The 144179-nt window shown below is 34.9% G+C and overlaps 2 protein-coding genes across 2 annotated transcripts in view; one reads left to right on the forward strand and one right to left on the reverse strand.

Moving 5' to 3' along the window:
* Window positions 1-4450: 4450 nt before the first annotated feature.
* LOC136033074 (putative fatty acyl-CoA reductase CG5065) lies at window positions 4451-92078 on the forward strand. Its single transcript, XM_065713676.1, has 9 exons — window positions 4451-4571; window positions 21986-22183; window positions 39411-39659; window positions 51108-51253; window positions 60203-60312; window positions 64378-64570; window positions 68223-68462; window positions 87892-88149; window positions 90018-92078. The coding sequence occupies exons 2-9, from the start codon at window positions 21986-21988 to the stop codon at window positions 90169-90171; spliced, it is 1548 nt and encodes a 515-aa protein (XP_065569748.1). The 5' UTR covers window positions 4451-4571; the 3' UTR covers window positions 90172-92078.
* An 8049-nt stretch (window positions 92079-100127) lies between these two features.
* Window positions 100128-144179, reverse strand: part of LOC136033162 (dnaJ homolog subfamily C member 3-like) — a 77004-nt gene continuing 32952 nt past the window's right edge. The window contains exons 5-11 of the mRNA XM_065713832.1: window positions 141797-141940; window positions 133851-134032; window positions 125513-125663; window positions 118443-118635; window positions 115237-115405; window positions 109766-109881; window positions 100128-100341 (exon numbers count right to left, since the gene is read on the reverse strand). Of these exons, the coding sequence (XP_065569904.1) occupies window positions 100196-100341; window positions 109766-109881; window positions 115237-115405; window positions 118443-118635; window positions 125513-125663; window positions 133851-134032; window positions 141797-141940 (1101 nt within the window). The 3' untranslated portion in view covers window positions 100128-100195. The remainder of the gene's footprint in view (window positions 100342-109765; window positions 109882-115236; window positions 115406-118442; window positions 118636-125512; window positions 125664-133850; window positions 134033-141796; window positions 141941-144179) is intronic.

Raw genomic sequence — 144179 nt, forward strand, 5'->3', positions numbered from 1 at the left:
CTTTGAATAAAATCCTGACCAATTTCTTTTGAGATGTCACTTATTTCCATTTTGGGGACATACACAGCTTTTAATAACCTCGCTATACATTTTATCATTGAAGATATTGGGTTCACAGAGTATATCAGTTGGTAAACCCATGATTGTAGTAGCGTTTGCTGGTACTTTATTTTCTTCAATGAACCCTTATATTCCTTGATGACATTGTCTGTCAAAGCCCTTTTATCTTACCTACTGTTTCATTGTCTATTAGGACATTATTTTAACATAGGTTGAAGTTTTCACATAGATAAGATATGGGAAATAACATTGTCGATGGAGGAAGCATGTCTTCTTGACTTGTTTTGAATGCTAATATCAGAAACACAGTGATAGGATTTTTCGGTAGGTAGTATGTTACCAGCAGCTGTAGCAAGAAGTTGTCCTTCGTCATCAACTAAATATCTTGGGCTCGTATTCTCTTTGCGTGTTATCAACTCTTTAGATTTCACTCTCGCATATACACCATCGCCCTTAATGTTGGATTTTACTGGTATTCCAAAAGAATTTAACATCTTAATGTTATAGCAACGCAAGCATACATTTCCAATAAGATACCCATTAATGGTTGTTTCATAGTTCATATATTTCTCTTTGTCAGCATTCAATGCTACAATAAATCCATCATGAACACACAGTTTCTTGAAAGATTTCTTCTTCACCCTTTAAAATAACGATATAAGAGTTTATCCTTCCAATGTACAAATGATACCGTTCGATGATCAGCCATAGATTACCACAGAGGTAGTCGTATACAAAATCCTTGAATCAGTGAAAGGTTGAAAATGCCTTAGGCATAATAGTGCACGCTAGTAGGAGTTGCTGGGATAGTAAATTGTGCTGCATTGGCTTAAATTGCCTGGAGTCATCAGAAGAAACGCCATTGGAAATTTTTCAGTAAATTTAAAAGATCACTTCTACTGTAAACGGATATTTATGTAGGAAAATACCCTAAAAATGCAAAATGTATGATAATGCATGCCAGAGGGGACTGTGCTCAATGGGAATTGCCATGGAGCATCGCAATCTTACAATGAGATGGCAAGACTCCGCTTTTCAGAGAAAACAATAGTCATTTTTAGCTTAAAGGGCTGTTTTCATGGGGCAAAGGTTTAAAAACATTTAGGTATTATAATGTGCATCAGAGGTCGTCATCGGGCTGGTACTTTTGCCAAAATGACCTCAATTATCGAGAGTGATCAGAAAAAACACTATGGGAGATTTCTTATTAAGTTTAAAGGGTCAATTCAAGTGTAAACTTTCATTTTTGCTGGAAAATGCCTGAAAATGCCATATGTCCAATAATGCTTGCCATAGAGTGTTGTGTTTAGGCCATTGAGTGTCAAAGACTGGGAATGGCCATGGAACATAGTAATCTAACAATAAAATGGCAAGTTTCTGCTTTTCAAAAAACAATGTTCATTTTTAGTTTATAAGGTTATTTTTATGGGGTAAAGGTTGAAACACCCTTAGGAGAGATATTGTGCGAGAGAGGGTGTTATTTGGCTGGTATATTGTGCCACACTGGCCTCAGTTGACAGGAGTCATAAGAAGAAATGGTATTGGAAATTTTTCATTATATTTAAACGATTGATTCTAGTCTTAACTGATATTTTTGCAGGAAAATGACCAAAGAATACAATACTTGTGAAAGAGGCTAAGGATTGCCAGGAGTAATCAAAAGAAACGCTATTGGCGATTTCTCATTAAGTTAAAAACGATGTATTCTAGTGGAGAAGAATATTTTCGCATGAAAATTCCCAAAAAATGCCATATGTGCTTTAATGCTGTTGCCAGTAAATAATACCAAGAAAAAATAAGGAAAATATGAAATTAAGCCACATATTCAGTGCCCTCCCTGAATTTAGCTCTAATAATGAAGTTACCCCCTTCTCTAAATATATCTAGATCTATTGATTAAATGTTATGATTTTCATACAGCGTTGTATTTTAGACATTCAGGATATACTTATTGTGAATTTCTTAGAGATTTTGTTCATAATCCTCGGTTGAACGACTTTCTAGTTGATAATATCTTCCTCCCACCTGTATAGTATTAATTTCAGCGTCCTATAGATAATTTTAATAATAACTTTAAATTTGTTTTTATTAATAAAACTAGTATGTTCTTTTATTATTTAGATTTCTTATTCCAGGATAAAACTTCAGTATGTTTCACTAATGTAATTTAAGCATCTTCTAGCCGTTGTACGCAGGTATGGTAGTTCAAGATTGCATCTAATATAAGTTTGATATCTTATGTAGTTAAGAGGAAACGAAAAAACTTTTGATTGAATATATAGGTTTACCATATTCCAGCCACTATGATACTCTTTATTTTATCTCATCTCTGATAGCACATTGAAGTTCCAATAAAGTAAAAGACTACTACTAAAAAATGGGCCAAGAATAATCCCCAGAATTATCTGAAAATACCATTTGAAGTATTACTAAACGAGCAGGCGCATGTCAAATGTAAACAACATCCAGTAATAGAATTTCTCCCCACATTTCTATTATTTCAGAGACAGAGAATATGTTATCCATAGCTTCATTGAAACGTTTCCATTAGAAAGTATTCCACAAATTATAATATTAGATAGACCTTCTTGATCCAGCTGTCGGTTGCTCCATTCCGTGGAGGGAGAACCTCTGTCAATTCCAAAAGTGGACAAAACTCTTTGGATTATAAAGGTTCCCAGGGGAAAAGTAGAAAATGCCTTGAAGGAAAAAACATCTTAAAGAGTTACTTAGCATCCCACGTGTACATCGTCATAATGTAACACCCCACGTGTGTGCCCTCCTCAGTTACAAGTGGGGGCATCAAACATCTTGGTAAACATTTCCTATTACGTAAAAACTAAATAAATCTTGAAGAAAATGTCTTGAGAAAAATGTCTTAAAACGTCTTGAAACATCTTGAAAAAAGTCTGGAGGAAAAATTGTCTTGAAATGTCTTGAAATGTCTTAAAACGTCATGAGAAACGTGTCGTAAAAAAGTGTCTCAAAAAACGTCAATGTCTTGAAGAAAATATTCCCTATTTTGTAACAAACCCCACGTCTTGAAAAAAATTAATAACACCTTCGTCTTGAAGAAATATTAAAAAAAAGTGTCAGGACTGGGATTCCAAGGGATAGGGCTCTTTTTAAAATACTGTCCCCTTCACTACTCTAGAACATCTGATTTCCTATCAAATGAGTCCGTTCCGACGTTATTATGACCATATTATGCAGAAAAAACCTTATACACCATTGGGACATAAACGGCAACCCTTGCGCTGAGGGCTATGGGGGGCCCTCAGCCCCCCATATGAGGATGACACCATGAGGTGTCATCCTCAATCTATAATGTCCAGACCTTTCAAGTACGCTGAACAAAATAGCTTTTTCTAGATTTTAATTGGATCTGTTTTGGGAATTAATTGGCGTTGGGAGGGGGGGGGGGGCTTGTTGCCTTCCAATCACTTTCACTTATTAAAAAGGGCACTAGCCTTTCAATTTCCTGTCAAATGAGCCTTTCTCGAAGTTTCGCCGACATAAAATGACCTCAAAATTTCTATCAGATAGATTTCCGGAAAACACGAGGTGTGTGATGGGGGGTATCCACCCTGCGATTGATCTTAGTCTTAAAAGGGAACTAGAACTGCTGATTCTCCGAAGTTCGTATGATCAGTCTTTCTATATAAACCTATATTTCCCAAGGGCTTAACTTGCGACCCTTCTCCTGATGGCTGGGGGAAGGGTTGTTATCCTCAAAGACATAATTTTTGGGCCTTTAAAATACTTTGAACAAAATGGCTAACTCAGTAATGGGTGTGGGAGGGGGTTATTCCCCTCTAAGTATTTTTGACTATTAAAAGGGCACTAGCCCTTTCAATCTTCAATCGAATGTGCAATTTTCGAAGTTTTACGACAAACTGTTCGATACGAAGTGCTCTAGTCTAAAACCAAAAAAAAAAAATACATTGTGCCCATATCGCTCTTTACTTAGTCAGTGCTATTGCTCTGCCTATGATTGTGGTTTATTGTAGAATAAGAAAAAAAATTCTGCTCTGTTAAACGCGGTATTGGTAGAAAATTTTCTCTTTGTAAGAGGAATGAATTGCAGCTCAGTAAGTTTTAATGAAATAAAACTAATTTTAAGACACAATTTTATAATTGAAACTCCTTACTGAACTCTGAAAGCACCAAAATTATAAGTGCTAGTGTGCTTCGTTGAATTTGTTCAGTTGCATTTCACTTGAAGATTTCAACGGTTGCATAAAAATTGGCATCTGAATCTTCATAAAGCTGTTTAAATCAAACTTAGTTTTCTATTTAATGTTGTCATTATTATCATTAAATATTTTACATTCAAATGACCTTAGCCTTGAGAGACAGTCTAATCTATAGCTTTATTGCTCTCTCCTTTACCGGGTATTTAGATTGTTCAACCGATCAGTCTTAACTTATGGTAGCGATTCAAAACTTAAAACTATAAGGACAAAAAACTGGATAATTTAATTTACTGAAATTCAACATTTTATTTAAAAGTGAGTAGTTTACCATTTTTAATCCTGAGAATATTTTTTGGTCTTTAACGTTGTTTGCCCAAAGTTTTCGCATTGTTAGCGTTTCCCGCTCCCGCCCATAAAAATCTGGTAAATTTGTTACAGAAATAAAGAACCTTCCATAATTTAACAGGCTCTTTCTGGATAGAAATAAAATAAGAACAAATAAATATTTAATTCGTCATTCCATTTAATTCCCAACTCGACGCTTTTTCTAAACATAATCACCGCTTCCGAGACTCTTTGTCTCTAAGTCGAAAAAAAGATGAAAGTGCTGCCTGATATGCCTCTTAACTCTGGCTACAAAGATATGCTTTATTCTAGACAAAAGGCATTTTTCAATGTCTGAATGGGGTTTAAAAGTGTAAATGAAGCTTTAAGAAATGCTTCTAAAATCAGCTAAATAGCCTAGAAGACTAAACAAATACAACTTCAGTATTTTTTAGCATTTTTACTCGACGAGCCGAGAATTTGTGCGGGCCTAAATGCTACACTAATACTAACTCTTGTGGGTTTTATCTTGTTTGTCACTTTAAAAATACAAAAGATGCTTAAGTATGCATTCAAATGAAGAATATTTTGATAATCTAACACCAATGACAACAGACGATTACAACTATAATCAACACTCTATAAAACTAATAGGCCTATATTTCATATTTTATCAAATATGGCTGGAGAATTATCACGATTGCGGAAATTTGTATAAAATGATTTCCATCAATATCGTATTTTTTTTTAGGTTATGGTCAAATATTAATTTCAAAGTCTATACAAATCGTAGTGTGCTAATTCCACAAGCAGCGACTTTGTAATTATTTTTTTTATACATTTAGAATTAACATAAATGATAAATAATTTCGTTTCTAGGTTCGTTTCTTAGAGTTTCAAAATTTAAAACTCGGACCAAAGTTATTTTAACCAAAACTTTGTTCCTTTGACAAGGGTTACTTTTCACTTGCAGTTTCTTACTACTAATTGTTTGGTTCAAAGCTCTGTTAAATGTAAGGGAGGCTACTACTCTCCTCCTTTAAAGCCATTAAATAATAAAAAAAGTTTTTTAAACTGAAAGTAAGGATCGATATTAAAACTGAAAACAAACAGAAGCTATTCTGTATATGAAAGAAGCTGTCCATCAAGCCCTCACTCTTTACACTAAAGTTTGACTCTTTGTCACAACTTTGCTTTTTAAAAGAATAAGAAATTTAGCGTCAAGAGCGAGGAGTTGAGCAGGGAAAACCCCTTTCATATATGGAATAATTTCTCTTCGTAATGTAGGTTCGAATTTGGCTTACTGTACATGACAAATTAAGACAGAATTTCCATATTAATTTTGGCAGATTTATGCCTATATGAAGGGTTACCCCCTGTTCAATACCTTACTCTACACTAAAGCTGTTAGCACCTTAAAAGAGCTTCCCATTCTAATTAAGTGGCCCCTTTGTTTCAGCAGACGCTCTTTAAAAATTTTGACTAGAAGTCGAACTTTAACGTAAAGAGCAAGATATTGAGGAAGGGGCAATCCTACATATATGGAATAATTTATGTTGGTTTTTAAAGTAGGCTAATGCCGGTAAATCTTGCTCACCCTCTGTGAAATATACCCCCCCCCCCACGGAAAACTGTTCAGTAGAACTTTTATCCAACGTAAAGTACACGCCCCTTTCCCGTCAAATTCCCTCCAGACAGTTTAATGCTCGATGAGAATCCCCCTCCCTGTAAAATTGTTTGCGGCCGAGTCAGCTTGAAAACTTTTCTACGTATTCTTTCATTTGGATAGGACATTTAAAATCGGTTTCTCGATAACTCCAGGAATTCCTCTTTTATTATTTCCCGGAACTGAAAACAGGCGAAAAAGCCTCTTGATAATTCCCCCAGAGCATTTTCACATGAAAAATTTAGCAAAGATAATGTAAAACAATTAAAAAGAATTTCTTATAGTAAATATGTCATATTCCCCCAGTGTAGCATTTTCCCTGGAATATTCAGCCCCCAGAAATGTCCTCCCCAAGGAAGATGCTCCCTATAGAAATCTACCTCAAGCATATCCCTCACCGAGAAATGTCTGTATACTTCCCGATAACAAATACTATACAGAAACAATGGGCGAATTTCATAATTCACCTAAAGACATTGTTATTTGATCTTTCAAATATACCGAAAACAATAACAATCTAAAAATTATGATCAAATAATCTTGGTAAATAAATTGGTATTGGAGGGATCCCAGCTGCCTTCTAATCTGTTTAATCACATAAAAAGTGCACTACACCTTTTAATTTCCGTTTGAATGCACCATCTCCCGATCTTCCAGTACCATTATTTCGATAAAATCCTCTCTGAAAAAAAAACAACAAATAAACACGCATCACTAAATAAACACGCTTCTGGCAAAAATAGCATAATTCCAAATTTTTGCAAACAGGAGTTTGAAGCTTCTAGAGTAGGATTCTCTGGTATGCTGAATCTGATGGTGTTATTTTCTTTAAGATTCCTTTAATTTTCTCAGGCTCATAACTTTTGATAAGTAGTGCTAAACTTGATGAATCTTTTATATTTGGAATCTGAATAATAAGCTGATTCTTTTGAAGTATCTGTTGATTATGAACATTTAGTTTTAGTTTTTTTAATACTGAGCCGAGTCGCAGCTAACTTACAGTTTGATCTATTTATATTCAACTTAAAGACTTGCATAACAATGTTCCTAGATCAGTAGTCATTCCTAAGCGTTCTGGCCACTAGAGTTTATTAAGGAGGGAGAGGAGAAGTTCAGAAATATTAAAAATCAACTATTAGCTCATCATTATTACAGTTTTTTTAAACACATTTTGACATTGTTGTCTTTTACTACAGGCGTGAAAAATGGGGCAAGGTGTGAGGACTTCTGGGAAAGAGGATGATGGATAAAAAACATGAAAAACGTACATAACAAGAAAAGGAAAAATATTCCTATTAAAGTTTCGGTAAATAAGGTAGCACTTGTACTTCCTCTTCTTGAGAATTTTCCAAGCACCGCTTTGATCCAACCCCGCCGCGTCTCCACCTTTATGCTTCTAAGTATTTGAATATAATGTGGAATATTACACAAAATGCATACCCCTCAGACATAATTCTAAATTTATCAAAAGAGAGAGTTAGAAAATTTTAAGTTGAAAATGCATCCATTATTTAAAGTTTCGATTGCTGTTAACCCTAGTTACTTCTTACTTACACTAATACTGGGACATGTTTGACCTATTCGTTACTCTCAAATCAGAGGCAACGCTATAGGATTCCTCTGACGACGCTATCTTTAATATAGGTAATGGGAATGTATGCGTGCATTGCCATGACATTGAGAGATTCGATCCATTAAGAGTATCGAAAAAATTCAATTCTTATGGAGGTGGATATGGAAGAGTGAGATATCCAGAGATGGTACCACTCTAAGAGAATGCAAGCCTAAAACTATTAGTTGAGAAAGAGGGGCACTTTCTTCCTCATTCAGCGGGCATTACCTTAGCTTTTAATAAAACATCGCCGTCTTTCGAGTATGAGCATTCAAAGGAAGGTCAAAAAAAGAAAGGCATACTCTTTTACCAGTGTTATAATACATACATTGTTTATGTGCCATAACCGCGAACTATATAAAAACAATGTAGCACTAGACGGTAAAATTGAAGGAAAAATAAAAAGGAGCATTGGCAAATATTATCACGAAGCAATATAAAGATGAATCGATGAAAACCAAAGCGCCAGCAAACATTACTACTACCATCGATATTTTAACAAGGGATACAGACAATAAATCCGATAATACCAAGGACAAAACTCATATTCAGCCTATGTCTGAAACCATGTCAAGAGCAGTGTAGAGACCAAAATGGTATAAGTACTATGTCAAGAGAAAATATGATGAATAATTTTATGGAAAGGATTCAAAACATTAAAATTTTTGATGATATTAATAACATCTAACATAGTATGTGTTATTATTTCAATAAGAAATGACCAATTGCAATACTTTCATATGTTTCCATTATTTTTTCTTGGGTACGCTAGCACCGCCAACGTTTAGAATGCTTTTTTGAAAACTCAGAGATACAAGAACAGGAATTTTCGGATATGGATACTGTTACCGGGCTCACAGATGGTATTTAGTTCATCTGTTCAAGCTCTGTAATCAACAGAGCTAAAACTATTCATACTTGCAAAAATCTGCTGAATAGACCTGATCGAATATAATTCACCAGTTCAAAAATCTATACTCAACAGAGTTAAATAGGTTTAATCTTTAGGAAAAATCAAGAAATAAGCCGTGTCAAATTTTATTTATCTCTTCGAACTTTGTAATCAACAGAGTTAAATCTATTCATTCTTGGGGAAAATTTCTTAAATAAACCACAAAGAAATTTAATTAATCAGTTCAAACTTTTACTTAACAGAGTTAATCCTTTCATTCCTTAGAAAATTCAAGGAATAAACTGTGACAAATTTAATTCGTCTTTTCAAACCTTATAACCAACAGAGTTAAACCTTTTAGTCCTTAGGAAAATTCAATGAATGAACCATGTCAAATTTAACCCTTCGGTTCAAATTTTATACTCAGCCGTGTTAATCTTTTTAGTCGTTAGGAAACTTCAAAGGATAAACCATGTGAAATTCAGAAATTCAATTCATATGCTCAATCTTTTTAATTAACCGAGTTAAAGCTATTCATTCTTGGGGAAATTCACTGAATAAACAACGTTAAATTTAATTCATCAGTTGAAACCTTATACTCAACAGAGTTAAACCTGTTAGTCCTTGGGAAGATTTAATGAATATACCGTGTCAAATTCAATTCATCTGTTCAAAAAATTTAGTACTTAGAAGAATTCCATGGAATAGACCGTGTCCAATTCAGAGTTAAACCTTTTAGTCCTTAGGAAAATAAAGGAATAAACCGTACCAGATTGAATTCATGTGTTCAAACTTTATACTCGACAGAGTTAGCCGTTTTAATTCAAGGAATAAACAGAGTTAGCCGAAGAAAATTCAAGGAATAAACCACGTCAAATTTAATTTTTCTGTTCAAACTTCATAATATAACCTTTTAGTTAACCTTTTAGAGTTTAAAGTTAAACAGTAGAGTTAAACATTTTAGTCCCTAGGATATTCAATGAATAAACCACACTAAATTTAATTTATTTGTTCAAACTAAATAATCAAAAAAGTTAAAGCTGTTAGTCCTTAGGAATATTCACTGACTAAACCGAAAAATTTAATTCATCTGTTCAAATTTTATAATGAACAGAGTTAAGCGTTTTAGTCCTTTGGAAAAATTCAGGGAATAAACCGTTTAAAATTTAATTCATCTCTTCAAACTTTATAATAAACAAAGTTAAACCTATAATCCTTAAGAAAAGTCAATGAATAAACCACGTGAAATTTGATTCATCAGTTCAAACTTTATAATAAAAAGAATTAAAACTTTTCATCCTTGGGAAAACTCACTGAATAAACCACGTCAAATTTAATTCATCTGTTAAAACTTTATAATCAACTAGCTAAGCCTTTTAATCCTTAGGAAAATTCAGTGAATAAACCGTGTCAAACTTAATTGACCAGGGTTGAAGCCAGCATTATCGTAGATGGAACCGTTACAACAAGGGGCCAGAAGTGGGGAGGGGGCTGTAACTGGATATAAATTTGTTTCTGATATCTGAAAAATGTCTTAGGAATGATTAGGAGAGCCATAGTGTGCCAGAGGATCAGTCATAGTGTTGTACGGTGGCGTGATACTGGCGTGGAAAATGTCTTAGTAACACCAAGGGGGTTCTAGAGGGTGCTAGAGGGGCAGTCATAGTATGGCAGGGTGGTGTGAATTGAAGTAGTGTGACATGTCAAGGATGGCTAGTGAAAACAAACCACATAAATTGATGCCTGATTTTTAACAAGAAAATATACGCGAAATGTCTTAAGAATGATGAAGGAGTACCAAAGAGTGCCATAGATCCAGTGATAGTGCTACATGGTAGTGTTAATTGACATGGTATATCACGCTGTTGGTGGCTTGCAAAAAGACGAAGCATTGGATTTAAATCATTTTTTAGATAATCTGGAAAATGTGTTTAGGAATGATAAGGGGCTGCTAGAGGATGCCAGAGGGCCAGTCGTGGTGTGGCACAGGAGCGCGAATTAAGATGGTTTATCAAGGAGGATTGGGTGGTGAAAAAATTAAGCATTGGATTTAAATAATATTTTTATCGTACAAATATCTGGCAAATGTAATAGGAATGATTAGGGGATACCAGAGGGTATCAGAGGGCCAGAATGAGAGTGGCGCGTTGGTGTGAAGTGACATGGGGCATCACGGTGGGAGCGGGGCGTGCAAAAACGCAAACCTGTGGATTTAAATCATAGCGTTAAAAAGAAAATATCTAGAAAATGTCTTAGGAAAAATGAGGAGGTGCTAAAGCTGCCCAGGGGCCAGCCATATATTGCCACGGTGGCATGAAGTGCATGGAATAACATGTTGTGCAGCTTAAAGTTAAGGTAGGGTGGTGTTGAAACAATTTTTCGGTGGCGAGAGGACTGACACCTAACACCTAGTCAGTGAAATGAGGCATTTTCATTAAGACCTCTCGGAAATAACTGTTAATATGGTTCTAATTTATATCTAATAACAACCATCCCCCCTCTGGTATTGCTTGATAGAATGGGCTATCCACAAATCGTCACGGTGGCATGAATATGCTTAGTACTGGTTCAAAGAAACGTGACATTTCCATTAAGACCTCTCAGAAGTAACTCTAATATGGGTTAAATTAATTTCTAATAACGAACCTCCCCCTGTTGAATTGCTTGTTAGTGTGGACCAGCCATATATTGTCACGGTGGTGTGAGTATGCATCGTCTTGGTTCAAAACATGATATTTTCATTAAAATCTCGCAGAACTAGCCGAATACAAAAAAATATATCTTTTTCTTGCAAGTGCGTCTACTAGAGCAATGGGTGGCATTTTTATTAAGACCTCTAGGAAATAACTCTTAATATGAATCAATATGATAACAACCCTCCCCTCTGCAATTGGTCTCTAGAAGGTAGGCCAGCCACATATTGTCACTGTAGGGTGAATACGAATAGTCTTAGCAATAAGAAATGCAGTGTTTCTGTTAAAACTTCTCAGAAATAGCTGAATGCAAAACTCTGCCTCTTTTTCTTGTAGTTGCGTCTAATAGAGCAATACAAACAATGGATTTTCATTAATATCTTTTAGAAATAACTCTAGTATGGCTTAAATTTATTTCTAATAACAAAGTTCCCTCTAGAATTGTTTGCTAGGGTTCCACCTTTCTTTAATTCCTGGTTCTTTTAGTTTATATTTTATTCTTCATAAACTTTTTTTTACGTTTTTTTTCGTTTTAATTGCATTTTTCTGTGTTTAAATGATGCATGTAAATTAGTTTTCATTAATAAAACTTGCATGTTCAAAAGCCTTCGTCGTTTAGATCTCTTGTTTTTTTTTGGATAAAATTGTATAACGTAATAATTTACGCATTATCTAAGGCCAATGCTATGTAACATCTTGCAGCCTATGCACATAGGCATGGTCCTTAAAGATTGCCTCTAATGTAAATGCTAAATTATCTGTAGTAAAGAGGAAATGAAAGACTTTTGATCATATATGAAGGTGATCATATATCTATATATTGATCATATTTCTAGCCATAATGATTTATCACTTTTATTTCATCTCTGATAGCTCATTTAAGTTCCAATAAAGAAACAGACATTACTTAACATGCAGGAGCACATCAAATCTAAGCAATTTCTAGTTATCGATCCCCCGGTATCGCAAATATTGCATCCATATGGGAACACGCAATCCTTTCAATCATTCTAGTTAGCGGGAACAGGGGGTTTTCCTTGCGTGCAATATCTTATCATGTAGAAAGTATCCCCTAAATCATAATATTAGGAAGGACATCAAATTATTGTCTTGCGGTCCATTCCATGGTATCCCTTTGCTTTTCAAATCCAAAAAGGGACCGAAAATCTTTAGACTATAAAGGTTCCCTGAGAGAGAAGAAAAACATATTGAAAGAAAATGAAATCTCTTAAAGTATTATGTAACAGCCCACGTTTGCATTGTCTTTAAGTAGCACCCCATGTGTGTGTCCTCCATAGTTACATGTGGGTTTCAAGAAGAAGCTTCTTTTTTTTCAAGAAGTTTCAAAATCCGATAATTGTGACTCAGTCATTGACAAATCTCCCCAGCCCCAGAGACAAGAGCTGTAACTTGTCTAATTTGCCCATTACTAACATGTAAGGTATTAGTGAATGGGGTGGTAGCATAAACTTTGGAGGGGACTCATTCGATTCAAAATCAAAAGTTCTAGATCCTGTTTTAACAGTCCATTGAACCACCCCCTCCCACTCCCTTTTCCCCCCAAAACCATTCGGTCAAAATTTCAGGATAGTAAATTTTTTTCCAAAATAGTCCAAAGTCCAAATAACGAGGCTTCGGGACGGAGCCCCCCCCCCAGCACCTGGGGAACGGCATGGAAGCTATGCAAGTTTCTTACTGTATGCAACTTTTAACATATAAGGTTCTTATCGATTGGGTGGTCAGTTAAACTCGATATGTAAATAGAAAGTTGTAGTGCCCTTGTTATGAGTTAGAAGTAATCAAAGGCCAGCCGGCCTTTCCCTCCCCCAAACCCTGTTTTCCGCAAATGCATCAGATCAAAACTTAGATTTAGCCATTTTGTTCAAAATAATTTGAATGCTAAATAACTGCGCCAAATAACTCTAGGGTTGTCGCACCTCCTGCCAGTCTTTGGGACGGGCTATAAATTATGCAATTTTGCATTGTTTACATTTAAGGGTCTTTATTGGAAAAAAAGGCAAAAAAGGGCATGTGTTACGAGGATCTGCGAGAATAAAAAACGGTCAAAGGATCAATCTATACGGGGATCAAAATCGAGGATCTGCAATGTTTTAAGAACAGCTGAGAGTTTTGAGTTGAAACTTTCAGAACATTGTTGGAGGGATGTTGAGAAGTGGCTGGAAGACCCGCCCATGCTTTTTTAGCCATAGTCCTTTCAAAAATTTTGAAAAAAAATTTGAAATATATATCTTGTTCAAAATAGTCGATAACTCAAATAACTATGCCTTTAGGGATAACATAGCACCTCAAAGCTTTGGAGAGGGATGCTGAACCCAATAAAACAAACTGTATGGGGCTGATCTTCTTCCTCCAAAGCTGCCTTCCCTCCAAAGATATGTGATAAAAATTTTGGAACAGCCATATCATTCAAAATAGTTGGCTAAGTCAAATAACTTTGCCTCCATTAAGTTATGACTTAACACCCATAGCCTATGGGACATGTGCTGTAAGTTAAATCAGTGGACCAATGTTTATATAAAAGGCTGATTTTTGGGGAAAGGTGACATGCTTTATTCCAAGTCTCCAAAAAAGCTAAGGACATTAAGATACAACTTTAAGAAAATTTCGAGAGCGGTATCAAACAAAATCAAAGCACGCTACTTGCAGGGGGCTTTTGAAATGACTCAACAGCAATGTCTAAGGAACGACAAAGGGCGTTAAGTTAAAATTTTAAAGCCATGTTTGGAGGTATGTGGAAAGAGAAATGATGGGCAGCCATCCCCTCTCTCCCCCTTTTAGATTCTCTCCTTAACACTGATAGATATTCTAAAAGGCAATTTTTATCGAAATATTCATTCTTATAGGTAAGCCTCTGGGGTGCTAATCTTGCAGCCTACGGGGCAAGGAATATAAATCATAAATAATTATACATAATTCTTCCATTTTTTAAATGCAGAACATATCATTAAGAAGTTTGGGAGTGTTTGATCCTTGATATGTCTAAGAAAGCTAAGGGATGGAGGCAAAATCTCGGAAAATTGTTAGGGCTTTATTGAGCTAAATCAAAAGAAACTATTTGTATTCTTTTATAAAAAAAAAAAAACTATCTGCAATATCTTGGGAAATGGTAAGGGTATTAATTTAAAACTTTCATGGCCACTACTACTATTGCTACTATGCGGCTGCAAATTAGACTGGTTCCATCTGCAACTATGACTGCTTCCAACTGCGACAACTTGCAATTTTGACTGTTACTGGTTGCAACTGCTAATACATGTATTTGTGACTGCTTTCAGGGAATATTGAGGGGGATTTTCATCTTTCAAATTTTAATGTTGAAAGTTGTTTTCAACATGTTGTTTTAATGTTAAAAAAAAACACATTCCGAAGTGTTTCGGAATGTTGAAAAAAAAATTGATATTGAAATGGGAAATGTTGAAAAACTTGAAGTTTTGGCAACAAAAAACCTTCCAAAATTAATTTAAAACAACGAGAAGAGAATAACTTTTTGACAACTTAAAAGTGAAAAATTGTTTATAGTTTTACACAGTACTAAATACATGGAATAATGAGATTTCTATATAGAAAATTGAAAATATCCGAAAATTGTTGTTTTATAGCCTCTTTTAGACATAATTATAATGATAATGCTGTTTATGCATTTTGGTAGGATCATAAGAGACTAGTGTATAAATGGAAGCAGAAAAACAAATATAATATTTAAATGCAGTTGAAGCATTATATCCTTTAGGGTATTTTCTCGTCCTAAGACGAGTAATGTACTCTTAGTACATTCTTGTTTCTAATGCGTTGGCTTGTTGTTTTTTTTCTGTTTTTTTTTCTTGGCAAGCAAAGGGTTAGTTTTGTATAATCTCCGACATATGCGGAGATGTCACCAGTCAGGGTATTTTCAATTGAGTTATTAATGTGTCTCGTGCAGGTATAAAGTAAAACTTTCATTCGATTTTTTTTCCTTTTTTTAGTTAGCCTTTGACATGTGACCATAAGGTCAAAAAACCTTAAACTAGAAATTACTCATTGCTTTAATTTGACTTCTGCATAAATAAAGCTTTATCAAACAGTTCGTGGTAACGAACTGTAGTAAGGAGCGACCCGGCTCAATAGTAACCGAAACTCTAAAAAATGGAATTTTGATACCAATAGTTAGATCAAAAGAATCGCATTTTAATGATTAATTTAAATTTACAAGTTTCATCAAGATCAGTTAAAAAGTTACCCATCAAAAGTTACGAGCCTGAGAAAATTTGTCTCAGTTTAGAAAATAGGGAGAAACACCCAATAAAATCATACAATCTTAACGAAAATCACACCATCAGATTCAGCGTATCAGAGAACCTTATTGTAGAAGTTTCAAGCTCCTACCTACAAAAATGTGGAATTTCGCATTTTTTGCCAGAAGACAGATCACGGATGCGTGTTTATTTGTTTTCTTTCTCTCTTTTTTTTTTGTTTTTTTTTCCAGGGGTGATCGTATCGACTGAGTGGTCCTAGAATCTTGCGAGAGGGCTCATTCTAACGGAAATTAAAAGTTCTAGTGACCTTTTTAAGTGACCAAAAAAATTGGAGGGGACCTAGGCCCCGTCCCATGCTCATTTTTCCCCATAGTCACCAAATCAAAATTCTGAGATAGCCATTTTATTCACCATAGGCGAAAAACCTAATATCTATGTCTTAAGGGGCGACTTACTCCCCCGCAGTCCCCGTGGGAGGGGCTGCAAGTTGAAAACTTTGACCTGTGTTTACATATAGTAATGGTTACTGGGAAGTGTACAGACGTTTTTAGGGGTATTTTTTTGGTTTACGGGGGAGAGTTGAGGGGGGTGGGGTTACGTGGGAGTATATTTCCATGGAGAGACTTCTCATGGTTAAAGAGAATTTCAATGAAGGGGGCACAGGATTTTCTAGCTTTATTTGAAAAAACAAGGGAAAAAATAAATATGAAAAGTTTTGCCTACTGAAAGTATGGAGCAGCATTAAAACTTAAAACGAACAAAAATTATTACACATATGAGGGGTTTACCTCCTCGTTATACCTCACTCTTTCCGCTAAAGTATTTTTAGTAATTTCAACTATTTATTCTACGGCCTTTGTGATTCAGAGGTCATTCTTAAAGAATGGGGTCACAATCTAAGCTTTAGTGTAAAGAGGGAGGTATCGCCGAGGGTTGAACCCCCTCATATACGCAATAAAAACATACGAATATAGAAGTTCGTTACGTAAGTTTTCGTAAGTTATGTATATTTTTTACCAATGAAAACGTTTGTAAAAAATTATAAGTTCTAGTTCCTTTTTTCAGTAATCGAAAACTTGGAGGGCTACTAGGCCTCTTCCTTCGCTTCTTTTTCCTCAAAATCTTCCGATTAATTGCAATTAATTAATATGCAAATTTTGTTTTAATTATTTATGGGTGGAGAGCCAAGATTAAAACATATATTAATTCAAAAACGTCCAGAAATTAAATAAAAAAAAAACAAGTTTTTTTTAGCTGAAAGTAAGGAGCGACATTAAAACTTAAAATGAACAGAAATTACTTCGTATATGAAAGGGGCTGCTTCCTCATCAACGCCCCCCTCTTTACGCTAAAGTTTTTTACTGTTTTAAAAAGCAGAGTTAAGAGAAAGAGTCAAACTTTAGCGTAAAGAGCGAGGCATTAATGAGGAAGCAGCCCCTTTCATATACGAAGTAATTTCTGTTCGTTTTAAGTTTTAATGTCGCTCCTTACTTTCAGGTAAAAAAAAAACTTGTTTTTTTTTATTTAATTGTGATCAAGAACTTCCAAAACACTTGAACATTAGCTTCGACGCAAATCCAGTCTATATGTTAAAAATATATGCGTATCTACTGTCTACTGTCTACGTATCTACTGTCTGTAATTTTAGACGTTCAAGCTACAACCTATTATTTGAAGTAGCTCAGCAATCTCTGCTCGAAAATATGGAGTTTGAAATCCAGTTGTAATAAGGTGGGGCGATTTGTTTGCGATTTCTAGCTTAAAAAAGACCAAGAAACTGAAACGTCAACAAATGTTGACCCCTTTTGTGCCATCAGAGGCACTAGAGAAGCCTTATCTCTTGTTCTAATGTCATCTGTGTAACTTTTGATGATTACCATACAATCACTTAGAATCATTCCATCAATAATCCTGGAAAGATTGTCATTCAAAACAAGTAGAACACATTTCTATCGTCAAATTTGGGAATTGGGATAAAAAATTGTTGTGAAGAGTTTTGACCCAGGTCAGATTTAAAAGTTCTTGCAAGACTTTAAGTTCAACAATATACAGCATGTCCAGGTGAAATACGGATAAAACATGTTCTGACAATTAAACCCCGTTACGGCCATATATGTGCAATTGGCAAAGTCAGAAATATTTAGTTTAAAGAACATAAAGCAGATCATCGGTATATCTGTAGAGGCGTTTTTTTAGCCCCACTGCAGTCGACTGGTTATATTTCAGAAATCACTAGGGGTATCTTCTTTAATCATTTATTAAACGCAACACTGTCAACACTTCTCATTTAAGTTCTTTAAGTTCAAACTGAATTACAGCTTGAACTTCTTGCTGGGAATTTGTTTTGCTTTCGGGCTATGAGAATACTTTTCAATTATCACTATGGCATGTGAAAAAAAAAACCCGACGTGTACTAATCTATTAATAAATTCTTAAACCTTGCAGATTCTGAGACAAAGGCTGATGTATTCGATATCTCTTTCACACTGTAGGCTACACGGAATTTTTAAGGTCAAAAAGTAATAACGATGACAAACAGATGTTTTCATGAGCTATTGCTTCTATCAAAAATGTTGTCTCGTCAACTTTTACATAAAAAAGAAAATTATCAGTAGAAATAGGTAACGCTTCCTGTTGTAACTTTAACTAATGAAGGCGGATGAAGGTATTAGCATAAGACAGTAGTGAATCAAGCACCAACAGGACTAAGGGAGGGCTGATCGTTTCTGCCAAAGATTTTTGTTTGCATCGAGATTAAGAATACCCTATCAGGCCGATTACATCGTTTCTTCCCCAAGCCAATTTCATTGAAAAAGAAAAGAAAACTGTAACTGCGTCAGTGATCATTGCAATTCAGCTTCCTTGAAGCTGAATATGGGAAGCTCAGCTTCCTCTGGCATTCCTTCGCCATAGGAAGTTATATTCCTTTGGCGAAGGAATGACTACACATTTTTTACTCAGAGCAAAAAATCTAATTAATGAGGATTTATCAAGCCCAAACGAAATCCCCATCTTCTTGGAAAATAAAACCTTCTGAAAATAGTGTGAGCGAAGTGGGAGAAGAAGGAATGTAAAAAATATTTTGCCTGAAAAGCACCACTTTTTGGTGAATTTTACCAAATTGAATAATTCACATGTCTGTAGTGTCGTAGCGATGGTAGTAAGGGTTTTACCGTTAAATGAGCAAATTATGTTATAGATTAAACCACAGCCTTCTCAGAGTTGAAATCACTGATATTTAGTTGGAGCGAAGTGGGAGAAGAAGGAATGTAAAAAATATTTTGCCTGAAAAGCACCACTTTTTGGTGAATTTTACCAAATTGAATAATTCACATGTCTGTAGTGTCGTAGCGATGGTAGTAAGGGTTTTATTATGTTATAGATTAAACCACAGCCTTCTCAGAGTTGAAATCACTGATATTTAGTTGAAGCGATATTACGGACTGGTAAAAGGTTTAAAGCGAGAACTACTACTAATAAAGAGTGAACAACGATCCATAGTAAACAAAAGGTTAATAGTACGTTTTTAAAATTGGGGTTACTCTAAAATGCCCCCAAGGTGATGTCAAATCCATAAGAATAGCACACCGTTAAAATTGTCAGTGTCGAAGGACCTACTCACGACAGCTAAAGCACCCCACATTGAACCACAGGAAAAATCCCCATTTTGCAAGGGTAGCACTGGCGTATCCTCTTTTTCTGTTTCTTTTTTTTTCTTCGCGACTAGTGGGGCACTGGAACATATTAAAGAGCTATTTAAGGGTTCATTTAAAAGCCACTTTTTTAATCTAATAATTTGTGTAAATTTGAATAGATAATGCCATCATAAAAAGCCATATGATACCCAAAAAGTGCACATCGGGTGTAATCTCTAGAATGGTAAGGATGAGAAGAATAAGAAGTTACTAATCTCCAAGGTTGACAACCCTTTTCCTGTGTTTACCTTTCCCCTTTTTCTATGTTCTCCCTCCCGGCTCCCTTAGTTTTATTAATAAATCGTCTACTAATAAAATGAGAAAGCTAGTGCAACATTAAGCTATAGAGAGTTGTTTAGGGGTTCATTTGAAAGTTAAATTCATTATTCAATCCTTTTGTGGAAATACAAATTGACAATGCTATCATAATTGTCACATACCACCCAAAATAGAAATTTCTGTGTCATTTCAGCGAGCGTTTGGTGGGCACAGGAATATCATCAAGAGATATTAAGTGCCAATTTAAAAGCTTAATTTTTATGCCAAATCGTTTTTTATAAATTCAAATTGAAAACTCCATCATGATGGGCCATATCCCACCCAAGAATTGATCTTTAGGTAAAATCCCTAGAAAACGAAGGGTGGGCTAAAACCTAAGACTAGGTTTTAACCAATTAAATAGGATATTAATGGCAAGAAATTTAACTGGAATCTATCAACAAGGGAAATGATATCATCTCTATACAATTCTTAAAAAGAGTTATACCAGATTTGCCTTTTCCTGAAACTGTCTTCCTTGGCTTTACTTGGCAAGCATTCCAAGCAGTATTTGAAAATGCAGCTAATAAAGGCCTGGATATCCCAAGCATCACCTCCCATGCATTTTGCTCCATCAAAGTAGTCTTGTTATATATCTCTGTCTTCTCATAAAGAAACTTTCTCTTCTCCATATGCACAATTAGATTAAAAAAAGAACAAATCTTATGCCGTTCCATATCTGTACTTCTTGCTCATCCTCCAGTTATTGTCAAATTTCTTGCCAGTAATCTTCGATGTAATTGGATGAAACCTGGGCTTTAGCTATTGGTGAGTTAATCCAAATTGGACTATTATTACGCCCGGGACTGAGACTCTTGACACCTGTGTGAACGGGATTTTTTTTAACGAAATCGCCTTTCAGAGCACCCACACTCCAAATCACACTAACACACTTCACATCACTGAAGATTCCAATATTTTATTCTTAGTTCATAGACTTATCTTCCTTTTTTTTTTTAAAAAGTTTTCATTTGGGAAAATACACTGGGTCTCGGCTATTCTATTTTTAACATCTTTACTGCACTCCAAATCTCTAATAATAATACTCTGTAGTCAATTGACGCTGTCCACTTGATCCAATCTTCTCATTATCTAGTATGGCCTCTTCATCTTTACTCCCAGTCTGTCCGAGTTTTAGCGACTTAGTCTTTTTCAAACTATAAACATTAATTTTCAGACCTGCCACTGCACCCTGAACTCCCAAATCCTTTTAAAATTGACCTAAATTATTGTGCTCGTTAAATTGTTCTCCATGGGCTTTTTACACCTTAAGACATAGTCCATCAAAATAATCCATAAGTGATGACAGAACAAAACCCTAATTGACTGCTGACAACTAAACACTTTGAATTTAAAAAATTCAATGTTTACACAGTTTCCAGCTTCTTGTACGTATAATTATAACGTTTTGACAAGTCTAAGTCTTTTTTTTTTTACCAAATATAACTTCTTTTTTAAGCAGACGTTTATAAGACTTAAAAATCCCACAATTCTGCAAGACAAATCCTTTATATATTTGGAAACTCAAGTTATTTCATGATTTTTTAAACACCAAGGCATTTTTTCACTTAGTGATAACTCAAGATCTTTAAATTTCAAGGAAGTTAAATTCGCCCTATTCCCACTTTTCCTGGACTTTAAATTTCCACAGAGTGACATGTCAAATTTTTACACGTCAAATTTGGCATTTAAAAAGAAATATCGATTATTGTTCAAAATTCAAAAAATTTTGCTAACAAACAGTCTAAGATTAAGTCAAAGCCTTGTTAAAAAGCTCATTTAGTATAACAAACTTACATAAACTTGTTGGAGTTTAATAAAAATAGTTTAACCAGTGGAAGAAAACACATCCAGAATTCAAGAAAGATTTTAGAGCGGGATAAAACCATTTTACAATCTGTAATTATCTTATGTGAGGCTTATTCGGCCGAAGGGGCTGAGGGAGACAGACAAGTATGAACTTTGAACAGTAATATATATAAGTAATGCAGAATTATTATTTGGCAAATATCAAGTTAACGCAAAATAGATTTCATGTTCGAAATTCTTGGTCTAGTATATCACAATTCTCACAGCTGATTTGTTTTTGTAAATCTGTGTGTGCATTTTAGGTAACTATGTCAGCCGTTAGAATTTCGCATTACTTGACTCATGGGATGTTAGGAATTTTGGCAGATAGAGAATGTGTTGTACGATTCCAGAAAAAAAGAATCAAAGTCATCAGATGAGCATTTTATAATACAAATATCACGAATTAATGCGTCATTTTTTTCTAGATGCCATGTCAATCAGAAGTAGTTGATTTTTATTCTGGTCGTAGTATTTTCATCACGGGAGCTACCGGATTCCTTGGTAAAATTTTACTGGAAAAATTACTGAGAACATGTCCAGACATTAAATTTATTTGTTTACTTGTTCGCAACAAAGCTGGACAAGATGCAAAGATGCGGGTTCAAGATCTCCTCAATAGTAGAGTGAGTTGAATTTATTTTATTTAATCTTAACACAAGAGCTTGTCATGCGATATTTATGGACAGGAATGAAGCTTAGCACCATAGCAACTTTTGTGAAAACTTAAGAAAAGAATCGGTCCTATTCCTAAGCAATAGTTTCCGATGCCCTTTACTCTTTCCTCTAGAAAGAAAAATACACTTTTTGTGAATTTGTCTTTGGCTTTGCTTACATGTATGAGCATGATTAACAATATAGGGATAAAATTTGTCATTTTTCAATTATTAATGAACAAAGTTTTATTCCCAAAAAGTTTTTTATCGTAAGGCTATAATCATAAAATAGTTATTATTGTTTAGTTAAAATAATGATCAATAAATGACCAGGACCTAAAAGGAATACAAATCATATTGAATAATCAAGTCGAACTTAAACAGAAGTTAATTAAACGCCCCTAAGCCTTATAAAGGCCAGTGTGTTCTTTGCACCATCCAAAAACAATTTTAGTTTTGGGCTGTTAATTTAACTTACCATAATTTTAACACAACAAAAAAAAAAACAACTAAAAACTACTGAACAAACTAAAACTACTTACCTATGCAATATACTATTCAAAGGCACTAGAGTTTTTAACATTTCATTTCAAATACTAAGTATCTTCCTGAGAAACAACAAATGTGTTATCTTCATAACCTAGACGCACATTCCTGATACAGTTTTAGTATTTTCCTTGATCGTAATTCAATGTTCGGTTGTCTTTCTGCCCCCCCCCCCAACCCAAAAATATGTGAATGTGTGAATTTTTTAATATAAGTCGAATCTATACAGACACTTGATTTTGACTGCCCAAAAGCAAAAGGTTTCTTTTGATCTAACCTGCTGCTCACCGTACATGAATTATAAGTCGTATTGGAGCTTTAATCGTAGAAATGTTACTCATGAATCCTCCCAAAAAACGAAATTTTCAATTCTGCGCCCTAAGGTGTCCCTAAGATAATTCAGATATGCTTTTTCGATTACGTGGGTATAAACAGTGTCTTCATATCTACTCGTTAACTTCAAGTGAAAAGCTTTAAGTCAACCTGATCTTCCCACCTTCCTATACACTCAAAGCTGCATCTCCATCATTATGCCTCACATCAGATACTGGAAATGTTTACGAAAACAAATACAGATAACTTTAGTATAGTGTCAACAAATACGAGCACGCCATATCCCTTCGAATCCTGATCCTGACCTTTTTTTTAGAGATTCTTTGAGACGCTAGTGCTTATAACGTAAAAGAGGGTATTTTTCTCAAGATGCGGGTGTTTGTTATGTTACAAGGATTGTTTGTTTACTAAATGTTTTGCTCAAGATTTCTTTGTTTGTTATGTTACCTTAGACCTAAGGTCTAAAAGAGAAGGAGGATAAGGTCTAAGGTTAGACCTTAGATCCTCCTGAGCCATCGGTGGCGCATAGGGCGTCGACAAAGTCTCTCCATTCATCACGAAGCTGCGCAGCTGCAGTGATATCTTCCCATTGCGGAGTGAGGGAAATGTTTGCCTTTTTCAGGTCCCAATCATACTGCCTCCGCAGTGTGTGTTTTGGTCGGCCTCGTCTTCGTCTTCCTTCAGGATGCCATTGATACACTCTTGAGGGCAGTCGGTCTTCAGGCATGCGTAGAACATGACCCAAATATGTCCATCTTCGTTTCTTCAAAACTTCGGTCACTATGGGCTGGTTTGTTTTCAGCCGGATTTCCCTATTGGTAATTTTCTGATGCCAACTGATTTTGAGGATCATTCGAAGGCAAATGTTTTCGATTCCAAAGATACGTTTCTCAAGTTGTTGGTTGAGTTTCCAACATTCACTGGCGTACATCAATATAGACAACACATTGCTGTTGAACAGGCGCAATTTTAAACGAAGTGAGTATCTGTTGCATCTCCAAATTGGTGTTAGTCTGTTGAAGGCGCCTGATGCTTGTCCAATCCTTCTCTTGATTTCAAATGTTACATCGCCAGTATTTTCTATCCAGCTTCCTAAGTATTTAAATTCTTGGACCTGTTCAACAGATTTATCGGAGCATTGAAGAGTTAGGGGGGGGGGGCAGATGTGGACATACTTTTTGATTTGTCGAAGTTGATCGACAATCCGACCTCTCGGGCTTTTTCTGAGATTTCATCAAATAGCAGCTGTAATCAATCTTTGGCGTCTTCTAGTAGTACTATATCATCTGCAAAGTCAAGATCTGCGAGTTGTTTGTTGTTGACGTTTACTCCATAGCCCGTAGACTGTCTGAGTGCTTAGTCCATAACTATTGTAAGTAAATGTGGTGATAGTACACATCCTTGCTTGACACCAGTCATAATTTTGAAGTATCTTGTAACTCCGTTTTCTGTTCGAAAACAGCATTCTGTTTCTTTGTACAGGGCGATAATCAGTTCTACTATCTTGGGGGGTATTCCATACTATTTGAGGATTTTCCAGAAGATTTCTCGGTCAACCGAGTCAAAGGCCTTTTCTAGGTCAATGAAAAGAAGATACAGCTTTTTATTCCATTCCTTTGAGTCGTCAACCAGCATTCTCAGTGTGAAAATTAGGTCTGCACATGATCTTCCAAGTCGGAAGCCGTGTTGTTCATCACGAAGATATTGGTCCAGTTGCTGCTGTAGGGGTTGTAGTATAATCATTGACAAAAGTTTACTAGGTATCGACATTATGTTAATACCTCTCCAGTTGCCACAAACAAGCGCATCACCTTTTTTGAAGAGCTTAGTAATGGTTCCTTTCGTCCAGTCACTGGGCACTTTCTGGTCACTCCATATCTGAGTTAGCAGCTCAACCCAAACTGTCATGCAGTCGCGGACTGAAGTTTTGAGCATCTCAGAAGTAATGCCATCTAATCCTGGCACTCTTCCGTTCTTCAGCTTTCTGAAAGCGGCTCTGAAAAACCTACGAGGGCCAGGCTGGAAAAAATTTCAGGGGTCATGTGGAAACGTCAGTTGTAACTGACAATGATGTGATTTCGTATGACTTCTGCTCGACCTTTATAATCCGGCAAAAACAAGTTTTGTAGGTTGAGGACACGTGACTTGTTAGAGCTACGGTTCATTTATCTCAGTATTGAAAAGATTCCAGTGTGTCATCGTCAAGGATATTGGTCTAGGCAGATTTTATAGTAATGAATGCTTTAAGACTATTGGAAATTGAAGATCCTAGTAATGCCCAAATCAAACTGAGAGGAGCTGACGTGGCAGTAGAAATTATAAGTGGTTGTCGGTTAACCCTAAAATAGGACGAGATGTTTGCAAGATATGTAAAAATCATTGACCAAATTCAAGTTGGAAGAACAGTTGTGTTTTGCAGCGAAAGGGAATATAATGCATATACAAAGATTACAAGACGGATTAAATGCATTGGTTAAATATATTAAAGACAATGATCTGAATAAATATATAAAAAGGAGTGAGTTTGGTACGATTTTTTGTTGAATATCTTACTAGCGAAATATTCATTCTTTGTATGTCTATAATGGGCACTGAGATCGTCAAGATTAGAATGATCAGATTTGAGAAACAAAAATTACACACAAAATAGTGAGTTTGGAAAAAAATGTTTGATTCTAAATGAGGATTTTCAGGAGTTATCTATTCAAAGGAAAATACTCTTTAAAAGAATGCTTAATGATATAATGAAAAATATGTCTCCATCTTTGAACTATTGTATGCAACTTTTACGTCGTGGCTAGATGAATCTACTCATTTTATTGACAAACAAGTCGAAAAAAAACAAAATGATATTATGGATGTGCTTTTGAACATTACCTAGTTTCAAACACAAAAAACTTCCGCATTTAGAAACACCATGTCTAAGTAATTTTATCTGATTTGATATGTGACGTAATCAGGTGATTACTCCTCTCCTAGAAGACATTCACTTTATCGATCGCTTTTTGGAAGTGAGACAGTCAGCACTGAAAAATCTTTTATATATGTCCACTATGCATTATACTTGGGGCAGTTGGTCATCTTGTGAAAATTGTAATTTTGTTGACGAGTATGATGAAAATTGTAGACGATATAATCCATGTAAATTGCATATAGGATATGCAGTACAATTTAAAGACCGTAATTTTTGTCTTGAAGAGGTTTGTGACTCTCACTCTATAGTATACCTAAGCGCCAAATGTCACGATGATAAATGTGGTAAATAAGAAAATACCTATTCTGGCATGATTGGAAAGAATCCTAACCGTAATATCAGTTCAGTTTTACAAGACTGGTATCGTCGTGGTTTTGAATTGTTTTGGGAAGAAGAATCAGGTCTACGCTTCAACAACTAGAATAATCAGAGAGTCGTTTTTTTAACGACATCGCTGTGAGGATACTGGCTACTATGATTATAAGCCTATTCATTCTTCTTCGGCTGTAACAGAAAGTGATTCTTCAAATGAGATTATTGTCTGTGAAATTTCTTCAAATTAGCAAATTGAGACACGTGACCTTTATAACGTGAATTAAAGTCGCACTATTGACTTTACAGGGAGATACAATATGAGAGAAGTTGCATTACATTGTAAAATATTTAACCCTGACTTTGCATGCCAAGATGAATGCAAGCCGGATCTGAACGAGCTGCCGCCATTTCTCTTTACCGATTATTACATATTCGTGGAAGAAGAAATCTAAAAAGGAGAAAAAAGCCACTTTATGTACAGAAATTAATAAACAAATTAATAAACAAATTCACAAACATTTCTAATGCATATTGCTTATAGGGCACTGGAATTTATACGATATAGGTTAGAAAGGGTATTTTTAACTTGAAAGTCATTCAATTGAGCATTGTCTAAATAGTGTTGCTTAACTCACAGTAAATATACCAATGATATCGAAAATTTAAATGTAATAGTGTGTGCAAATCGCAACTTTCGGTCGATAAATCTTATACACGCTTCTAATTTTGCAAAATAGATTGTCCAATTTGTTCAAAAAAGTCTTTGATGTGAGGTGTGCAGAATGAATACGTCAGCCCAAGAGGATGAAACAATTCAATATACTTTGTGGTTTGAAAAATGCATAGCCGACATCTCGTCTTAACAGTTATTGGTCTACTATCATTAATAATAATGGTGTTGTTAACACTTTGAATATGTTCGAAGAAATCGAAGGGTATGCGATGCGATTTGTATTTGGACATGTACGGATCCAAGTTGAATACATCAATTATTTGATTTGTGTCCATGGTGCCTATTCTAATAGAACATTGCCATCAGGGATGTTTTCTCAATACGTTTGAAATTGAAGTAGCACGATTATTGCTATTCTCTACTCCAACGGTTTGGCAAAGGTGTGTTCTAAACGTACTGTGTTTGCTTGGACATCTTAAGTACCAGACAAATGCAGTACAATGATACCATGAGTTTTTCAAACATTGCATCATTTACACCATTTTCAAGTAGTTGCAAATCTCGATCTAGGGATTGCACTGTCATTTCATATTGGGGCACATGGGATTTATCAAAGGACAAATTGTAGAGTGTAATTCCATTTACCTTACACAAAATAGATGAAAGACCAAACATTTCACATTTATTTTTGGTATTTGTCCATCATCCAATTATAATAGAACTTTTTACGTTAGCCAAAGCAAGTTTCGATGGATTTCGCCATTGATAAATGAAGAGTCGGTATAGGTACGCGAACCCATTGCAATAAGTCGATGATTCGTGATTGTATGAGGAACGAAAAGTTCGATATTATTTCCTCTAGCCCTTAATTTTTCAATTGCAAAAGCAACTGAACTCAAGATCTGTTTTGTTAGTACATGAAGTATTGCCGAAGTTAGAGATACTGTTGCTTCAAGTGCAATTCGTAAAATAAAATTGGAAGGTACAAATTGTAGCATTATATCAATCTTAATATTGGGAGGCACTCATTTAGCTGTATAAAATATTTCATGATTTTTCCCCCAACCAAGTGTAACTTACTAGTTGTCACCTCTCTAAGTATATTGGTAGTTTCAGTGTTCGTTGTAAATTGATATCCAATAATTAAAACTCTCGATTTCTTATAGGACTTAGGAGTCATTAGCATGAATTGTATGTAACTTGCATAGTTTAATAGATTATTTCTTGTCCTCACCAACGTTGCATTTATGTAGACACTCATTTGTCTAAACCAATTTAGTAGTACACAATTTTGATAGGATAACCGCTTGGTGATGCTTGGTTTTTCATTGGTAGATTTTTTGACAACCACATACAAATTTATAAATGTGGAGGTCAAATGTATGAAATAGTCTTCACTGAAACAAACTTAACAATGAACGCTTTTAGAGAGCGTTTGTTGCAGATAAAACTGTTCATAATAACCATGTCTTACTCTCACATCAACATTCTTAGCATTAAAAAGATATAGAGATGGGGGGGGGGGAGAAAAGAAATCCTTTATCGATCTAATAAATTTTATTCTTAGTTTCTTTTTATTCTTTGTCAAGAGGGATATTTTTCGCTTATGACCTGAGGAGATACTGCGGAGTGATGAGTTGTTTTTCGACCCTTTAAAATTTTTTCCGCTTTGATAAGATTTCAATCGTTCGCTGAGTTATAGCACGCTAGGCTTAAGATTTTCTGGAACAATTTCTTTAAAATACTTCCCAGAGCCCCAATCATCTAGTGTGGATGACGCAAAATCCACGACAACCGGAGCAATATATTTTTTAGCCAGTGTTTGTGCCGAGCAAAACAAGCTACCAAACCAATTGTCAAGACCTTAGCCCTACATTGATGAACCACGCCTGTGATAGTCCATGCTATCACCAAATGTTCATGGTCGAAGAGCAGTAACATAGCAATTGGTATAAGCATAAACCAAAGCATTTTTACTATTAGCCATCACACTGAATGGGTCGAAAATGACATGTAATCACACCAAAACCTTTTGTTATTGAAAAAGGATCACCCATTTCGCTCCTTGAAGTAAAGTGATAGAATTCCAAATACGAAGTGTTCAAAGAAATATATTGGAAGTGCTTTGTAATTTATTGGTGAATATTTTCGTGAGTGGTTTTTCGTACAAGAAAGCGCAAAAAGGAGACATTGGTATTAGCGACTCTCGATTTCCCAACAAAGGACGCATAAAAAAATACCATTGCTCCATGAGAAACCGGGTGGATAGTTAGCAAAATAAAATGTTCCACCTTACTGATGGTACCGACACTTTTACCCTCAATTATCTTCCGTTTAAAACCAAGAACATCTCTCAGATTATCGTTGAGATACACCATTTCACTCTAGATGGTTGAGCTAATATAAACCCTACCCTGTTCCATTAATTATTTAACGTTGAATGATTCATTCTTACAAGCAGTTATTTTTCTATTGACTTCACAACACAATTCACTCTTACTACCATATTCTTTGTATTTTAGAGTGAAATGCGGGTATAACTCAGATTTAAGTAATTTTATTCATTCAACTTCCTCGCCATTGACTGACCAGTCGTCTGGTCTAACTTTTATAGCATATTTTTGATCCTTTCTCAGGATATCATAAATATTTTAAAGAATACAATCAACAATAGTAACTTCATACTTTCCCTTTAACAATAGTGAGTCCGTATCCCCGTTAAAAACTTGAATTTGTCCCTCCCCTGGCCATTGGAGCTTACACGCATTGCAATAAAATTGCAACGTGAGTTTCTTAGAAATTTCTAAAATTATGCTACCAACAGCAATATTTTACTTGAAACTACGCTCCTTTTTTCTATGCAAAGGACCATGTTGGAGTCTATGATCATGAACGTTGTAAAATTCAGATAGGGAATGATTTGAGCACATCCTTTTCAGCACAACGTCACAACGACTCATGTGTTGCACACTCGCACATCATACCAAAGGCTGAATTTAAAATGAGCGTAAATATTTGTTTTTAACCATTAATTTTGCCTCAGAGAGCTTACTGACAAAGGTGTCAAAAAACGTTTTCTTGTATGGCTTCTGATTAAACTGGAGGGCTTGGGACCTTGAAACAGTTGGCCAGCATTCACCACAAAAGAATGCAGTGTACAACGATTTTCCGTTTCAGGTAAAGATCGGCAATGAGCTTTTGTTTTGAAGGTGTCCTGAAAATACCCAAATCCTCCACCAAAAAATATTATTGGGACTAAGTGAACCCCTATGCCACGGTCTGCTTATGGACGGGAAAACAAATCCTTTACCGAGTCATGAAGTTCCACTGGTATTTCACAATCAATTTTAAAAAAAATCCTTGTGGTCCATTCTCCTCAAAAGTGGAATTGTTAGGTAAATTTGGATTGTAAGTATTGTTCAGCCATTTGTAATTCCCACACGGCAGAGAGTATTGAGACATTGCCGACGAATAAAGTGAGTTTATATCAAGATAAACCAAACTTGACTTTTCAGCAGTATGATGTCCAGTTGGATCGGTTTTCAGGACAAATATCCATGAAAAACTTACCCCCTCTCTCATTGACCTTTTTACAAATAAGTGCTGATCCACGTTGATTATTAACCCTAATTCGTCTTTGCCAATTTCAAACAAAATCCAGCACCAAATGAGGAGTTGAAAAAAAACCCAGCCCTATTCCCATTTCATCATAGATTTTATTCGTGTTTTTACATACAAATATCCAACAACTTCAATGCATGACTTGCCAGGTTCATTTTACAGTAATTCTTTCCTTTTCAACACCCTCTTGTGGCATAAACCTTTTAGCAATTTCATAGTCGGCAGTGGTGCGTTGACGCTTGTAAAGTGAACCAAAAAATGCTTCCACGGGTGGCAATTTTTCATCATATGGCCTCGAGGCGGAGTTTCAGTATTTGTAGGGGTATATGTCCTTATTCGTTAATGACTCATATATTTCATCATCTAGAGAGCGCTGTTTGAGGAGGGAGAACGTATTAAAATCATAACTTTTTTAATTTAATTAATTGGCTTAATGTAGAGAGTTGGCTTAAGCAATCTTCCTATGCCTCCCATGTTTAGCATTTGGAGTTTGCCTGGCAGTAGAATTTATTATACTTTTTTTTCTATTAAAAAATAATGTTTATAGCATCATTTTTTCTTTGGGGTAGAATTTTATCAAATACAGAATTTTTTTCTTAGAGAGAAATGAATCGGATTCTTTTTAGACTTAGAAAAGTGAAGTGAGAAATTTATCAAGATTTAATCAGAAACAGACATTACTACCAGCTTCACAAGTGGTGCAACAGAGTCCGGAGTAGGCAAATAAGGTTATATTCATAAGAGTGTGAGAGGGATGAATCGGATTTTTTTAGAGTTAGAAACATATGAAGTGGGAATATTTCAAGATTCAAAGGCAGGTGAGTGGTAATTTATCAGTATTTAGAGGTAGGTGAGTGAGATTTTTCAAAATTCACACACATAAAATATTCCCAAAGACAAGAACACCACTCAAAGAGACTGCAAACATTAAAATGATAGCTCATGATGAGGGGCCACTTCTTGATAGTCCTTGTTGTAACACGTTAGACATTGATAGCCCCATTTAGCAATATTTCGGGCATTATCATTCAACAGAAGGTATAAAACAAAGCATACTCTTCTACCAATATCACAAACCATATATTTTTTCACAAACTGGGACTGTTATTAGTGTAATAGTAATGTATTGACAGACAATGAAATACTAGAAAATGAAAGTGTAAAGAGCATTGGCTGATAATATAACCAAGGAAATAAAAGACAATTATATGAACAGCAAAACATCATTGAGCGTTAATAGTATCGTTGGTAGTTTACTAACAGATACCATCCTTGAATAGAATTATACTAATGATGATACGTGTGATGTGTTTGTTGGTGCAACCATGTTAAAAGTCGTGTCAGACCTCGAAATGAAATAAGTTTCATTTCAAGGTAAAACATGATGGATTGTTTTTTCGAACAATATTGCTGTTTCGAAATGCTCAAATTTCTTATGATGATAATAATAATGTGTAGTATTGATGGCTTGACCGACTCTATCAATGTAGGCATGATGATTAAAAAGGAATTTAAAAAAGGATTACAAATTCAAAAAATTTAAATAAATAAATAAAAGATAAAACTAAAAACAAAGAAAAAAACTAAAGAAATAAAAAACTAAAGAAATATTAAATGATAGTAAAATCGTGCCTGATGTTTGAAAAATCTATAATTTTTTTCAAGAGCACATTGGTCCTTAGGAATGTTTTCTGAAATTACTGTATAGAGATACTGCTAGTGCAATGCTGGTGCATTTGAAATTTGTCTTGGCTTTTTCTACAATGAGCCATGACTTGATGCCCACAACCATTCCATTTTAATTCAAAAAATTAAAAGGAATTAAAATGGAATAGTTGTGGGCATCAAGTCATGGCTAATTGTAGAAACGTTGAACGTTAATAACATTATTGGTAGTTTATCAGCAGATGCCGTCATTGAACAGAATAATAGCAAATAACTGCATTCAAGATAAGCTCATTTAGGTTCACGTAGTATGACAGGCCACGCTAAGCGAACCTAAATGAGCCTAACTTGAATGCAGTTATTTGAAAAAGGTAGGGTTGAATTTTGACTGCAGGTACCCGAATGAAGGTAAAACAAAATTAGTTCTGCTGCAAGCTATATCTAAATCAGAAGAGATGGCAGCAATTTTGATAGAAAAATATATCGCCATCTATGACTAAAATGTATAGTTGGCAGCAGCAAATATATTAATATGGACCTGTTAATAATTATCTTCACGTCTGAATCTTGATAAATTTCTCACTTCACGTTTCGTCATCTATGATTGAAAATGAATGGATGGCAGCAGTAGTAGTAATGAGACCGAATAAAATATGTGAAAACCCTTTAATTCACGCTCATGTGTCTGGCAAATGTGTCTGAAAAAAAATGCAAAGTAGCCAGACTTCAAATAGTGTTTATATTTTTTCTCTTTATTAATTTTAAATTGACTCTCATACAGCTGATTATAAACGCACTAACAATCAAAAACAATCTGTTCATCTTTAACAAAAATAAAATAATGACCAGCATACCTGTACCACTTTCATTTTCTCTTTCCGAAATTAAATTTTTTTTTTGCTTAAAAATGAATTTAATTTTGAATAAATTCAGAACATGTGTTGGACATTTTTGTTCTTTAGAAAATTTCACACTAAAGTTCGACTTTTTTCTCTTCTTCAGAAGAATTCTGAACAGAAATAGATGGCTGGACTTACTGTAGTAAAAAATATTGCCATCTATGACTCTAAATGAATAGATTGCAGCAGTAGAGATTTTAATATGAGCAACTTTATAATCCCTTAAAGTCCGAATCCTGAGAAATTCCCACTTCACATGTCTAACTTTAAATACTTAAGTTAAACTTGTCGCGCTCATGTGTCTCTGACTTTGAAAAAAATCCAAAGTAGCAAGACTTCACAAAATTTTTTTGATTCTTTCCCGCTTCATTCATTTTGAACTAATTCACGTTGTGACTGAATGAAATATTTAATAATCCTGTAATTTGTCTGGCTTTGAAAAAAATCCATAGTAGCAAGACCTCACAGGATTTTTTTGATTTTTTTCCGCCTTATTCATTTTGAATTGACTCTCACACTGTTGATTACAAACGAATTAGCACACAAAAAATATCCTGTTTACCTTGAATAAGGAATAATGACCACCATACACATATCATTTTCATTTTTTTTAATTATTAATGGAATTTCGCTAAGAAACAAACTATACGTTCCATTGTTTAACAGAGGGAAATAATAACGTGACGTAAAGGAACATTTTTTATTGAAGCAATGAAACATAAAATATTACACCCTATTAATATCTTTGAATAAAAGCGTCCTTAGTTAACATCCTCTCGTTTAAGAGCTATACATTGTGACAGTTAAGGTTGGGAGATATATCTTGGTGGTCCCAGACGAATACTAATCTAGTTTTTTTCTACAGCTTCTGGATCCAATTTATCGCTCACAATTGTCAGAATCTCCAGTTAAAGTAGAAGATTTCGTCGAAATGTTTCCCACATCAACTCCTCGAACAAAAGTAAATGTTTCGAAGTGTTTTCTATGTTCATCTATAGGCAATTGCTCCTCTTTTCAGTTTCCAACCGCACCTGCACAAAAAGCACACTGAACCTGGTCACTGTGACCAACAAAATGGAATCCAACTGTTGCAAGTTCTCTTGTATCAATGAAATCCTTTGACCACCTTGCACTACACGTCCTTAGTCTAACATCCTCTTGTTTAAGAGCAGTATATTCTTCTAATGACGGTAAAAATCAGGAGGTATATCTCGGTGGTTGTAGACGAAATTTAATATAGTTTTGACTATAGCTTCTTGATCCCATGTATCGTCACAAATGTCATAGCGTCCAGTTAAAGCTGGAGTTTTCACTGGAATTTCCTCCATAAACTCCTTGAGCAAAAGGACAAGTTTCAAAGTGTCTCCTATATTTATCTATAGGCATTTCTTCCTCCTCCCAGTTTCCAACCACACCTTCACAAAAATCACATTGAACCTGGTCACTGTGACTAACAAAAAATACAGTTTTGCAAGATTTTTGGTATCGATGAAATTCTTTGATCGCCTTCCAATAAACGTCCTTAGTCTAGCATCCTTTTGTTTAAGACCGTTATGTTTTCTTGTGACAGAAACCTAGGGGAGTATATTTTGGTGTTGGCAGACAAAAATTAATATTGTTTTGACTATAGCTTCTGGATCCCATGTATCGCTCAGAAATTGTTTCCAGTTAAGCTTACATCCAATTCTTGAACAAAAGGACATGTTTCAAACCGTTTCTTATGTTCCCTCTATTACAGACCCTAGTACACCACTTGTGAACATGGTACTAGTGACTGTGTCTGACTGAATTTTCATAAATTCCCAATTAATATGTCTCTAACTCTAAAAATAATACAGTTCATCTCTCTCAGACTTTCGTAAAAATTTTATCCACCAATTTCAGACTCTAGTAAACCACTTGTGAACCTAGTAGTAGTGTCTATGTCTGAAAATTCTTGTTCCTGCATCTCTGACTTTTGAATAAATATTCTAAATGGTAGAGTTGCTAGCGTACTCTAAAAATATTGGAAACAGAACAAAGATATTCAATAAAATATTTTAATTGAAATAATGGCACATACAATACTACATGTTATTGATATTATCATAAAACATTGAGTGTTTTGAATAAAATCCAAAAAATTATTCACCATGTTTTATCTCAGCATGGCACTTGTTTCATTTTGGGGTCATATGCGACTTTTAACCTGGTTACACCTACGAATTTATCACAAATTTAATTAATTGCTATTATTTGGTTCAATGATGGTATCTGTTGGTAAAATACCAATGACACTATTAACGTTCACTAATGCTTTGCTTTTTGTTAAACTGTTTTTGATTTCCTTGGCAATATTATATGCGAACATTATCTTTATTTTACTTGCAAAACTAGAGCTATATTATCAAAAGCATTTTTATTCAGCGATATCATCTCTGAATATATTACTGTTGCATATTCACCGTCACAATTGTTGAGAATTTTGATACTCCAAAGGAATGTAATATCTCTCTGTCAGGACAATGCACACATACATATCCAATAGTGTTACCACTTATACTTGTTTCATAGTTCAAATATTTGTCTTTGTCAACATTTTAAGACAACTTTATCATGAACACACACTTTCGTGAAATATTTCCTCTTCACTTTTCATAAAATAATAGGTAACTTTTTATCCTTCCAATTTACAAACAAAACTGTTCGAAACAATATGATGAATTAGGTATTTTCAATGACCAACCAGAGTACCGTGGGGGGAGCTACAAAGAAAAAAAAAAAAAATCAAGTTCGCAAATGATTACGTAAAGATATTCGTCAAATAAAGATTCATTGCACAAGCTATTTCTCTATCCAGTAACTTCTTAAGCCATTCCTCAGGATCAATGTACTCTTGAAATGCTGCAAAAGATTTTGAAAACATCAGGCATGATTTTACTATCATTACATATTCCAAAAAATACTATGAAGATTCTCATTTTGATGAAACATTTTGATATTTTGAATATTACATTTTTCTTATTTTTATTTGTTTTATGGTTCGTTTTTCTTTTATTCAATTATCAATTTTTCAATTTTGAATCTTTTGTTTTTGAATTTTTTGCTTTAATCACCATGCCTTCTCCGATAGAATTGGTCAATCCATCAATACTGCATGCTATTAATATCGTCATGAGAAATTTAAATGTTTCGAATCAACTGCAAAAAATAATTTATCATGTTTTATCTTGACCGGGCAATTATTTCATTTAGGGTGGCAATTATTTCACACGACTTCTAACATAGTTGCACCTAAAAGGTCGTCACACATATTGGCATTGCTTTTATTCTGTTTAAAGATGGTATCTGTTCTTAAACAACCAATGATACTATTAACGGTCACTGATATTTTGCTTTTCATTGCATTGTCTTAACTTTTCCTGGTGTTATTATCAGCCAATGCCCTTTTTTATTTTGCCTAGCATTTCATTGCCTAATACCTCATCATCATTACACTGCTAAAAGTTCCGGTACATGGACAACATACGGTTTATGATATTTGTAGAAGAATATGCTTTTCTTTTTTTTACCTTCCGTTGAATGATAATGCCCGAAATATGGCGATATGGTGTTATAAATGGCCAATGTGTTACAAATTGGAACATTCAAGCACTATTGAAAAATTCCCACTCACGTTCCTCTAAATCTTGATAAATTCCCACTCACCTGCCTCTGAATCTTGATAAATTCCGATTTAATACGTCTTTCACTCTGAAAAGAATCTGATTAATCTCTCTTATATTTTGACGAAAAAAAGTTATTTTTTATATTTCAGACTCTAGTGCACTGCATGTGAAGCTGGTAGTAGTTTCTGTGTCTGACTGAATCTTGATAAAATTCCCAAATCGTGTCTCTAACTCTTAAAAGAATCTAATACATCTCTCTCTGACTTTAAAACAATTCTTAATTCAAAAAATTCTGTCCCAAAGAAAAAATGTTGGTACAAAAATTAGTTTTCTGATAGAAAAAAAGCTGGACTGGCATATTCAACTTCATTTCTTATTTTTAAAATATCACGTTATTTTTTTAGCAGTATATTAAATGTGGTTTTAAGACAAAAAAGTTGAAAAAATTTGAAAAAAAACAAATAAAAGAGTCGTCACTACAAACATTATGTTTCGAATAGAAAATATCACGATTGACTTATTTATATCATCTTCATTCTGTATTTTGAAAGTATATCAAGTGAATTTCTTGTTTTAAGTATATTAAATACGATTTTGAGACATGGGAAAAAGTTGAAAAAAAAAAAAATTCAGCTGAAAAATCTGAATAAAAAAATCGAAATAAAAAATTATTAATATTCTCCTCAAGCGCTAAGCTAGCAATCTACCTGATGGCAGTTTAATACGCTTTTTAGTTTTGATATTGTTCTTTACTGTCCTCTGCTAGTCCAAGCTAAAAAACTGTTCACTGGTAGAATTTAAAAGTTAAAGAATGGCTAGTAGGGAGGGGTGTTTTTAAACTTCAGATGATATACGATATACTAACACATACAATTCAATGGCATAATAGGTATATGAAACCTATTGCTTAGAATGTATTTCTTTGAGCATAATAATATCATAGACTTGTTAGTTCAGATGGTTATGGCATTATTCTTGTACATTAGGAAATCTATAGTCTCACGATCGATTCCTAAGCCAGACAAATAATTCATAAATTGAATGTGTTTGGTAGGAGGTATTAATAGGGTACTGCTCATTTCATTTAATTGTTAATTCATAAGGTTATATGTGAAGGTTTTTATCAATTTATTTCTAAGAACAATTTATTAGAGTCAACTTATTAGTTCAGTTGACTAGCACGTCATTCCTTTATCGCTAGGAGTCCGCAGTTCAAATCCTACACCAGTTAAATATTTCTGAAATCATTGAAAAATGCTTAGGGAGCATTTTAGATGATTGTGCAATCTGCTTCGCAATAGCATCAAGAAAGGCAAAACCGTTTGTCCGGTTTTTTTAGAGTTTATTTTATCTCAAGAGCAACTTAAGAAATCGCCATTACCGGGTCTGTTTAGATACCATTGGTTTTCCAGTACACCAATAGAGTCACCTTTTTTGGGTTTGCTCTGAATTTATTGCTTCTTAAGAGTGCCTTAGGGGATGACCTTTCAGAGTTCATTGATCCTCAAGAGTACCTTAATGTTAAATCATTGCACAACTAACATTCAAGGCTAGAAAAATTGATTGTCCAAGAGTTCATTGCTCTTCCAGGTAACATAGAGATAAAAAATTGCGTGACCAACATTCAAGGCCAGAGAATTTCATTTTTCAAGAGTTCACTGCTCTTCCAAGGGACTTAGGTTTAAATCGTTGTGCAACTAATATTTAAGGCCAGAAAAATCGATTTTGGAAGAGTTCATTGATCCTCAAAAATACCTCAAGGAATTGCAATTAAGTCTCCTTTACGATATTAAACGAATAAGGAAGAAATGAGTAGTGGCTATAGGAGTAAGGTAAATATAACCCCTTATACTACTTTCTCCAACTATGATAAAAATTATGTGTAGACAATTCATATTTCAGTTTTTCTTCTGAGTTATACCTGGAGGGTTGTGGGTGTTATTTCATCCCTGGTGTCATGTTTGTGCTTACCCTTTAGCTATCGTGAACGAAATGGCAGTATAAAGATTTTGACCAGATATCTTAGGGAGGTTTTGGGGGAGCAGGTAAAAAAGAGGATATGAGAACCTAGGAAGTATTCAGGTTTTTCTCCAATTACTCTTAACTGTCTGTGAGGACGTTAGAGCTTTCAGTTAGCAATTATATGTGCCTCTTCAGAAGTTCTTAGGATCATTTTTTCTATTTGAAATGGCTTGGAAAAAAAATATATTGGATTCAAGGGCTTTTTTACAAGGTGGTACGAGAGAACTGTTTCTTATGTGCAAGTGCATATATTTCGGTTAACTTACCGTTTTATTCCTGTCACCAAAAATGTAGAAATCTGTTTAAAATACAAAATTTTCATTTACTGCATTCGAATGCACAAACTTTTTTGTTGGGTTATAACTGAAACGCTTGGGAATTGCAACTAGTCGTATTTGGGACTAGTGTATGATAAGAAGGGTTGTAATTCTAGTACTTTTTGATATTAGGTTTCTTTTTAAGTTCAGTTTTTAGATCCAGAGCTTGTACATGTTTTTTGCAGGTGTTTGAAAGTTTACGCCTGAGTCAACCAGAATTATTTTGCAAAGTTGTCCCAGTTTCCGGTGACATAACACTGCCTGGTCTTGGGATTTCCGAAAGTGACATGACCATGATGTCACAAAATGTATCTGTTGCATTCCATTGTGCTGCCACTGTACGTTTTGATGAGCCTTTGAAGAGTGCTGTAGACTTGAACATGAAAGGGGTTAAAAGAATGCTAGATGTGTGCAAGAAACTAAAACACCTCGAGGTAAGTTGTATGCTCTGTTACTCTCCGTTTAAAGGATTCTAGTGATTTAAACATGCACTAGGTGAATAGAATGCAATATATTAGCAACAGCTAAGCAGTCTCGAGGTAAAAACATCCTGTGCCATTGCTAATTTCGATGGACCTCTAAAAGAAAGTCACTGAAAGTGCAGTTTGCCTTTAAAAATCAACAAATATGGCAGCTATAATTAAATGGCTAAGATGATCTGAAAGATGAGAAAATAAGGTAAAAAAAGGTATGAATTTTGGATTAAAAAGGATTATGCATGCAATTTGACAAAATCTGGTAAGTGACATCAATTGGTAAAGCCTGTTTTAGTATTATAACAAAGTTTAAAGGTCTAGGAAGCCTGTTTTAAAATTAGTTTAAACTTATTCCCGAAAAAGGAGTCTTTAAGAGAAAAACAAAGGTCTACAAACATCAAAAATTAACGTAAAATAAAGACAAATCCTAATTGAAGCTTAATACAAACAGAAACCATCGTCAATGAATGAAATAAACCCAATACGAACAGAATTTACAACGAAAAGTCAAGTTAAACTTCATACGGACACGAATTATCACAAACATATTTAGGATTAAGGCCGCCTAAGCCTTCTAAAGATAAAAGCGTTACTTCTTTTAGTGAAATGACTATTGCAAAATCATTAAGAGTAAAGCTGAAAAGTTCAAGAGGACTTGCTGCGTTCTAGTTTATTTTCTTCCTAAGAAAGGCACTAGAACTTTAAATTCCAGTTGAATGAGCACCCTCTAAAGTATCTTGAGCAACTGCTTCCGTACGAACTGGCTTAGTGAAATGAAAAAAAAATTGAAACGATAACACCTAGAGATATTACATTTACTTATTACATCGATTCTGATTTCTTTACTTTTTCAAACTACTGTGTAATTGTTTTCTCATCATTAGCTAAGAAATTGCTGTCTCCCTCAAAAGAAGCGTTACTAAAAAAATACCACACACAGTTAGGATAACCTCCCCTATGGTTTCTAATGATTAAGGTATCATTTGCACTTTACTGAACAAAATTACTTCGCAAAGTGAGCTTTATTGGCCATTGAAAAAGAGAAAATTACCACTATAGCCAAAACTGATGGAAAAAAAAACTAGTGAAAGCATTGAAAGTTTAATTTAAAAGAAATTAGTTCCTGAGAGTCTCGCAATTTTGAATTTATTAACATCATAAGCGATAAATTGCCTTTGGTTCAATATTGTTCTTCTCTTTGAAAAAGTTCTTTTGGGGAAAGAATTCTCAGAATTTACTTCAGTTCGTCCACAATTGACATATTTTTTTATTATTATTATTTTTTTGTAAATAAAAGAAGTGTTGGTAGTTCTTTTGCTTTTATTTGTGAGAACCAATGTTTTGGCATGCTATTTATATTTTGGCAACCGTTTCTAACAAATTTGTAGTTTTGATGTATGGGCAAGACAAGGGAATATTATTCAAATGAATCTGTTGAAAGTATGCATATTCCTTGGGCTTTTATATGGCTGAAGCCGTTCTCACCCCATCATGTTATAGCCTTGGATACGGACAAATATTAATTGACTATCCCCTTCAATGTTCCCTTCAATATGCTCTGATAGTTCTAACTTATGTCTCTTATCTGCTCTGAGATATCACAGACAAACCCTTTGCCAACCTTTGATGCATATAATGGACTTGAATTTAGTTCAGTATTACAACAAGATTTCATGCAAATTCGAATGTAGAATTGTTAACTGTTCGTGGGATAGTTCAAAGACATCCTTTTGACAACTTGTGTACACCATTTCATTCAGTTTGGTACACCCGCCCTCAGCTTTCTTTGAAATTTTTGAACTTAATACCAAAGCCTATTCCGTTCTTGAGATATTATATCTATACACTTTTGACAACCTGAAGCCACTTAAACTCTTTTGATTTAGTTTAAAAGTAGAGCCGGTGAAGATACATAGTATTAGCAGTGTTAATAGTATTAGCAGTAGTAGTCGCACTCACATTCATGGTCGTAGTTTCAGTCGCAAACCACAGTAGTAATAGAAGTAGCCGTCACACACAAGTAGTAGCAGTACAAGTAGTCACAGTGGGAAATAGTATTAGTCGCAGACAAAAGAAGTCATAGTTGTAGTTGCAGCCGCAGTTGCAGGTAGTTTCAGTCCTAGTTGGATTTAGTCACAGCTGTAAGGAGTCACAAGTACAAATAGTTGCGGGCTCAGTCAAAAGAGGTCACAGGCATAGTTAAAAGTGGTATATACAAAGTGTTTTTTGATTTTGTTCCAGAACCCCCTCAATAATGTGCTTCAATTCAATACCCTTAACTGTTCCGTGGGTATTGCCGATATACCATTTTGATAAGGTAGATGCAAATAGTGCCTTAATTTATATCAACATCCCCTTGTAGACTCCATGAACTTTGAACTAAATACCCTTATCCATTGTTCGAGATGTTTTAAATGCACTTTTTTAAAACATGGATGCATAAAGTGCCTTCTCATTAATTCAACATCCCCTCTGAATTTCTTGAAAGTTTCATCTTATTGTCCACCTTAATGTCAACTTAAGTGAAAGAAGGTGAGTAATAATGCATAGAGCCTACTTCGCTCTTTACTTAGGCAGCATTATTGTCCCGCCTATGATCAGCTTAGGAGTGTTCAGAGCTAAAAATCCGAGTGTTCAGAGCTAAGAATTTTTTTTTAGTTAGTGACCTATATAATGAATTTAAAACTCTTTCTCACATATGAAAAAATGAAATTTTTTCATTCGAAACTAGCCGAGAAACAATAGAAAATTACCCTAGTAGTCAGTGGGTACTCGCCGAGAAAGTAACTGGAAGATGATCAGCAGGCAGCAAAAGGTTTGACAGTGAAATTTGGAATAATCGGTTGCGCTGATTACGAATATGAACGTTGTATACTCGACCGGGTGAAGCTAGAGGTTAAGATTCAAAAAATCACATTTTTTTCCTTAAACATGACGTTTCACAAAGCTTTCAACGACGATCACGCAGCCAATGATAATTGGTACCACCAACTACCAGTGTCCCACAATGCTGATGACCTTGAGACCTGATTTTTTTTAATTGGTAAAAAATCGCTTTAATATTCAAGTATTTTGTTAGTAACGAAAATTTATTCCCTGACTATTTTTGATAGCAACAGCTTGCTTTTTAGCGTAATGTAAAAATTAAAAACCAAGCTTAAAGTTACTATCCCAGCAAAATTTTAGGTTAAAGTTTACCCAGCCGAGCCTTAAATTTTAGACAGAAGAAAACTATAAAATTACAGAACTATAAACTTTAATTGTAGAGCATATAAGGATCATCCAAGCGTTCCCCACCACAACCACAAAGTAAAATACACAGCCCATATCCTGCATATTAACAATATTTTGCGTTTGTGTGAGCAGTACTCAGGGGTCAAACCGTACGAGAATGCCTTAAGGGTTGACACAATTAGCCTAACCTCACCTCATCTTGGAGGGTCCAGTCAATCTTTAGGAGATCTAGAAAAATCGACTTAGCGTGACAATCAAAGGCAGCATAAGATGGCGGCATATATTTGAGCTATTGCTTTCGAGGGTATAAATGTGCACTGATATCATTAAAATAGGTAAAGAAATGAGGATCTTTACTGTATGTGGAGACAATGACTTTCTTACAAATTAAAAGAAAGCTTTCTTGGGCATTAGGATTTAGCTTCGAAGTCTCTATCTCGCCTTTTGCATTGACATACACAATACCGCTACTCCTCTTCAAACAGTCCAACGTGGGCAACACAATTCTACTATTTACCTCTTCTTGTGTGCAAAACAAACGCTGTTAAAAGCGTGTATAAATACTTCCTCTAATATTGAACATCACTATTTCCATCTGGTCTTGTAAGCCTCCAGAGAGGCAGACAGTTAAACTAGCTTGAAACCCAAGGAATAAGTTTTGAAAAACATGTTAAATAAAATTTCCTTCTGTTTTGCCTTGGAACTTGATAGTATCAAGTTCCAGTCATCTAGTTTTGAGTGTTTAGCTGGAGATGGTACAAATTTGCATCGAAATCCTTGCTGATCGTTTTAACCGCCACAATTCTTCGAGCGGATCGTATTGGCATATTTGTCAAAATATCAAAATATTCCATCACATCTATATGCAAGGATAAACAGTTTTGTAATGTCACTGTAGCTCTAAATGGTATCCTATTCATTTGGTGGGTAAGCTTCTAAGGTACGGCATTGCGTCAGCCCTTTAGTGATTTAAATAACTGCTGATCTTGATGTTAACGGGCCATTCATTCCAACTAATGGGTTTTCAAATACTCCAGGCGAGCTGACTTGGTTTTCTCACCAATGTTCAACATTCCCAGAAATTGTACTTCTCTCAAATATAAATGGCTGATATTGGAGACGATCGTGAAAAAGCTTATTCTTATAATCGTGAAGTCCTGTTTGACCAGAAATGTCAGCACTCACCATTACCCTTTTGACAGTTTTGAAGTTGGTCATTGATGTGACTATTTACTGCACCAGAAGTCTAGGTTTCCTTTTGCTGTTTTGCTTGCTCATTATTCATTTTAGTGAAAGCAATTTCATCTCTCTTCAAGTACAGCTCAATCCCTCCGTTTTCAATAGCTTGTACATTGAGAAGACTGTCAGCAATCTCACTTTATGCTTCAATTGTTTGAACATTGAGCAAATCACATAACTACATAAAAAAGGAATAAGTCTGGGTTCCAGAACAGACATTACTTTATCAACAGTTTTGTTCTGCTTCAAGCTGAAGTAAGGGTGACCTTCATTGTAAGTGGTGTCAAACTCACTTTAAGCTGTAATATATAGCATATCACTGAATATAGCTAAGATTGAGACAAAAAAAAAAGGAAAAGATAGTGTACTGTACAATGTGCCAAGTCATTGTGAAAATCCCTGTCATTCCAACATTTGTTTTTGAATCCAAATTAATAGTGTCTGTCGCAAGATCAGGGGATATCAAATTGAATTTGGCATTTCGCCTCTGCACTTTAGACAGTCCATTGCAGTATGCTTGATTTCATGGGATATTTCTTTACTAGAAAATATTAGTTTGGGCAATTATAACGACAGATTTGGCCGGTTTAATGACACTGTTAAGGAGAATTCACGTCTTATTGTCTAAAAGCTCCTTTAAAAATCCCCTATCAATAAGATCAACACCTGTAGCTACCCTGGAGTCCTAAAGTCAATAAAAAGGAAGCAGAACCTTTGGAAAGAGTACAAAAAAAGGCCGAATAATGCTAAGCTAGAGCATTTAAGTTGTACGGTAATTTGCTGAAATCAATCATTATCAGAACTAAAAACAGTATATTTTACAAAGAGATTTGTTGATTGGGTAAAAATATAAAGAAGATGTGGGACGTGATTAAGGAAGTTAGTCGGCCATCCATGAAACCAGAAGTTCTCCCTAAGTCTCTCATTATAGACGATCAACTTGTAACAGACAAAGGCGAAATGTGACATCATATGAACAAATTCTTTGCAGAGATAGGGAAAAAAAACTGCTAATAGCGCTTCTTAGTTCTCTATGTCATAGTCTTGGAAGCAGTTCTTAGTCCCTCGTGCTTGAAATCAGTGGTTCTTGAGGAGGTTACGGTGCAGGAAATTAGAAATATTGTTTTGTCTTTAAAGAATTGTTCAGCAGGTTTTGACCAAATTTCTACTAAAGATTAAAGATATCCTTCCATCGATTATTTCCCCCATTTGCCATTTGACTAATAGGTCATTTCAACTAGGAGTATTTCTCCAACGTGTTAAATTCGCGCTTGTAATAGCTATCTTTAAAGGAGGTGACCGTGAGGATCCTGGGAACTACAGGCCGATCTGTCTTCTGTCAGTGTTCTCTAATATATTTGAAAGGTCAATGCTCAAACATCTGGTGAGATTTCTTGAAGCTATTTGTTTTCCATCAGCATCATTTTTGGGTTTCGCGATAAGTATTCTACAGAGCATGCTTGTTTATATGACGATCTTTAGATTCTAATCTTTTTCTTGCAGCCATTTTTCTTGATATAATGAAAGCTTTTGACAGCCTATCACAAAACATCATCATTGGGAATCTTTCTCACCTTGGGGTGTGTTGAGAAGCATTGCCTTGGTTTTCGTCATACCTAACTGACATATTTATCGCCACTGAAGTTACCGACAAAAATGTTCTAATTGAATACGGAGTACCCCAAGGTTCTATTCTTTGCCCAACCCTCTTCCTCATCTATGTCAACGATCTCTACTGCCTTTTTGACACCCCAATTGACAATTTTTGTTGTGGATTAAGTCATAAATCTTACTCTCAGACTACGTTGGTGTTCACATCTCATAGTCGAGAAGAATTGATAGCATTTGCAGATGACACTACTTTAGGTACTGCATGTCCGGTATGAATCATCCCTTATTCTAAAGCTTCAAGCAATGACTGAAAAGATACTCATTTGGTTTGACATAAATCAACTAGCTTTAAATGTAAAAAAGTCGTGCCTTCTTATTTTTGTCGTAAAGGTGTGAGCTGTTCCATAATTACTGAGCTTCCTACCCAAAGAGGACAGCATAAGTCGCCTCCCGGATCGATATATGCGATTTCTGGGAGTTCTTTTGGATAAAAATTTATCGTTTAAGTGGCATGTTCAAATAATAAGAGTGAAAATTTCCTGTGGACTTGGAATCGTCTGAAAATTAAAGCGTTCATTTCCTTTTCCTATTTATTCTTTTATTCTTTTATACTTCTCTCTCATTTACCGTTATGTATGTTACTGTTCGTCTTTGTGGATGTCCAGATTTCCTTCGGTACTTGTTCCTATTCACCATCCTCATGAGAAAGCGGCAAGAATTCTCCAGTCGGCTACACACAACTCTGTTGACCTCCTTAAGATTAAGAATATGTATGTTTTATCTCTATCTTCGTTGGTATATCAGAACTCCTGGGGAGACTTTTTCGGGACTGCTCAAACTAGTAGGGGAAGTAGATTTGTATACAGTTTGAAACTGGGAGAATGTGATGATTCCAGCTACTCCCTCGGCCAGTTCAGACTTCGGTCTGGCCATGACTGTGGGGCGTGCTTGGAACTTGGTTTCCGTTGAGATCCGGTAGTCACGAACGCTTGGCTCCTTTAAGAGACAGATGAGAATTTTCTTATTAAAGGTTTCTTATTAAGAGTTTCTTAGGGTTTAATTTTGTTGCGAGAGCAACAGTTTTGTTTTGTACCGTTTTTTTTTCCTATGCTGCCGATCTCAGCTTATTCCTGGAAACTGGTAAGGGTCTAAAATGTGCGGTTTTTACATAAAGTGTGGACCTGTATGACATTACATTTTGGAAAGCTCCGCAGAACTCTTGCCTGGGGCCAAAAAGGATGGTTTTTCCTTGTCCACGAGCCAGAGCTTATGGTGTGCGAAGTGAAGTGGAGTTATATAGCCTATGTCAGAGAGGAGTATCTGAAGTAGGGCAGCCAAGCTTTCATTTCATCAAACCATGTTTCTGCTTTCGAGTGGAAAGCTCCGTTCTAACAGGCAAGCAGGCAGGCACCATTTTCAAATTGAAGATGGACTAAATCTGTAAGTGTTAAATATATGCAGCAGTTACCCGGCCCCACAGCCAATATATCTTCTTTGAGTGATAAATAAAAAAATACAGAATCAAAAATGTGGCATTTTCCGACGGGTCCGAAAGTGCTGCCATCTATTGTTTCTACTCATTTCTGTTCGTGATTTCAGCTTGAGTTTATCATTCGGTTTTTCGGACTTAGGATTGCGGTGGAGAAATGGTATCAGATGTGTCTAATAAACTTCAAAAGTTCTCTCATTGCTAAAGAAATTGGAGCTTATCCTTTGCTCCTTTTTAAGTGGTGACGTTAGAAATTTGACCCACGGCGAAACAAATGAACTTTTTAACTAAGACAGATAGAATTTCGTTTTGAATCGATAGCTCTTGATGAGCTGATCAAAGTATATGACATCCATTTTTGGTGCAAAAATTCCTTCATGAGATATACCCGTTTGAAAGTTTCAAGGGGTTGACAATTTCAGTAGTAACGTACACACTGAAACGAAATCTAGGCCGATACAAATTATGAGACATATAGAGGACTTGTAAGCAACGGTCGGCTGTTATGTAATAATCACCTTCGGCAATGAGGGGTTAGCAACTTTTGCTAGTTGGTGTATCTATTATTTGTTTCCAGTGTATTTGATGGTAAAAACAATTTGGTTACAGTGGTAGGACTTGAAGGGGACTTGTAAGTAATATTTGGCTGTTAGGCTACAGTCAAATTCAGCGATGAGGGTTTGATAACTATGCTAGTTGGTGTACCCATTTATTTGTTTCCGGTAAAGTTGATGCCTATCACGGGAGAGGGCCTTATAAGTAAGAATCGGTTAACTTTGGGCGAGACATGGCTGTTAGCTCATAATCATCTTCGGCAATGAGAGTTTTGCCACTTTTGCTAGTTGGTGTACCTATTATTTGTTTCCGGTGTATTTGATGATTAAACTAATTTGGTTCCAGTGGTAAGACTTGTAGAGGACTTGTAAGTAATAATCAGCTGTCGGGCTACAATCATCTTCAGTGATGAGGGGTTGGCAACTTTTGCTAGTTGATGTACCCATTTATTTGTTTCCGGTGAACTTAATGTCTATCACGGGAGAGGGACTTGTGAGTAAGAATCTGTTCACTTTGAGCTAGAAATTTGGGCAAATTGGTGCACATTGTATTCGATCTCTTTTAAATCTGACAGAATTAAGTGTTTACGCAACGGGTACAAACGATAACGTAAAACAATGAGGTAGTTTCTTAATAATTATTGTCAACTATGGTATTTTAATCCTGAAAATTTACGGATAGCTTTATAACACCAACTAGATTATATAAGATATTGTTCCAAGTCTTCATCCGTCACGATGTCTACGATTGAAAAGGATAAAGGTCAACTGGCTGCAAAGTCAATTTAGTCCCTTCATTCGATATTATTTATTAGTTGTTGTTTTTTCAAAGCTGAGAAGTGGCCTTTGGTCCTATGATAACTGATTGCGTTCTTGTTTGAACATACCGTTTTAAACTTTTCGATAGGCTGACAACTTCATCATTTAACCGATAGTGAAGAAACAAGCACAAACGAGAATGTAAAACAATGAGATAGTTTCGTAATAATTAATAGAATGTCATGTCATCTATGGTATTTTGATCCTAAAAAGTTAGGGATAACTTTATAAGACCAACCAGATTATATAAGATATTGTTCCGAGTTTTCATCCGTGACGATGTCTACGATTGAAAAGTATAAAGTTCAACTGGCTGCAAAGTCAATTTAGTTCCTTCTTTCGATACTATTTTGTTGTTGTTTTTCAACGCTGATGAATAGCCTTTGATTATTTGATTACTCAACAATAGCGAAGAAACAAAACCAGTGTTGCTCTCGCAACACTTTAGTCGGCGAAGCCGGACAAAGGTTGCCGCAACACTTCACGTTGCCCGAGCAACATAGGTCTAATTTTTTTTGGGTTATTGTTTTGTTGGAGTTTCTTCTGTTATGTTGGAGATACACTCTTTGACAATAAGTATGCACATTGTATTTTATGCTTTGTTCAGCGTCCTCCTCAATGCTCCCTAAAGTTTCAAATTAACACGCATACCTGTTCCTCAGATATTACAGACACGCTCTTTTGACAGACTGGATGCAGATAGTGTCTTCTGATTTAGTTTAACATCTTAGTCAAATTTCCCTGGCAATTTTAAACTTAAACGCTTAGCCGCTTCAAACATATTGCAGTTATATCTTTTTGGATAACTAAGTGCACATGATATCTTTTGACTTAGTTTAACATCCCCCTCAGCAATCCTTAAAAGTCACCTTAATACCGTGAATCGTTCCTTGGATGTTATGCGTGTATGTGTTTCACAACCAGTATGAACATTGTGTATTTTTATGTAGTTCAAAATCCCTATCAATATTCTCTGAAATTATCAATTTAATACTTATAGCCGTTCTCTAGATAATACAGATACCTCATTTGGCAGCCAAGATTCTCATAATACCTTTTGATTTAGTTAAACATTCCCCAATAATTACAACTTTGTCTAACTTGTCGTTCAAGATGCATTGCAGACGCACCCTATTAACAACCTAAATGCACATAGTTCATTTTCACTTAGTTAGACATACTCTTGACCTGCCTTAATAGTTTTAGCTTATTGCACTTAGCCGTTCCCAAGATATTACAGATACCCCCTTTTGACAACCTAGATACACCTCATTTGACTAAGTTCAACCCTCTCAGCATTTCTAGAATTTACAACTTAGTACCCTAATCTGTACCTGAGATTTTACAGAAAGTGTTTTTTCATGGACGCACACAGCGTACTTTGATTAGGTTCAACACTGAACGTTTATGTATTAATACCCTTAGCCGTTCCTGAGGTCTCGCAAATCTGCCCTTTTAACAACATGGGTGTATACATTGTCTTTTAATTTAGTTCAACATCCCCCTCAACATTCCTTAAAAGTTTGAGCTTAACATCGTTTGACGGTTCTTAAGTGCTGCACAGATTCCTCTTTTCCATTATAAAACATATTTTTTTAGTGATTGCCAGTTCACATGATTTACGCCCTTGTTCCAAGGGCCCTGAGGGGTTAATGCATCCGATGAGACATATTTATTAAAACTTTCGACCATTGTGAACGAAATGGCTATCTTGAAATTGCATAATAGATTATTAGGAGGATACAAGAGGGGGCAGTTATAAAGGAAGAGTAAGGGACGGGGACTGATCGGTTTCAGATCATTTTTTGACCCTAGTAACTAGAAATTTCAATTTTGAATAGAATATTTCACAATCAGAGAACTAAGCGATTACCCTGTCCATTTGAAGACACCATGAATTATGGCTTCAAATTCCATATTGCACAAAACTGTGTATTATAAAGTATATGTTTAAAAAAATTATAATTTATGTTGTTTTCGGTCTTTTTACCCAGGGTCAGTGGGTGTTATGCCATCCCGGATGCATATTTATTTGATCATTTTAACAGAATGGTTATCTAGGATTTTTGATCGAATGCCTTGGGAGGGTAAAGGGAAAGAATTACAAGGAATTGTTGCTGGTTGCCTTCCGATAACTTTCGAATACAAAATGGGCACTCCGACTTTGAATTCCCAGTCGAATGACTCCGTCTAATTTATAATTCTTATAAATTGAAGACTTATCGTTCTTTACTACAATCAACGCTAGAGTGTTGCCTCTGTTTACACTTTTAGTAATGGACAGAAAATCGGTGACACAAAAAAGCAATGACAGAATCCCAGTGTGGCAAAATGCTTGGGCATCAAATACTTAACACTGGGCATTGTTTATACCGCTTAAAACTTTTCACATCGGTACTAAATAACTAAAATAGATTTCACCTATTGGGAGTTTGAACATTCTATTTATTTGTATTTCAGGTATTGATTCATGTATCCACTGCTTATGTTAATTGTTTGAGGCCTGAGTTAAACGAAACTATTTATCCTGCAGTATGTGACCCCAGCAAATTGATGAATACCTTAGATTGGCTCGACGAAGGTACAGTTACTGCTCTGACTAAGAGGTAGTTTTTCCTTTTCTAAATTCAGTTTAATTTACCATTTTTTTATGATACAAAAACCAAACAGCTCTTGTTAATAAAGAACATAAGAGCATTTTTAGGTCGGTTTTGTGTTTTTAGTATTCCAGTACATAGGGTTTTTTTTGGAATTAGATATTGAAAAATATGATAAGTCCGTTTATTTAAGTTAGTTTTGCAGGTATAGCTTACGTTGTCTGCGAAACAGTTGTCTTTACTACAGTTGTACTAGCAGTAGCAGTAGCCCCAAAATTTTCAAATTATTACTCTTAACTGTGCCTAAGATATTGCAAATATACCCTTTTAATAACCTGGATGCACCTCGTATCTACTGATTGAGTTGAATATTCCTGGTAGTGTGCCTTTAATGCCGTTAGCCTTTTCAGAAACACACATTATCAAACATTCTCCCCTATCCCAATTGAAAATCCTGTTTAAAGAATGAGAGCGAAACTGTTTTCAAAGAATGATCGAAGTGTATCGTTTTCAACCCTTTCCCTGGGAGTTCTGGAGAGGGGGAGGGGGGAGGGAGAAATGTCATTCTTGGAGGCACAGTTATTAGACCTTAGATTATTTGGAACGAAGAGGCCATTTCACAGTGCTAATCTGTATTAAGGGGACTTCTAAAACGGACAAATAGGGGCCTTCACTTTTCAAGTGCTTTCCATCACTCCCCTCAAACATCTAGAGCTTCTATGAAGCTTTTAAACAGGAAAGATAGGGTTCCTTACTCCTCAAGAACTCTCCATCATCCCTCTTAAAATGCCCTAAAAGTTTCAGGTTAGTTACACTCAGGTTCCTAAGTATTATGACTGCACCAGTTTGGAAAAGGCCTCACAATATGTTTTTTGGTTTTGTTCAAAATCACTTTCAGTACTTCCTAAAAGTAAGTTGTAAATAAAAGTAGCAGCAGTTGCAAGGAGTTGCACTCACAATCACAACTGTTCGCTGCAGCACTTGCAAGTAGTCAGAGTCGCGAGTAGTCACCGTCACATTTGCAAATCGTCGCAGTCACAAATTGTCTTAATAGAAATCAGAACTAGTCAAAGTTTCAAGTTTCCAAAATAGAAGTCACAAGTAGTCACAGCTACAATGAATCACAATCGCAAGTAGTTGTACTTGCAATTAGCCCCAGTCACGACAAGTCGTAATTGCCGTGCCAGTACTAGTAGTGACCTTGAAAGTTTCAAATGAGAGCAGATGTAGTTCAGCATCAGCCTAAACACTCTTTGAGATTTCACCCTTGGCCTTTTCGGACACACCCAGGATCGACCATCCCTTGTTTTCTAATGATAAATCATGTATATATGCAATGGGTATATATGCAACCCAGATGCATATAGTGTGTTTTGATTTTGTTCAGTATTTGCCTCAGTATTTTCTGGAAGTAGCTGTAAGTGAAAGTAGCCACAGTCCCAAGCAGCTGTGGTTACATTTGCGAATATTGACAGTCGTAAGTAGTCTCATTTGAAACTGAAAGCTGGTACCGTTGCAAGGAGTCGCAATCGTAAGTAAATGTAGTCCTAGTCACAGGCAGAAATAGTCGCTGTCACAAGTGGTCACATTTGTTGTCAAATTAGCAGTAGTAATAGTAGTGGCCCTAAGGGCTACAAATTCATACCCTGACACATTTCTGAAATTTTGCAGATACACCATTTGAATTTAGTTCAAAGTATATTCAATATTTCCTGAGGCTTCACCGTAGTACATTTAGCCTCTTTAGACACACCCAAGATCAAACCTTTCCCTATATCTCAATGATAAGTTCTGCATGTAAATGATGTGTAAACCTTATGATTGACAATCATTTTCCCAGGCGGCTGTGGGGGGGCATGGTATCCCAGGAAGCATGATTATTAGATTTTGACAATTTTAAACAAACATACTTTTTCAGAATAAAGATCACTATGGAGAGGGACATAGAAAAAGGAAATAGAGAGAGGCTAGTTACCTTCCAATCACTTTCTAATATCCCTCTCAAAAAGATCTGGAAGTTTGCACTTAATACCCTCACCCCTACCTGAGATATTGCTCATGCACCTTTTCCACAATCAGCAAACACATAACGAGTTTTGGTTTTGTTCAAGATACCCGTCTAAATTTCCCAAAAGTTGTCACAATTAGGAGTTGTCGGAGTACCAAGTACTTAGAGTCGCAAGTAGTCGCAGTTGCAGTCTCAGTACCAGTAGTAATAGTAGTGACCCAGAAAGGGTAGTCCAACATACCCCTCAACATTCTCTGAAGTTTCACACTAACATCTTTAGCCAGTTCTGGCGCACTCAAGGGCGATCTTTCCCCAGGATCAGTAATGGGCAAATTTCATAATTTATAATACTTATCCCAGGGCTGTGGGAGGAGAGCATGGCATCCCCGAAGGCATAGCTATTAGACCTTTTCAATTTCTTGAATAAAATAGCCTTTTCAAGATTTTTATTAGTGTCTAGGGGGGCGGGGATGAATCTAAAACTAGCAAAGAGGGTCTAGTTGCCCTCTCATCACTCTTCAAAATCCCCTCCCTTAAAATGCCACCTATGTCCATTAAAGACCCTCATATGTAAGCAATGGGTAACTTATATAACTTACAGCTCTTGTCCTAGGGGTTTTGGAGGTAAATCGTTCTCTGAAGCATATTTGCATAACTCTTATACTATTTTCATCAGAACGACTCTGTCAAAATTTTGATCAGCTATCTTAGGGGGAGTGCAGCTGGAAAGGGCACGGAACGAGGTCTGGTTACCCTCTCAGCTCATTTGACTCTTAGAGAGTTGTCCAAAACTTTCAATTTCCAGTGGAATAAGGCACTGTGTAGTTTTAAAGACCATACATTTCACATAAAGGGGTCCTGGAAAAAAATTTAATAAATAATTCGTTTATTTATTCGTTAAAGAGCTTCAGACCTAGTGGCTCTTTACCATTGAGTACGCTAGAGCGTTACCTAAGAAAGATCACCCTCTAGTATAGAGTTATGCCTAGTATAATGTTTTGTGTTAGTCCAAGGCTGAAGCTTAAGAAGTGGAATTGCGTTGGATCTAGGAAGAAAAGTTAAGGGGAATTTTCTTGGAAGAGTTGAACAGGAAACTGGAGAGTTTAAAACTTGAAATTGTAAAAGATGGACAGAAATATTTTAAGAAATAAGTTTTCAAAGTCTTCGATGTAGTCTTAGAAAGGAAAAATATTGATTGAGGAATAACAGTTTAATATACCTATACTGACATTTATTCATTAGCGTCTTAATAGTTTTTAATTTTAAAGCTAAAAAAGTGAAAACATTTAAAATGTATTTTCTTTTCAGGAAATTGCAAATTATATTCTTCTCTAAAGAAAGCAATCGGTGTGTCAGCCCTACTCATATTGGTTTCTGCGTGTTTTGAGTTTGACTCGGCTATTTATATTAATTTCTGTTTGTTTTGGGTTTCATTTATTTATCGACGGTGATTTGTGGTAATCTTTGGCTTTGAAGATTTTTTCACTTTATTAAGTGAAAAAGATATAATTGCTGGAACTTTCAACAATGCTGAACAAAACGGCTACCTCAAAATTTTGGCCGTATGAAGAGACCATAATTATTATAGTAGTAACTAGTATAAAAATTTTGGCTCTCAATATTCTGTCTAATTTTTATCTTCATACACGCAGCCTTAATAGTACTAGTATCATAGTAGTAGTGGTAGTCATAGGAGCAGTAAGAGCAATATTAGTATTGCATTAGTAGTAGTAGTAGTAACAGTAGCAGCAGCAGTATTAAAAGCAGTAGTAGCAGGTGTATGGTGTCTTTTGGCCAGTTGAACATCCTCTTCGTGATGCAACAGAAGTTGCATCTTAATACGCAACGCTATTCCAAACATACACTATATTTAAACAATGAACGGATTGTCTAACCTATAGCCATTGTCCCTTGGGGCTGTGGGAGGTGGTCGTTGACATGCCCAAAGATATAATTACTGGAACTTTCAACAATGCTGAACAAAACGGCTACCTAAAAATTTTGGCCAGATAGGTTTTAGAAAATGATGGTCGTTGGGATAGGGAATGTTGGTTGGTCCTCCAATCACTTTTGACTCTTAAAAAGGGTATTTGAACCACTGATTTCCAATCAAGTCGGCCCCGTCTAAAAATTTTAATGATACCACCCATCCCATAAGAACCTTATATGCCCCGGGCCATATTTTACAAGCCTTACCCCTAAGCTCTTGGGGGTGTGTCACCCATGAAGGCATTATAATATGTTCTTTGGACTATTTTGAACAAAATAGCTATCTCATAATTTCAATCGATCTGTTTGTCGAAAAGAGGGAGTCGAGGAGAGGGTACCTTAAATTGCACTTAAAACCACATTTGACTCTAAAAAGTAAAACAGAACTTTCAGTTTCCAATGTTATAGGCCTCTTCTAAAGTTTTTACGGCTACCCTTTCCATAAACACTTAATTTGCTCCCAGGGCATAGTTACAACCCCTGACCTCGGTACCTGGGGGACTACGTCAACCCCGAAGCCCTTGTTATATGTTCTTTGAACTATTTTGAACAAAATGGCTATCTCAAATTTTCTGTCAGATGTAATTTGGGAAAAGTGGACGTGGTGGAGGGGGACTAGTTGGCCTTTGATCATTTTAGGCTCTTAAAAAGGGAACTAGAACTTCTGATTTCCAAGTGAATGAGCCCCCTCCGAAGTTTATGCAACTACCAATTCCACAATGACCTTATATGGTAACAAAGGCAACTAGTACAACTTATAACCCTTGCCCCGAGGGCTTTGGGATGGGGGGAGGGTTGTCATCCTCAAAGATATAATTACTGCACCTTTCAAGAGTGCTGAACAAAATGACTATGTCAAAAGTTTAATAGGACGGGTTTAGGAAAATAATGGAAGTGTGGGGCTGGCTGCCCTCCAATCGCTTTTGACATTGAAGAGGGCACTAGATTTTCAATTTATAATCGGATTAACTCCTTTAAAAGTTTCTTCCAAAACTCCTTCTATATGAAGGGCGTTGGTCAGAAAACAAGCGAGAAAAAATGAATAAAAAACGCATTACGCCCATATCCCTCTTTACGTCAGCAGCTGTATTGCACTACCCATGATGTCTGGTCGTTTTGAGTTTTAATTACTGTAGGAATTTATTTCTACTGGCTTTATTTTTGCATTGTTATACGTTCTTTGGACTGTTTTCAAAAAAATGGCTCTCTAACAATTTTGATGAGGTGCGTTTGGGGAAACGAAGGCGTAGTGCGGGGGGGGGGGGGTAGTTTCCCTCCTATAATTTTCGACTGTTAAAAGAGGACTACAATTTTCAATTTACAATCAAATGAGCAACCTTTAAAATTTATGCGGCCACTCCTTCCATAAAAGCCTTATATGCCCCTAGGCTACAACTCACAATTCTAGCCCCCTGGCTTCGGGGGCTGTATCAACCTCGAAGGTCTTGTTGTTATAATCTTAGTCTTTCGCAAATGAAAGAGTACTAAGAAAAGGTTTTCAACTGGAATCGTCCTTAAAAATTTTTTTAGTGGATTTTTCAGGGACAATGGTATTATCTGGGGGTAACTTTCCTGGTGGTGGGTATTTTAAGTGAGAAGAAGTTTCCTGTGGGGGAAAGAATTTTTCATGGAGGGGGAGCCAGATTTCTGGCATTATTTGAAAAACGATCAGAAATCAAATTAAAAAGATATTTTTTCAACTGAAAGCAAGGAGCAACATCAAAACTTAAAACAAACATAATTTATTACGTGTATGAGGGAGTATCCCCATACTCAGCACCTCACTCTTTACCCTAAAGTTTGACTTTTTATCTCAGTTCTATAAGAACAACTCCTGAAATAGAAAGGCCGTTTAACTAGAACAATAAGAAGTTTTTTTTGTTTTTTTTTAAATACTAAAAACTTTAGCGTGAAGAGTGAAGTTTTGAGGAGGGGCCAACTCCCCTCATATATGTAATAACATATGTTCGTTTTAAGTTTTGATTTGCTCCTTACTTTCAGTTGAAAAACTTTTATTTTTTAGTAAAGGAGGTTAACGGAGTGATGAAGTAAAAAGTTTAATAGTGAAAATCCTGGGATACTTTTTACGTTCCAAAAAGTTTTGAAGGATAAGAACCAAGTTCGGAAGCCCAAGCTGAAATATTTAAAGTCACTATAATGACAGCGAACAAGTATTGCTCTGAAACAAGGGTGCTTCAGCAAAGGAATATCCGGGCTGCTGCGGCAGCTAGCAACATAGTAAGAGATTAAATAAAAAAAAACTAGTTTTTTTAACTGAAAGTAAGGAGCGACATTAAAACTTAAAACGAACAGAAATTACTCAGTATAAAAAATGGGTTGTCCCCTACTCAACGCCTTGCTCTTTACGCTAAAGTTTTTAATTGTTTTAAAAAGTAGTATTGTGGCAGAGAGTCAAACTTCAGCGTAAAGAGCGAGGGGTTGCAGAGGGGACAACCCATTTCATATGCGGAGTAATTTCTGTTCGTTTTAAGTTTTAATGTCGCTCCTTGCTTTCAGTTAAAAAACTAGTTTTTTTTATTTAATTTCTGAATGTTTTTGAATTAATGCATGTTGGATTTTGGCTCTCCGCACGTAAATTATTAAAATGAAATTTGCATATTAATTCTTTTATTTTTGGCTAAATGGCTTTCTCTTAGTTTTGATCAGACGATTTGAGAAATAAGGAATGGGGAAGGAGGCCTAGTTGCCCTCCAATTTTTCGGCTAGTTAAAAAAACAACTAGAACTTTTAATTTTTAACGAACGTTTTTATTAGTAGAAAATATACGTAACTTAAGAAATAACTTACGTAACAAACTTTTATATTCTTATTTTTTTTATTATGTATATGAGGGGGTTTGTCCCCTCGTTAATACATCGCTCTTTATACTAAATCTTAAGTTTTGTCCCAACTCTTTAAGAATCACCACTGAATCAGAAAGGCCGTAGAATAAATAGTTGAAATTACTAAAAATACTTTAGCATAAAGAGCTCCTCCTAAATACCTTGCTCTTTATGCTGAAGTATTTTTAGAACCCCTCATATGCGTAATAATCTATGTTCGTTTTAAGTCATAATGCTACTCCTTACTTTCCATTGAAAAACTTTTTCATGTTTATTTTTTCATTGTTTTTTTTATAGTAATGCTAGAAAATCCCACACCCTATTCATTGAATTTCTTTTCCCCCATGACATATTCCTCCAAGGAAAGATCCTCCCACTTAGCCCCCTCCCCTCAAACCCACCCCAAACCAAAAAATACCCCCTAAAAACGTCTATACACTTCCCAATAACCATTATTAGATGTAAACACTGGACACAGTTTGTAACTTGTAACCGCTCCCCCAGGGACTGTGGGGGAGTAATTCATCCCCAAAAACATAGTTATTATGGTTTTCAACTATGCAGAACAAAATGGCTATCTCAGAATTTTGATTCGTTGACTTTGGAACAAAATGAGATTGGGAGGGGGCCTAGGTGCCCTCCAATTTTTTTGGTCACTTAAAAAGGGCACTAGGACTTTTCATTTCCGTTAGAATGAGCGCTCTTGCGACATTCTAGGACCACTTGGCTGATACGATGACCCCTGGGAAAAAAACAAAACAAAAAAAACAAACAAATAAACACGCACCCGTGATCTGTCTTCTGGCAAAAAATACGAAATTCCACATTTTTGTAGATAGGAGCTTGAAATTTTTTCTATAGGGTTCTCTGATACGCTGAATGCGATGGTGTGCTTTTCGTTAAGATTCTATGACCTTTAGGGGTTGTTTCTTCTATTTACCAAAATAAGGCAAATTTTCTCAGGCTCGTAACTTTTGATGACAAAGACTAAATTTGATGAAACTTATATATTTAAAATCATCATGAACGATTCTTTTGATGGATCTCTTAGCATCAAAGTTCCGCTTTTTAGAGTTTCGTTTACTATTGAGCCGGGTCGCTCCTTACTACAGTTCGTTACCACGAACTGTTTGACAATTGCGTCCCATATTAAAAAAAAAACAATAGCTAAAAATGCTATCAGATCATAACACAAAGTATTCTATTAGAATTGCCTTGTCCGGACCCCCTATGTAGAAAACGTAGAGCACCTTGGCTTGAATAGTGAGGAAAATACATTGGCTTGAAAAACAGGATATGTGGATGGAACTACGATATTCTGCATCGATGGCATCTTTTTTATCCAATATTTCTCCTCAGCTACTGGGGCAGTGGAACATCATATCTTACTAATACTTTCCAAAGGTAACATCAAGTATCTGTTTGAATGACCGTTTGTCACGCTTCAAGTTCTATGAAAATAAAGTTTTATCCCACTTCTTAGAGTTGTTATGAATAGAAGGTTAAGATGGACAGGACACACTCTTTTGATTGGAGGCGCTCTAAAGACTGAAAGGTCAATCCAAACGCCACTCTGCTTCCACTTAATTATTGAAAGAGTAATCAAAGAGTATCTCAAAAGAGTGATCAAATGGCAATCTGGAGATTTCCTCTCCAGATTGGCAATGGCAATCTGGCCATTGGCCATTGGCCAATGGCAATCTGGAGACCGTTTCAGCTGAATGCAACAAGAAGATATTATAAAACTTTTAGTACCGATTTTCGTTATTAAATAAAAACAAGAAGTCTAGTAAACTGTGAAAGGAAAAGCAAATGTTTTATCAGCTTGATACTTCAGGACTGCAGGAATTTTTCAATTATGAAAATTCTCGAGGAGAGAATCTTCGCTATCAAGACGGTATCCACGGGGGTCAGGGAGTTCAATCCCCCTGAAATTTCTGTTCGAATGGAAATTCATATAAACAAACATTCAATGTTTAACGTGTTTTGGAGCCCCCTCCCCTCAACAAAGCCTCCTTCCGAACAAAAATCCTTGATACGACCTTGCTCACACAATATAGTGTTTCTAGGAAATGATTCAACTTCCGAATTATTTTCATAGCTTATTATTATTTTTAGCCTCCTTAACGGACTGCCAAATACTTACACCTACACCAAAGGACTTGGAGAACACGTAATAAGAGATGAGAGCTTACCGTTTCCTGTTGCCATTATTCGGCCCACTATCGGTAAGTCATCTATTTTAATAGGATTAATATTTTCTTTTATCTAGATCTGACGCAAAAATACCATATATCGCCTTTTTGACGATTACATTTTTAATATTACCTTCTGGTTCTTCTGGCCAATTTCTATATGAATCTTATCGGTATATATTTCTTACCTTTTGTGTACATGCCATCCTAATGGTTGTTCATAGACATTCTTTAGGATTTTTGTGAAAGTACTTATGGCTACTACTACTACTACTATCAAGTCACTGTATCACCAAGCCACTTGAAGCCAGCATAGCTACACTCGATCCTGCTCCATCCCAATCTATTCAAATCCTTCCCCTTACACCCTCCCAGAAATGTTTAATTTGTCTTTAATCTCTCCAAACTATATCCTTCCATCTCAATCGGGAGACCCAAAACGGATCGCCCCATGCTTTTCATTTGGCCTAAAATGGTTGGCAGACAAGGACATTCATTGGCAATTTGTCATCCTTCATTCGTAAAACGTGCCCTAGCTGTCAAAACGTGTCCCATCTCTTATTATAGATTTAGAAAGTGGGACTGAAGACTAATGGTTATATGTATATATATATATATATATATATATATATATATATATATATATATATATATATATATATATATATATATATATATATATATACGTGACGTCACGTTATACATGACGACATGACTGCCGGTCCATGGATTATTCTTTATGGTTGATTGTGTATGGCTATGCTGTTTGACCTATGTGATTGTATGGATGAGTAGGGTTTAAGGCCTCATTCAAGTGCTGGTCTATATTAATCACTAATTTAGGAAAACAGTCTTCCTTTTCTCCTTCTGTCTCTCTTTTTTTTTTTTTTTTTTTTTTTTTTTTTTTTTTTTTTTATGTGTTTGTGCTGTTGCATTGGTGATTTCTCTTTTCATTATATATATATATAAATCAGTAAATCAACTTTAGGTGATACTAGGCTTGTAGAGGTGTTATGGACATCTTTAAATAAAGGTCTATTCTCAATAAGCCAACTAAGTACAGGAAAAATACCTTCACAAAAATAGTATCATTTTGTGAAATTCTAAAATTTACCGAACATTTTATAACTTCCACGATGCCAGTATCTTCACTAAATTCAGGTAAGATAACTGGTAGTTTTTACCAGACATCGAAGGGTGGATGTATTATAATATCTCTAAGGCCATACTGACCAAAGCCGCTATTAAGTTTTATCTGTTTTGCTAAGTTTAAACATATAAGAGGAGAGTTTGTTCGTTCAATAAAGTTTTGCCTAGTAAGTAAAAAATGAAATATCATTGAACAATCAAAATAATCAAAATTAACAAAAATTGTATCATCAGTGCAAAACACACCAATATGTCATAAAAAATGCCATTCTGATACGGAATAATGTATATTATACAAATTATAGTATTAACCTAGCTCATTTTTTCCAATTCCTTCTTTATTACAAGGTCAAAGACTGTCTTAAATTACTACAACATAACTAGATTTTTACCATCTGCTATATCTCTGTTTTTACTGTTGTGTTTTTTTTTTACAAATAGAGTTGTTCCTGAAATAATATATTTTTTTCAAAGTAGTATTTAAGTAGTTATTTAATTAATTGATGCTATTTATTAGAAAAGTTGGTTTTATTCTTGGGATCTCGACTTTCTAATATATATATATATACTAGCTGTTGGGGTGGCGCTTCGCGCCACCCCAACACCTAGTTGGTGGGGGCGCTTCGCGCCCCCCCCAAGCCCCCCCGCGCGCGTAAGTCGTTACGCGCCATAATAGTTACGCGCCATTGTAGTTGTGTCCCTATGTCCCACCTGTGAATATAGATATATATATATATATATGGTTTTAACTACGTAAAACTTGCGAATATACAACATTCTTTGCTGTCCCATTGTCTTTGCATATAAATAGATTGTCAGGTTATCCCCCTGTTTCCCCCGGTGTCCCCGTTGTAGTTGTGTCCCTGTGTCCCGGTCGTCATTTATATTCCCTGTGTCCCGGGTCCCGGTCATCATTTGTATCCCGGTGTCCCGGTCTGTATATACATTCGTTTTTTAGTTTTGTTTTTCTCCTTTATTTTTTTCCTTTTTTTTTCTTTTTTAGCTTATTTAGATTTTTAGATTTTTTAGTTTTTTTTATTAGTTTTTAGTTTTTATTTCTTTTTAGTTTTTTTGTCCCGGTCGTCATTTATATCCCCCTGTTTCCCCCGGTGTCCCCGTTGTAGTTGTGTCCCTGTGTCCCGGTCGTTATTTATATTCCCTGTGTCCCGGTCGTCATTTGTATCCCGGTGTACCGGTCTGTATATACATTCGTTTTTTAGTTTTGTTTTTCTCCTTTATTTTTTTCCTTTTTTTTTCTTTTTTAGTTTATTTAGATTTTTAGATTTTTTATTTTTTTTATTAGTTTTTAGTTTTTTTTTCTTTTTAGTTTTTTTGTAGTTTTTACCTTCTTTTTAGTTTTGTTAATTTTTTTTTTTACTTGTGTCCTGGTCGTCATTTATACTCCCTGTGTCCCGGTGCTTTGTTGATTGCTAATCGAACATTCCTTTTGTCCTGGTCGCTTTCTCTTTGAGTGTCGTCATTTATTTTTTTCTTTTTTAGTTCTTTTAGTTTTTACCTTTTTTAGTTTTTTTTTAGTTTTTAGTTTTTTTAGTTTTTTACCTTTTTTTAGTTTTTTTAGTTTTTTAGCTTTTTTATTTTTTTTATTAGTTTTTAGTTTTTTTGTAGTTTTTGCCTTTTTTTTTTAGTTTTTTGTCCTGGTCGCTTTCTCTTTGAGTGTCGTCATTTATTAGTTTTTTCCTTTTTTTTTTTAGTTTTTTATTGGTTTTTACCTTTATTTTAGCTTATTTTTCAGTTTTTTCCTTTTTTTTAGTTTTTTTTTATTTTTTATTTTTTTTAGTTTTTTACCTTTTTTTAGTTTTTTTAGTTTTTTTAGTTTTTTAGCTTTTTTACTTTTTTTATTAGTTTTTAGTTTTTTTTTGTAGTTTTTGCCTTTTTTTAGTTTTTTCAGTTTTTTTTTTAGTTTTTTATTGGTTTTTACCTTTATAGTTTTTTTAGTTTTTTAGCTTTTTTATTTTTTTTATTAGTTTTTAGTTTTTTTTGTAGTTTTTGTCTTTTTTTAGTTTTTTCAGTTTTGACGTCACCTAATCCAGTTTTTTCAGGTGACGTCACCTGACACATCCATCCACACATCCATCCACACATCCACAGACAGACAACTTATTTTTATATATATAGATATATATATATATATATATATATATATATATATATATCTTGCACGTGCGCAGGGAGGCCTTCAGACCCGCCCCCCCCCCCGAAATTTTTTGAGATGTTTAATTTCCCCATGGTTTCTTGGGACTTCTGGCAAAAGTGGGACATTTATTAAGAATCTAGATACACATGTGAAGCCTTTTTTGGGGGATTTTACAGCATGCAATTATCCGGTCAAGTCACTGCCCAATTACTAACCCATTTTCTGACAACTTTCTACCCTCTTTGAAGTAGTTAGCAATTATACTGTTATTTTTTTGTAAAGAGAGTTTGCTTTCCACAGCAAAATAGAATTATTCTTGATATTAGGGCGTTTATCCCCCCTTTTCAGGATAAAGTACAGCTTTTAATGGATCAATTTTGGAAACTATCATTTTTCATTAAAATCTACGTTTTTGCAATAGAAGAACTACCCCCCACAGCACCCATATTGCACTGTTAACCCTAAAATGTCCCTTTCAGTGGGATATAATAGATTAATCACTGGTTCTAAATCGCTGTGAACATAACCTGAGCCTAGAATATATATATATATATATATATATATATATATATATATATATATATATATATATATATATATATGTATAGGCGATGTTTTCTGAAATATAATGTTGTCTTTAGTTAGTTGTTTTAACCAATGAACTGTAAAAAGCAATTCAGACCTTTTGGCTTCATGTCCACCTTACTTTTAGCAGGCTATTTTAAAGCCATGTTTGCTTCATTTACTTTAAAAACACATCAATTTGCAACTTCTTTAACATAATCGTCTTTTAGTCACCTCATCATGGAAAGAGCCAATGCCCGGGTGGGTAGATAGCATCAACGGGCCAACAGGATTTGTTGCTGGCTGTGCCGCAGGAATTTTCAGAACCTTATACTGCCACACCCACATGATCACTGACTTAATACCTGCTGAATATCCAACAAATCTGATGATTTCTGCTGCTTGGCATACCGTAGAACACAGGTATGTGTGACGATATACGACAATTTAAAGATCTGATTGTTGTACCTCAAAAGATGAGGTTGTTGTACCTCAACAATATTTTTTTTGGAGTAAAACTCACAAGAAACACCTGAGTAATGTTAAGACTTTCGATGCCGAAAAATAGCCATTAACGAATTTATGCAAAGCAAAAAAACTTAATAAAGGGAAATAGTAAAATCAACAGAGGACACAGGGAAATAACATGACAGACGAATTCTGAAGCTAAAAAAATAGTTAAACCGATTGCATTGAGGAAATAGAAAAAAATAATGTTAGGATAAATATATCCAAAATGGGGTAAATTAGCTAATTATACAAATAAGGTCGAATTTACTCACCTTTTTGAAACTTAAAACTCAGGTGTTACGAATGAATAAAAAATGCAATGAAGATTTGGATTTTATTTAACTTCGTTATTGTCGTAAACTCTTATCACACACAAGTCCAGAATGTAAATTTTATCTAAAGCTAAGGGAAATATATTAAGAAATATATAGTTTTTAAACTAGGGGAAATTTAAACAAATGATATTTCACAGAGACGAATGTAAAAACTTTCCGTGTTAGCAAGCTTTGGGCTTTTACTCTTGGATTTCCAAAGGAAAATCTCATGCGTGTGAATCCGGCACAAATCTGGATTCACTTATCTTATTCAGATGAGCTGATTCGTTTGGCGATTTGAAAAAATTAGTTTGCGTTTTCTTATTGTTGCCTTTTGTTCGAATTAGCTCAGTTTTAAGTGATCACATAAAAATGTGTGAATTCTCTGGGTTTTTTTTCGGATCCTGCAGAAAAAAAAAAAACAATTTACCCGCTCCTCCCTCTGGTTTTCCATATAGGCATCTTATAAAATTATACAAAAAATATGTAAATCACTGGTGTAGCGCATGAAATTAGGACAAAAGTAGTAGTAACTTCCCATATAATTCCCCCCCAATCCGGGGTTTATAACAGAAGTGTTTCATGTTGAGAAGTATACCAAACAGTACGCTTTTGTTATAGCTAACAACAAAACAACAAACAAATCGAGACGCTAGACAAGTTTAAAAGAGAGATTAAATGCAGAAATTATATTCAATGGCATATGCATGATATATAACGTAAAGATTGATCCACTTCGCTATTTGATGATGTCATTAACTTTTTTTCCTGTGCTGTCCAACTCTTTTTAAAGGGCAATTATTTGCCAATGCTTTTTTTATTTTATTCCTTTGAAAACAGAAATAATCGACTACTAACTAAAAAATTAACATCAAAGGGTTTTTAAGTGATATGTTTGGTTTGTTGAAGCGATATTTTCAAATTTATTTTGAATTTTATTTGAACGATACTGATTTTTTTGGAAAATAGATAAACGTTTCATCAGCTGATATTCAATTCTTTTGACATAAACATTTTTAAAAGGTAAAAAATATTCTGGGAATTTGTTTCATAATACACTAATGAAATGAGATTGATTGTTTTATATACGAGACAGATAATAAAAAAAGTGCCTAAAAGTTTGAGCAGTTTCGGAATTTTAAGGTTATAAGTTAAAAAAAAAAAAATGTCATTAAGACGTTTTACAGGAGCACAAATGACATATTAGTCCTTCAGGACTTTATGGGTTGTAACCACAGTTATATATGAGATTTTTTCTATTCTTGAAATTTGAATTTTTCATTTTGATACGTTCATTTTAAGTTAGATCCATTCATAGCAAGATCAGTCATTTTTTTAGTTTAACCCTACTATTCATTTATTTTTTTTTCTTCTTGGTCCATTTATTTACTCATAGCAATTTCTGCGCGCTTTAACTTTGACTTATATTAATAATTATATTTAATTAATTGTTTCAAATCCTTTCATAAATTGCCCCCCCCCTCAAAAAAAGATATGTCTTAAAATCTAGTTTTGAAGTAATTATTTTGTTTTATACATAGCTACAAATTCTAAATAGTTTTTTTTTTATATAAAAAAGCACTCGTACTTGGATTTTGGAAAAAACTACACTAAAAACTTGTAGTCACAAGACATCATTCTAGTAATGGCAAAAAATTGAGGTTATAAATAAAATAAAAGTTGCAAAAAGTGACGTTAGAAGAATAGCCAGATAATTTCAAGAAATTTCAATTATAAACACGAGGTTTTATGAAGTTAAAAAATCGAGCTGAAAGAGGGAAACTGTTTTCCCAGAAGATTGATTACAAAAAATGATAAAAAAGAAATTGCAAAAATGTTTTTAAAAATGTTACAATTTGCCCTGATTAATTTCTCCAAAATCTCTAATCAAGAATAAGAAAAAAGTTATTTAATTTATATATTTTTTTATTGATGGTAAATTTACGAAGAATGTATTTAGTACAACACTTTACTCATAGGTGAGAATAAAATGACCATCATCTGAACATGAAAATATATTTTCCAAAGAAGATTCAGTCCATTAACTAGGAATATCCACACAAATGATTAAGGAGTTAATTTGTGAACATTTCCTTAGCAAATGAATTTTAAATATAGAGTTTCCTATGAAAAGCCAATCATTAGTCTATTGGAAGTAGATTAATTTTTTCGAATAGATGTATTTCTGAGGGAACAGTATAATTATAAGATAAATAAACTTTTAAATTCAAATTTAAATACTTACTTAATTGCAAAAAGGGCTGTACTGCTTAAAAATAATATTACAAGACTCATTCAAAAAATTTGATTTGTCCTACCCAGACTGAGACTTTCATTAAGTTTGAATACACATCTTGTACCAGTGATAAGTAATACTTCAGGGTGAGCACCTTTACACCATCACTACAGACAAATGTTTAATCAGAAATTGCTGACATAGCACTTTTTTTCAATCTTCACTATATAATATTTGTATTTCAATGAGCGCATTGCCTTTAATTTCGCCCCCTGATGGCATTATCTGCCATTTTGTGGCACAGAGCTACGGTCGTGGCACCAACATGGGGGCCATAATTTTCCTCATATGGTTTTTGACGGTGGCAATTGAATTGTACAATTTTTATTGAAATCCAACGCCCTTTTTGATGGGTTTCAAGCTCTTTTTTGAAATTAATATAAGTTCTATTTTGCAACAATTTTACTGTTAGTGTTAGTGAGAATAATAGTTATCGTAAATAAGTGAACTTCAATGACGATTTTTCTCTTGAACAGTTTGTCTAACCAAATTTTTAACCTTTATCTATTGTAGGCCGTTCTTTAAGAGTTTGTAGCTGACATTTGGACCATGGACAATCGTAGACATTAAACCTGAAACATTTGGCAATACTACAAAACCAAAATTTAAAGAATGTTTCCCCCTTATCCTAATAACATGTTAGTTAATAATCATACACTGGATTCCCAGTTTTCCTCTTTTTATGTTTCTGATTTTTGATCAAAGTGTCAATCGTGTTTTAAAACTTCTTCGCCGAAGGAATTGTTTTTTATGGCCATCCACAAGTTTCAAAGATCTAATATGTTGGTGGCTTTAGATAAATAGTGTTTGAAATTACTATTGATAATTCTTTTCTTTATTATTTTTTTAGGTTGCAGTGTACTAAAAAGTAACGAGCTTGAATGTGATCAAGTCTGATATGCTTTTACTATCAGGAATACTAAGAAAAAAACTTTAATATATTTTCTATTTTTAGGATGCCTAGCTTATGTGTATATACTATTGGCTCGTCAGGCTTGAATCCCGTCTATTGGTCAGATTTAGAAAAGTATATATATCCTTACATGATGAAAAACCCAATCAGTATGACATTATGGCCACCAGGGGGAAGTTTCAAAAGCAGTTATGTTCACCATAAGATTGATATGGTACTTTATCACAACTTGCCAGCATACACGCTTGACTTCTTAGTCAGATGTTGTGGAAAAAAACCCTTGTAAGATTACCTATTTTTTCATCTTTTTAAATTAAGTTATGTTAAGAAAATGCTTTGTTTTTGTCATGAATTATAATTTCTAGCACTAATTACCTACTGTCTTTTCATTATGATAATTTAAAACCACTGTTCAAAAAGGGAGCTTTTCAAGGAAAAGTAAAGGGTTATTTTATACTTAAGGTCAGCAGAAATATGTCACATAATAATTCAAACTCAAAAGACCAAAAGTAACAATAAAAGAAAAAACCAAACCCAAAATAAGCAGAAATTAAATAAATGATAATATCAAAGTGATGCCGATACAAATGAATAGCTAAATCTGGGAAATAACCATATCTTTAAAATGATAGATAGTAAATAAGAAAATGATCATATCTGCAAAAGACACAGATATAGATGAATAAGTAAGTTTTAAAACGAATGAAAATAAAATGAAACATTCAAGTCAAATTTAAAGCGAACAAAAAACTAGACAGAGGAGTTTGGCAAATGCCTCCTTTCTCCTCATCTAGCTGGAAGGTTTCTAAGGCTTGCTGCGTCATTTGCGTTTTATTGAAAACAATATGTACCTTGAGTAGTGCAGATTAATTTTTCAAAGCACCAATAAAAATAAAATTAATCGTTATGATTATCGAGATGACTGGAAGGCAGGAGTATAAATAAATTCAATATTTAGCATATACTAATATTAAGTCCAGGAAATCTCAACAACTCAAAATTTCATTTCATTGATTTTTTTATTTTTTATAAATCAATATTATAATATAAGAAAGATGTTCATAATATATTTTGTTGTCAGCAATAAAAAAATTCGTCCAAACTCGTTTATGTCGCGATTTGGTTTGTTTTGACTTGAATCTTCTTTGTTTTGAAAGCACACTATTCAGGATATATAGGTGGATACTTCTTATGAGGTAGCCCTCTCTCTAGGGCCGGAAAAAGAGTCTGGTTGTTGCCTTAAGCAAACTTTGGTTAATCCTTCTTTCTGAACACCCCTTCTCAACGTATTGATTTCTTTTTATAAATTTCTTTACCCAAAGCTCTTAAGGAAACAACCAATCAATTAATATTGCAGCGTAATTGACTGAGGCAATTTTGTTCTTTCGTGCTCAAAATTCGGTGACAACTTGATTTTATTGTTAAATTTGGTAAAGAAAAGTGAGTTGTAACCTTCCCCGATGGTTAACTTCGGACTTGATTAGTGTAATATAGGGTGTGCTTGTAGTTCCAAGGAAGTTATTTCTACTGCCCAAACGTCGCCACCGAGAAAAAAGGTTCATTGTAAGCTTATGGCTTCTCCATTATTTACAATAGATTACGCTTGGATGACTTGTTAAAGCTCGGGTCTATGCTGTTTTAATTCTTAGTCTTTGTTATCAAATAAGGTAAATTCTATTAATTGTACTATTTCTTTAGTTGTGTTGCGAGACCAACACTTTGATTTTGTCCCTTTTTTTTTTTTTTTTCTATGCCGCCAATGTCGGCTTATTCCTGGAAACCGATAAGGGTCTAACCTGTGTGGTTTTTACGGAAAGTGTGGACCTCAGGCCGGATTAAGGAATATGGCATTACATTTTGGAAGGCTCCGCAGAACTCTTGCGGATGGTTTTTGCTTGTCCACGAGCCAGAGCCTATGGTGTGCGAAGTGAAGTGGAGTTATGTAGCCTATGTCAGAGAGGAGTGTCTGAAGTTGTGCAACCAAGCTTTCGTTTCATCAAACCATGTTTCTGCTTTCGAGTGGAAAGCTCCCTTCTAGCAGGCAAGCAAGCAGGCACCAATTTCAAATTGAAGATGGAATAAAATCTATAAGTGTTAAATATATGCGGCAGTTACCCGGCCCCCACAGCCAAATGAGTGATAAATAGAAAAATTTACAGAAGCAAAAAAGTGGTATTTTCCCACTGGTTCGAAAGTGCTGCCGTGATTTTCGCTGGGTTTATCATTTGTTTCCTTTTGACTTGGGATTGAGGTAGAGAAATGTTATCAGATGTACCTTTTAAACTTTAAAAGTTCTGTCATTGCTAAAGAAATTGGAGCTTATCCTTTGCTCCTTTCTAAGTGGTGAAAGTGGTGACGTTAGAAAGTTGGCCTACGGTAAAAAAATCCACTTTTGAACTAAGACAGACAGAATTTTTTTTTACGGCAATCGATAGCTCTTGATGAGCTGGTCAAAGTATATGTCATCCATTTTTTGATACAAAAATTCATTCATGAGGTACACTAGTTTGAAAGTTTCGAGGGGTTGACAACTTCAATAGTAGGGTACACACTGAAATCAAAAATAATCCGATAGCAATTGTGAGACATGTAGGGGACTTGTAAGGAAAGGTCAGCTATTAGCTCATTATCATCTTCGGCAGTGAGGGGTTTGCAAATGTCGCTATTTAGTGTACCTATTATTTGTTTCCAGTGAATTTGATGATAATACCGAGTTGGTTCCAGCGGTAAGACATGTAGGGCGCTTGTAAGTAATAATCGTCTGTTAGGCTACAATCATCTTTAGTGAAAAGGGGTTTGTAACTTTTTCTAGTAGGTGTAGCCTACCCATACTCACTGTAACCTAGAATTAAGTGTTTACGCAACGGGTACAAACGATAACGTAAAACAACGAGGCAGTTTCGTAATAAATAATAGAGTGTCATCTATGGTATTTTGATCCTGAAAAGTTAAGGAAAGTTTTATAATACCAACTAGACTATATAAGATATTGTTCCAAGTCTTGATCCGTCACGATATCTACGATTGAAAAGGATAAAGTTCAACTGGCTGCAAAGTCAATTTAGTCCCTTCTTTCGATATTCTTTTATTATTGTTGTTTTTTCAACGCTGAGGAATAACCTTTGATCATGTGATTACTGGTCGCGTTCTTCTTTGAACATAAGGTTTTAAAAGCTTCGATAGGCTGACAACTTCAGCTTTTAATCGATAGTAAAGAAACAAAACCGAAGTGTTGCTCTCACAACACTTTATTCGGTGAAACCGGACAAAGGTTGCCGCAACAGTTCACGTTGCTCACGCAACGTATGTCTAGTTTTTATTTGATCAGTCCACGTAATTCAAATAGAATCCAAGAGTAAATTAAATAGCTCTAAGGTGAATTAAGAGCATGGAAAAATCTTGAACGATTAGACACCCCTTTCCCCCTAGCCTCTTTGTAGAGACTTTTTGGCTACTTGGCTGTATAGACGGCCGACAAAGGAATGGGGAGGTGAAAGAAAAGGCTAGAGGGTGAATAAACTTTTCCTCTGGATTCACACTCTATTGTATAAGCATTAGAGAACGATTGTTATGAGGTAAACAGGCCTAGATTCCAGTGAATTTCAATTCCTATGCATGAAAATACTTTGTCCAAGTTCCAAGGAACACTAGCCTGAAAAAAGGGGATACATCACCTTTAAAGGTTTCACTCCCTTGTTGTGAGTTATTCCACTTTAAACCTCTGGTTATTCTAGCCTCATACCAACAATTTTAAGGTTCTGTGAAGGGGCTCACTACTCGAGTTCTTCGAAAGGGACGAATCTTAAGATTAATTAATCTTAGAATGAATTAAATTTCAATAATGTTGGTTTTAAACAGACCCAACCTTAACTAAAAGGAAGGACAAGGAAAAAATCTCAAGACCCGTAACCAAATAAAATAAATATTTAGAAAGAATATTAATCTATTTAAAAGGTAACCGCAGCTGTGGCTGTGGTCTGAATATACTGTAGTAGAATTTCTTAATTTGAGGAATAGATACTGCTCTAACTAAAGTTAGGGCCAAAACCCAAAAGGGGAATTCAAAAGTTTCACCCGATAACTTAATTCACCAAAATTAGAATTTTCCCTATTTAAACAAATTGACGAAAAGGTTTTATATTATTATTTTAATATTACAGTCAAAGAGGTGGAGACAGACAGGTGGTTGCTATATAATTAGTTGAGGAAAGGTGACTTGCCAAAGTTTCTTTCTCATCTTTATCTGGATATCAAGACAAGACAACCCCTCTCCCTTCTAGAACCTCCAGTTTTATTTGGTTAGTGCTATTTAGCCCTTCATTGTCAGTTGTTAGAGACTAGTTTTTGTCTCGGCCTCTCTATAAATTTGACCCAATTACTTCAATGACTTCAGGTAAATTAGTTGTTTCCTTCTTTTTTAGCTTGTTCAAGAAAGCACGTTATGCGTCGTAACTGGCCAATTTTCATACTTTTACTAGTAATGTTGGACTGGATAATATTGTTTTATTTATTGAGGGTCAAATATTGTAAAGAAAGTCACTGCAAATTTTATGGCTAGGTGATTATGGTGGCCGATCGAAAGGCAAAGGTAAACTCTGTAAAAATAGTGTGTTTATCTCTAATTTATTGGAAAGAGAATGGACTGAAATTAATTTACTGAAGTTACACAAAAATAAAGTTTTCTTACATTCACCGAAGTCAAACAAAAATAAGGCTTTCTTACAATCTCCGCCACTTAAGTTCTTAGTATAATTTTTGTTTTTTAAAGGGTTAAAAGAAAAAAAAACAATAAATTTACTAAGAATTATTGTAATTCAATCTCTTCTTGAGCTACTGTTACATGAAATCCCTGAAACTTTTGGTGCGAATAATCTGCTCATAGTTTTTTCAATTTTTTGAATATTAGCCCATCACTGAGAGTCCTATTATAAAAAAAAGCTAAACTATTGAGTAACCATGTCCATTTCCAATATTTTATTATATATATCTTCTTCCCTTCTTGATAGGAAAATCGTATTTTCCTTACTTCCCAGGCCCTCGGTTGAACTAGGACCTATTCTGAAATTTATACAAAGTCCTCAGCCAGAATCCTTATATGTTTAAATGGATATTTTTAACCTACGGTTCCTTTCCCTATCCGATCTGTGGTATCTGAAATCAAGCCCCTGCTCCTATGTTGCCAGGCAGAGACCAATCGACTCAGTGTTTACTTTTTGAGCTTTACTTTACTGAGCTTTTTGAGTGTTTACTTTACTTTTTGAGGTTAAATTTGAGCATCAGCTTCAATAAAAAAAAGATATATAATTGACTGTTACGGACAGCTGTATTATATTTTTATTATTTGGGCTATATTCAACCTTCATTCACAATTTTGCTGATTTACCCACCAAAATAAAGTTTTAAGTGAGATGTTTTTAAATTAGAAGAGATGGAAGCTTAGTGACTTTAATCCTTTATGCTGAATGAGGAAAAAACAATACTTGAGGACAAATTGGTATTAATATGTTTTTTAAGTTCTGCTTCAAGAGTTTTACTTTTTTGCTTCTGCAATTCAAGCATGGCATTAAAAGAAAAACAACACATTATTTTTATCACTAGGGAAATATTCTCTCTAAGAGTGGGGTATTCTCTTTAGTGTGTTTATTTTCTTTTTTTGTAGTTTAGTGCCCGGGCCACATAATCGTTTCTGTTGATAGAATCAAAATTACCTACGGTTACGGCTTATATACCGTATATTATTTCTCGAGCTGAACGGTTTTCGACTTGAAATCATAGTATTTGTGATTGACCAGTCTAAGCTAAGATGCAAGGTAGAATTTTTAAAATTAGAAAAGATCGAAGCTGTTATTTGTTAATTGCAATAGTAATTTTTTATGTTAGATGATTTTGACGTACTTAGTATTTAGTTTTGAGAAAAAAGGATGCATATGGTCAAATTGCAACTGTTATCCTTAGCATTGCTGGATGATTTTGAGGTACTTAGCCCTTAGTTTTGAGAAACAAGGATGCATACGGTCAAATTACATCTGTTATCCTTACTTAGACTTAAGTCCTCCCACGCCTGAAGGTGCATAAGGCAGCAACTGTGGTTCGCCACGACGACCTGTCCTGAGCCATCGACCAAAGCTCCTCCATCGAAAACCTCGCCAGCTTTGCCTCCTTCTTTAGCATCCTACCAATAGTCACTTTGGGTGTCCCTGACTTGCGGAGGCCAGGGGGTGTCCAACACCATATGTCATGTGGCAGCCTTCCATCACCCATTCGCACCATGTGCCCCCAATAAATCCGTCGTCGCTTTCTAATGACATCAAGGATGGGGGTATGATTTGTCATCCTATACATCTCATCATTTCTTATTCTTTCCGCCCAATGTATATTTCAAATAGATCTTAGGCAGTTATTTTCGAATGCCAGTAGTCGTTTTTCTAGTTGTGCAGTGATGCTACAATTTTCACAGCTGTATGTAAGGACGGAGAGGACATTACTATTATAAATTTGGAGCTTTAGCTTCTGGGAATAGTTGTTATTTCTTTAAACATTTCTAAGACAATTTAAGGCAAGGCAGAGCCAGCCAATGCTATTTGGCACAAAATTTCTCTTTCAGGATTGGCATCTTTCGTACGAATGCTGCCGAGACATTTGAACTCTCTCACTACGTCGATTTCCTCATTGTTGACCAATAGTACTTCAGCTAAGTCAGGAATGACCCATTTGACATTGATTTAAACTAGTTAGCGTTTTTGGAGAGTCCAACAGAATTTGCCATACGCCCAAGTTTATCTGTATTGTGCTCTATAGCTTCTGATCCGTGAGCGATGAGTGTAATATTGTCCACAAAAGCACCATCATGAAGTTATCTAAGTGGGTTTAATTGTAGACCCCACTGAACCTACATCAAAGAAGCACAAAACCTATATTTTGTGCTTCTTATAATAATGGCAATAGAATGCATCCCTGCCTTACACCTGACTGAACGGTGAACCACTCCGTTGGGCCACCCTCTGTTTGTACTGCGCACATAACATCAAGGTATAGCGCTTTAATTATATTTACAATTTTGATCGGGATCCCGTAATGCATTAAAATTTTCCACATGGTCTCTTAGTGTATCAGGTCGAAGGCCTTGAAAAAGTCTATAAATCTGTGAGTAGTTGAAGTTTTCATTCATTAGACTCTTCGAACAGGACTCTCAGGCTAAATATTAGGTCACAGAACGATATGTTTTGGCAGAATCCATATTGTCCATCTCTCAGAACTTTCTTCACTTTACTTTGAATTCTATTGAGAATAATTTGGCACAAAACCTTGCTACCAACTGATTGCAAAGCGATGCCTCTCCAATTATAACATTTAGCCTTTTGTCCTTTTTTGAAGAGTTTGATAATTACTGCCTTTGACCATTCAGTCGTGATTTTTTCATAATCTCAAACACGCGACAAAAGTTCAAATATGGGCAGTGCTGGGGCGCTTCTACCATATTTCAACAGTTCTGGGGGCATGCCATCGTTGCCGGCTGCCCTTCCGTTTTTCAAAGTCTTTAGAGCCTCTTTTACTTCACTTAGCAAGAGGGGTTTGGAATATATTCCAAAATCGAACTATGTTTCTTCAGGGATATTTAAAGAAGTTATGGGAGGTACCTGATTTATTACCTCGCTGAAATGCTCCATCCAGTGTCAGATTATGTCATCCTTCTGGGTTAATAAGATGCCTTCTTTGTTTTCAACTTGGGTCGAAGAAGCCTTTGATATACCCGCAAGCTCCTTTGTTATAGCGTACACAATACAACTATCTCCCCGCCTGGCGGCTACTTCAGCCTGATCAGCCATATTTTCGAGGTACACTGTCTTATCATTTCTAGTCCGTGTTTTGAATTGTTTACTGAGACGCTTAAACTGCGCTTTTACATCATCTAGATATTCTCTAGTGCATATCGTGTTAGGCTCATGCCTATCTACGAGAATTTTGACTTCTACCCTTTGATCAATGATATCCTAGGTACTTTCAGATATCCCACAACTTCTTGTGCCACCACTTTCAGGGTTTCGATGATCTTTTCCCATTGATTATCAATTGATAACTCGTCCCTTAGCATGGGAAACTTATTTGACAAAGTAGATGTATACTTTTGTAATACATATGGGTCCTGCAGTTTTTTCACATTAAATGTTTTTACTGACCGGTGGGGCTGTATGACAGTTTTTAGTTTCAGCTTCAACTTAGCAACAACAAGTTAATGGTCGGAAGAGCAGTCGACACCTCGAAAGGTCCTAACATCCTCTAAACAACGTCGCCTGTGCTTGGTAATTAAAATATGGTATATTTAATTTCTTGTTACACCATCAGGCGAGTTCCAAGTATATTTGTGTATTTATTTATAAGGGAACCACGATGCACCGACGATAAGTTAATGAGTCGCACAGAAGTTAATTAAACGTACGCCGTTATCATTGATTTTCTCCAGTCCATGCTTACCAATGATAGGTGGGGCATAGGAGGTATCACTTCCAAATTTAGCGTTAAAGTCCCCACACACGGTCACAATATCATGCCGATGCGCTTTAGCAACAACATTTTATAACATGCTATAAAAATAATCTTTGGTCTGATCACAGGTATCATTGGGAGGAGCATACACAAAAATAACTGTCAGTTTGGCCAGAGAAGTGGCAAAGCAAGCACGAAGGATCTGCTCATTAATAGGTTCCCGGTCCACTAGGCATTTTTTGGCCCGCCGGCTTAATACCATTCCAACACCTGCCTCTTTTCTAGTTTCAGGTCGAGACTAAAAAATATGGTACGTCTCACTATTCAAAGTACCAAACCGGTAAGTCTGATTTCAGAAAGTCCAGCAATGTCAATATGGAACTTATCAAGGGTCCTCATAATGCTATTGAGTTTTCCTGGCTGTGTTTCTTGATTAACTGTTCTAACATTCCAGTATCCAATACGAAAAACACTCGGTCATTTTCAAGAATCCTGTCCTGGGGTGTGCGTTAGTCGTCATCACAGAAGAAGTCAATCCGAGGCTATCTGCTGCTGTTTCTTGATTAAGCGGTTTCTACGGTGGCGGGTTACTAGCCCTCCGACCAACCCTTTTCCTTTTTCCAGGCTTGAGACTGGCTGTATGATTACAGGTGGAGTTAAGAATCTGTTAGCCTTAGCAATATTAAATGATTTTGAGGTACTTAGCTTTCAGTTTTGAGAGAAAAAAAGGATGCATGTGGTCCAATTGCATCTGATATCCTTGGTAATGTTAGATGATTTTGAGGTACTTAGCTTTTAGTTTTGAGAAAAAGGGGCATATCCCGGGCCAATCAGCGTGACCCCAGTTTGCAACAGGGGAACACCATACAGATATACATGGTACCTCCATAGGAGGGATGGACCAAGCGGGAACCATGTCCCTGGGGGTCCATAATATAAACTGGGGCACCCTCGCCCTGAGCCATAAATATAGGTGAAGGAGGAAGAAGGCACCTCAAGTGTAAAATCAACAGGGCCCACCGGCGTGACCACACGCCCTATGAGTTACAGACCTTCTCCAAGTAATGGGTTAAATTGTATGGTGAGGCAGAACACCATCGTGGAAGGATCCTCTATAGGAGGACGACTGTGGGCGGGTGTAAGATATACATCTATGGACAAATATTTAGCTTGCTTTAAATAAGATAGGCTATTCGATTTTTATATCTACCTAAACTTTTATTGCTAAGAGACAATTGTTTTCGGGACCGAGCTGAGACTAACCCAGAGCTTGAGGCTAGGTTCTGTCATGTACAAGCTAAAAATATCCCAGTATATATATATATATATATATATATATATATATATATATAATATATATATATATATATATATATATATATATATACATATATATATATATATATATATATATATATATATATATATGTATATACATATATATGTATATATATATATATATATATATATATATATATATATATATATATATATATATATATATATGTATATATATATATATATGTATATATATATATATATATATATATATATATATATATATATATATATATAATATATATATATATATATATATATATATACATAATATATATATATATACATATATATATATATATATATATATATATATATATATACTAGCTGTTGGGGTGGCGCTTCGCGCCACCCCAACACCTAGTTGGTGGGGGCGCTTCGCGCCCCCCCCAAGCCCCCCCGCGCGCGTAAGTCGTTACGCGCCATAATAGTTACGCGCCATTGTAGTTGTGTCCCTATGTCCCACCTGTGAATATAGATATATATATATATATATGGTTTTAACTACGTAAAACTTGCGAATATACAACATTCTTTGCTGTCCCATTGTCTTTGCATATAAATAGATTGTCAGGTTATCCCCCTGTTTCCCCCGGTGTCCCCGTTGTAGTTGTGTCCCTGTGTCCCGGTCGTTATTTATATTCCCTGTGTCCCGGTCGTCATTTGTATCCCGGTGTACCGGTCTGTATATACATTCGTTTTTTAGTTTTGTTTTTCTCCTTTATTTTTTTCCTTTTTTTTTCTTTTTTAGTTTATTTAGATTTTTAGATTTTTTAGTTTTTTTATTAGTTTTTAGTTTTTTTTTCTTTTTAGTTTTTTTGTAGTTTTTACCTTCTTTTTAGTTTTGTTAATTTTTTTTTTTACTTGTGTCCTGGTCGTCATTTATACTCCCTGTGTCCCGGTGCTTTGTTGATTGCTAATCGAACATTCCTTTTGTCCTGGTCGCTTTCTCTTTGAGTGTCGTCATTTATTTTTTTCTTTTTTAGTTCTTTTAGTTTTTACCTTTTTTAGTTTTTTTTTTAGTTTTTAGTTTTTTTAGTTTTTTACCTTTTTTTAGTTTTTTTAGTTTTTTAGCTTTTTTATTTTTTTTATTAGTTTTTAGTTTTTTTGTAGTTTTTGCCTTTTTTTTTAGTTTTTTGTCCTGGTCGCTTTCTCTTTGAGTGTCGTCATTTATTAGTTTTTTCCTTTTTTTTTTTAGTTTTTTATTGGTTTTTACCTTTATTTTAGCTTATTTTTCAGTTTTTTCCTTTTTTTTAGTTTTTTTTTATTTTTTATTTTTTTTAGTTTTTTACCTTTTTTTAGTTTTTTTAGTTTTTTTAGTTTTTTAGCTTTTTTACTTTTTTTATTAGTTTTTAGTTTTTTTTTGTAGTTTTTGCCTTTTTTTAGTTTTTTCAGTTTTTTTTTTAGTTTTTTATTGGTTTTTACCTTTATAGTTTTTTTAGTTTTTTAGCTTTTTTATTTTTTTTATTAGTTTTTAGTTTTTTTTGTAGTTTTTGCCTTTTTTTAGTTTTTTCAGTTTTGACGTCACCTAATCCAGTTTTTTCAGGTGACGTCACCTGACACATCCATCCACACATCCATCCACACATCCACAGACAGACAACTTATTTTTATATATATAGATATATATATATATATATATATATATATATATATATATATACTGGGATATTTTTAGCTTGTACATGACAGAACCTAGCCTCAAGCTCTGGGTTAGTCTCAGCTCGGTCCCGAAAACAATTGTCTCTTAGCAATAAAAGTTAGGTAGATATAAAAATCGAATAGCCTATCTTATTTAAAGCAAGCTAAAGATTTTAATAGTAAATCATACCCCATTATTGTTTAATAGATAGTTATCACTTTGCTTTTCATTATATTTCTGGAATTAGAGATCCTAGTGCCTCTTTGAGCCGTCCGAGTCCCAAATTTGTTGAAAAACACAAAAAGGTAAATCTTGAAAATTTGGAGAAAATGAACTCAGACGGGCTCAAGAGAGCGATAAAGAAATAAAAGAAGAGTATAAGTTCTTGGAACGACACCCGATAAAACGGTTTGATTTTCTTGAAACTTTATCTACAGCATCTCTCAGTCTAAAAAGTATCATACTACTATGGAATTTGCTATCTACCGAGACCAGACTAATGCCTAAATAATTACGATACTCGCTCTTACCCCCTTTCTTATACAATGGTTTAATAAAGGTTTTCCTAAAATCGTTAGGTGCTTACCCTTCTTCAAAAATCATATTCATAATCTTCAGTAAGCTATTTTTAACCTACCTCAGAGCCAATATATTTAAGAAACTCATTTACCACACGATCAGCACATGGAGCCTTAGTATTTTGTAATCCTTTCTGTACTGTCCCTAATTCCTCTTCACAAAACAAATGTTCCTTCGCATCCAAAGTATCACAAACTTTTTCATTTTCCTCTATATATTTTCCTGCAGCTGTATCTCGTTTTAGCACATTCTCAAAATTTTCCACTCATCTCTTTATAACTCTTTTCTTATAATTAATTGTGGCCAAGTTCCTATCTTTAACTTGGACACGCCCGGATTGACTACTCCCTCTCAATTTCATAACTTGCAAGTGCAATATTTTACTATTATACCGTCTAACTGCGTCTTCCGGATCCTCGGCAATTTTATCCATGGCCTCCACTACATGCCTTCTTAGTTCATATTTTAATGACTTCTCCACTTTCTTTACATCTCTTTCGTTTTCATATGACTTATCACTAAGATATACAAAACCCTTCTCCTCTCTATTAAACATAAAGCTTTTTCTTTAATATTCCTAGCTGCAGTCTTAACTTTTTTCCATAAGACACCATCAGCAACTTCACAAATTGTTCTTCTAAAATTATTCCGATAATCTTCCACATTGTCAGATTTTAAATTTTCGAGTTTAGCATTCAACTGTTACTGGAAAGCTTCTCTCCAATTCTCATCCTAGAGTCTACCAACATCGTAACTTCCCGAGAGGTAGTTACCCTTCCGAATCTTCAGCTTTAAATTAACCGTAGACGCTAGTAGATAGTGATCTTTACTTTTAACATTAATAACAGCACTCCTATACGCCCTAGTATTTTGTATTGGTCTTGCCGGTCTTTGGTTTACTAAAACATAATAAAGTTTGCTGTCTCACTATCACGTGAATAGAGTGTCAACTTGTGGGTCTTTTTATGACCAAACACCATATTGTTTAAAACTAGATTTTTATACCTACAAAACTGCAGAAGTCTATTGCCACTACTGTTTCCTTTTCCTACGCCGAATTTAACTAGGCTAGGATATCATCTATCATCTATCCCTATTTTTACTGACCTGGGCGTTAAGATATTCTAGTAAAAACGCCATATTTGTACCTGGGACCCTGTCTATTTGCTACTGTAACTGTAAGTAAAATTCGTCTAAGTCACTAGTATCTCCGTCATTCCCGTCAGTCGGGGGCATATACTCCTATAACTGATACCCTGAACTTTAGTCATAAAATGAGCAATTAGTACTTTTATTATTAATATTTTCCCAGCCTAAACAAGGCTTGGAAGCATCCTTATTCATAAGGAACTCTACTCCCTGTCTATGTACCCCATCCTTCCTGCCCGAGTAAACAAATTCTATATCACCTAATTTCATTCTTCCTACCCCTGGGATATGTGTTTTTGGAACTACTAATAAGTCCAGTTCGAATCGTCTGAATTTGTAATTCAAATGATGTTACAGTAGTCATTTTTTTTACTTCATAACAGTCCAAGTTCCAACTTTCATGTTGAAGCATTTAAGCCACCTTAGAACCGGACAAAAAGAAGTCCCTGGGACTTCCAGTTTGTACGGGGACTTTGTGCAATCTTGGGGCCATCTTGGTCACAACATGGTTTTCAGCACTTGGCGATGCTCTCTTATCAAAAAGAGTCAAAATCCTGCACAGTGAGTCCCAAGCTTATTACCTCCGCCTCCTATGGGGAGGCATCTCATAGGAGATAAATTAGCTAGGAAGAGGTTTTTCCCGCCCGAAAACAGCCGAAGAAACAGACTAAGCCCAGAAGAATTATCCATTAATCAGAATCCCACTCGAATGCTGCGTCGTTTACAAGACTATGATTTTTTTGAGGGCCCCACTCCTCAAGTGGGAATAAAGTTGACCAAAAGGTCCCCAATTTCGCATGCATCCTGAAAGGATCAAGGTAACCCTCTGCAGAGGTTGGTGTCCATAGATGTATATCTTACACCCGCCCGCATTCGTCCTCCTATAGAGGATCCTTCCACGATGGTGTTCTGCCTCACCATACAATTTCACCCATTACTTGGAGAAGGTCTGTAACTCATAGGGCGTGTGGCCACCCCGGTGGGCCCTGTTGATTTTACACTTGAGGTGCCTTCTTCCTCCTCCACCTATATTTATGGCTCCGGGCGAGGGTGCCCCAGTTGATATTATGGACCCCCAGGGACATGGTTCCCGCTTGGTCCATCCCTCCTATGGAGGTACCCTGTATATCTGTATGGTGTTCCCCTGTCGCAAACTGGGGTCACGCTGATTGGCCCGGGAAATGCCCCTTTTTCTCAAAACTAAAAGCTAAGTACCTCAAAATCATTTAATATTGCTAAGGATAACAGATTCTTAACTCCACCTGTAATCATACAGCCAGTCTCAAGCCTGGAAGAAGGAAAAGGGTTGGTCGGAGGGCTAGTAACCCGCCACCGTAGAAACCGCTTACTCAAGAAACAGCAGCAGATAGCCTCGGATTGACTTCTTCTGTGATGACGACTAACGCAGGCCCCAGGACAGGATTCTTGAAAACGACCGAGTGTTTTTCGTATTGGATACTGGAATGTTAGAACAGTTCATCAAGAAACACAGCCAGGAAAACTCAATAGCATTATGAGGACCCTTGATAAGTTCCATATTGACATTGCTGGACTTTCTGAGATCAGACTTACCGGTTTGGTACTTTGAATAGTGAGACGTACCATATTTTTTAGTCTCGACTTGAAACTAGAAAAGAGGCAGGTGTTGGAATGGTATTAAGCCGGCGGGCCAAAAAGTGCCTAGTGGACTGGGAACCTATTAATGAGCAGATCCTTCGTGCTTGCTTTGCCACTTCTCTGGCCAAACTGACAGTTATTGTTGTGTATGCTCCTCCTAATGATACCTGTGATCAGACCAAAGATTATTTTTATCGCATGTTGTAAAATGTTGTTGCTAAAGCGCATCGGCATGATATTGAGACCATGTGTGGGGACTTTAACGCTAAAGTTGGAATTGATACCTCCTATGCCCCACCTATCCTTGGTTAGCATGGACTGGAGAAAATCAATGATAACGGCGTACGTTTAATTAACTTCTGTGCGACTCATTAACTTATCGTCGGTGCATCGTGGTTCCCTTATAAATAAATACACAAATATACTTGGAACTCGCCTGATGGTGTAACAAGAAATTAAATAGACTTTATTTTAATTACCAAGCACAGGCGACGTTGTTTAGAGGATGTTAGGACCTTTCAACGTGCAGACTGCTCTTCCGACCATTAACTTGTTGTTGCTAAGTTGAAGCTGAAACTAAAAACTGTCATAAAGCCCCACCGGTCAGTAAAAACACTTAATGTGAAAAACTGCAGGACCCGTATGTATTACAAAAGTATACATCTACTTTGTCAAATAAGTTTTCCATGCTAAGGGACGAGTTATCAATTGATAATCAATGGGAAAAGATCATCGAAACCCTGAAAGTGGTGGCACAAGAAGTTGTGGGATATCTGAAAGTACCTGGGATATCATTGACCAAGGGGTAGAAGTCAAAATTCTCGTAGATAGGCATGAGCCTAACACGATATTCACTAGAGAATATCTAGATGATGTAAAAGCGCAGTTTTAGCGTCTCAGTAAACAATTCAAAACACGGACTAGAAATGATAAGACAGTGTACCTCGAAAATATGGCTGATCAGGCTGAAGTAGCCGCAAGGCGGGGAGATAGTTGTACTGCGTACGCTATAACGAAGGAGCTTGCGGGTATTTCAAAGGCTTCTTCGACCCAAGTTGAAAACAAAGAAGGCATCTTATTAACCCAGAAGGATGACATAATCTGACACTGGATTGAGCATTTCAGCGAGGTAATAAATCAGGTACCTCCCACAACTTCTTTAAATATCCCTGAAGAAACATAGTTCGATCTTGGAATATATTCCAAACCTCTCTTGCTAAGTGAAGTAAAAGAGGCTCTAAAGACTTTGAAAAACGGAAGGGCAGCCGGCAACGATGGCATGCCCCCAGAACTGTTGAAATATGGTAGAAGCGCCCCAGTACTGCCCATATTTGAACTTTTGTCGCGTGTTTGAGATTATAAAAAAGTCACGACTGAATGGTCAAAGGCAGTAATTATCAAACTCTTCAAAAAAGGACAAAAGGCTAAATGTTATAATTGGAGAGGCATCGCTTTGCAATCAGTTGGTAGCAAGGTTTTGTGCCAAATTATTCTCAATAGAATTCAAAGTAAAGTGAAGAAAGTTCTGAGAGATGGACAATATGGATTCTGCCAAAACAGATCGTTCTGTGACCTAATATTTAGCCTGAGAGTCCTGTTCGAAGAGTCTAATGAATGAAAACTTCAACTACTCACAGATTTATAGACTTTTCCAAGGCCTTTGACCTGATACACTAAGTGACCATCCGCAAAATTTTAATGCATTACGGGATCCCGATCAAAATTGTAAATATAATTAAAGCGCTATACCTTGATGTTATGTGCGCAGTACAAACAGAGGGTGGCCCAACGGAGTGGTTCACCGTTCAGTCAGGTGTAAGGCAGGGATGCATTCTATTGCCATCATTATAAGAAGCACCAAATTTATGTTTTGTGCTTCTTGGATGTAGGTTCAGTGGGGGGTCTACAATTAAACCCACTCAGATAACTTCATGATGGTGCTTTTGTGGACGATATTACACTCTTCGCTCACGAATCAGAAGCTATACAACACAATACAGATAAACTTGGGCGTACGTCAAATTCTGTTGGACTCTCCATAAACGCTAACTAGTTTAAATCAATGTCAAATGGGTCATTCCTGACTTAGCTGAAGTACTATTGGTCAACAATGAGGAAATCGACGTAGTGAGAGAGTTCAAATGTCTCGGCAGCATTCGTACGAAAGATGCCAATCCTGAAAGAGAAATGTTGTGCCAAATAGCATTGGCTGGCTCTGCCTTGCCTTAAATTGTCTTAGAAATGTTTAAAGAAATAACAAATATTCCCAGAAGCTAAGCTCCAAACTTATAATAGTAATGCCCTCTCCGTCCTTACATATAGCTGTGAAACTTGTAGCATCACTGCACAACTAGAAAAACGACTACTGGCATTCGAAAATAACTGCCTAAGATCTATTTGAAATATACATTGGGCGGAAAGAATAAGAAATGATGAGATGTATAGTATGATAAATCATACCCCCATCCTTGATGTCATTAGAAAGCGACGACGGATTTATTGGGGGCACATGGTGCGAATGGGTGATGGAAGGCTGCCACATGACATATGGTGTTGGACACCCCCTGGCCTCCGCAAGTCAGGGACACCCAAAGTGACCATTGGCAGGATGTTAAAGAAGGAGGCAAAGCTGGCGAGGTCTTCGATGGAGGAGCTTTGGTCGATGGCTCAGGACAGGTCGTCGTGACGAACCGCAGTTGCTGCCTTATGTACCTTCAGGCGTGGGAGGACTTAAGTCTAAGTAAGGATAACAGATGTAATTTGACCGTATGCATCCTTGTTTCTCAAAACTAAGGGCTAAGTACCTCAAAATCATCCAGCAATGCTAAGGATAACAGTTGCAATTTGACCATATGCATCCTTTTTTTCTCAAAACTAAATACTAAGTACCTCAAAATCATCTAAAATAAAAAATTACTATTGCAATTAACAAATAACAGCTTCGATCTTTTCTAATTTTAAAAATTCTACCTTGCATATTAGCTTAGACTGGTCAATCACAAATACTATGATTTCAAGTCGAAAACCGTTCAGCTCGAGAAATAACATACGGTATATAAGCCGTAACCGTGGGTAATTTTGATTCTATCAACAGAAACGATTATGTGGCCCGGGCACTAAACTACAAAAAAAGAAAATAAACACACTAAAAAGAATACCCCACTCTTAGAGAGAATATTTCCCTAGTGATAAAAATAATGTGTTGTTTTTCTTTTAATGCCACGCTTGAATTGCAGAAGCAAAAAAGTAAAACTCTTGAAGCAGAACTTAAAAACATATTAATACCAATTTGTCCTCAAGTATTGTTTTTTCCTCATTCAGCATAAAGGATTAAAGCCACCAAGCTTCCATCTCTTCTAATTTAAAAACATCTCACTTAAAACTTTATTTTGGTGGGTAAATCACCAAAATTGTGAATGAAGGTTGAATATAGCCCAAATAATAAAAATATAATACAGCTGTCCGTAACAGTCAATTATATATCTTTTTTTATTGAAGCTGATGCTCAAATTTAACCTCAAAAAGTAAAGTAAACGCTCAAAAAGCTCAGTAAAGTAAAGCTCAAAAAGTAAACACTGAGTCGATTGGTCTCTGCCTGGCAACATAGGAGTAGGGGCTTGATTTCAGATACCACAGATCCGATAGGGAAAGGAACCGTAGGTTAAAAATATCCATTTAAACATATAAGGATTCTGGCTGAGGACTTTGTATAAATATCTATTACTTAAGGAAAATGGAATAGAATATTTATCGTCTATTTACTTTCAGAATAGGTCCTAGTTCAACCGAGGGCCTGGGAAGTAAGGAAAATACGATTTTCCTATCAAGAAGGGAAGAAGATATATATAATAAAATATTGGAAATAGACATGGTTACTCAATAGTTTAGCTTTTTTATATAATAGGACTCTCAGTGATGGGCAATTCAAAAAATTCAAAAAATGAATTCATTCGAATTCAGGCAATTCAAAAAATTAAAAAGAACTATGAGCAAATTATTGGCACCAAAAGTTTCAGGGATTTCATGTAACAGTAGATCAAGAAGAGATTGAAATACAATAATTCTTAGTAAATTTATTGTTTTTTTCTTTTAATCCTTTAAAAAACAAAAATTATACTAAGAACTTAAGTGGCGGAGATTGTAAGAAAGCCTTATTTTTGTTTGTCTTCGGTGAATGCAAGAAAACTTTATTTTTGTGTAACTTCAGCAAATTAATTTCAGTCCATTCTCTTTCCAATAAATTAGAGATAAACACACTATTTTTACAGAGTTTATCTTTGCCTTTAGATCGGCCACCATAATCACCTAGCCATAAAATTTGCAGTGACTTTTTTACAATATTTGACCCTCAATAAATAAAACAATATTATCCAGTCCAACATTACTAGTAAAAGTATGAAAATTGGTCTGTTACGACGCATAACGTGCTTTTTTGAACAAGCTAAAAAAGAAGGAAACAACTAATTTAACTGAAGTCATTGAAGTAATTGGGTCAAATTTATAGAGAGGCCGAGACAAAAACTAGTCTCTAACAACTGACAATGAAGGGCTAAATAGCACTAACCAAATAAAACTGGAGGTTCTAGAAGGGAGAGGGGTTGTCTTGTCTTGATATCCAGATAAAGATGAGAAAGAAACTTTGGCAAGTCACCTTTCATCAACTAATTATATAGCAACCACCTGTCTGTCTCCACCTCTTTGACTGTAATATTAAAATAATAATATAAAACCTTCTCGTCAAATTGTTTAAATAGGGAAAATTCTAATTTTGGTGTTATTAAGTTATCGGGTAAAACTTTTGAATTCCACTTTTGGGTTTTGGCCCTAACTTTAGTTAGAGTGTGTGTGTCTGTGTGTGTATTTCAATATATGCATATTTCAAGTATAATTTTTTTTTTTTAGTTTTGTGAAGCTACATAAAAAGGCTGCAAAAGCAATGGACAGTCTTCAATTTTACACTATTCGGGAATGGCGCTCACGTTGCGACAACAGTATGTCGCTCGTGGAAAGGTTGAATAATTACGATAAACAACTTTTTAACTTTGACCCGCGAACAATTGACTGGAAGGACTATTTGTGTGCATATTATTTGGGCATTAGAAGATTCATTTTGAAGGACGATCTCAATACTTTGCCGGCTGCCAGAAAACACTTCAGAAGGTAAGTGGCAATAATATATTTTCAAAAGTTAACATTTAGGACATTAAAAAATTTAGAAAATGTAATTTTTTATGCTTGGACCTCTCTCCTGGGTGAATTAGGGGTCATTTTTGTATTTGAACTACTTTGAAAGATTTTGTCTCAGAACAACCGGACGTTTTAATTACTAGACGTGAAGTGAAAAACAGAAATGAAAAGCATTTACTGAACAACTCTTTTAAGTAATCCAGTCGGGTTTTGACAGTACATAACTCAGTAGAGGGACAAGTACATTTACAAAATGTTGTTATATTTTCGCACTCTTTTGAAATTCACATTTAAACTCGAAGTTCTTGTATAAGGACCTAATAGTATAAAATACTTTATGGCTTAAGTACTATACTCCCCTACAAACATAAACCAAGAGATATGCTGTTATCATTGTCCTGAAAAATAATTTTTAAGCGAAAAAAATTGAGCAGAAAAAACAATAATATTCGAAAAATCACTTAGTCCATCTTTTTCTGGAAAAAAAATCTTGGGTACAAGCTTTTGGAGCGAATAAAAAAAATTGACATAGTATATCTTTATTTTGTATTGCTAAATTTTACCCTGACATATCAATAAATAAGTTCCAGTTTCCTTTTATTTTATTTACATCTGTCATTTTCTTGATTTCAGTTTTGTATACATAATAAAGCACACGGAGTAAAAGTAATTTAAAACTATATAGTTTTAAAACTACTCCCTTGTGATATCTTTACCTTCCCAAAAAATCCCAAACTAATATTTCATCAAAACGTATGTATTGATTTAACAAAACCAAGCATTGCTTTGTCTTTTTTTTTTCAGAAAAAAGTCATACGATACTTCTGGACCGAATAAAAAATTTAGACACAGTTTACCATTTATATCCTTTCTCTAAGTTGTAGCCTATTATATCAATGATAAAATTTCAGTCCACGTCTATTTTGTTTATATTTATCATTGTAATTATCTGGGTTTTGTATACATGAAGAAGATGGAGTAAAAAAAAAAAAAAAAAAAAAAATAAAATAGAGCCGTGAGAAAAGCAGACCCCCAATAGTCAGAAATATAAAACTTTTCTAAAAGTGAAGAAAATATTAAAAATAATATCAATAGCTCAAAATGAAAATGAAAAACCATTATTTGCTATTTTTATAAATTAAGTAAAGGACAATTATTATGGTGGAATATACTGGTGACTTTAGAAAAACCAAAGCATTGTCTCTATTATTGTACCAAAAATGGCATATTTCCAACTAGTCAGTTCTTTTAAAGATAAATATACTGCATGGAATGCACCTATGTGCACGCACCATCTTAGGTTTTCATTGTCCTAAGCATTTGTTAGCTATAGCATAGTTATAGCAATACTTAAATAATTTTAATAAATTTGAAATCCTTTACTTCAATATTAATAAAACCATTTTAAATCTGCCTTTGGCGAGATTGAAAATGCTTTGTTGAAATGCTGTCTTGTTCTGATTATAAAGGTAAGTTGTCGTTGTTTATAGTTTTTCTGTATAATTTTAGATAGGTTTTCCTATCTGAATCACTCTTCAAATGCAATCATTATTTTCGTAATATTGCCTTTTAGATAAAAAAAAATCCTGCCTTAGCTCTTTTTTGTGACAAACAAATACCTACCGTAATAAATTTATTAAAGAATAGGAGTTCTAATTTCCAGCAGGAAATTTGGTGATAGCTTATGTACCTGGTATTAAGCGGATTTTGATGACTAAGAATGAGGTAGAAGATGGCTCACTTTAAGAGTTCCCAATCATTTGCTCAGAGACAAACAAGAATAAGTTCTGATAAGAGAAACATTACTTTTAGATTATGCTAACGTTTCTTCTTTTTTTTAGATTGATTATTGCACAGTACACTCTACGAGCTGTAGCAGTTTTTCTTTTAGCTAGGACAGTCATAAGAAGGTCTATTACTGCCAAGACTTTATGGTATTCAACTCTTGATATTTTATCGAAGTATGCCCAAAAAACTATACGATCATTTTGTTAATTTTGTTGCATTTAATTATTTTTTGATTCCTGTGAAGTATTTTCATTTATATGTACCAATTCAAGATGAAGTGGTTGTTCCCTGCAGATACGGCTTGTAGTGAAAAACTATAATTTAGGATTGCGTTCTTCAAACACAGGACAAACATATTGATAACCTTATCATGTAAAAGTGTTGAAGCTTTAATATGCAGTAGACGGTTAACGTCTGCCAAGGCTCACAATAATTTTCAAATGGCAGTCATCAAATTTTTTTAGGTTTAACGGTTTGAAAAGTCTGTGTTGTTGACGGAAGGTCATTTGAGGATTATATACCCCAAATAAGAAAAAATGATTTAGGATCCTCAATAAGGGGCCTTTTGAAATTACGTCCCTTTAGAATTTGATTCACAGTCTCCTATATTTTAATTAAAATTGGTTTCATAAGCCTCTTGAATTTGTTCCAACCCTAAACATAACATTTGTATTCCTAGGTCTACTGTTATTTGCTGGAACAATAGCTTTAATGGCAATTTCTATATTTGTGGTTAACTTGGACCATTTGAGAATCCAAGATCTCAGTTTTACAGACATGAAAATATTTTCCCCGTTTTATCTGAAACGGGGACATTTTATAAAAACGCTTTATTATTTAGAACAAACTTTCAGGATAGATGGGAATGGGGAACCCATTTGTAACGGTCGATTAAACAGCATGAACAAACTATTCTAATGGTTTTTATTTTGACATCTACCGTTGATGTTTTATTAAACATTTTTTTCATGCTATTAATGTCATCATTTAGGTGAGTAAGTAAAGAATAAAATGGACTCGTTACAATTCGTAAATTGTTTATTATTCTTGGTTCTGATAATAGTTCTGATAAGTCGAGTGTTTTCATAAATTTATATAAAGCCATAATTATCTTATTTCCCATAAAACAACAGTCTACTGAATCAAATATGAACTTTAGAAAAATAGCTGTACCAAAAAGAATGTAATAAACTGCTAAAAAGTTGTAAATATGAACTCGAATAAGACCTAGTAAACATTAAATAAGAAAAATTAATTTCTTTATAAATCTATCCGTATTTAACTATAAATTATCTTAATTTTATAAATAAAATTATTTACTGAAGTTTGTTAAAGTAAAATCTTTACAAGGGTCAACATTACGAAATAAAACAAGGAAAACTTGCTTAATAGTGACTTTTCGACACAAGTAAGAGCTTTTAATTCTTAAGAGTAGCGCTGTCTATGTTTATTACTTTGTCTAAGCTTGCTTAAATTAGTAATTATAAACTCGAATAATAAAAGCCTTAAATAAGCCTTACGTGATTAATTCTTTTTTTAATACGGAGATGATAATACATTATTTTATTTCTGAATTTTATCCTTGGCTGTCAAGTGGATCTAAAAAAAAAACCTAATGTTTGATTAAAGTCATTTTAATTGAAATTCTTGCTGGATAATTAACACATGGCAGAAAAGTCACGAAAGGTTCGGAAAAGGTCCTGTAACAAGAGAAGAAACGAAATACAACATTTTGAATTTAAAATGGTATATCCATGATCTTTCGTGGCTGTGGATGCTTTGATACCCGATATTAAGGAGGGGCATCACCATCAAAGAGGCTTTCCAGCTATTATGTCAGATCTTATGAATCTCACCAATATAATGGCAAAAGGCATAAAAAGACTATCCAGAGAGGTATTTTTTATTAGTTTTCCTCTACCCATTGTTAGCCCTGCGCAAATATATCCATGATATTAAAAAAAAAACAAGAACATTTGCTTTGTTTATGTTACGAATGTTTCTTTATGAGCAAAAATACACTTAAGAACAGTGCGTTTTGATATCTTTCTGGTGCAGTGTTATTTACTTTATGGATTTTTCTTTGGTATTTCAATAAAATCATTTTATTCGTTTCCTGATATTCCACTGTCTTTCTTTACCATCAATGATAGTACTAGGGAATTAGAATTTTGGAATCTTGTGATATGCAAAGGCCGTATTCCGATTTTACTTTTCAAAACAAAATCGACCATCACTGTCTCAAGGGGCATCAATAGAAGGGCTCATGAGAGTGAATTACAACTGGACTTAGACTCCAAAGACCTAGGGGTGATAGAGCTGCCATTTTATTTAAGGAAAAAACACATAGAAGGAAACAGTATGTTGTCATTAATTCTTTGGTTAAACACTTTTCAAAACTCATTATTGCTAAGCGACTTGCTTGCATTTAAGACTTACTCGACAGAAAGATCCCGTCATGTTGGGGATAGCATAGAGAATGTTTTAACACTACTCCTCCATACTGACTGATCTGCTGCTAGATTGGGGCCACGTCAACAGCAACATTACCATCTCTTCTACTTTAACGTGGCAATCCTTCCACCTTTTTCCAGGGTCTTCAGTCAGGCAGGATCGACCATGCGCTTTAGGGTCGAAATTGTAGACAGTACGGATTTGGGCTGCCATGGGGCACGTAGAAGGTTTCCAAACCACCTACGACTACGTTACGATATTTGGACAGAGAATGGCGGTTTGCGCAAGCAACCTAAAGCTGCTTAAAAAATCAGCCCAATAAATTTCCTCAGTTCGACGGAGCTGTCTCGTCTGACAGCTTTCTATTACGTTGATAATTGAAGATTTCAAGGGTCCGTATTATTTGCTGCACTTAGCAGGACTGAGCTTACGGATGTGTTATAGATCCGAATCCTCGTGCGCCTAGAAATGTGTGGCCTTCTTTAGAGGGCGTTGCACCAACCGACTATAGATTAGGCCTTTGATGTTCGGTTGCATACCTCTTCTTCTATAAGCCACTATTAAACCGCAGAGAGCCAGGGTAAAAGAAACTCCTTGCAACTTCAGCAGTAACTCTACAGACGGTTATATTCCCAGTTGGCGAGACTTGGGGATGCAGTTACCATTGTTTTAAGCCTTGGGGCCATCGATTTTCAGCCCTATCTTTGCTGCCTCTTCCTTTCAACTTCTAAAGCACTAGTCAATTGGTAACGAGCGAGTTGGCAACGAGTGCAGGATCATCCACAAAATCGATATGTATCAGAACGCAATCTCCAAAGTGCAGACCGAAGAGCACGTGATTTATAGTTCGTTTCATGACATATTACACGATAATAAAGTTCCGAGGCGGTGGTGCAGCCTTTGCTAAAGCTGGTTTTGATACCGAAAGCTGTACTAAGATTGCTCTTGACTTGGATGTAACTCTTCTTCTCTTCGCAAAGCCTTTCAAACAGCTTTCAGTACTCGTCAGGTAGCCCGGTAGACCGAGGTACTAGCAAAACTGGGTCGCGATCCAGGCAACCTTTAAGTCCACAAAGGCTATGTAAGTTACCCCCCCAAATTCTTTTGTCTTCTCTATTAACTGGTGCATGGTAAAGATCAGTTCGACAGAGTATCTCCTGGACATAAATCCTAGCCCCGCTGGATTCTCCTCATTCTTCAGAGGACACTCTTGCATTTATGTAGCGCGACCATAGCAAACAGCTTTCCGAGCACTGAGAGAAGTATTATACCTGAGTATTCAGAACAGAAATTATATATATATATATATATATATATATATATATATATATATATATATATATATATATATATATATATATATATATATATATATATATATATATATATGTACTAGCTGTTGGGGTGGCGCTTCGCGCCACCCCAACACCTAGTTGGGGGGGAGCTTCGCGCCCCCAAGCCCTCCCGCGCGCGTAAGTCGTTACGCGCCATTGTAGTTGTGTCCCTGTGTCCCACCTGTGTATAGATATATATATATATATATATATATATATATATATATATATATATATATATATATATATATATATATATATAAATAGATTGTCAGGTTTACTGGCTCTTGAATATGCAACATATAATTGTCCATGGGAAAAACAATCCGTATTCAGATCTATACCTCATTATTCTAATGATGTGTCCCTGTCGTCATTTATATTCCCTGTGTCCCGGTGTCCCAGTTTGTAATTTCTCTTTGAGTGTCCCGGTTGTCATTTATATTCCCTGTGTCCCGGTGTCCTGGTCGTCATTTGTGTCCCGGTCTGTAATTTATATTCGAACAATCCCTGTGTCCCGGTCGTCATTTATGTATCCCGCCTGTGCCCCCGGCGTCCCCGTTGTAGTTGTGTCTCTGTGTCCCGGTCGCCATTTATATTCCCTGTGTCCCGGTCGTGATTTGTGTCCGGGTGTCCCAGTCTGTAATTTCTCTTTGAGGTTCCCGGTCGTCATTTATATTCCCTGTGTCCCAGTCGTCATTTGTGTCCCGGTATGTAATTTCATCAGTTGACAAACATGACGTCAGTCGACAAACAACTTCATGACGCATACAGCTCAATCCTTATAATGACGTCAGTCGACACACAAACATGACGTCACACGACACACAGACAACTTATTTATATATATATATATATGGAATCAAATGGGGAGGAAGAACGCTCCTGGACTTAGATTATGCTGATGATTTAAGCATATTAGATGAAAGTGTGAGCAAAATGAATGAATTTTTAGAGGTTTTACGAGTTCAGGGTGCTAAAATAGGCTTGAAAATTAATGTTAAGAAGACTAAGTCACTAAGGTTAGGAATAAGTGAAGATGAACAGGTGACCTTAGGTAACGAAAAGATTGATCAGGTTGGGAGCTTCAGTTACCTTGGTAGTATTATTAGTAAAGATGGTGGGAGCAGTGAAGATGTTAAAAGTAGAATAGCTAAAGCTCAGGGTGTTTTTTCACAGTTAAAAAAAGTTTGGAAGAATAGAAAGATAAGCCTACAAACCAAGATTAGAATATTGGAAGCTACAGTGATGACAGTGGTCAAATATGGCTCTGAAGCATGGACACTCCGAAAAGCAGATGAAAATTTACTAGATGTTTTCCAGAGAAATTGCCTACGGATTGTTCTGGGTACCCGGCTGACTGACCGTATTTCAAACAGTAGGTTGTGCGAAAAGTGTGGTTCGGTCCCGCTTTCTGGGGCTATAATGAGGGAGAGGTTGAGATGGCTAGGCCACGTTCTGCGGATGAAGGATGACAGATTACCGAGGATTGTCCTTTTTGGCCAACCGTCTGGGGCTACACGGAAAGCAGGTCGTCCTTGTCTGGGTTGGGAGGATGTCATAAATAAGGATTTAAAGGAAATGGGAACTTCCTGGGAGGGTGTAAAGAGGGAGGCTTTAAATAGATTAGGTTGGAGGAGGAGCGTGCGTAGCTGTGTTGGCCTCAGGCGGCTTGGTGCTGCAGTGAGTTATTAGTAGTAGTAGTAGTAGTATATATATATATATATATATATATATATATATATAATATATATATATATATATATATATATATATATATATATATATATATATATATATATATCATGAAAAGAGAAATCACCAATGCAACAGCACAAACAAAAAAAAAAAGAAAAAAAAAGAGAGAGACAGAAGGAGAAAAGGAAGACTGTTTTCCTAAATTAGTGATTAATATAGACCAGCACTTGAATGAGGCCCTAACCCTACTCATCCATACAATCACATAGGTCAAACAGCATAGTCATACACAATCAACCATAAAGAATAATCCATGGACAGGCAGTCATGTCGTCAATAAGTATAGGTCGTCATTTACCAAACAATAGAAAAAATAAAAAAGACAAATAATTCAGAGGCAACAACCCAGCACAAGGGCTCATCAGGAGAATACACTGGCCCATATAGGGTTTCGCCACTTTAAATTCTCTACCCAGCACAGTGTTGTGGCTCCACCACCAAACACCAATCAAACATCAAAGACGATATGTGAATTTGGGTAGTCAAAAAGGCCCATCTGACATGTCTCAGGAATGGCTATGGGTATTCAAAAGACATCATTTATATCCGGACTGTTGATACGCCAATTCGAAAGAAACTCATGACCGGCTAAGGGAATGAATTGAAACCTCCAGGAAATGTTGATAGGTATATTGAATTAAAGCAATAGACGTTATGTTCATTCAATTTGTCAAAAGGTCATTGGTATATCTCAGGAACGGCTAAGGGTAATGAGTTGACTTTGTCAAGGAATGTTTAAGGACATAATGGAAAAATTAAAAGGCACTATGTGTATCTAGATTGTCAACATGCCAATCCCGTAATAGCTCAGGAGCGGCTACGGGTATTTAGTTAAAAGTTTCAGAAAATTCTGGAAAGGATACTGGATTAAAACAAAAGACATTATGTGCATATCTCAAAGGCTTTATCAGAAATATTTTAGGAGCAATTAATGGATATTATAATGAAATCCTTGGAGAAGATAGAGCTAAAAAACACACTTTGCACATCCAGATTGTCAAAAGGGTATTTCTGGATAATCTCAGGAACAGCTAAGGGTGGCGAGTTGCTAGTTTCAAGGGATGTCAAGGAGGATAGTGGACAAATCCAAGAAACCCTATGTACAGCCTCATTCTCAATATACCAATGTCATGGTAGCTGAGGAACGGCTATGAGCAATAAGTTTAAACTCTCAGCAAATATTGAGAGGAATATTGAACTAATTTAAAAGATGCTATCTGTATCCAAGTTATCAAGATTTCATGCACAGAATATCTTAGGAACGTCTTAAGGTACTGAATTGAAATGGTCAAGAAACGTTGCGGCGGATAATGGACCCTATGCATATCAAGATTGTCAATATGCCAATTCTGCAATAGCTAAGGAACAGGCAAGGGTATTAAGTTGAGTAGAATGTAGAGAGGGATGCTGAACTACAACAATAGACTTGATTTGCATCTACAATTACTGAGGAATAGCTAAGGAGTAATGTTTCTTGGCAAAAAAAAAATTGTCAAAAGGGTATTCCTGGATAATCTCAGGAACAGCTAAGGGTGGCGAGTTGCTAGTTTCAAGGGATGTCAAGGAGGATAGTGGACACATCCAAGAAACCCTATGTACAGCCTCAAGTAGAATATCCGCCTGCGAAATGAGGACGAAACAATTTGATTGAAACCAAACAACACGAAAACCCAACAGAATAAACAAATAAAAACCAAGGTTCAAAAAATTTGTTTTAGCTTGGGGGCCATCAATTTTTGAGCTCTATCTTTGTTGCCTCTTCCTTTCGACTTCTAGAGCATTAGTTAATTGGTAACGAGCGACTTGGCAACAAGTGCAGGATCATCCGCAAAGTCGATATGTATCAAAATGCAATCTCCTAAGTGCAAACCGAAGAACTGTGAATGTTTATTATGAAATTCTCAGAGAATGTTGAGTGGGATAAAGAACTAAATAAAAGCACGTTTTAATTTCGTAAAACACATTGGCCAACCCAAAAAAAAGAAAAGAAAAAAAAAACAAAAAAAAACGCACAAATGAAAATAGACTAACTGAAATGCAAACAAAACTGGAAATATCAGAAGAACAACAGTATCTATTATTCAACGAAATCAAGAGAAATTAAATAAAAATGCCCAAAAAATGAGGACAAAACAATTTGATTGAAACCAAGCAACACGAAAACCCAACAGAACAAACAAATAAAAACCAAGGTTGGAAAAATTTAAAAGACTTAAAAACCAAAACAAAACAACGCAAAAGACTAACAGAAAAAAGAGAATCAAGGTCAGAAGAATTAAAAAAGCTAAAACCAAACAACACGGATATTCAACAGAAATAACCCAAAAGTAAAATACAGAACTAGCAGAATAAACAAAATTCATTAGTTAAAATTCCGAATTCCAAGAACTGTTTAAATTAGGTTTATGGCTTTAAAATTTTTGAATCTCCATTAAGAATCATTTGATTCTAAATTTTTTTTGGATTAAATCTGTTTTTTATTTCTGTTAATTTTCTGCGATGCATTGTTTTAGGTCTTTTTATTCTTTCAATTTCGTTTTTTTTTTGTTCCCTTTACGCGTTGCTTGGTTTTATCTATTTAGTTTCATCCAAGTTATTCTGTCCAAATTATTTGGCGTTTTCTTCTAATTTCTCTAAGATAACTGAAGAAGGGAGTTGGTTTCGTACTCAAAAATTGTTTTTGTTCATCCAATATTTCTGTTGCCTTTAGGAAACCCCCTTCTCGATTACCATTTCCTTAATTTTGCTTTTGAAGTCACTATTTGCATTCAGGTGGCCAAAACGACTTTCGGTGCTACAGTCTGAAAATTGACCGTAATAATGCTAAAATAGCACTTTCGTGCTATAGGTGACAACCTTGGAAGAGCGGTGCTTTTAATATATATTTATTTTCTTATTCCTGTTTCATTCATATGTTATCTTTTCCACATTCTCCTAGCAAGATTCCTTATTTCTTAATTTTACACTAAATGATTCTTTGCAAAAATTATTTTAAACAAAATTAAAGACAACCTTATGTAAATTTAGAAGTTAAATCTTAATCAGGTATTTGAATCCTATATTCAAAAGCCTATAAAACAGGAAAAAAAAAATCTTAATCAGGTATTTGAACCCTATAGTCGAAAGCCTAGAAAACAGGGAAAATAGTTCTATTTACTAATGAGTCCACTCTGAAAATCAACAGCGAAAAGGAACTAATCGACAAAAACTTGTTTTTCCGAAATGGATGTTTTTCAGCTGATCTCTGGTATTTTTCGCGAAGACTTTGATAAAATTCAGCATTCCAATAAAAGCCCTGCGAATAATTTTCAAAGAAGATAAGGATTTTCTAACTCTTTTCTCCTAAAAAAGGCTAGATTAAAACATTCGTGTGCAGGATTGTTACCAATATGCCTCCGTTTTTCAAAAAGTGCACTACCAAAATCTCGTAGGGAAAACATTATTCCCAAAAGACAAACCCTCCCCCCTTGATTCCACTCAGCTTAGGCTCTTTCTCACGCCGTTCCCAATTCACCTCCGATTTAGTGCTTCGCCCCTTTACGCGGAAAAACTTTTGTTCCCTACACTAAAAAAAAGAAGAAAAAAAGTAAAATAAAACATATCCCGATAGTTTCTCTCTTATTATTACTTGCAAAGATCTTGCCTGTATTTTTATAATTTCGCTCGTTTTCCATATCGTTTTCTTACAAGTTATATTTAAAAAAGATTCAATTTCTTCCTGATTTTTACAGCTTATGAGGACCTATGCTTGGGCCTTTTCTACTGTTTGCCTATATTTATTTTATGTGAGGGGTTTGACGGATAATGAAGGCTGAATCTAGATTATCAATTAGTGCCTAGGCTCAAGGAATATTCCATATATTGCTTCTGCAAGTTCTGTTGACACATACAGGAGAATAAAAAGATGCATATGTTTAACGGAAAAACAAACATCTTGACCTAAAATCAATTTCCTTTGAAAGAGGAAAACTTTTTTTTTTTTTTTTTTTTTTTTTTTTTTTTTTTTTTTTTTTTTTTTTTTTTTTTTTTTTTTTTTTTTTTTTTACTTCGATGGGCTGACTCAGAAGATTAAAAAGGATAAAGTAACTGCAAAAAGCAAAACGTATGTAACAGAACACAGCAAAACTATGGAATATTTTTTTGAAAATTTTAGAGGCTGAAAGGATCTTTTCGATGTATTTATTCGACAAAAAATAAACACTAATTTAAAATTTAAGCAATAACTAAGTCCAGCTTGAATTTTTAAATTTAAATTGAGTCGAGCTTAAATTAAGTCAAGCTTCTGTTGTTTCATGGAAGATTATTTGAGTCTTAGATTCTACTTGATTTTTTCCTTCATCTCTCGTTTTTGTTCTTCTCCACGCTGAAGGCACCTTGTTGTATACAGGCGAAAAATTAGTTAGGTCGCTTCTCTTCTTTTCCTTCATAATGGCTAAAGACCCGTTTATCGATTCCAGATTTATATATATATATATATATATATATATATATATATATATATATATATATATATATATATATATATATATATATATATATATATATATTTATATTTATATATTTATATCTTTAGTTCTTAATTCATATATCCCCAATAAACAAAACTCTTTCTGATAATTACAATTTGTAAAACAGAATTTAATTAATAAATTTGGTGCAGAACATTAACAAAACAAGTTAGTCGACTAGTTAAAATGGAACTTAAAAGAGAAGGGGCCACCACCGTGTCCACGATGAAAACCATGATGCTGTTGAAAGGGGTTGAAACCTTGGCCTTGCTGCGATTCTGGATCTAAAGGGTCTTCTCCTGCATCAAACTTCTTCCGCTTTTCTGAAAAACAGTAATTACAAATAATTATTTAGATTCTTTCTATTCATGGAGATTCCTACGGCCAGAACATGTGATTCACGAAAAAAGTAGATAAAGTTGGCAAAATTCCTTTAACAGATATTTTTATAATCCATAGAATCGATTTTCTTTATTTAAAAGTTAATACAAAATTCACAATGCGCAAAATCTCTATACTTTCCCTTAAACTCATCTTCCGCTAGTTTCAGGAGAAGTTTTCATTTCCTTAGTGAATTAGGATCTTAATTTCGGGCTAGAACTGTTGCCAATTTTAGAGTCAAGCTTTAATGGAAACATTATTTTTAGAAATATTTACTAGATTTCCTTCACACAAAGGTAGTCTTTACACAGAATCCTCTACATATTCTGGAAATTATTGCAAAATTAAGGAATAAGGCTGCAGAACAAGCATCAGTTACTATCAAAGTTTTGATTCAACACGATGTATCTCCTCAAGTCAGGTAGAGAAAGCGCAAGCAATTGTGAAAGTGATAGTTAAAAGATGTAAATACAACGAAAAAAAAACACATTAAAATGAATATCAAAGATCGGCCACATTTATAAAAAAAAAAAAAAAAAAAAGAAGTCTAACAATCCGGGCCTGATGCATAAATAATAAAAAGGAAGAAATTAGGGCGTGGATTTAGTTTTGATAGAAACATTTAATCTGAAATAAGCATTAGACCATCATACATATCCACATAAATGATTGAACAACCGAAAAATGACTATGAAAACGACTACTAGGCACTGATTATGTTCACCTGTTCGAAGATGTACATAAAACCAGAAATTCTTTTCATTTTGAACCAACTAAGGTTGGAAACAGCCCAAAGGATAAGGTTGAAAATAGCCCAAAGAATAATTTCAACGTATTTAGACACTTATTGCATTCTATAAAAAATAAAGCTACAATGACAAAATACCAGGAAACATTTTTGACATTTTGTCACTCAACAGTGACCCTTCCCAAAAACTCCTGTTTGCAAGCGGTCTTTTTTGCCTGTTTCCAAGTATATTAATTTCTAAAAACTGTATCAGAACGAACTGTTGTCAGCTTTTGGTTCTGTTACACTCGGAATCTAGATGGATTCCGCTGCTTACCATTCTGTCTTTTCAACAAAAGTGCACAATTCACAGAATTTTAGAAAAATAAATAAAGAATACAAAGTTCGTGGAAGTAGCGATTCTCACTAAAAAAAAGGCAAATCGTAGTTGAGAAATTCCCGATAAGCGGAAAAACAGAGACATATTCATCCGTGTTAGAATGTCATTCGAACAACAGCGCTACATATATCCTGAAAAAGACTTATACCACCTTTGCCTCTCACTCAGACTATCTCTCTTGGCTTTTTCTCCAATTAGTCATGGCTTAATGGCAACTTGATTTTAATTCAAAATTCAAAGAACTCAATATATATTAGCAGATAATGTCGACATTCACCTGTAAATGTCCGGCATTCCCCTTTCTCTGCTTTGTTGCAGTCACCTTTGCCAGCCAGATTTGTCTTATGCAAGGTTTGATGGTAAAAGTTAAAGTCAGACTAGGTTAAATTTAGCTATAAATCTCAGAAATGGATTAGAAACCTAGCCTAACAGTTTTACCGTCCGACCTTTTATAAAACTGACAAAAGTTACAAGCAAAGCTGATCAAATCCAAGCAGAAAAAAAGAAGAAATTCCTGACGTTCACCGGTGAATGTCGACATTCTCCAATATCGGTATTTCACGAATTTTATATATATGTGATAGTGTTTCCCAAACTTTTGAAATGTGTGTACCCACTTCTATAATATATTAAACAATAATCATTTATGTCTACCTTTTTTTTTCTTTTTATGCTAGATAGACATGAAAAAATAAAAGAGAAATACAAATATTCATAACATAAGCAACAATTATATTTATCAAGATTTTTTGGATAAAATAAGATGTATTAAACTGTTTGCGCTAAGAAAACAGATCGTCGTATTTTGGTTCACAGGTTATTAATTATCATCAGAGAAGCAGTTCACTGACCAATTTATATCCTGACTAAACTCTGATGGAATAAGATGGAATAAAACTATTCTTGTACCACGAAGGTACGCGTATCACAATGGCTGGTAATTTAGAATTGACTGCCCTGATTTAGTCGTCAACTAGATTAATTCGTCTACTATTTTCTCATAATTTAAAAGAAATTTTTAAAGTTGACAAAATCCAACATATTGGTATAGTAGAAGAATTCTTTTAGTAAGCATGAAACTACGAACGCGTAAGCAACGAAACTACGAATGAGTAAGCATGAACGCCTTTCTGGGATTATAATAAAATTGAAAAACATACAAAGGCCATGATAGTTGGGGCCTCTAAAGGAAAATTTCATACTCCCAAAAATGAATGAAGTCGACATTGATAAGTGCAGAGGTTTAAGAATATAATGGCGCAACAGGAATGAGCACAAAATACTCTGGGCCAAAAACAATGAGTGAAATTACCATCCCAAGCGCTGATTACATACACTCAGCAGCATATAACCTAACTTGGTCCTAATGATCAATGACAACTGTATATTTGTATTAACTGTTTTTATGACATAGGCAAGAAACCTTATGTATTTTTCAGCGAAAGCTAAAATGAATAGCAACAGACTAACACCAATCTTAAGGATAATAGCTCTACCAAATATCTGACTTTACAAAAGCTACGTCCCAAAAGGTGTTAGTCTAGACATAACTATCGGTTAGCTTAAAGAAATGACTTTAAAACGTTATGAAGTGTTTGGCAGAGATTAGGGGCGGTCAGGGTTGAACCACAACAATGTTTGGATACAGTATACTTTCTAAGTCATTGTTTTTTCTGTAGCTCTGGCTTCATCATAAAATGCGTATCTGTTAAGATTACCTTCAATGTTCCTTTTCTGATTTTTTCCCAAAGAGCGAAAAATTTCAAATAGGTATGAAGGTGCAAAAAAAAAAAACAAAAACAAACAGGAGATTAGATATACTAAATGACAATAAAAACATTGACCGTAGTCTGTCAACAGATATATAGTCTGTCAGGAGATCAGATATACCAAATGATAATAAAAACACTGACCGTAATCTGTCAACAGATACATAGTCTGTCAGGAGATCAGATATACCAAATGACAATAAAAACATTGACCGTGATCTGTCAACAGATACATAGTCTGTCAGGAGATCAGAGATACCAAATGACAATAAAAACATTGACCGTGATCTGTCAACAGATACATAGTCTGTCAGGAGATCCTATACCAAATGACAATAAAAACATTGACCGTGATCTGTCAACAGATACATAGTCTGTCAGGAGATCAGATATACCAAATGACAATAAAAACATTGACCGTGATCTGTCAACAGATACATAGTCTGTCAGGAGATCAGAGATACCAAATGACAATAAAAACATTGACCGTGATCTGTCAACAGATACATAGTCTGTCAGGAGATCAGATATACCAAATGACAATAAAAACATTGACCGTGATCTGTCAACAGATACAAAGTCTGTCAGGAGATCAGAGATACCAAATGACAATAAAAACATTGACCCTAATGTGTCAAATGAATTACAAAATACATAAGAAATGGATTGACGAACTTCTGCATAAATGGTTGAAAATACTAGAAAGATACTGGAGGACGGTCCAGGCAGAGATAACAAGACATCATACTGGCTAGCTGTCCTTTCTTTTGCAATTACATAATTAAATTTGAAGTTTTTTTTTGTTAATACTTTTTCTACCGTCATTCCACAATAAGAGTGCAGAAATGAGTGGAAAGAGCAAATAATGAGCAAAAAGAGTGAAAATCCGGTCCGTGGAGTGAAAGAGTGCAATAAAAAAGAGTGTATTCAACACAAAAGAGTGCAAGTTAGAAACCCTGTCCGGACCACGTCTTATCAACATTCCATATTTAGTCACGCTTCAGCTTTCCTTTGAAATGGTAATAGAAACTCGAAAGTTTATTAAAAAGGATTTCCATAACAACAACTTGGATTGCCAAAAATGAAGGCTAAGCCCTATTTCTCCTTAACTGAAAAAGATTTTTTTTTTTATAGATTTGAGGGCTGTTGGAGAGCAACAGTAGTTAGTCAAATTTGGCTCAGCAAAACTTCTTTAAATGAATCTCTTTCTATCCCTAAAGGAGACATTTTTTGTCTGGAAATGATGCTCTAATTCTCTTCTGTAGAATTTTCCTCCAACTTCTTTAAAGGAACTTCTTCCTGGACAAAATATTTTCTTTCTCATTAAATTGACCAGTCCAGTTCTCTGAAACCCGTGTGCATGAACTTTATACGAAAAAAATATAACATAGGATATTTATTAAAAAAAAAATCTATCAGAAGCTCCTTCGAGCCGTATCCAAATTTCGCTGTCAATAAATAAAACAGCAAAGATAAAAAGCATAAAAAGCAATGTTATAACAGGGGACTTGTCAATAATAAAGCAAGATGATCTTCAAATTATAATGAATAAAGGGGCTAATTTCCGTCTTTCTCATCATCTGAAACCATCGAGTGTTCTTGATGGCTTGGAAAATGATTTTGATTTATTTATTGATAAGTGGTGTAAGAAAGAGAATAAAAATAAAGAGAGTTTTCAAGGTTGGAAGAATTTAATTATTAGTAGAATAAGAAATAAAATATATTCTAACTTAAAAAATAGTAACACTAAATCATTATTTTATAATGCGAAGATTAAACAAGCAATTGCTAATCTACGGAATGAATTTGTAATTGTGCCAGTGGATAAAGCTAATAATAATTTTGCCATAATTTGTCAGAAGCTGTATTGTGATATCTTAAAAAGGGAGTTATGCACAACTAATGTTTACAAAAAGGTAAATTTAGAGGATGAGAATTTAATTGAAAAGACTGAAGAAATACTTTTAAAAAAATTTAATATTAAAATAAATGACAATGATAAAAAGTTCCCTTTCCTATATTGGACTGTAAAATTTCATAAGAATCCCCCTAAACCACGGTTTATTGCTGGAGCAGCTAAATGTCCAACCCGCATTGCTGCTACTGACCCCTCTTTAATTTTAAAGGAAATTATAAATAAACTTAAAACCTATTGTTCTTGTATTAAAAAATTTTCGAATTTTAATCCATATTGGAGTGTTAATAATTCACTGCTGGTGATGGATTCTTTAACAATGGTTTCAGCTAAAAGAATTGAGTCTTTCGATTTTGCGACAATGTATACTAATTTATCACTTAATGTAGTATTAGATAATTTAAAAACTGTTATCAAGAAATCTTTCCTCTTATCTAGTAAAAGGTTCTTAAAAATAGACACTTATAATAAAAAAGCTATATGGACAAATTGCTTTAATACTACAGTTAACTTGAGATGTTACAGCTTGGATATGATTTTTGAGTTATTAGAATTTGTTTTATACAATACTTATATAAGATTTGGTGGTTATTTGTACAAGCAAATCGTGGGAATTCCAATGGGGGGGAATGCCAGCCCATTTATAGCTGACTTGTTTTTAAGTCAACTAGAATATAAATATATGATGGATAAGAATAATCCAAATAATTTAAAAAATGTTTTGTCAAATAATAAAAGATATTTAGATGATATTTTGGTCTTAAATTGTAAGGATTTCATTGATATTTCTAAAAATATATATCCATCAGAGCTTACTCTTGAACCTAGTCATGGCGCTGGTCATGAAGATCATTTCTTAGATTTAAATATTAATATTTGTGATAATAATAAATTAAGTTTTAAAATGTATAATAAAACGGATGATTTTGATTTTGAAGTGATTAGTTTCCCATTCCCTGAAAGTAATATACAATCAAATATCACATATTCGGCGGATTCTCACAGTTACTTCGTTATGCAAGGATTTGTAGTAATTATACTGATTTTAAAAATAGATGTAAAATCTTAAGCCAAATATTGATATCAAGAGGTTTGTCTGCAAATAAATTAACTTGGCAATTTAAAAAATTTAGTTTCATTATAACGAACTTTTAAATAAATATCAAAAGAATTATCTGGAAATACTTAAAGAAATTTTCAACTAATTTCGGAGGTTCGAGAAATGATGATGCAGCGCCATTTATTTTGAATTGTGTTTCTAATAGAGCGGATTTTTTTAAACAATAGCCACACGGTAAAGATGAATTCTATAATTGTTTAGTTCATTCAGGTTTTTTGCAATGTGTTAATATTTGTGATTTGCTAAAATTTATCATATTTAGTTTACCTATTTGCTAAAAAGAGGGATATATTAACAGGATAAGCTTATTTTGGTGTTACTTGGTTGTTTTACATTTGCTGTTTTTTTTTATGTGTTTGTGCTGTTGCATTGGTGATTTCTCTTTTCATAATATATATATATATATATATATATATATATATATATATATATATATATATATATATATATATATATATATATATATATATATATATATATATATATATATATATATATATATATATATATATATATATATATATATATATATATGTATATATATTTATATATATATTAGTTTCATATTCTATTTTATATTCTCATGAACGGGTTCACATAAAACGATCCAATCACTTGGCTTTCCATTACTTGTTATTTCTTATCTATTGTTTTTATAGAATGACGATGCATTCTTTTGCCTGTTTTTTTTTATTATTATAATTTTAAGGCTTTTATAAGCCTTTGTTAATGATGTTGTGGTTTTAATTTATTTACTTTTAGAAATTTACTTATCTAAATATTTACTTTTTTTAGATAACTTCGAAGACCACACTGCCTTTCCATGACGAAAGTAAAAGAGTTCAAAATAGGGATGGTACCTTTTTATTGACAGTGAATAGATATAAAATTATTTAGCTGGATATTTCGAAAACATATATATAGTGTGCATCATCAGCAGTGAAACTAAAAGTTTTACCGGTAAACCGGTTCATTAGAATTATCTGACATATTACGTGGACAGAGGTTTTAGCTCTTGGGTGAGGTGATATTTGCTTTATTTGACCTCAGTAAATTATCATAAATTGTGTTCATTCCAAATTTACCTATATCTCTGTTTCTGGAATTATTCTTGAATAGAATTTTCTTAGTTTCGATTGTTTCCCAGAAAATTTGGTTTAAACCTTGGTCCCTAGAAATCAAAGAAACATTTTCAAACAAAATAAAATGATTTGGAAAATTAAAGTTATGTTCCGAGAGGGCCGACGTGAAATCTTCAGGTTTGGTATTTTGCTTTAAAGACGATGAAATAGAATTATGATGTTGTAGCAATCTCGTTTATAAATTCTGGTTAGTTCGTTCCACATAAGAGCTTCCACAAGTACATGGGATTTTATAAGCCCCCTTTGTTGCTCTACGGAAGTCCGATCTTTTCCAGAATTTAAAAAACTAGCCAAAGTATTACTACCTCTTAAAGCTACCTTTAAGCTATTATTTTGTAAAATTCTTTTAAGTTTTTCACTCAAACCTGGAACATATGGCAGAGAACAAAAAATATCTTTCTTTTCTGTTTTTTCCAGAATATCGTCAGAACATTCTAGAAATTTTTTCCTTCTTTTCGAAAAAGTCTGGTCAAGTAACCAACCCGGATAAAGGTTACTTATTAAAATCTCTTTTAACAACAATAATTCCTCATCAATGAATTCTGGAGAACAAATTCTAAAAATGTTCCAGGTTTGAATGAAAAACTTAAAAGAATTTTACAGAATAATGGCTTAAAAGTAGCTTTAAGAGGTAGTAATACTTTGGCTAGTTTTTTAAATTCTGGAAAGGATCGGACTTCCGTAGAGCAACAAAGTGGGGTTTATAAAATACCATGTACTTGTGGAAGCTCTTATGTGGGACGAACTAACTAGAATTTAAAAACGAGATTGCTACAACATCATAATTCTATTTCATCGTCTTTAAAGCAAAATACCAAACCTGAAGATTTCACGTCGGCCCTCTCGGAACATATCTTTAATTTTCCAAATCATTTTCTTTTGTTTGAAAATGTTTCTTTGATTTCTAGGGACCCAGGTTTAAAGCAAGTTTTCAGGGAAACAATCGAAATAAAAAAAATTCTATTCAAGAATAATTCCATAAACAGAGATACAGGTGAATTTGGATTGAACTCAATTTATGATAATTTACTGAGGTCAAATAAAGTAAATATCACCTCACCTAAGAGCTATGACCTCTGTCCACGTAATATGTCAGATAATTCTAATGAACCGGAACCGAAAAGATCAAAGAGATTTGCCTCCGCTGTTGCATTGAAAAAAATAAGAGCAATAAATTATATGTAATTAGTTTATTAGGTATAAATTTTGTTTATTTTTATTCATGTCTTTTAGTTTTACTGCTGATGATGAACACTGTATATGTGTTCGAAATATCCAGTTAAATAATTTTATATCTATTCACTGTCAATAAAAAGGTATCATCACTATTTTGAACTGTTTTATTTACTTTTTTTTTACTTATTTACTTTTTAATTTATTAATTTTAGTTACTTTCTCTGGCTTCGTTGGTACCTTCGCAGGGATATAAGTAACAAATCGCTGTACTTCTTTATAAATTATTTTAATTTTAAACAAAAATTAAAAAAAATTTATACTCTTTAAAACTTCGATAACCAGTCATTAAATGCGCTTTGTATCTGTGACCAGCCTATGAGAGTTTGAAGTAGAGAAAGAAAGCGCCAGTTTTTCGGCTTTACTGGCTGTTAGTCCCTTAATCATAAGAGAGCATGTTTTTAGATTTTCGACTAAAAGTCTCTCTTCTTCTAGCTTGAGAATCTGACGGCTATGCTCCGTTTTCTTCAAAAATTGATAGTTCACTGTCTCTGCCTCACCTGTGCTTTCTTCAATCGCACTTGATGCCTAAGTGCTCTAGACATAGGCATAGAGTCTTCATTTTTTTTAACACCGAAGACTGCTGAAGCTTATCTGACTGATGCCACCCCATCTTTTTTAGAATTTTTGACTTTTTATCCTGACTTGTTTTTCTAATTTTTGCTACCCTAATAGGGGAATTAAGAAATCTACATAACGAACAAGAATTTATACAAACAACGAAGTTCAACTTCAACTTAAAACTACCAGATCAAAATCGGTAGTCTAATCACGATTTTCCCTTTCTAAATCTATTCTTAACAAATATTCATATAAATTATTGATCAATAAAAAGCTTTATTATCAGCTGATCTTAGTTTTTTTCATTGTTAGAAGTCAAGTTTTTTCCCGTTCATGATAATAAACACCAAATGTGACGATTTAAAAGAAAGAAAAATGAATCTTATTCTATGGCATATATGGGCTTGAGAAACTAGACATTCGAGAAATACATATTTTGAATAAAGTTAATGTTTGAGAAACGTGCTCGTAAAAACATACAAGGTGAAAAAAAGATTACCTGGGTCTGTAAGAACTTCCTTAGCAGCAGCAATATCAATAAATTTTTTTTCGGCAGCTTTCTTTTCTGGTGATTCTCCTTGAAAATTATCTGGATGCCATTTTTGGGCTGCTTTCCTGATATATATAAAAAAAAACAAAAACATGACTTATGTTAACAGGCAAAAAAAATGACTATAACGATATAAAATGTTGATCTCTTCATTCAAATAAAGTAGAGTAGTACTGGAATGTACCGAAACTACATAATAGATAAAATAAATTATCCTAAAAATAGAAAACGCTTAGAAAAAGAAAATCTTCTAAGAATAAATGTAATCCAAGTCATGACTAGAGATAGAGGGGAAGGGGGATTCATAATTCAGAAAAATGACTCAAAACAAAGGAAATCTCTTTAAAAGTGTAAAGACGAGGTTATCTCAGTCCTTCGAAAAATCGAATTACAATAATTTCCCAGATTCGAGAAAAGAATGAAATGGAAAAATAAATAGAAAACATTACGAAATTTATTACATTATCCGCAATGAATAAAATTTTCTTTTTCTTATTCAAATATTTTATTTTTAGTTTTTCTTATTCTTAATCAAATGTATATTTCAATAATATTTTGTATATTCAATAATATTTCAAACGACAATAAATGACCATCGATAAATAAATGCAATCCAAAATGATCAGAACTCCGAACAATTAACCAAGTCAAACCTAAAACAAGCAGTACCACGAAGAGGAGTAGACTTAACGTCCTCTTTGCTATCTAAAGAATAGAACTCAATACGCACTTTACTAAAAACAATTTTGTTTTAAGCAATGTGGATTTATTCCTCGTAACATCCAGAAAAAGATCGCCATAATAACTAAGATTACAGACAATACCATATGAATATGGATTGGCAATTCAATGTTTACTGATCTTCATTCCTGAAAGTCTCAACAAGTTTGGATTCATTAACGCTATAAAACAGAAAACGTTTACACGTATTATGTCCTCAATAAAGTACAAGTTACACTCTGGTCTTTAGAACGTACAGGGGCATTAGCCCTATTACTCTTTGTGGTTGTTTCTGCTCGTCTTAGGTTTAGCTCGGCCTTTCATTGTAATTTCTGTTCGTTTTTGGTTTCATTTGTTCATTGGCAGTGGTTTATGGTCAGTTGAAATAGTATCGAAATATACGCTTGAAATAATATTTGCATTTATTTCTACTCGACTTCGTTTTAGTGTAGCTCTTTACTTTCCCTGAAAGACTATTTGAAGTTTTTTAACATTAATTTCTTTTCGTTTTGGTCAATAAAATAATATTTCTAAGTCTTTTCGGCTTTAACAACAGTTGTACATGTACTTTAAATGGACACATAAGGGGAATAGTATTCGAATAAATTAGTTGGAAATATGCACAGTCTTTGAGATTCTAAAGGGCTGAAATAATCCTGACCTCTATCATGTGTTGTGTGTGCAGCTGAACCACCATGTAACTGAACCACAAGCAACTCAACCCCTGTAACTGAAACACCGTGCAACTGAAGTCCTGTATAACCGAACTTCCGTACAACTGAACCCTCCTGTGACTGAACCACCAGGCAACTGAACCGCATTTAACTAAACCTTCATGCAACTAAATTCCCAGTTAATTCAACCCAATTTAACTGAACCCCCGTGTTACTGAACCCTCGTGCAAGTGAACCAAAATGCAACAGAACCATCGTACAACGAAATCGCTGAACTTAGTTCTTCAGTATTCTAAAAATATGAGGCAATGCCATTGGGTAAAACACAAGTTAGAATTTGTACATGTTCAACCTTGTTGGAATTGTTTGTTTCTTTAAGTCATGATATAAACGTTTGTTGGGATCATGCATATAAAAGATTTGTTTTATTTTTGCAAGAAAGAAGATCTGATTTCACAACCCATCAAAGCTGGTTATTTCTCTTTTTTTCAGATAAATTAGACCTTTATGGACGTTAAGCAATAAACATATGTGTTGAAAATATTTGATTTTTGTGTATCTAGATAACAAATTTCGATCAGATGTCTTTGAGGAGATTACAGCTAAAAAAGGACATGGGAGGGGGACTGGTTGCACTCCAGCCTATTTTTTCAACATTCCTTCAAAATGCCCCGAAAGCTAAACTTCATACCCTCAGGTTTATACCCTCAGCTATTCTCTTTACATTGCAGATAAGTCGTCTTGTAAAACTGGATGCACATAGTACCTCTTGATTTAGTTGATGATGCTCCTAAGCATTTTCCGAATGATGTGACGGCTGATACCATCAGCCACTATTAATATTGCTGACATTTCCTTTTCACAACCAATAAAGTGAAAAATGTTTTTTGATTGTGTTTGGCATTCTTCTTGACATTTTCCTAAAGTTTAACCTTATTGCTTCATGCTTTTTTTTAATTATAGAGTCAAACATGCCCTCTTTTCTTGATAAAAAAAAAAACACCTTGTATGTTAACAATAGGCAACTTGTATGACTTACAACCCCTGTACCAGGGGCTAGGGACTATGAGCCCTGGAGACAGTGTTATTTAACCGTCGAACTGTTTTTAAACAAAATGTGTCATCTCAAAATTATTAATCGGATCTATTTGAAGAAAAAAGAGGGTGGGATGGAAGCCCTTCGATCTCTTTTAACTCTTAAAAAGTACGCTGAAACTTTTGGTCTCCAATCAAATGCCCCCTCCCCAAGTTCATACAAACATCTTTTCCGTAAAAACTTTATGCGTTAGCATTGAGTAACAACCTTAACTTACAGCCCTTGCTCTAGGAGCTGCTGGTGGGATTGTTAACTCCAATGGCATGGTTATTTGGCCTTTAGTCTATTTTGAACAATTTTTTTATTTTATTTTGATCGGATGAATTGGGAGGGGGGGGGAAATGGCGGCTACGAGGGAGAGGCTGATTGTCCTCTGATCACCTTTAAAAATTGAACTTGAAATTTCAATTTCCAATGGAATTATTGGATTCTCTAAAGTTTGTACGGCTATCCCTTCTATAAAAACCTTATATTCAAACCGCCCACTCATTTTTCAAAGTAAAAAAAAGAAAAAAAAAGAAAAAAAAAGAAAAAAAAGCTCCAACCAGGGCTCAGTCCTGGCGACCACACTGCCCTTACTTGTGATCTTCTGCCCTTCTATCTCCCATCAGCGTTCATAATCTCTTCTTTAAGCACAGAGGACGTCAAAATGAAAACTTTGTTAACCCCCCTGGCTCCATCTTCAGTCTATTCATATCTAAAACTAATATTTGTGACTAAAATTAAGAGTAAGTTTTTCGATAATTTAAAGTGTGAAGGACATCAAAAGAAAACTTCATTTGCCCCCTGGCTCCGTCTTCGGTCTATTCATACCTGAAACAGGGATTTTCTACGATTTTTCATTGATATGAACATATAAAGATTATTTTTGCTGTGTACATCCTTTCTATTGTTGCCACAATTAAATCTTGAAAGAGGCTAGCGCAAACTTCCTTGTTTACAAACAAGCTCTACACACTTTTATAACATTGAATTTGTGTCCAGCTAATCGTCGAGTAATACAATATCAACAGGAAACACCCTTTCTGTTTAGTTGGGCTGTTGGACAAATATAGGCTAGTGGGAATATATAAAAATTAGGCAATATGTACATTTTAAAATAGAATAAAATAATGATTATATTTATATTCCAATAGTCGATTAAAGGGATAAATAAAACCGAACAGAATAGCCTGAATAGTCTTTATGAAAGAACATTTTTGTATATAACTAGCCAGATATAGGCTAGTTATAGCCACTAGCCAAACATAGGCCAGTTGGAACATATAAAAATTAAGCAATAAATGTGACATCTTTAAACAGAATAACATAATAATTCGATTTACATGTCAATAGTCAACTAAAGGGACTAAATATGACAGAATAAAATAATCTAAACAGTTTTTCCGAAAAAAAATATTTTTGTAGATATGGTAAGTCAATTAGCTAGTATTTCAAAGTTTAAGGTTATAATCTTGAATAATGTTAATAATATTCAAATATACACAGAGATTAGATTTATGGAAGAGCTCCACTTCTAGTTCTCCTTAATGATACACAACTTCCGCTTATTTTCTGTTAATTTCCCACGAACGTTCTTTATTTTTAAATTTGGCGCGCGCAGGTGCAAAAAAAATTAATAGAAAATCAAACATCTTTCCTATTAAAAATTGAACTCCCAGTTTTTTGTATCTTTTAAGCCGTATTTTTGCAAGATTACACTAAACCAATTCAAAAAATTATGTTTCATCTTTAGTGTCCTTGTAGCTTTAAAATACTTCCATAAAAGAAGTTATAAATTCTCGGGATATATCGTATACCCTTTTCCGTGTATTTCAAATTGAGGGAATATAATTTTAAGGTTTTTAAAAAGGTACTAATACGCATACACATTAATTTTTATATTGAATTTTGAACAAGAAAAAAATTATGCACATTAGATGACAGGTTTTTAAAAAGGTACTAATACGCATACACATTAATTTTTATATTAAATTTTGAACAAGAAAAAAATTATGCACATTAGATGACAAAAAGTGTTACAAATCATCAAGATTACATAGCAGACTTGTTATGGTTAAAATGAGCTGAACGACATCTAATTGAAACATTTGTAAATATAATTCTGAAACGATAGATATGTTTCCAGAATCTAATAGCTTTAATTTTCTTTCATTAAGAAGAATAGCAATGTTTTCAAAAGCTCTTAAGAAAGCTGATTTATCAAAGGAATACTGGCAAAAGCCAAACAGTCCAAACAAAATAACTTACTCATTATAAAAAAAATTCTGGCTCCAATTGTAAGGTGTTTGTTTTTACAGTATCAGTATTTCTACTTACAGTAAGACAAAAAACTAGCAATTCAGAATTGGAAAAAAGGGAAGAAAGAAGGAAAGAAGAAGGGAAGGAGAAGAGAGACAGGAAAATGTTGCATTTGTTTTGACTGACTAAATCTTAGTGTTCAAGTTTAAGATATCTATAAAATGAAGTCTATTTTCTTCAAGCAATATTTTAAGAACACAGGTCTGTATGCTGGAAAAGAAGACTTTTATACATGTACCCACACGAATCGTAATGTTTCTTACATGTTTTGTAGATTATTTTTCCTTTTTTTTGTTGACCCATACCTTCTTCGGTATTCTCCAAATAGTGTAGGTGTCGTCCGTTATTAGGCTAAAGGGGGAAAAAATACAAAAGTTAAAAAGATCTTGGCAATTTGACACCCAAACTTAAGCTCCTTCTCATGATCTAAGAGTTTTACTCCACTTACATCTTATAAGTATTCATTTTCAGCATAAAAAAAGAGAGAGAGAAAACTAACATTATAAGCACAAAAGAAGTAAAGAAAAATCAGAAGGAAGCAGTATAAGTTTGTGTGACAAGTCTTTCTAAAGAAAACAAGCTTAAGAAAATTCAGATTAGGGTGAAATTCGTAAATTAAGTGACGATACCTGTAGGCTTTCAGTATTTCTTTCTTTGTGGCAGACCGTCTGACATTGAGAATCTTATAATAATCTCTCTTCTTTGCTTGTTTCTGCAATTTCTGTACTCGCTGTATTCCATCCTTTGCACGCTGGAAATTTTCATCTATTTCTAAGGCCTTGGAATAATCACTTTGAGCTGTAAAACAAACGGTCAATTAATTATTTGAAAAATAGTTAGTTTCGACTTTATTCGACAGACCCGATGGCAATGGAGGGTTATACTCTGATCACTTTAGTAATTACTTTGAGTCTCAACATTTGTCACACTAGTTTAGAGCTAATCTGAATAATCTTTACTTGAACTTAGCTACTTCTTTCTTGAAGTAGACATAGACTCGTCCTTTCAGGGATGTGCCTCAGAAAAAAAAAAAAACATACAAAAAGACCAGAGTTAAAATAATGCAAGTGAGCTTTAGCCAAATCTGAACTTGCCACTCAGAGTTAGGTTGCAGATTCCTTTTTTTCCCATTTAAGCAAGTTAAAAAGTTCTCGGGATAAGTGCCATTATATAGAAATCCATATGTCTGGAATATAGACTACTTGCCGTCAACTGCACGATCCTGCGCAGCACTGTCAACAGTAGTAACACCCCAAAAGTGGAGGAATATCACATGAAAGGAAACAACATGGCAAGTGATACTGTTTAAACTGTCAATTCTCCCTTCCTCTGGACAATAGTTCTGACCCACCAGTCTCCACCAGCCACCAATCACTCACTTTCCACCGCTCAGTAATCAAGTAGCACAGTGCACAACCAAATCTTTGATAAAAAAAACTACCTGAAGAGAGTTTGAAAAAAAAAATCCCAAACTCACACTTGTGCTGACTGTGACAAGTATACTCAGCAAATACCTCCACTGTCCAAGAACAATACAATATACAGCTAAAAATCAGTCAAATGATTAAGTAGCAACAGTCAACTTGCAGGAAAAAGTTGACAAGTCTTTACACCATCTAGGAGAGGAAACCAAATGATCTAAGAAAGGAAAATGATCTATTCTGGGAGCATTAAATGAGTCTTACTGCTAAAATAATTCAGTTGCAAGTTGGTATACTTCACAAAGAGAATTTGAGAGAACATTTTCCAGGAACAGTTGAATACTAAACTAGAGAGTCTACATTTGACAATGTAGAAGATTCTAGAACGATTTTACAATTACTAATGTAATTAATCCAATAGATGAAAAAACAGCAAATCTTTTCATACTAATCTAACAAATACCAGAGTTTAGTTGCTCTAGAGTAGACTATGCTATATCCCGAGAATGCGCACACGCCTGCCATTACTACCACACCGGATCAACAGCATGCTCAACAGCATGATGTAAATACCACAGTAGGTTGCACATTTATTCGTGAATTTTTAGCAGGTAATGATACGACTGCTAAAGTGATCACTAATTTTTTTTATATCACCAGTAGATGATATGGGTATTATTTTCGAAAAAATCGCAGAGGGTGAGCGAAAACGAGAATAAACTGAAAACAAATATGATATGCAACAATTCCAATCGTGGTTATTACAAGTCTTGTAAATAATACAAGTTTTTCAATGCTTATCGTGACTTTTTTTCGATGTGTACAGGATCGACAGATTTCGGACCACAGCTTTCATTATGTTTCCCATTATATCAATCGCGCAATTCTTCTCAAATATCGGTAATACATAGGGCAGGTTTATGATAAAGCCTTTTCCAGAACGACGCAGAAAGTACCCTAGACCCCCAACAGAAAACCTACAAACACAAACAGGCACACAAAACCATAAACTGCTATAAAAAGACACAAAAAAGCACATAAACAAACATACGCAATCACACACTTGAACAAATTAACATGCCTACACACGCGCAAACAAACGCAGGCATACAAAGACACACATAATAGCACAAACACAAACATGCATAAAAATATACTACGGTAAAAGACCAAAATCTGGTCGGCATCCACCGGTGAATGTCCGAGATTTCTTTTTCTCTGCTTGGATTCAATCAGCTTCGTTAGTCAGCTTTGTCAGTCTTTTGGAGGGTTTGATAGAAAAGTTAAAGTTAGGTTAGGTTGAGTTAGATTAAACTAGGTTATAAATCTCCGAAGTGGGTTGAAAGCCTAAAGTAACCCAACCGAACCTGACCTGTCACAATCAAACCTTGCATAAAACTGAAAAAGCTGACTGGCAAAGCTGACAAAATCCAAGCATATAAAAAGGAATTTCGGACATTCACCGGTGAATGTCGACATTCACAAATTTTGGTAATTCATAAGTATTATAGGTATTCGGTATTTCCGTATTACATATATGTCCTAGGCCAATCAGATAAAATGGTGGTTCTATACCACAAAAGTCAACAACTCCTTCTGTTTGGCTTATCCTTTAGCCAGTCTTAAGAGTATCGTTGTTATAAGCTTGATTTGATTTTATTATCCTATTACTTTCTTTTTTTTCTGAAACACGAATTCCGTGCATCTAGGCTTTTAATGACAATTTTGTAAATTAAATATCTTAACTTGCAACCCATCGTCAAATGTAAGATGTTTTTCTAAAGAAAATATATACAAAACTCAACGGAATGAACCAAATGGTTCTCAGCCACAAGACCGGATTGTATTATTTATAAAATAGTATAGCTATTAAAAAGGTTTACTAAGAAAATGATAACAGGAAATTCTGCCAGTTTAAAAGATTTTTCTGGCCGTCTTTTGCCACGAGATTTGCACTTCAATAGGCCTAGGTCTACAGCGAAGACAAGGAACCGAAAGAAATATTTTTTAATTGAACAGCCTCAGCCTGATAATGTCACTCAATGTATGTGAGCTTCTATGCTTTTAAGTTTCACAGGAAGTAAGGAAATTTACCTCCAAGATAAACTCTATTCGAAACCATATTACTATCACCGAAGACCTGAGTAAGAAAGGAGCCTATCACTAAATTTCGAATATGTTAAATATATTCTAATTCTACCAGACTTTCTCAATGTGGAATCAGATTAAGTTTTGTTACTATAGGCCTCCTTTTTCTTTTGTTTTTTGTTCAGAAGAAATAAAAGTGGAGCTTTAAACGATTGGTAAGAAAGTAATAAAAAGCTTTAAACGATTGGTAAGGAGCTTTAAACGATTGGTAAGAAAAGGTTAAAAGTAAAGCCTTACTAAATAAACTAGGTACGATATAAAATTACCTTCATCTAATGAGCCTTCCAAAATAAAAGCTTCGGCTCTATCACATAAAATTCGAGGTTCACTTCGAAAGCTTAAAGCTTTAGTACAATGGCTAATTGCTTCTTTGACATCACCCTCTTTTAATGAACAATGGCACAATTTCTCCTCGGCTTGAAAATAAAAATTTTGGTTGGATGGCTCTACTTTAAGCAACTGAAAAATGAAAAAAGTTTCATCAATTCTTCCAAAAATTCAGACAATGATGGCAATTTAGACTACAATTTAAAAGACGGTATTTGGGCAAAATCTTACCTCAATTGTACCAACCAAATGACCGCTGCAATAAAAATAGTCAAGGAAAAACATCTTTATATACTTTGCTGCTTTGGCTAGGTGTAGTGTAACAGAAATTTGACGCTTTATATTATTTTGAGACGTGAAATTTTGAATCCTCAAGTTTAATTCTCTCCGTCAAAAGAACTGATTAGTGTATTTACTTGTTACATTCCAAAAATAAATAAATAGTTCTGCAAGTTTCAAGATGAAGGGAGGGGGGTTTTGAATGCATGATAGTACCATTTCCCCTTAAACTGAAAATAAATTTTAATTGGTTGGTTCTTCTTTAAGCAGCTACAGAAGCCAAAAAGAAAGCCTTGTTCTTTCCCACGAAAGTGAAAATGGAAACACTGTTATTTTCATTGGAATCACGGATCTAATTTTCTAAATCCATTAGCCAATGAAAAGATAATAAAAGGAGTAACTTCGATTCTCCAAGATTTACATAGTAAGACTAAATAACTTGGAAGCACTTGAAGAAATCAAAACTACCCCATTGATGGGTTGAAGATAAAATCAATTACAAGCAGTTACAACTTCATTTTTGAACAACACAGGCAGGTTTAGCAATTGCTATCTTTTTGAAGCTATGCTATATGTCCACTGCTACTAAAAACACATCCAGTGGGTTAGTCATCAGGGGACAACGCAGCTGCATACATTTCTCCTTCACCAAAACAAGCTCAAACCCTCCCACCTTAGTTTCAGTCATTTAAAGGGTAGGTTGGGAGAGATGCCCTCTCTCTAGGTGGGCTTCTGTACGAACACTTATATTACTATTATTCTGCAAATTTTTCCACTGAAAATTATGTTTTCCGGTTCTTTATTTGAGGTACTCGATCTAAAAAAGATTTACTTTGAGAAATGATGTACAAAAAGCCAACTTAATCAGCTGATCTTTTCATTTTACTTTAATTAATGTAGACCGTTAAGACTCTTTAAGGTAATCGATAACTTAACGATTTGATGTTTCAGGTAGAGCTTTAAGGCTTGCGAATTAAGAGTGCAAAACTTATGAATGAGTTTAAATTAATAATATCAGTCAGATTTAGACCACCTATTAGAAACACAATTTAATTTTTAATTGTTTTAATAATTTGTTGAAGTGCCTTGAACCATTTTCACAGACGTAAACTATCTTGAAACTATTCTTAAATTAAAAACACTTCTGGTCACTCAGTGCAAAGTTTTGACACTTCTGTGGTCGTCAATAGCTTTACTACTAGCCATAGCATATTCAATCCTCAAAGAAAGCTAATACCTGATATTCGGGACAGCCACTATTTACTTCAAGTTCAATGACACTATCGATCAAAATAATCCACACCAAAGGCAACAACTATCCAACAAAAGCTTGAAATGATTTATTTAAGAGATTGTGCTCAGAACTAACTAACTCCATATTCACTTTTTGGACAATAATATTAGGATTCGAAACTTACAGTGCAAGTTTTTATAGAAGGAACACTTTAGAAAAGAATTCTCAAAGATGCATTAAATGATACCATATCCCAATGTTTCCGAAATCTTTTCCAAAAAAGATTTCCAAAATCTTTTGACCGCAGCCTGATAGGTTTAAATCTTTTTGCAATCCAGATTACGACAAAAATACGATTATTTATGAAACACATTTCATTTTTATTAAAATCCGGTTGAATGTCACTTTGTTTCTTTCACGAAAATCTGTATAATTTGTATATATTTTGACAATGGATTACAACAATTTATACCAGAATATATATACACATATATATATATATATATATATATATATATATATATATATATATATATATATATATATATATATATATATATATATATATATATATATATATATATATATATATATATATATATATATAAAATATATATTCTTGAAAACACCAAGATGTTTCTTCCAAAAGTTGACACAACATTTTCTGGTATAAAAAAGAACTAGACAGGTTATGACTTTCAGAAAATTGTCTTTCCCCTCCCAGCACTCTAAATATATATATTTTAGAGAAGGTGTTCTGACTAAAATTAGAGACCCAACCGAATTTTCTTAATATTTTCACATGTCTAAACATTTTCTACACAGCATTTTACACATTTTCGTAAACGAATTTGAAAATAAGGTATGACAGACACAGGTACGTAAGCGGAAGACCAATTTTAATTTTTTTTCTGAATTATTAATTACAATTTTATTTTTTATTATGAAGCCTCCTTACGAAAATATTCATGCGAATGTGGGTATCTTTAACCAACAAATACATAATACAGAAAAGTTTCAAAATAAGTAGCGAAAACTACTACAACTACTAACAAATCATTGCAACACCAAGCCACCACAGGCAGACACAGCTGTGGAAACTCGTCCCTTCTTTATACAGTGGAAACTCGTTCCTGCTTTATACAGTCCCAAGAAGTTTCGATTTCCTTCAAGTCCTCTCTTCAACCTCTTTCCATCTCATTTAGGGCTGACCTACTTTTCACTTGGCGCCATATGAACAGCTGCAAAAAAGCTATCTTCCTCAATCTCTTATCTTTCATCCGCAAAATGTTTCCTAGCCATTTCAACATTTCTCCCCATGTAGCCCCAAGAAAAAGGATAGAGCCACTTTTTTCGTGCAGCTTACTATTTGAAATACTTTCAGTCAATGGATACCCAAAACTATCTTTAGGTAATGGTTTTACTTTTACAGTGTATAAAATGAAATGATAATCACAGAGATGGTTTAATTATTTGATTACTTACTTAATGAAACAAAAAGAAAAGACAGAGATAACTCTTTCTGTTCAACGAATGAAGCTCGGTCCCCTGTTACTATTCTTTAAAACACGGTTTAATGAACTAAAACTTTAATTTTTCATGTTTTATATTTAATCTAAAGGACGAGGAGATTGGTCATCACGTAGGCTAACAGTTTCAAATTAGTATTTAATGCTAATTTTGCTATCAAATAACACGTTCAGACTAAGAGTTGACGGTGTTAATTTTATTCTCTAAGTCAGTTTGACATCCTATTTGTTTGGACATCTATTTTGAAGCACTCTTAAAAATGAGAGCACTGCTTCAGTCGTATAAGTAGTTACAAAAAATATTAAGAATTACTTACGCTCTCTCTCTTTTATCCCAGTACACCTTTTGACAGTATCGCCAAAAATTAATCATGCGTTTAGCAGTAGCTTTAAAAACGTGTTTTGAAGAAAAACTGTGTAGCGCAAAAAAAATTTCCTTTTAGTAGTAGTAGTAGTAGTAGTAGTAGTAGTAGAGGTAGTAGACAGGTTTAATAGCAAAAACTTGACAGCTATCGCTGATTTGTGTTTCTTTACAAGATATACAAAATCAAACTACACTTGTAAATATAAATCAAACTATAAATATTAACTCTTATTATAGATTTTGACGAAAACCGGGACGAAAGAATTACCATATCGGTTTGTTCTTGCTTTAACGGGAACTAACTTATCTTGCTTTCTCGTTCTTGATGGTGGAGGTTGATCAGGTAGAATGTCACGGTGCTGAGATTTAGAAAGCAAGTACTTTCCGAAACTCATTATCAGAGTTTCGTACCGGTTTTGGAGTGACGGCAGTCCTAGCACTGCCAGAGCCTTTTCGTAGGGGATGTCACGGCGGCCCAAGATGATTGATACCGCTCGCTTCTGAACCGATTCAAGCTCCTGACAAAGATATACTGTTCTAAGTGCTGAGGGCACCCAAACAGGGCACGCATATTCCAGAATGGGGCGGACATACGCTATGTATGCATACTTAATACTCTCTGTATTTGCACTGAACCTACGCATACCGTTTAAAGTCTGTAGATTAGCGTTTGCACTTTTAACCACGTTCTCAATATGTGCAGTAAAGCTGAAGTCATTGGAAAAAGTAACTCCAAGGATCTTGATACTGTTTGTTAGAAGGAATGGAACATTTGGCACCATAACATCACTTTTTAGCGGATTAAAGCTAACATCGACTTGTTCACATTAATCTCAAGATTTAGCTCCGCGCACTCTTTTGTGAAAACACTGAAAAAATTTGAACTGAATTGTGGCGTCACAACTCCGTTTTGTACTAAATATTTCAGGATAAATGACAGGTCATCCACGAACTTGTAGCGGTCGTAATAGTCAGCTATAAGGAAGTTAATTACAGACAAGAATACAATAGCTGCAAACTTAGTGCCCTGAGGGGCTCCACACGTGGATGAAGACCATTCGGAATTGGTATCACCTTCGTAGAGAGCAAACACACGATGCATCCTCTGACTGAGAAAGTCCAACACGAGCGTAAGAGTCTTTTTCTTAGCCCCCATTAGCTTGAGATTAAGGGCAGCTACAATGTGATTAAATTTGATGCTGATATGGTAACTATTACATAGTTGCATCTTATGTGTAAGATTTTATTCTACATTTTTTTCGATATTTTTGAAAAAAAAATCTAAATTCTTTGAAAATCACGGCGAAAAATTTAGAAGAGTTTAGATGAAGAGTTAGAGTTTAGATTTCCCCCTTCTCAGCATGTCTATGTTTTCAAAAAAATCTACAATATACCATGAGAACTGAAATTTCCCTAGGAATTTTTTTTTTTTACTAAGCCTTTTTTTTATCGTTATTGGAATCATAACGATCAAAATTTCGAAACTGTAGCCCCACATTGAAAAACAAGGAAAGCCATCTTTTTGCATGGGAAGCAAGTGACGTGTCTCTTTTTCTTTACCGCAGATACAGGCAGGCTAACAGTGACACTAATTGAAGGGAAGGGGAAGTAGACATTTGCCCGTAAAGGATTGGAGAACCACCTTTTTTCATATTTACATTGAAAAATGCCTTTTTTCCTAAATTTTCACTGAATAAAATGAAAAAAAAAATCTCCGCTCTGAATTTAGAAAATAAATTTTTACCCCTCACCCCACACACACACCCACACCCCCACAAATTGATACCACTTGGCTACCACAATGTTGTAGATATTTAATAGTTCGTTTAAAAATTAATCCTCATAGCTTCGTATTTTTTATAAATCTATCTTGACAGCAAATGAAATGCAACTTATGTCATAAAGTTACATGTTTGATATTTCTAGACTCTAATTTCCCCCTTCTCAGCATGGCTATGTTTTCAAAAAAAATCTACAATATTCCATGAGAATTGATATTTTCCTAGGAAATTTTTTTTTTACTAAGCCTTTTTTTTATTATTGCTATGGCATTTCAAAGATTTGAGAAATGTTCAAACTTTAATCTTAAAAACTACTTGAAATCGTGAAGCTCTCCCTTAAATGAAAAAGTAGCATCTTTTTTTGAAGGTCTGCATTCACCCAGAAATAATATAATATCGTGTTTTAGATCAAACAGACGGTCTAAATGTTTCCTTTTAAAGCTATTGTGACTAAAGGAGGTGTTTGTGATTACATCCCAATTGCTCACATAATTTGGTAGAAGTATACCGTTTGATGGACGAAATTCAATGTGGCCGATAGTCTTGACAAATTTTCCCCTTAGTTTCCGAAAAATTAAAACTAGAGAATTCTTGCGTTTTTACAGATTCCTTTTACTCCCCGAAAATTGTGCTACATCCCGGTAAAACGTCACAACCCAAACTTTGAGAAAAACTGTAGACGCAGGGGATGATCTCTATGCAATAATAGAACTGTACTGCATTGTCTGCACCAATGCTGATTGCTGCGGTAATTGCTGAAGCAACATCTCAAGTAGATCTACATGACAAACAAACTATTCCCGAAGCCCGTGTTTTAAAAAGTCATACCTAGAATTAGTTCGAAAAACTACTATTTTCGATTTATTTATTTAGAATTTGAAAATTGAAGGTTGTTTGTTACAATTGATTAATTACTAAAAGCAAACCAAATATTTCATTTTAAAATCCTAAACTGACGTACAGCTCAATATCATTTACTCTCAGTTACGTGCGAAGGTTCAGATTTATTTTCCCTATATAAATCCTGATAATGTTTCATTTTTTAAATCATCGCGTACTATATCCATTTCTGTTAAAATACAGAATATTTTCATTAAAATGTGTTCCTGATTGAAATAAGACCAAGAAATATGCGATGATGTTGCTCAAAATGTATTTTTTCTTGAAATAAGATTAAAATAAGCATATGCATTATTTTCCATTTTTCAAAAGTGAAACTAATTAAATTTGGCAGTAAACTCACAAACAGATTTTTAAAAATCGAAGTATTTTTTTCGAATTAGTGAAGTCTTGAATAAATTCATTGTTATAAGTAAAACAACACACTTAATTCCTTTCTATCAAATGTTAGATGCCTTTATAGATAAACTTGAAATTTGTTCCAATTGACAGCAGATCAAAGGGCCTTCTCCTTATTAATTTTTCTTTTACTTGCCACTGTTTTGCAATTGCATTAGAATGAAGGTCGTAACTGCTAATTCATAAGGTTCTTCACGCTACATTTACTCTTAGTTACATGCGAAGCTTAAAATTATTTTTTTCTATATAGATCCTCATAACGCTTCCTTTTTTAAATGATCGGGTGGTACACCAATAACTGTTCTATCTTCATAAAAGTTCTATTCTAATAATACTTATTTTTCCCTAGTAATCCAAAACAAATCAATTCGCAATTTTAACATCTAAGGGTCACGCACTAGTTTAACGGGAACTTTATACCCAACTGAAAAAATTGCTTGTATTTTTTTAATTTTTCAGGGGTTAAAACACAAAAGATTCAACTACAAATATTGCCTAAAAGAGACAAAAGCAAAAAAAATACCTTGTTCGCAAGTGAAATACAGTCGGTAAATCTTTCGTCACTAGCTGCAGAATTGAGATCATTAACAACTTTTACAACTTTTTTAACCTTCTTATAATGAGGGAAACACTCTTTATGTTCAGGATCCAGTTTAAGGCACTCCCGTACTTCACTGAAAAAAAAAGATAACATATACTTTTGATAGATCAGAAGATAACAAAAACATTGTAGAGGAATATCATTTTTTGCCTCAACTAAGCAACAAGAATTGTTGGTAGGGTAGTGGTAATTGGTCAATAACTCTTTTTTCCCATTATTCTATATGCCTACCCACCATGCCGTATCAACTCTGTCCAATGATTTTTTTTCTTCATTTAAAATATGCCATCAATTGCAAAATTACATTGAAATAAAAAAGAAAAAAAGAACGCTGACCGATTTGCTCTTGTAATATCAGTAACACCTGAACTTGGAGCAAGGGATGATTACTAGAATAGTATAGAAGACTCTTACGGAAGGAGATTTCCAGCATAAGCACTTCTCAGCGGAAGGCTAAATCTGGGAAAAAATGGTAGCCTTTATACACACCATAATTTCGTGCTACATAATGTAGAAATTAGCAGAATCTTTTTCCCTACATAACTAACCAGAAACTTAAGCCAAAGCAAACTTATCATGGTCAATTTTTTTCTATTCTCTTGCACGTTTCCCAGGTGCAACCTCCTGGGCATTTGTAAGCTTCTTGTGGATAAATTTTGAAAGGGCTTTTTTCATAGCTTGATAATAAATCTAGAAAACTTCACCGAGGAAACTAATTGTAGGAGAGCTATCTCTTTACTTGACCATGGGCTGCTTAATATTCCTTCAAAGGTAGTTTTTTCCTCAGGTCACCGGAATGCTACGTGAAGTCTATAGAATTCCGCCGTTATTTGTCACTGACCAATTAGCCAAGACTCTTGGCTGAACTTCTCGTTAAGAAGTAATGATGCCTAGGTTATTTTGAAAAATGGATTTTTAAATGAGAACTTTTATTGTAAGTGTGTTATTGTTTATTATTTTATTTGGTGAAGACGGCCCTTAGATATAGGACCGGAATATTCAAATAGGTTTTGTCCGTTCACTGTCTTGGGAAAAAAGTCCTCATCATTCTCTCTTCTGTATTTGCATAGTTAATAGGTGGGCTCTATATAAATATAATTATTATATAATTATCTCTATACAATCTATCTATATAATTATATAACATTTAATTATTTGTATAAATATCAATTATATAACTATGTCATTATCTCTTATACAATAAGGTATAATTATCTCTATATAATTACGATAATCATAAATATTTGAATATTTACATATTCAATAGGTGGGTATGGGTTGAATATAATTTTAAGGAGCCAAGTACGAGACATGAGAGATATTAGGATGCAAAATGAGATTTCTAGAGATAAGAATGAAAAGCGATGCATCATCAATGACAAAGCTGGGATTCCGAAAATTAACACACAAGAAAAATAGCAACAAGGTTGTTATAAAAGTTGGCTGATTGTAAACGGAAACATTGATATTTTAGTAGTTTGAGAAGATTCGGGAATTGTTTGCTAACAAGTTGTACGCTATTGAATGTGATATGATATTATATGAATATGATACAATATTCAATATTGTGGCCATATGGGGGAAATATCGAATACTGTGCAGATTATGAGGTGGCAGAGATGGTAAAAAAAAATTAAGTGATCATAAGGTACATATTCGGCATTGCGAAAGAAACCTCTCAGATTCTCTACCATACTGCGTGGTTGTAAAGGAGACATGAGAAGGGTTTCTTTAAGGGGAATTTAAGAAAGAAAGAGCTAAAGTACATTTTTGAATTGAAGGCAAATAGCTTACTACTATTCACCGGGAGGAAGAAAATGTTTAAGGATGAGGCAAGTGTGAAATCTTCTTTACTTTTGCTCCACGTTTAGATATATGGATGAAAAGGTTGGTAATACAGCTAGTGAGTGTGAAGAATTGAGTGAGTTGTGGAAGGAGGTGTATGGAGATTGCAGGGTTGATGAAAGATGACTGGTGAATATAGGTTGGTCCTTTTGAAAAGACTAGGGCCATTTTTTAGGGTAGTAATGAGGCATAGAAAAATACTTTTGTAACTGGTGTAATTGTTTAATTAATGTGGTGCTTATGTCTATGGAGTTTTATTTGCGTTAATTAGAATTGATTTTTTCAATTGTATTACCATGGCCCTAGGGCTTTTAGAGCAATAAAGTTATTATTCTTATTATTATTATCATGTTTTGTAGAAAATAAGAAATAATTTGATCCTTAGATCAAACAGTTCAGCACATTGTCCATTATTAATGATTTGAAAAATGCAATACCTGATTTGATTTAATTTACATCCATACAAATCATGGTAAAACTCTTGTGGTAAATTGATTTTTGAAATAACGTGGTTACGAAGTTGAGAAATACATTAATTAAAATTATTAATATAATTTTTGAAAAAGGGAAGGTAAATAGTGATTTTAGGAAAACTTAATTAAATCCATTTATAACAAACATGTGTGGTAATTGCACAAGAATTAGCTTTATGAAGCAAATTACTTAGTATGATGATACCCTCTAGACTTAGATATGCTGTAGGTTTAATTCAATTCAATAAATATATTCAAAGAAACAAAGAAAAAATTACAGAACTTCAGACCCCCAGAAAGGCTCTTTGGCCTGTGACAGTGAGAGACTAAACATAACATTAAATAATAGCACAGAAATCAAACAGAAGGACAAAAAAAAGAAAGAAAAAAAATAGACAACAACAACAAAAAATATCATGCCAATCAAAATAAATAAATCAACCAAATTGAAAAGGAAAGATAGGGGGAAAAAAGAAGAGAGGAGAGAACTAACTGTCTAGGCATAAGGGGTGGTTAACTCATTTTGTTCATAAGAATGACATAGCCAAATTTTAACCGGTGGGGAATTTTATATGGAGGCACAACATAATACTGGATTGAAATCTGATCTTGTGGTTTTGGTTTTATGAATGAAAATATTCATATCATTTGTGAGAGAATACGAAACACAAGATTCATTTCGTAGTTCAGAAATTAAAAGATATAATTGTTTGAAGAAGTTAGGGAGGAATCCATGAAATGCTTAAAATGAAACAAGAGGGAAGACAGATGTATGTTGATTGACCATCCAATAAATTCATGGTAAGATGGCCTATCACGTCAACCACTAATTAAATTACTCTGTTATATATTTTGAAAACAGGGGAGGTACAAGAAGAAAATATCGATAGCCATAATGTCGGACAGTAGTACATACAAAGTTGAATGAGAGAATGAAAGAGGATCTTTATTTGAACCAGAGAAACAATGACGGGACTCTTCTTTCGGATGAAAACTCGTGCCGCGATCGCTGGAAAGAACATTTCTCCTCCCACCTGAACAGAACTCCTCCCCATTTAGTAGCTGACAAAATACTCCATCAGTCTCCAGCCCAGCCATCAAAATTGGCAATCTTCCCACTGATCCATTTAAGCTCTAGAAATAAGAAGCGCAACGAATAGGCTGAAAAACAGTAAGGCCTCTGGTGTATGCGGCATAAGTTCAGAGTTGCAGAAATATGCGGGCCCAGCCATGCTCATTCTTCTGTAGACTCTCTTTTAAGTTGTGTCAGAAATGGAGGTCATTCCGGAAGACTGGCAAAGAGGATTCATCATCCCCTTGTGGAAGAGAAAAGACAGGCGAAGTGACTGTGCCAATTACTGGGGAATAGCCTTCTCTCAGTACCTGGCAAACTCTTCTCAATGGTGCTTCTGGATCGGTGCCGAAACATTATCCACCGACCAAAATAAGCCGGTTTTAAGTCAGAGCGATCAATCATAGAGCAAATATTCACAGTCCGTGAAGTAGTCGAGAAAACAGCAGAGTTTCGACAGAGAGCATTCATCAGCTTTGACAACTTCTGAGCTGCCTTCGATTCAATCGACCGAAATGCTCTGTAAAACATCTTGAAGTCCAGTGGCCTGCCAGATAAGTACTACAGACTCTTCGAAGCACTCCATCACAAAGCAGACAGCTGTGTCCAAGTCAACAGCCGTCGAAGCCTACTCTTCCCAATTTGTACAGGGGTTCGGCAAAGTTGTGCCGTTACGCCCGAACTGTTAAACGTCATCATAGACCACGTCATGGCAAAGACGACCTCAAGGCTTGGATTTAGACTTAAAATTGGAGATTGCATGATCTCGGACGCTGACTTTGCCGACAACCTTCACTCATGGTGGAATCCATAGACCAACTGGTGGAAGCACTTCACATCCTGCAAGAATAAGCAGCGAAAGTAGGATTACAGGTCAACTGAGACAAAACCAAGATTATGATCGATGATCCATCCTCTAGCATCGCTAACAGTCCTCTGGCCCTAGACCAAACAGCTACTGTCTACATGGTTCAGCAGTTCACGTACTTGGGCTCTGTCATTGCTGCTGACGGCTCGCTCCTCCCTGAACTACAAGCAAAAGAAGCCAAGGCATCTGCTGCCATGGGGAGGTTAAATAGTCATCCATGGAGGAAACCATGTATTAGTCGAAACACGATGCTGCAAATCTTCAACGCCCTGGTCGAGACCGTAATTCTTTATGGAACAGAAACCTGGCCGGCCCCAATCACAACTCTCAAGACCGTAGACATGTTACAGACGAAAGGTCTAAGGAGGATACAAGGCCTGAGATGGGTTGACTCCGTCAGCAACGAGAGGTTGCTACAGACAACGCAGCAGACACCGTTTTTGATTGGAATTGTGGAGCGCACTCTACGACGGTACGGTCATCTCCTTAGAATGCCATCACACTTACCTGCAAAAATCATACTGGACTTTAGCCCCGAAACGACCCTGCTGGAAACGACCCCACAGAAGACCGAAACATCGATGGTCCGATAGTCTTTCAAAATACTTGAAGTTGGCAGACATCGATGGCCACGATGCATCAGCGTTAGCTACTAATCACACCAGTTGGAAGAGGCTGAAATCACTCTCTACGCTGAGCCACGCAAGGGAGGAGATAAAAGTCAAAGTGACGTAGGTCAAAGTAAATCAAACAATGACGAAGCTTCCGATGAACTCCCATGTTTCTGGAGCGAAGTTTCAGGAGAGCACAATGATGTTTGAAAGAAAGATTTTCGTTCGATAAAGTACCCGGTAATAGAACATGTCTATCAGGGGGACGAGTTATATCACCACGGGTGGCAGAAATAGCTTGAATAAAAAGACAAGAAGTGCCTAAACTGAAAAAAAACAAGCAGACCAAATTTAGCTCGATTTAAGGCAAGGCGATTTGCAGCGAACCACGCAAAGATTGTTTTTAGAACAGAATACCTTTTCTTGATAAGGGGAGAATCTTCAATTTCTGAACACCAAAGAGTAGTATCACCTGCAAATGCAAACAGCACTGGTCTTGAGCTGCCTCACTTGTGATCACAATACAAATTGTGATCAAAAATACAACAGTAGCTTCGTTTAGTTTGTTCAGATACAGCAACAAAAATATCATTGACGAATATGAGGAATAAAACAGGTCCTAGGATAGACCCTTGAGGGACACCAAAATCAACACGAAATTAATCTTGAAGCTTGGTGTCAATACTGAAAGACCTTTCGTATAAATAAGTTTCAAACCAATGATAACTGTTTCCCCGTATCCCTATCTGGTCCATTTTGGAGAGTAGGATAGTATGTGATACGCTGTCAAACACTACTGACATCAAGGATAATTGCAGCTGAAATTCTATCCCCATCAAGTACCACCTTTCTAGAACCACCCTCATGGACAACAAATAATCTGGTAGATTTTAGGGCAGTAGGAAAAGCTCCATTCACCAACGACAAGTTAAGAAGAATGGTGAAAGGAGATACAATAGAGGGTAATATAAACTTTAAAGCCTTGGCAGGAATTTGGTCAGGTCCACGAGAGGAATGACTCATTGGTCAGGTCCACAGAGGAAAACTAATGGTTTTCGGAAGGCCAGGGAAAGGGCTGATCAAATTTTCACTCTTATATTATGAACTGAGAAGCACTTGAGTCATCAAACCATTTTCGTCCTAAGTTTTATTGATTACGAGCAACAGTTTTCTTCAGCTGATGGAAGAGCTTTAGCGAAGGTCCTATTCTTTTACGATAAACAAGATAAATACGTTTAAGTGATTAATGCTAAGTAAGAGAATAAAATTGCTGCAATTTAGGTAGGAAATGAGATAAGTAGCTGTTTCTGTATTAAAGAAGGAGTTATACATGGTTACATCCTATCCCCATTTTTAAGAATCATTTTGATAGACTTTGTTCCAAGGAGTACAGCAAATGCAAGGATAGAATACAGAATCAATTGAGGAAGTGATATTCTCCTAGACATAGATTCTGCTGATGACCCCTATTTAGGAGTCATCAATAGACTCCTTTTCAGACATCAGTCTTATAGATTATGAGCAGGTGTTTGATTATAGTCGATAGAAAAGCTTTAGTGTAGGTTCTATCCTTGTACGATATACCAGACAAATACAAAAAACTGATAAAAACTATGTACGAGAACAACACTAATCTGGCTAGATTTGAAAATGAGATTATTACATGATTTTGTCTTAAGTCGCGGGAGTTAAGCAGGGCTATGATTTTTTCCCATTTACATGGATCATTTAGGTAGAGTTAGTCCAAAGGGACACAAAAAAGGCCGTGGGAAAGCAAGGAATCAAAGGGGATGGTAAACTCTCTTAGACTTAGATTATACAGACGATTTGAGAGGTCTATATCAAAATGTTAGCAACATGAATAAATTTCTCGAAGTTTTAAGTTTTAAGGATGTAAAAACATGTTTCGAAATTGACTAAGTCACTTACATTAAGGTTAGATAAATATGAAAAGATGATGTAGGGTAACGAAAAGATAGAAATAGCGGATTTTTCTACTCTAGTATCTAATATTCTTAATAAATATGGCAGATTCAGTGAAGATGTAAAAAGTAGAATAGTTAGGCCCGGGTTGTTATTTTCACGGTTAAAATTTTTTGAAAGAATAGGGCGATTAGTCTGTGAATCAAGGTTAAAATATTGGAAGTTATCATAAATTCAGAGGTAAAATATGGTTCTGAAACTTGTCTGCTTCAAAAGATAGAAGGGGATTTTTTAAATATTTTCCAGAGGAATTGTTTAGAGATAGTCTTGGGTTTCCATTTGACTGACCGTGTTTCAAACAACAAGCTGTTCAAAAAATGCGGTTCTATCCCACTTTCTTTGGTTCATAATAAGGGAAAAGTTAGCATGACTAGGACAAGTCTGAAGGACGAAGGATAAAAGACTACCAAAGATTGTACTTTTTAGTCATCCAGCTAAGGCCTAACAAAAATCAGGTCATCACCTAATGGGGTGGGAAGAGGTCGTAAGGAAGAAATTAAAGGAAACTAGAGCTTCTTGTGAAAGACTATAAAGGGTCTCTTTGAACACAATGGAAAGGAGGGAGTGTGTGCACCTCTGTTTGCCTTAGACAATTTGGTGCTGCTGTGAGTTGTAGAAATTAGTAAACAATAAGTAGGATGCGAGGAGAAAATAAAAAAAAACAAACGTCTGCTTTATTACAGGTGATAATTTAAATTCGCAGCAGCAACAAAAACTCACCAGAAAGTGAATTGAAGGAAATTTTTGAAGGGCATATTGCAAATCGGCTACTCGTTAATTTATTAAAAAAGACCCTCGTAATTTGGCAATGCTTGGAGTGCAATTTCCCAGGGAAAACGCGATTAAATCGTATAAATTTTTTCCACATAAATTGAATTGAAAACGAATGAGCAAATTATTAATTTGACCGTTCAGAAAAAAATTCTCATCTGTAAAATATCTCCAAAACAGAATATTAAAATACGAGGGCAGATATCATTTGAATTTGCCCTCTTAATCTGAGTTGTCACTTTTTTCCAGATAATAGTTCTAACGAGCATCATCACGCTCCATCTCATTAGTAAAATAAATATCGACAAGAATATCGACATGAATATCGACTGATATCGACAAGAAGCATTTCAAATATTTGAAATTTGAATTCTTTGGCTACCCTACTTTGAAAACCCTCGCTGACACTTTTTTGTATATACGCAGAATACGCGCCTCAAAACCATCACGAGTAGGTTTGAATTCTCTTTAACGAATGATCTATTTCCACACATGAATATTTCTTTTAATCGAACGAAATTTTTTACGTGGTTTTAGAACGGGTCAAAGTTGAAACTTCGAAGGAGTTTCGAGAAAATATTTTTCTCCATTATATCATTTTTTTAAACTCATCGCATTATAGCATAAAACCACTTACTTGAGGCTCTCGTTACCTTCACCCATTAAATAATGGAGTTTTGAAAGTTTCAAATACGATTCAGTGTTGTCAGAAATTAGTTTTGTTGTAGCACGCAAGTCTGTTATCGCTTTTGCAGTTTCCCCCATTGCTAAATGACAGTCGATACGCATTTCTCGTAGATTAGTGTCCCAAGGACAAGACTGAAAGTAAGAAATGTTTTTTTTAATATTACCTTTATTAACTAGCCAAAGAGCCCAGACGACAAAATGGATAAGCAAAATCAATCTTAGCACATTCTCCCTCATCTGAGGATTAGAGATTTTGCATTCCCCTTTTCCCTATTATTGCCTTTAATGCCCTTAAAACAAATTTCTGGAAGGTCTAACTCAATCTACGAGCTTCGGCATATAGTTACCATTAAAAATCTAATGATACTAATTAGAACTACCAAGAAGTACTCCTTAAAAAAGTGCAACCTTCCGAGATTTTATCATGTCCTGCACTTCGCAAAACATGTGGACATGATTCCGCAAATTTCTATTTGGTTCCAAAAACAGTAAGAATTTTTTTTTTTGTCTTATTTCACCTCTGTTTGAGATAGATATTTCTTTTCATCTTTTCTCTGTTGATACAAAATGGTTAACTATTATCAAATAATTTCTTGGGAATGACCAGCCAAGATCATTTCTAGATTACGCCAATCGCATATTTGAATCATGATAGGAATTGGGAAAATTTTCGGCATTGTCCGATCACTAAACCACATGTGACTTTGACTAAATAACTTGGAAACTATAATGGACATTACGGTATATATTTACGGTGTAATACCGTAGCAACTGGATGTTATTCCGTCATTCAAAAACTAGAACTTACAGTTCAATTATGTTGTTTAATAGTATTATTATCAGTTGACAATATATGCATAAACACATAACTTACAGCGACATCTACGCAAAATCCCATTTTGAGGAATGTTTTACACGTTGTAAATAACATAAGAGATTATGACAAGGGATAACTGTCAATGAATTCCCTTCGGTATAAATAGATAGATTGACCGATGATACCTTATTGACAAACGACTATGATGATAAAAAAGTATTGCCGAACTCGTGATGAAGTAAAAATCATTATGAATAAGAAATAACATTCTAAACAATTGATAATAAGAAAATGTCAAGAAACAAAAATAGAATTCAAAAATTGGAAAAAACAGAGCTAAAAATGCGCCACAAAAAAGCAAAACGAAACAAGGAAATATAAAAAATGACAATAATTGCTTTGATGATGCGCAAAAAAAAATCCTATTTGGCATCCCAGATGTCCAAGATACTCCTGGTAATTAAGATATTCTTGGTAATTCTGGCATCCTAGAAATAACAAGGTATTCCATGCTAAATTGGAAGAAACTCTTTTGATGCGTCTCGGTAACAGAAAGGGGTGCTACATTTATCCCTTTCCTGAAAATCCCCGCCAGCGGAATATTTTCCCCCAGATAATTCCTCGCCGTGGAGAATTACCCCACATTCAAAACTGAATAGCCACAGAGAAAATATGAAAAATAAAAATAATGAAGAAAAGAAAGAATTTTGAAATAATCTACCAAAACTCGGGAAAGTAGTTCGAGTTGCCCTATCCTTAACAATCGAGATTTAACTCTCATGAACAATGGACATATTCCGTTTAGAATTAAACTTTGCTATATTGGAACTTCTGCAGACCATCATCCTGTGATGTGATTGTCGACCACAATCATTATTCTCCCTATGTTTTTCCCCATTTGGATAAAATTCTTATTTCCCCCATAGCGGATACTCATCAGATTCTAAACATTTTAAAAGTGATTTTGAGAGTGGTAGAATTAAATCTTTTTGTTTTCCTTCCAATCATCAAAACGAAACAAAAATATTGCAAGCCATTTTAAAGCCATCGTCGTGAATACAAGCGATTCAGCCCTTAAAGAAAGACGGTGAATAGGAATTTTTATTGCTTCAAAAGCATCTGTTGAAATATTTGACAATTCTATAAAAGATTATAAAGTGTGTCCGTTTTTGAAAAAAAATTATTAAGAAATTTATCTGAAAAAGCTCAAAATGAAAACAGATACAGAATCCTTTTACAAAATCGTGCGGATTTCATGCAGTATTATTTATTTTAATAAGACTGTGTCATTATACTTGTAAATATATTTTGAATACATTTACAAGTGTATTTGTGTTTAATGATTATATTAGTGAAATTGTAATTAAACTGTTATTATAAAATTGAATATATGCCACATAAATGTTTGTAAAACTTTGACCGTAACTGACGTAGATTTTATATACTAGTTTATTTGATAAATTTTTGGTGAAAAAATTCAATTTTCAATTAAAATTATGGCCTGCTTTAATAGGGTATTGTATGCAGAAACAGTAAATCAAAGCCTTCTTAATCAAGGGGTGCACGAAGGAAGCTCTTATCCGGCTAACGGCGAAAGTTTTCAATTGACCCATGACGGACAATATCCACTAGACTTGTATGATATTTTTCAGTATCTGAAGAATTCTAGAATTTTGGATTTTTGGGAGAAATTCGATTTTCTTTTTTTTTTGTATTTTTTTAATAGTAAAATTTATGGATATCATGGTCACTCAAAGACTATTGGGAGACTTTGTTTTGAGCAGGCTAGTCCGAGAGTTTTTTGTTCCCTATGAGAACATCCTTTTTTTGGTCGGTCTTGTGTTTTCAGTAGAGCCATAATTATCAAACTATATATCTATGGGAAATTATCACGTAATATATTATTTGAGCTAGTTTTATAGATATATAGGTTGCTTAACCGGCGCAGCAATACTCTTGCTGGGTTTAAGTTATAACTTTGGTCTTTAATTGCCACAAGAAAAACTCCTATTTTAAAAATTAATAATAATAAAGAATGTTCAGGTCATCCTTGTTTGCTTTACTTTCCCTCAAGTGCAACCGAATAAAATCTTAGCAATTTTTGGAGCAATTAACACTGAAGTGTCTGAAACACAAATTGAGGTTGGCAAAACTACATCAAAATTGCAGTCTCTTTTAACACAAAGCAACTCTACCGGATTCTAATATATACCCCGTCTACCCTGTGGTAGTCCACTAAAGCACGACTACCTACCGTGGCAGAAAGGTTTTAGATATAACAAGACTTATTGGCAAGAAAAATGGAAACGAATAAATCGTACCGCCAGATAGATAAAAAGAGATTGACGAGTGCAATATCAGGAATAGTTTCATTGACCCAAACTACTATAGCACGCTCATCATCTTTATTCTAAGAAATATATATATTTTATTTACTCTTCCGACATTTTTTCCTCTCCTCTTTCCAATTAGGTCAATTCATGTATTTCCCAACATGTGATACGAAACTCCCTGAAGGACGCGGAAGCCTGTTAGGAGGTAGGCTCGGATCAAGGTCTTGGCGGGGATTGCCAAGGAGGTTATGTTCGTAATATACTCAGTTATTTTTTTGTTTTATCAGTTATTATGATTATACTCCGTTTTCATACAAATTTTATATTTAATTTGTGCAAAAAATACTCTTCTTTTATACTATTCTTGGGTCACATCCGACAAAAATTCTTGTGTATGAACCTCGTTCCAAAGCGATTGGCTAAAACAAAAAAAAAAATGAAACGATTCCACTGAGAAGCAATGGCTTAAAAACAGCAAATAAATCGATATGCAAAAATTCTTGATGACATGTTGGAGCAAATTCTTTAGTTCTTTAACCGGTTCTAGGCGTTTACCCCACAGAAAACCATCCCCAAGCGGAATATATCCCCCCAGAAATTACCCCCAAGTGTAAAATAAGGCTTTCCAAATTTGGAAATTTTATTTGAGCTTTGTTTTTTTTAATTTCCGTAGGGGGAAGAAATTTTGGTACTTGTGTATTATGCGCCACTCGCTGAAGTTCCTACTGTGTGTAAAACTAAAAACAAACCGGTTTCTTTGCTAGTTTCTTCGTTACGTTAGAAACAAATTTGGACTATAGATTCCCACATTAGAGGGGGGGGGGTAAAGTATAGTGGGTCAGTATGCGAAATGTATTGGCTACAATTATTCTGCATATTATGAAATAAGAATTGTTTTCTGACTTCAAACTGTCTAAATACTTAAACCCCCCCTCTTATGTGCAAATAAATAGCTCAAATTATATATTTCCCATATATTCTGTCACTTGTCTTTGTCTTGCGGTAAGCTGAAAGAAACTAACGAAGAAACCGGTTTGTTCTCGAGTTTTACACACCATAAACTTGATTGTGTGGCGCATATTACACGAGTACCAAAATTCCCTCCCCGTACGGAAATAAAAAAAAAACTCAAATAAAATTCTCAAATTTGGAAAGCCTTATTTTCCAGGGGGGGATATTTTCCACCGGAGGAGGGGGGTATTTTCCAGGGAATAATTTCTGCGGGGTAATCGCCATATGGGGGTAAACCCCGGCCACCCTCTAACCATACGCAGTGCAATTGCGCAGCCTAAGTAGAGATTGAAGTGAGCTATATGTATTTTTTTTTTGCCAAGGTACTTTGTATAGGCGGAAATGTCATAAAAACTTTGGAGACGGCTCATTTGATTGTAAATTGAATGCTCTACTACCTTTTTTAAGAGTCAATGGTGATGAAAGAGCAAGAAGCCCTCTCCATACCCCTAATTCCCACAAACACGAGATGAAAATTTTGAGACAGCCATTTTGTTCAGCTTAGTTGAAACGTTCAATAACTACAATTCTGGGGATAAAAACCCCACGAAAAAAACAACCGCATGATACAATGAAACCTTATGGCCTCTATTATAGGCGACACTAGAGTGATGCTAATTGATTTCTGTTCATTTTTGGTCTCTTTTATTCTTTAATGAGGATTTCTATTTGTTTTGAGTTAGAAGTATTACGGAGCTTCATTTCTACTGATTTTAAGCTTAATATGGCTTTTTATATGCAGTGAAAATGTAAAAACTAAACAAGCCAATGTTGAGACTGGACTGATGAGATTTATCGTCAATGTGCCAGGTGCACTTTGCTGCTGCGCTGCCTATTCAAAGAGAAGCGATTTTATAACAACAGAGGAATTCCGTAGCCGCTTATAAACTGTCAGATGTCTCCCAAGGATGGCAGCTGAGAGCTTGGTATTACTTCTCTCTTGCATTACTTTTTGCTCATCATTTATCAATTGCCTTCCGTTCAGGGCTTCAACTATCCCCAAACTTTAGGGGATTTTTTTTTGCAAAATCTCTTTATCCCCCAAAAAAATCCTTGGGCCTAGGGTCAGTAAAGATTTAAATTTGACCCTGCCAATGTAAGTTCTTTTTTCACAGTTGAAAAAAGTTTGGAAGATATGTATAGAAGTCTGCAGAAAGACTAAATTATTTGAAGCTACGGTAATGACAGCGGTCAAGTACCTTTCTGAAACGTCGATGCTTTGGAGGACAGAGGGAGATCTGGAAGAAATTTAGTTTTGGGTACCGATTCGACTAAACCTATGTCAAAAAAAAAGCTGTACTAAAATTGTTAAAAAAAAGGCCTAAAATAATCAACACAGATTTAGCACCTTGACTTGTCATTCAACATCGGATTTCTTATTCATTTACCGTTCCAAGTTACGCAGATTTATTTACTTTTTATTATTTTAGTTACTTGCTTACTTGTACTTGGGGCGGGAATCAGGCGTTTCCACCTTGCCTAGTATCAAGGATCTTTTGAGAACTGTTTGGACCATGTAGTGCATTCTACTGCCAGCTGCTTTGCGAATGGGAGCCATTGAGTTGTGCATTTGTGACCGAACTTTGTGAAGCCCCCAATAAATTCAAGGTCAGATTTAACCAAGTTCCACCAGCTTTTCCGCTATCATCCTTGGCGTCTCTTTCATGAGTTAAGTGGCTCAGCTAGAAGGATTCGGCGAGGCAAGTTCTGTGTTGACCTCCCTAAGACATGGACCAGCCATTTAAATCGGCGCTCCTTGATCGTGATGGCAACGCATCTCTTGATACCACATACTCGTCGTCTATCCGCGTTTGATATGCGATCATTCATATTTAACCTGAGGATGCTTCGCAGACATGTGTGCTCAAACACCTTCAGCGCATTTTCATGTAGTCGCTTCACTGACCAAGTTTCGCATCCATAAAGGATTGTCCGAACCAAAGCCAAATAGACTCAAAATTTACTCCTTACACTAATTTTACGCCAGTTCCTCAACGGTTTTCAAAGATAGGCAAAGACGGTCTATGCTTTCCGCAATCGCTGTTAAATATCGGCGTCAGAAGATCCATCAGTACAAGGCTGTGAGCCAAGGTATGTGAAGCTGTCGACCTGATTCAACTATACTTGATTTACAGTTAATGAAATATGATCAGTATGATTTATTACTATAAGTTTTGTCTTGCCTGTATTGACTTTCAAGCCAATGCCATCTGCCCAAGTAACTACCTCATCGAGCATAGTTTGAGCTTTCTCTATGTCCGAGAGGATTCCGACATCATCAGCGTATTCAAGGTCTTCAAGCGAAAGGCTCTGTCCAATCTGAACTCCTGGATGAGAGGGTAGCGTATTTTCAAGCGCCCAATCAATATATTAGTTAAACAGAATCAAAACAGGACGCAGCCTTTTTTTTTACTCCAAACTCAACCGGAAGTTCTTCAGGCTCTTCTCCGCAAGTTCGAACTCGGCTCATAGAACCCTTGTAGCGCGCTTTAAACAGTTCGACAGATTCCACGGGTATTCCATCGTTTTCTAGAGTTTTCCAAAGTTTTTGGCGAGTGATCAAGTCAAAGTCAGAAACAAAGTCCAGAAATATAAGAATCAGGGGCAAATTATACCTTTCAAATTGCTGGATAATGAAGCGAAGCACAAAAATATTGCCAATGTAGCCTCTACAAGGACGAAAACCGGCTTGATTTTAACGAATTATTTTCTCCCTAGCCCCCTTGAAGCGGTTAAGGAAAATAATACCAATTTTTTTTACTAGAATGTCAACTAGACTTATTCCCCGGTAATTTTTCCCCTCAGTTTTATCAGCTTTCTTGTAAAAAGGGAGAATGATTGATGTCTGCCAATTATTTGGGAAAGTGTTGGTCCTACATACTTTCTCAAGGATACCAAGGAGCTGCTCCGCTGTAATCTCGGGGCACTGTTTGTATATTTCCAGGGGTAGATCATCTTGGCCTGGGGCTTTGTTGTTCTTCAGGGCTTTAATAACTTTGAGTATTTCCGCTCTTGCTGGGGCGGCCAGCTCGATATTGCAAGGTTGTTAATTTCCAGATTTATTTTAGTTGCTGTTTTTTTATGGTTTGGCTTTATTTTCATGTTTCTGCACTGAAGACCGCTGGACGTATCGAAATATTTGCACGACTGGAACCTTAGATCCATAGAGCTTTCAGTTAAACTCGAGCTTTCTGCAGTCCTTCGCGTATCTTGGATACTATATGGTTATCCACACTCGATGATGCTTCTCTATCAGCAAGAGTCGACAGTAATCGGCAGGAACAAGCAAGTTGGAGCCTACAACATCCAAATCATTATAAATTTATGGATGCAAATATTTTACTACAATGGAAAGGCAGACCATATTAGATAAATACCAAGAAAGAGGTTATTTAGACAAGAGGTTATTAGAACAAACATCATAACAAAGGAAACCCAGAAGAATTCTCCGTTATCTAAAATGCGGTGTAATTCTGTGTCGTTTCTAGACTATGATTTTCTCGAGAGAATCCACTTTTAATAGTCCTCCGCCAAAGCTGTTTGCACTCATGGGGTCTGGTTAATCACTTAATTTTGGATTTTCGACTAATCGATCAAAAGTTTCACTGTTATAATTATGCAAAAAAAGGAGAAAAAAGAACACAGCCACAAAAGCACAAATTCTTTAATATAAAAGCGGTGCTTCAGTCCCCGGTGACTAAACACCATATTAGAAGCAAAAGATTTATTACATACGTCAATAATTTTGGTAAGTAAGTCAGCTGCAGTCACCCATTCCTTATCACTGTGAAGAATGCGAGCTTGTTGGTATTGTCTTTGAAGAATTCCGAGTTGAGAATACCATTTCTCTGCTTCTTCGTTTGATTTGTCTCGCTGAAGCTAAAAAAGAAACAAATTTTATGCCAAAATAGTACGCAGAATGGATACTTCATCAAGACTGAGTTAAAATCTGGGCTGAATCTATGTTTAGGTAGAACAGGTATTAGGAACTTAATCCACCAAATGTCAAATGAAATGTTTCTAGATTTGATCGTGGCCATGACAGCTATCTTGAGTCCTACAGTATTTGAGAAACTTCAAGGAGAACGAACTGTAGGTAAGGAGTCTCAAGGCATAACAGTAACCGAAACCCTAAAAACAGAGTTTTGACAACAATACATACATCAAAAGAATTGGATTTTTATGCTGATTCTAAACATCTAAAATCGCATAAGTTTAATGTAACCCATTAAAAGCTAAGAGCTTGAGAATATTTACCATATTTTCAGGAAAAGGGGACGGGGAAATGCCTACAAAAATCCAGCAATCTTAGTCAAAATCAGACGATCATATTTAGCATATTAGAGACCCCTACAGTAGAGGTTTTGAACTCTTATCTACAAAAATTTGGAATCTGTTTTTTTTTTGCCAGAAGAAACACGGATAGGTGTTTATTTGATTTTCTTTTTCTCAGGGGGTGATCGTTTCGAATCAGTGACCATAGAAGATCGGGCAAGAGCTCATTTGAACAGAAATCAAAAGTTCAAGCATCATTTTTAAATTATCAAAAAGATTGAAGTGTAAATAGACTCCCTCCCAAACCCCTTTTCCCCTAGACATCTGATCAAAATTTTAGATAGCCATTTAATTTAGTGTAGTTGAAAAATCAAATAACTATTCCTTTAGGGATAATGGCTATATCTGAAACATCAGACGTTATAGTCGGGGAGACAAAGCCAAAATCTGTCATAGAGGATGGATTCGAGTGATTTTTGATTGATAAAAACCTTGACATTTGGTCCATATACACATTGGTAAAAATGTTTGCATTAGAATGCAATGGCAAGTAATTCTTTCTCAATTTTTCATCATTTTTTTTTTACCTGATGACAGCAATCTTGATGTTAAAACACAGATTCTACCGTTGAAAGTCAATATAGCCCCAAGGGCACCTTGAAACGCGTCAATTTTGATCATAACATGCTCAGACTTGTGGTTGAAATATTTGACGTTTCCAAAAATGGTGTCCGTGATGTTAGTGATGGCTCTGCCACGGTCTTGTGTCCATTTGAAACCACTGTGAGTAATATTTTTTTTTTTCCGAAGAATTATGAACGGATGGTTTGAGATCAATATTTGGGGTGTGTTTTCCAAAACAGTTAATTATACCCAGTAGCGATTGTAGCTCTTCGGGTCCCTTAGAATTGATTATTTGAGGATAGCAAGGAATTTTTTAGGGTCTTGTTTGACACTTTCGGTCAAACCATATATCATGTGTCTGATGTATGTCAATATGTGTCAAAAGTATGGAGTCTTTGTCCTTCCGAAGATGTATTTTTCTCTGTTGAAATGAACACCTCGTTTCCGAGCAGCTTGTAAAGTTTTTTTTATATAATGTTGTCGTGCTGTTGTTCTGTTGCTCCATGAACAACAATATTATCAATAAAAAGGCTCAGTTCTGCCTTCTCGATAAGGTCAGCACATATTTCTTCAATTTTTCTTTTGACGACATCCTGGGCGCAATTCAGGCCAAGAGGATATCGCCTGAAGCAAAACCTTCCAAATGGTGTATTAATGGCAGTTATATTGACTGACTCATAATCGATTTTCAAGCTCCTATATTCATGCCGCATGTCAAGTTTAGAAAATTTCTTGGAATTCCAAATTTTATAGCAACATCTTCAAATACATGTATTGGATGGCGCGGTATCTTTATGAACTTGTTCAGGCTTCTAAGGTTGATGCACAACCGAAGACTGCCGTCGGGCTTCTTAACAACTACTCCAGATTTAACCCATTCTGTCCTTTTTGATACTTTCTCGATGACACCAAGTGTTTTGAGATGGCTAGCTTTCACTTGAGTCGACCTTGAAAGGATATTCTTATGGATGGATGTAATACTTGCTCACAATCCTCTTTCAGGTAAATGCAGCATTTACCTTCTAACGTCCCAATTCCTTTCTTGCTTGTCTTTTGTCTCGAATTTTCTGGTTGCAATTTGAAAGTACTTTAAGTTTGCCATCAAATATAAAGTAAGTACATCAAAAGCTTTGAGCATAGATGGTTGTGTCTTAAGTATTTTGTATATTGTGAAGGTAGCACATTCCGCACCACTATCTATCATAAATTTTACACACAT

This window comes from Artemia franciscana, chromosome 1 (genome assembly GCF_032884065.1).
Source record: "Artemia franciscana chromosome 1, ASM3288406v1, whole genome shotgun sequence".
Classification (NCBI taxonomy): Eukaryota; Metazoa; Arthropoda; class Branchiopoda; order Anostraca; family Artemiidae; genus Artemia; species Artemia franciscana.

Excerpts from the sequence above, each read along its gene's own strand:
- LOC136033074 (XM_065713676.1), top strand. The coding sequence starts at position 21,986 with ATGCCATGTCAATCAGAAGTAGTTGATTTTTATTCTGGTCGTAGTATT. Across the intron at positions 22,184-39,410 it reads AAGATCTCCTCAATAGTAGA|GTGTTTGAAAGTTTACGCCT; the intron begins GTGAGTTGAATT and ends TGTTTTTTGCAG. Across the intron at positions 68,463-87,891 it reads TGTTGTGGAAAAAAACCCTT|TTTTGTGAAGCTACATAAAA; the intron begins GTAAGATTACCT and ends TTTTTTTTTTAG.